This window comes from Lytechinus variegatus, chromosome 9 (genome assembly GCF_018143015.1).
Source record: "Lytechinus variegatus isolate NC3 chromosome 9, Lvar_3.0, whole genome shotgun sequence".
Taxonomy (NCBI): Eukaryota; Metazoa; Echinodermata; class Echinoidea; order Temnopleuroida; family Toxopneustidae; genus Lytechinus; species Lytechinus variegatus.
In genome coordinates, this window is record NC_054748.1 from 20,092,737 (window position 1) to 20,193,890 (window position 101,154).

The 101,154-nt window shown below is 36.5% G+C and overlaps 4 protein-coding genes across 6 annotated transcripts; 3 read left to right on the top strand and 1 right to left on the bottom strand.

Annotated features, from left to right (window-relative positions):
* Positions 1-2,597: 2,597 nt before the first annotated feature.
* LOC121421881 lies at positions 2,598-5,908 on the top strand. The gene is made up of 5 exons (XM_041616682.1): positions 2,598-2,748; positions 4,157-4,220; positions 4,739-4,900; positions 5,297-5,469; positions 5,723-5,908. The coding sequence occupies exons 1-5, from the start codon at positions 2,656-2,658 to the stop codon at positions 5,906-5,908; spliced, it is 678 nt and encodes a 225-aa protein (XP_041472616.1). The 5' UTR covers positions 2,598-2,655.
* Positions 5,909-6,449: 541 nt separating this feature from the next.
* On the top strand, positions 6,450-26,366 carry LOC121421706 (A disintegrin and metalloproteinase with thrombospondin motifs 4-like). Of its 2 annotated transcripts, XM_041616489.1 has the most exons (19): positions 6,450-6,589; positions 7,206-7,289; positions 8,437-8,561; positions 9,373-9,534; positions 10,517-10,651; positions 11,175-11,325; positions 12,275-12,379; positions 13,426-13,577; positions 14,109-14,172; positions 14,882-14,993; positions 16,319-16,470; positions 17,158-17,278; positions 17,818-17,895; positions 18,709-18,863; positions 19,849-19,990; positions 20,643-20,787; positions 21,775-21,968; positions 23,212-23,396; positions 24,695-26,366. In XM_041616489.1, the coding sequence occupies exons 1-19, from the start codon at positions 6,509-6,511 to the stop codon at positions 24,866-24,868; spliced, it is 2,517 nt and encodes an 838-aa protein (XP_041472423.1). In that variant the 5' UTR covers positions 6,450-6,508; the 3' UTR covers positions 24,869-26,366. The 2 variants fall into 2 exon arrangements, with proteins under 2 accessions (XP_041472423.1, XP_041472424.1); XM_041616490.1 differs by lacking the exon at positions 9,373-9,534.
* Positions 26,367-26,442: 76 nt separating this feature from the next.
* LOC121422154 (harmonin-like) lies at positions 26,443-54,332 on the bottom strand. Its single transcript, XM_041617052.1, has 14 exons — positions 54,073-54,332; positions 51,276-51,343; positions 49,204-49,347; positions 48,694-48,835; positions 48,168-48,276; positions 47,816-47,895; positions 45,716-45,907; positions 43,214-43,330; positions 39,991-40,116; positions 35,012-35,086; positions 33,189-33,345; positions 31,623-31,735; positions 28,709-28,770; positions 26,443-27,121 (listed from the first exon to the last, which is right to left on the bottom strand). The coding sequence occupies exons 1-14, from the start codon at positions 54,106-54,108 to the stop codon at positions 27,109-27,111; spliced, it is 1,434 nt and encodes a 477-aa protein (XP_041472986.1). The 5' UTR covers positions 54,109-54,332; the 3' UTR covers positions 26,443-27,108.
* A 3,532-nt stretch (positions 54,333-57,864) lies between these two features.
* On the top strand, positions 57,865-97,686 carry LOC121421289 (eukaryotic translation initiation factor 4 gamma 2-like). 2 transcript variants are annotated; one of them, XM_041615960.1, is made up of 21 exons: positions 57,865-57,947; positions 60,770-60,954; positions 66,807-66,932; positions 69,069-69,171; positions 70,595-70,705; positions 71,524-71,590; positions 72,006-72,098; positions 73,936-73,994; positions 74,703-74,813; positions 75,494-75,676; positions 76,730-76,853; positions 77,560-77,745; positions 78,722-79,145; positions 79,732-79,870; positions 80,853-81,146; positions 82,067-82,282; positions 83,229-83,534; positions 85,488-85,645; positions 87,077-87,285; positions 93,622-93,743; positions 94,406-97,686. In XM_041615960.1, exons 5-21 carry the CDS (start codon positions 70,634-70,636, stop codon positions 94,475-94,477), a joined length of 2,835 nt encoding a protein of 944 aa, XP_041471894.1. In that variant the 5' UTR covers positions 57,865-57,947; positions 60,770-60,954; positions 66,807-66,932; positions 69,069-69,171; positions 70,595-70,633; the 3' UTR covers positions 94,478-97,686. The 2 variants fall into 2 exon arrangements, with proteins under 2 accessions (XP_041471894.1, XP_041471893.1); XM_041615959.1 differs by lacking the exon at positions 57,865-57,947 and adding an exon at positions 58,280-58,298.
* Positions 97,687-101,154: the final 3,468 nt, after the last annotated feature.

Consider the following 101,154-nt stretch of genomic DNA (forward strand, 5'->3'; position numbering starts at 1 on the left):
AACTGGACAGTCTAAGCGCGTTTTTATTTAAATAAACAAGCTGTGTGTCTCAAACAATTAAATGCGAGCGCGAAGCACGAACTTAATTCTTTTTTATACTGACATAATAAAGAAGCATTTTGACAAATTTTGGCAAGAATTTCCAAACAGGATAGGTATCTCACAAATCAAACAATGCGAGCGCGCAGCGCGAGCTGAAAATTTTGATATAAAAATTTGTGTAAATCAAACAAAATAATGAAAGCTTGATGTGCGAGCTAAAATATTGTGTGCAAATTGATTTCAGAACTGGATATATGAAGTGTCATTTAATCCTCTTGAATGGGATTCATTACACAGGCAATGCGAGCGCGAAGCACGAGCGAAAATTTTTATATAAAGTCTATTTTTCAATACTGTAAATCAAACAAAATAATGAAAGCTTGATGTGCGAGCTAAAATATTGTGTGCAAATTGATTTCAGAACTGGATATATGAAGTGTCATTTAATCCTCTTAAATGGGATTCATTACACAGGCAATGCTAGCGCGATGCACGAGCGAAAATTTTTATATAAAGTCTATTTTTCAATTTTTTCCTTCATCTTTTTCTTGTTTCCTTTCGGGGTTGGACCGGCCGTTACGAGGCTGTAAATTGCACATCATGGGTATAATATATACCTCTTTCTTACTTTCTGTTTTTCGTAGTTACTATTAAGATAAAGAGTACACTTTTTTCTGCAGGTTGTCAAAAATAGGGGGGCCGGGGCCGGCTCGGCCCCCTCCTGGATCCGCGCCTGCCAAGGTATTACAGGAGTTACCTTATGATGTTTCACGTAGTAAAAAGAGAGAGAAAAAAAGAAGAAAAGGAGAAGAAAGAAAGAATATACGAAGAAAAGCATCTACACAGTGAGTCGGAAAAAAATGTCCCAGTATCAATTATGAACATACATTAAAACTTCTGTGCCGATCGCACAGAAACGTAAGCCTAACAGTAAGCCCAGTCACATCTTTCGGATTTTTATGTCAAATATTCATTTCAATGAGTAATAATACATTGTGGTAACATTAGGGACTCTGATAGCCCTAACAACGGTTTTGTGAGGTCAGCACTTGACATTGTCTCGTAATTGATGGACATTTTTTTCTGACTCACTCTGTATATACGATTCCAATTGAGGCAAGTTTCTTTCCCGTCTTGCAAGCGGCTATATAGCTCTTCTAAGTTTTCAGGTTTTAAAGAACTATAGCTTTGTTTGGAAAATATGCATGCTCTTTGAATATGTTAGGGAAAAACTGGAAATTGTCTCGTAACCGTTGGGACATTTTTTTCTTACTCACTCTGTATATACGAATCCAATTGTGCAAGTTTCTTTCTTATGAGAACGTAGTGACAAGATATTCCGTCCACCTGTTACAAATGAATTAAACTATACGTGAAAAACTGTTTGCATACAATACTTGTTGCTCTGCAGGCAAGCAACTAGCTATACACAGTTTTCAGGTTGAAAGAAATTTTGCTTTGTTTGGAAATTGCATAATCTTTGAATTAGATAGGGGAAAATAAGTATTAACGTCTGAGAAGTCGAATACACTGAAATACAGTTTGCACACAATTGCTGCTGCTAGGTCTGATCAGCCTCTGGAAAGCCGTTCAGGTAGTAAAGAACTAGCTTTGTTTGTAAAATATGCATACACTTTGAATATGTTAGAGAAAAGATATGTGGTAACTTACATCTGGGGAGTCGGATATACTGAAATACAGTTTGCATACAATAGCTATTGCTAGGTCTGATCAGCCTCTGGTAAGCATTCAGGCAGTAAAGAACTATCTTTTTTGGAAAATATGCATACACTTCAAGAAGTAATTGTCTAACATAAACAATAGTAAACCGACCAACACGTCTGGTTACGCAATCACCTGGGCCCCTTGACACAAAGGTTTGTAATCAACATAGAGATGTATACTAATTAGGCGTTATTAGTAGGCCTATATATCTCTATGGTAATCAATCACTAAATACCAATCAATCAAAATTATCGTTGCATACGCACTCTGTTAAAAATAATGAACGGGAACTAATCAAAGCGGTTCTTTCACATTTGCAATTCATCGCAAACCTGTGTATTATGGAGCCCAAATGATAATAGGAAGCTATCGCACTGCAACGTGGACGAATGCAAGAACACAGCAAATGTATCAAAACACCCGTCAAACCACAATGGACAGCTAGGAGGTCGTTGTGAATCCGAACGGGACTTTCTTCCTAAGTTCCGGAGCTGACGAAAAGCTGGAAGTATTTCGTTTGTCCAGACTCCAGGACAACCTGTTGTTTGATTCAACAATATATTCGACAAAGACCTCTTGGTTGTGCTTTGTCGTGAAGGGTACAATTGGATAACATATTTATTACATTCTTAAATCCGTCATTAGTCGTGGAGGAGAAAATTCCCTATTATTGGACTTCTTGGAGCCTACAGCCATGACCGGCTCTTATGGTGTTTGAAACGGAAAAGGTCTCAAGATGAATGCGAGTCATATGTCTTGCTCTGTGGTGTTCTTTTATAACGCATACAAGTCCCAGTCAGAAGTTATTATAAACGGAACTCAGACCGAATTGGTCTAAGACTATACGCCTCCGTCACTTGAATAAAAACCAATACATCATTAATTACCATGAAGCTGTGGATTAAGCGTCGTCATTTCGTCATAGCGATTCATCTGGTTTCCTGCCTGGTGACATGGCCTTCGGATGCATTACGGCACAAGGTAAGTAGATCATTGATACTTACTTTTGATCCATCTTGATTATTCCACTTGTTTTTCGAAACCATGCACTTGCAATCTCCAGCCATCTTGTTCGGGTTAATGAATGCAATCACATTTGCTTTCGGCGGCCGTTTTAACAATTTTTTTTTTGTACCAGCTACATAATAGCGGTTTGAATAAAAATGAATAAAACGGCGCACCGTTGGAGAAATGTGACTGCATGATAGGTCCATGACGTAATGCATACAAAGTCGTAGAAATGATCATTGTAACGAAAAGGAATCGATCACATTCAAGAGCCGAACCAGCCGGATAAGACACAATAGTTTTGAGGGACCGACTGTTGTTCACAAACAATAACAGGTACCTGAAACATGGCTGAATCCGCCAGTGATCGCGTGCAGTCATTGTATGCCTCGTTCAGACGCGTGGAATCCTGGGGGCCGTTTCATAAAGCTGTTCGTAAGTTAAGAGCGACTTTGAGAACGACTGGTGATCCTTTCTTACGCGCTTAACCATCGCCTATGAATATAATGCATCATTTACCACAAGAAAGGATCACCAGTCGTTCTTAAAGTCGCTCTTACGCTCTTAACTTACGAACAGCTTTATGAAACACCCCCTTGGTCAGAGTAAAATTCTAATCATGCATGGATTAGAATTCCAAAGATATTTATCTCATCACAACCAGACGTAAGCTGTATTGGTCGGAGGAAAACTCGAAGTAGTACCCGTCTGGACAGAGTTACTTACAGGGGCGGCGGAATGAAAGTGGAGGGGCACCTTTTGTTTGGCAGACAAGATATGCCCCTCCACTTCCTTTGTCCGGCCTGACGTGCCGCCGCCTCTGGTTACTCCGACCTTCCTGCAACCAAAACATTCCTACTAGTGTCCAGGAGTATCTTGTCGGAGACGTAATGGCAGAGAATTTGACCGATGACACTTTTTGTTTGCTTGTCATATTTTCTGCAAGGAAAAAAGGAAATCGAACACCCTAAATGAGAACCCTGGATAACCATAGGCAGCGGAAGCGGGGGGGGGGGGAGTCCTGCTCCCCCTAAATTTGAGGTCACGTGGGGGGTCTCCTCCTAAAATTCCTTTTCATAACCTTTTATTTTTTTATGTTTTTTTTGCTTGTCAATTTTGTTTCCTGCGCCCCTCCCTAAATTCAGGTGAACCCCTCCACCCTATTTGGGGCTTACGCCGCCAATGTGGATAACCCCATGTTGTATAAGAACCTGAGAAAGTACCCTTTACATGTTGTAGAACAAATAACGGTTCCAAATGACTTGAAAAGGTTACAAATATGGATCAATCAAAGGTTCTAAAAGTGTTAATAGTGTATTCTTGATTTGAAATGCATGATTAAGGTAAATAAAACAATGCTCTGTTATCCATTTATTGTTAGATACACCGTCACATGACCAGAGATGAATTGGTAGATTTCTTTGGAGTAAAGTCGTATAGTAAAGGTATGTATTCTAATTTTCAATTTTGTTTGAGAAAGAAAATTTTATTTGTTTGAAAAGACACAGTGATTCAATTTGCTGGGATGGGGTGGGTGTGTACATTGAAAAAGAACGCAAAACTTAGGCCCTACATTGATGTTATACCCATTTCACTGCATGAAGACAGAAAATTATACTGAAATGTCTCCCTTAGTCCATTTAAAAGATCATACTGATGCATAATCATTAACAGAAATTACACTTATTGTCTGATTGTAAAGAAGGTTAAGATTATATGCTGTCTATTCGAAACATAATTCATGTTGAAACAAAAAGCGTGAATTTTATTTTATTCTTGCCTTTAAGGCACAAAGTTAATTTCTAACAAGATATTTTTGTATGTGATTTAACATGTTTAACGTGATTTTGATATTCCTTGCACCAATACAGTATTGCCTCGTTTGATTTATAGATATTTATGAATGTTTTCATCTTGGAATGGAAATAAAATAAATGAAAGTCCATATTCCTCCATTATGCAGTTCCAGAGTACGAGATCATTCAGCCAATCATAATAGAGAATCATAGCGCAAGGGTATCACGTGACCAAACCTTCCACCAATCCCACGACAGTGATGGTGAACGTTCTTATCTTATTTACGCTTTCGGCAAAGAATATGCGCTCGACTTGGAGCCGGGTAATAGTAAGTAGATTTTTTTTTAACTTGTGCAATTTTCACGATCATTATCATTATGAAAAACATCATTGTCATCATCATCATTTCCATCACCATTATAATTGTTGAATTCATTGTTCTCATTGTCGTCAATATTATTATCAGAAAATGTTATTCATTACGTCACTCGCTTATTGTTATGTTATGCTAAGAAATAATGATTACACTTGTATACACTTTTGTTATTGGAATGTGGAAACAAATCAAATCAAGTCAAATATCGTTACAAATATTTCTCCCTGTACCATATGTACCTTGATCTCTTCCCCCGACCCCCCCTTCTCTCTCTCTCTCTCTCTATTTCTCTCTTGGTATTCCTGTTTACATCAATTCACTGGTCTTTTTATTTTTTCTATCTTCTAGACAATGTCTTTCCTGAACACCTCGTCCTTCATCACTGGCATGGCAACGGCACCAACCACACGTCACTCAGAGCGCAACGTTTACACCGTAACCATGGATACTATGCCGGTCACGTGAGGGGTGAAAAACTTGAATCTATGGTGTCCTTAAGCGAACAAAATGGAAAATTATTGGTAAGTATTTATCTGAATATTCAAAGACAATCAAAGTAGGCCCTATTTGAAAACAAACTGACTCAATGTGTTGATGATATACATGAACATTGATAAATAAAAGTATTGTCTGGTCAAATTATTATCGGATCTTATCCAAATATCGACGCCTCTTATTTTTACTTAACTTATTTTAATCCGATTCTAACTGGTATAGACCTATAATTTGCCTCAATGATTAACCAATGAATATAGCGTACTTCTTTTTATACAGAATGGCTTCGTAGCAAGCAAGGACTTGGCCTTCTTCATGAAGCCTCTTCCTGACAGATTGTATCACCTCGTTGGGGCATTACGCTATGACAAGCAGGAGCAGCAGGGGGCGCCCTCGCCTCCCCATTTTGTATTTAAACGCACAGAAATTAACACATGTGGGAGAGAAATCGATACAGGTACGTAGTCGAATAGGTATTACGCACTGGCGGATCCAGGTAGTACATCCGGGCCGGCCCGTTGTGAGAGGGACAAAAAACAAATTTTTAAGGGTAATATTCCATGCATTAGCAAGTGACGACCTTTTTTTTTTGCTTGTCATTTTTTTTCCTGGTCATTTTTTTTCCTGGAACTAAAAGACCTCCATTCTGTAGTGAAAAACCTCTTTTTCCTGCTTGTCAAATCTTTCCTGTACGATAGTGCCCCCTCTTTTGGAAAATGCTGGATCCGTTGGCGTTATGTAACGTTGGTAATCTATTTTTTGTTGGTCGTGAAAAACTTCGGGGCTTGCAAGAGCCCCAGGCCCCCATCTGTACGCTTCTGGTTAAAGGGAATACCCAAAGCATTGTACATACAATAATGTGCATGAAATTTATATAGCTGCGGATGAAAATATGCGTAGTCATCCTCTTGCATTTGTTGATTTAATGTTGGATGTTTTATGTATTTCGGCTAGCTACCTTTTGATTTTCCTTTTACAATTTCCTCTCCTCATGCACCAGCATCAGAAGAAAAAAGGCATTTAAACAAGCGGTCTTTACCAGTGAGTGATAGGAAATACATTGAGATGATGATTGTTAGCGATTCAACAATGTTTGATTACCATGGCAACGAGATGGAGAATTACCTGAAGACTGTCATGTCCATTGTAAGTCTTTTCATTTTTAGATTTTCATTGTCTCTGAATCTTGTTCATTTTTCTATCTTCACCTTTGTTCCTTCCCTCTTCTTCTTATTTCCCCCCTTTTCCTCCACCTCCTTCCTCTCCTCCCTTTCTTCTTCTTCGTTTCCTTCTTCTCCTCCATATTATTCTTATTCGTCTTCTTCATTACTTCATTTTCAATATTTCATTCTTCATTTTCCATCTTATTCTCCTTCATTCCATAAAATCCGAAAAGTTTTAATCAATATTATAGCTCTTTCTCTATATCTCTTTATTACTCTGTAATTTTTTTTTTCAATATTCTTACTTTTATATATAGATTTTTTTTGTAGGCTACAAAGGTTTACTTTAAAAAACCTTCCAAATCAAACGTGTTTTCACGACTGTTTAAGAAGCGGCTTTTGAATTATCTTATTTTTGAAACCTCATGGGCAATGTGCGCATGCCCACATCATGGACATATAGGAGTTTACCTTTCATTTTTTCTTATTAGAGCTACGCTCCTTTTAGATTCTACAATTTTATTTCTACTGCATTTACTAAACCACTTGTGATTTTTTTATAGTATGAATAGATATATAAATTTTCTGTTTATCATCAGGCAGCATCAACATTTCGCAGCCCTTCAATTTCAGTGAATATTTCTCTGCATGTTGTACGCTGTTTGGTGCTAGAGGCAAAAGAGGTATGCTACTAAATTTCTTCATCTTCACAAGTAGGGCCTACTACATTGGTATACAAGATAGATAATTTCATTTTGATTCAATTTCCTTCTATTTATTCATTCATATTAATTCACTCGTTTATCAAATTTTCATTTTTATCATAATTATTCTTTCACTATTTTCATTACTATAGTAATTGCTACTATGATTATTATCATTATTGTTATTATAATTATTATCATCATTATTATTATAATGATTATTTTTTTTATTATAATCAATCTTTTACTATCATTATGTTTTATTATTATCATTGTTGGAATCAATATCTTTAGTAATGTTATCATCATTATAATTATTTTATCATCATCATTATCATTATTGTCATTATTATTATTATTATTATTGTCATCCCTTTTGGGTTAAATGGGTTGTGTGAAATAATGTGAGGAAAAATCCTTGAGCTCACAATATATGTCTATTCCAGTCATTGGCAAAGTCGTTCCTACCTTTATGAACACCTTTGTGAAACCTTATCCAAATAACAACAAGTTCATATCTTCTCTAGATAAGAGATATCTAACATCAAGTTTAACACTGTAAAAAATGAAGTGCTAATTTAGCACTTTCAGTGCTTGTATATAGTGACTGCATCCCACTACCAGTGCTGATTTTCTAGTTCAAATTCGAAGTGCAGTCACTAACAAGCACTTTAAGTGCTAAATTAGCACTTTATTATTTTTTTTTACAGTGAAGTATCCATAAACCTATCACCTGTCATAAAATTGATTTTCTCTCACTTAAAAACAATTTGACTCTTAGGACCGTATTCTGTAGTCAGGTTTAACTTGAACTCAGGTTTAAAGTTGTGGTTTAAGTATGGGAAGCCAAAACCATCAAAACATTTTATTAAGTTGAACGTTTCTTATGTTTACTGTGCTCTTTCCTGATTCATCGATATAAAGACAATAATCTATTTATACTTCCTAGACAATTATGAATGATTTGAGAGCCAAATGAGCTGAAATATGATATCTCTACTGTTAGTGATTTATCTAACAATTGACTATCCATACTTAAACTACAACTTTAAACCCGAGTTAAAGTTAAGCCTGCTATCAGAATACGGGCCCTAGTGAAAACCCGAATGCTCTCTGTTCCATACAGGTAGATCCGGTGATCGTGCCCGATGCCCAGTCATCACTAGGTAACTTCTGTGACTGGCAGAGACGTGTGTATCCTGAAGACATACACGATCCTCAACATTTTGATATAGCCACTCTGATAACGAGGTGAGGCTTATTCCCTTTATTTGGAACAGAACATTAAAAGAAATTCAATGTATGAATTGTGTGTAAATTTTGTTATAATTGTTGCGTATTAGTACCTCAAAATTTCGAGTTCGCAGTACATATGGTATATGGAGCTTTGAAGACGATATAGCTCGGAGCAAAATGCAATTCAAGTAGGTGGCGACCAGCTGTAGTCGTGGTAGTCGATTTCACTTTTGATTTTCATTTTTTTTATGTTTTGGAGGCTCGCACATGTATCATTTCCTGATATAACCCTACAAATGATCAGAATTTTATAGCCAGATCACAATGATTTACTTGTTTACTTTGATTATCTTTTCGAATGTATAATATAAGCGGAGTACACAATGGCCTTGTATCCTCATATTATTTTTGGTAAATTGCCAATACGTCCTTTGCCAACTCGTCATCACACTCATCACATTGTCTACTTTTATTCTGTCTAATGCAACTCCATCCATCAGCATATCGTCTATAAACCATTTGGTCCAATCGTCACTTCATCTAATCACCATTTCATCCCATACTGGTCTAATATCGTCTTTAATTTCATTCATTTCGCCCAATTAACACTTAGCCTATTCCTATTAGACCAGAGGTATATGGACTAAGTGGCTATTGGACCAACTGGTTATTAGACGAAATGGTGAGTGGATAAAATGGCAATTAGACATTGTGGATAGTGGAAGAACTGATGGTAGACCAAATGAAAGTAAACGAGTTGGTAATTAGACAAATTGGCATTAGAAGAATTGAAAGTAAATAAATCTTCTATACAATTTATTTCTAGGCATGACTTGTCAAGAAAAGACCTCATCACAGGGTCCTCTATACGTGGTGTCCTCGGGCTAGCCAATATTGCGTCTGCTTGCGTCAAGTCAAGACGCTGCGCCATTGTAGAGGATAATGGACTGGCAACGGGTCTGACAGTGGCACATGAAATAGGGCATGTGTAAGTATGGAGCCATTTTGATCGAGTCTGCGCCAATGAATGTTTATTTCAAAGACGGATGAATCGGGCCATTGATGCTGTAAATCATCATTCATCAATCGTCATTCTGCACATCTGCACCATCATCACCACTATTATCATCATGATCATCATCATCATACACCCTGACCACCATTATCATCATCATCATTATCATCACATCATCACCACCACCATCATCATCATCATCATCGTCATCATCATCATCGTTATCATCATCATCGTCATCATCATCATCATCACTATCCTCATCATCATTACCATCATCATCATCATCATTATCCTCATCATCACCACCACCACCATCATCATCATCATTTAATTCGCCATCATCATCACTTTCATTATAATACTCTACATCTTAATTGTCATAATCATCATCAATCATCATCACCATCATCATCACCATCATCATCACCATCATTATCACCATCATCATCACCATCATCATCACCATCATCATCACCATCATCATCACCATCATCATCACCATCATTATCACCATCATTACCATCATTATCACCATCATCATCATCATCATCATCATCACCACCATCGCCACCACCACAACCATCATCATCATCATCACCATCATTACCATCATTATCACCATCATCATCATCATCACCATCATCGCCACCACCAACCAACATCATCACTATCACCACCACCACCACCACAACCATCATCATCATCATTATCATCACCACCATCATGATCATCATAATTTAATTCACCATCATCATCATCGTTATTATAATAATCATCATCATTTTAATTTTCATCATCATCATCACCATCATCATCACCCTCACTACCACCACCACCATCATCATCACCATCATTACCATCATCATCATCGTCATCATCATCACCATCATCATTTTCTATCGCGTCGATCTTAATCCGTATTCCGTACCTTACCTATGCGTGTCTCTTTCAGTCTGGGTATGGAACACGATGGTGCCGGAAATCGCTGCCTGACCTCGGGTCACATCATGGCTTCTGTGACGTCATCGGGACCCGGTGCTTACACTTGGTCGCGGTGCAGTGTGGGATATCTAAATTCATTTCTGAGGTAAGAGGGTCACAATACACTATACACAATCGATCGGTTGTGTTTTATTTCTTTTAAGAATGTATTGAAACGCTATTGTCAAATTAAAAGGGTTCTCAGTCAAAGACATATTATTTTGTTTTTTCATTAGGTAATAGTACGCTTGCATAGTTGTTGTAAACATGTTCGCCTCGTGATTTTTCTGTAAATTGAATTGCTTTCGTGTTTGATTTTTAATAAAATCCTTCTATGAAAGAAAAAAAGAAAAGAAAGAAAGAAAGAAAAAGAAAACAGTGCACCACAAACATACCTGCGAGAGCACCGCAAGGTTTTCAACAAAAAAATGAAGACATTTCATCCACGAAAAAAAAATGACAAGCAACAAAAAGTCAACCAGCCAATCAAATCGAAGGATTTCAGTAGCTTTAAACTGTTATTGCAAAGTTTGTTTAAAGACAGTTTTTATGAACAGGTCCCTAATTTTGACTTAATCGGTTATCTATGAAGTCGTCATAAGTCTCCTCTTAATCCCTTTTTTTTACAGATCGCCAATATCACATTGTCTTAACGACGAACCGGATATGAATAAGAACCTTTCCCTCTATCGGGGTTGGCGACCCGGTCAACTCTTTCACCGAAATGAACAATGTAGATTCCTCTATGCAGACAGCAGTGGGGCGTGTTCACACAGACAGGTATTAGTTAGCTTACAGCCGTTGAAAAGCGATAGTGTGAAAATGGTAGAAAATTGACCAGTTCGTAGTTATTTCATGGACGATTTTGGTCAAATGACTTTTCATTTCTTTCATTATGATAGGCAGATTTCAAAGCAAGATATTACGTAAGCTTGCATTACATAGCAGGATAAAGAAATTGAATTGACTAGAATAATTCGCTCTAAAAAGTTGCGTGTTAAAACTTAAAGACACCAGTTGATGTCCCTATAGAGGGCTAAACCCTGAGGTGTTAATGACACCCTGGTATTATTTTGCTGAACATATCACCACAGAGTGTAAAAGTACCCACATGTGTGTTTAACGAACACCATAAATTACATTGGTGTAAAATAACTTCAGTATTAACACCGGCAAACACCCCCATGTTTTTGCAGTGAATGTGTTAGAAATCCATTCAAATCAGTCCTTGTATAGAATGGGTATATGCTAGTATAAGTGAGATGAAAAATGTAAATAATATTAATAATAATGATAATGATAATAAGAAGAAGAATTATAATGATAATATTAATAATGATAATATTAATGAAAATGATGATAATATTACTAATAATGATAAAAATAATAATAATAATAATAGTAATAACAATAATAATAATTACGGTATATTTACCCAGGGTTGCCTCTTCTATTATTTTTTTCCGGTTTTAGCTCGGCTACCTAGGTGCTCAAGCATTCGAGGAATCCTACCGAGTACCCATTCACCTCACCTGGGTTTAGTGCAGCACAATGTGGGTAAATGTCTTGCTGAAGGAAAACATGCCATGGCTGGGAATCGAACCCACGTCCCTCAGACTGAAAGGCGAGAGTCATAACCACTAAACTGCGCCACCCCCATTTAGGCTTCCAAGCAGGCTTTGACGCAATGTTGTTTTCTTTTTTTTATTATTATTATTCATTTTTGCAGAGTGACTGTGAAAAGCTATGGTGTCTTAGAATGAATAGTGAAAAGCAAATATGTAGCACCAATCGAGCTCCTCCGGCTGACGGCACGGAATGCGATGAAGGAAAGGTATAATATCAGTGACGGACCGTGAGCCGTAGGATACAAAGCATTGGAGGGGCACAGCGTTGTTCACAAACAATACAGTGCCCCCCCCAAGCTTTGTGTCCTTCGGGTCACGGTCCGTCACTGTATAATATTGCTTGGAACTAGTACTATCATTAATCATCATCATCTTCTACGACACGCTTATTATTGTCTTTATTGTCAATTTTAGTATTACATTTGTCCTTCCTTCGTTTCAAAACCACTACTTTTGTATCATTTTGATCTTGTTTAAAGGTTTGCATGGTGGCATATACAATCGCTGATGTGGTTTACGGTACACCATGTGAAGTGTTACAGAAACAGTGGATAGAAGAAGAGAAGAAATGGATAGGCGAGAAAGTGGAGATTTGAGAGTAGAGTATTCTTTCTTGAAAATAGTCCTGAAAAGGACTGTAAACCAGAAGAGATTGATGAGTTAAGAACAGCTTGAGTAGTAGAGCTGATTAGGAGATGCTGGCTTGAGTCGGCGAGTAGAGATGATGAGTAGTAGAGACTCGACGTTTCGGACAGGTTGACTGTCCATCTTCAGGAGTGTCTTCACTCCCTCCTTTCTTCTCTTCTATCCACTGTTCTACAACACTCCAGATGGTGTACCGTAAACCACACCAGCGATCATTTTGATCTTATTGTTTTCACAAAATATATTTTTCGTAACATTTTTATTACTAATCATTTTCATAAATATTCATCGATTTTCTATCATAATTGCTATTATTAGGCCTGTCATTAATATTATTATCATCAACATTATCATAATAATCATGTTTATTGTCATTATCATCACTTTTGCCGTGTATCTCATTTCTAATATAACTATACTTATTTTCAGTTGTTGTGATCATGTCAGGCATGTCCCTTTTTTATGCAAAAATAGACTTTAGTAGTATCTTTATGTGTTTGAAAAATATCAAAGTAATAGTACCGAAGCAAACCTTAAAAAAAGTAACAATTTAACAACATCTTAATCAATTGGACATTTTCCGCGAAATTATTTTGAACATCTCCAGTGGTGCATTGGAGGGGAGTGTGTTTCTTACGGAGCCGAAGGTCCTGAACCAATACACGGACAGTGGTCCGAATGGGAGCCGATGTTCTCCGATTGCTCCCGAACCTGTGGCGGAGGGATCCGAAGAAAACGTCGACACTGCAATAGTCCCACGTGAGATGATTTATGTATATGACCCAACCTTTCTCTGTCATTTTCTTCGTTTTTGTCCATTCTCTTCTCTCATATATAAATGGTATTGAGAAGCAGGCCTTCATTTGAGAATAATTTTAGAATTCATTTTACCAAAAATTCTATATATTTTCAGCCCCCCCATAGAATAGTAAATTTTAGATGGCATTTTGCCCCGGCATTGTGCTGACTGTTAACCAGACTTCTTAAACTAAGATTATCTTAATTTTTAAGTTTTTATTTACATTTTTCTTCATAAGTTTGGAAGTAGCTCTGTTGTATATAAAACTTGAGATTCAGTTATATTCAGGGTTCAAAATGAATACATCGCAAAACCAGATTCACATGAATGAAATACGTCATTAAGTACAGGTCGCACATTTTACTTTACACGAGCAAGCGCTTGAAACCCCAGACTCCCCCTTAAAATAATGTTAATTTTTAGCTACAAAGTGATGAAATCAAAGCCTAGTTATTATCGATTTTTATTTGAAGTGTTGTTTTCTCCATCAGCCCATCTTTTGGTGGATCCCACTGCCAGGGTGAAGACATTCAGATAGAAGCATGCAATGTGTTTGTAAGTTTTCCACATTCTTTATTCAGTTTCCTCGTATATATTCATGTTTTGGTCCAGGGTTATAATTATGATTCGTTTTCATGTACGCCCTCTACGTTCTTTGTTTTTACTTTTTTTCTCTCTCAAAACAAGTTCATATCTTATGAAGATAGCTTATGCACTGCTTTTCTAAAACTTGCATTTTCGGTAACATTATTTTAATTCTGGTGACAAGAGTACTCTCATCCAATCACATGGCACTATTCTCGTAACAGAAGCTTGTAAATTGACAATGACATCAGCACTTTGTTCTCTATAATTTCATTTTTTGAAAACTTGAGCATGCAAGTCTAAAAAAAAGGAAAAATGCATCTCTGACAAATTCAAAGTTAGATTAATATTTTGTTTTCTCAAATCAATAATGTTATGGCAAGAGTTTCATTATTATTTGTAGTATGACATGTCAATTCTGATTACTTTTCGTGATTGTGAAAGCAAACAACCACGGATGTCTGGCCTGTACTATGGTAACCGTCAGATGATGCCAAATGCGTCGGATAACCGATAAGACGGAGTTCATATCAGACGCTCCCCGAATAATATAGTTTCGGATTCATCCGTAATTGCAAATTAAAGATTTTACAGTGCGAGATATTTCAAAGATTGAATGGTAAAATATAAAAATTGCAGTTGATATTTATGATCCATTATACTTTAACTTTGTTCTGAGGACTGTCCCGGATATTCCCAGTACCGGTTTTCAGAAGAACAGTGCGAATCAAGGAACCGAATTCCTTACAAGGATCAACTCACATCATGGGTGCCTTATACGGATAGAAGTCGTGAGTTAGCCATTTTGTTACTAATGCCTTAAGGCGACCGCACACCTTACGATTGGTCTGCGACCCGATTTCAGAATAAAAAAATTGTAGAATTCGATGCTAACATTGAGATTTGGAATATCTTAATGTGTAATGTGCTAAATCCTCGTGCGGATACATATGTTCAAATCTGTGACTATGCTATCATCCTTCTCAGAATAAAAGCAAATTTGATATCTAGTCGTAATGACGTCATAGCAGTCGTACGATTGGCTACGATTTGAAACCAATTTGGCCTTTACTCCGAAATAAAGGCTTGAAATCTTTCAAAATAGTTATATCAGTATTCTTTCAACAAGTTTTAACCATAAATAAAATGAAATGTTTCATTCACATTTTCAGAAAATGGGCAAAATGCGATTTGTTCCAAAATCGGATCGCGAACAGTCGTAAGGTGTGCGGTGGCCTTTATGCTACAGACCAACTTGCGAATCTGACTCCAGTCCGACCTCATCTACCAATGACATACCATCGATCGGTTTGGAGTCGGTTTCGGTTACAGTCACACCAACGAAACCGACTCCAGACCGATCAAAGCTATTACGTTATTACCAATGACATACCATCGGTCGGTTTGTAGTCGGTTTCGGTTACAGTCACACCAACGAAACCGACTCCAGACCGATCAAAGCTATTACGTTATTACCAAACCATCGGTCGGTTTGGAGTCGGTTTCGTTCGCGAGCATTGATTATATTCTCTCTAAAATGAGAGGGGGGGGGGGCATTTTTATCAAAATTCAATCAATGTTTCATTTAGTCTGTTTGCTAATGCCACCCTGGGATATTATCTATCTATTTTGTCTTTTCGATGAATGGGATCTCATGGGTTTGATCGCTGCATGGCCGAGTCATTTCAAACAGTCAAAGTTATTCGGCCTTCTTGTTAAGCGTTTGGATGGAGAATGATAATGATATGTCATGTGGGCCCGCTGGGTAAATAGTTGAAATGGCTAACCTTGGCAAATATCAATAATGATGTATTATTATCATTATTATCATTTTCATTATTATTATCATTATTATTATTACTATTATTGTTATCATTATTCCTCTAAACAGGATCAAGTCAGTATTTTTCCTTTAATAATTTTACTCTATCAAAAAGCACCAAGTAGTTTCTAGTGCAACTAAGAACTTTACACTACTAATATCCGAGAGTCTTTCTTATCAATCTGGTTGCACCCAAAATAGCTGCATTCTGAATGTTATTATTATTATTATTATCATCATCATCATCATCATCATCATCATCATTATTATTATTATTTATATCTTGGTATGCAGGAATATCTGGGGATGATTTCTGCAAGCATAGCTGTGTGTCTTATGATCTCAAGAAAGTAGTCAAGTTTGGTCGCTTCATAGATGGTACTCGATGCGATGGGGTTCATCCTATAGGAGAATACACGGCAATGTGTGTTGATGGAGAATGCGAGGTGGGCAGTTTATTTTATTTTGTTCTTTATTCAACGTAGGAAAACATGTGGTCGTTCCTTTCATCAAGTTATCATTATTATCATCACCATCAGCTTCCTCCTCCTCCTCATCATCATCGGTATCATCGTCATCATCATCGCTATCAACACCACCACCACCATCATCATTACCATCATCACAATCACTCATCATCATTATCATCATCATTATCATCATCATCATCATCATCATCATCATCATCATCATCATTATCATCATCATTATCATCATCATCATCATCATCATCATCATCATCATCAACATCATCATTATCATCATCATCATTATCATCATCATCATCATCATCATCACCACAACCATCATCATCATAACCATCATTATCATCACCATCATCCATGCACTCATTGCATGATAGTGTTGATGTTGACGATGAAGATGATGATATCGACTATTGCGATGGTGGTGGTGGTCATGATGAAAACGACAATGATCATGGAGGTCATCATAATGATATCGATGATGATGTTGGTGGTGATGATTCTGATGAAACCAACAATGACGATGCCCATGATCTTGACGACGACCATGAATCATGATGACAATGGTTTTGATGATGTTATGATAGATATAATGACGATGTCAACGATGACGACGATGATGAATATGATGCTTCTATCTCATTGCAGTATTTTGGATGTGACCTGGTGAAAGATTCGAATCGACGGTTTGATTCTTGTGGCGTTTGTGATGGAGATAACTCAACATGCGAATTACAAACTGGAACCAAACGCATTCTACCATCTAACGGTAATCATTCCGCAGTAATTATTCCTCAAACTATAGTGCTATACAGGCCCTTTGAATTTTCCATGGAACTATTCATGTGCTAAAAAGTCCGCGATAAATAGTAGGCGGGGTCGACTGCTCTTTGATAAGGGAATAAAAGAAAGAATAATGAATGAATACAGATATGATCTAGTCGTATAACTATTCACCAAAATAAGTATTAAACTTTTAACATCGGTCATCCCCCCCCCCCCCCCCCTCCCTCCCATCAGAGTACTGTAGAGATGCGCTGATGTACATATTTCGCTCAAGTTTATTTTTAACAAGTTTGATCACCTTGCTCAAGAAATGGACTTTTGACTTAAATTCACACCCTTTTAAGATGAGAGTGATAGCATTAAGTTTCAATAAAATCGATTTTAGGACAGCCCACAGGCGGACAACTCTCCGGGCGATTGAGTTGTCCTCGAGTGACCTGATAGTAGAGATTAGACATTCAATTTTAAAATTTCAATTGCTGTGTATTAAAATCAAATCTTTTATTCTCTCTTTTCCTCCAGATTATACAACTGTTTTAGAGGTCCCGGTTGGTTCGACTTTCATCAATATTACACTCTTGTGTGGAGGTTGTCATTTGGGTGAGGTATTCCGACATGTTTAAAAAAAAACTTTTTTCATGTGCATCTTTTTGTGCAGTCCGTATGACTCGCGGTTTCATTTCGTGACTCTAAACTCTTACCGCACACCGATTCGTAAGGTCACATGACACTTGCTCCGGTGACAGTGATTGCTCTGCTATCAACCCTGTACTAAACACTATACCCTACCCTAAACTCAACCCTGACGTGAAACCCTATTGCAACCTAAACCCTCATACCCTTTTCATAAACCAATCCTCCAATTAGCCGCCTAAGAGTAATTCGGATAATTCAATAAAAATTGCGTTCACAAACTCCGAAAATAAGCCGCATTATTTTTACGAGCGCCCGTCCTGAAAAAGGCGGATAATCGTCTTGACAACTGGACACGCCCCCTCCGATGCGGTTGTGTTGGAAAAGGGTGACCTTGTGACCGCACCATGGCAATTATCCGCATTATTTGGAAATGCGTTCACAAACTCAAAATCTCGTCCCGATGCTGCTATTATGCGGATAATAGCAGCATCAAAATAATGCGGATAACTCTGGTCCTCCTCCAATTTTACGACCAAATTATGCTGCTATTAGCCGCATAATTGGGTTTATGAAAGGGGTATTAGTTAGACGAAATTAAGCCTGGAGCAATTGCGGGAGCAAATGTCTTGTCACCGCATTTTCATCATCCCCCATCCCGATAGCAAACAACTTATTTCACAAAAAAATCTTAAAAGCCAATGTCTATCTTCATCTTTAAGAGAGAAATGGACGAATTAATGAAAAAAAATCCAATGAGTTTGTTTAATTTTTTTTAAGCCTTGATGTCACATGGCCAATACGTGTTCGGCGGTGAGGGAGAAAGGGGAAAGTCCCGCGCATACTCGATGGGCGATGACGTCATTTCATACGTTGGCCGAGAGGTGGAAAGCATCCAAATCAGAGGACATATACGCTCAAATTTGACTATACAAGTGAGTATGCTATATGATCATAAAAATTTACCTGTCATAATCATACGTGATCATGTTATCCATCTTTTCTATCTTTCATTCGATTCATCATCTCCTTCCGTTGTACTTTACTAATTAACTTTAATAACCCATTACACGTACATTTATGAACGTAAAGAAATGATTATCTACTCAAATAATTTACAATATCGTGCAAACTCGAGAGTGAGACCTTGACTGGCTGCAAATATTTGTGGATTCCTCTTAAAAGTTTGAGAAAGTTTGACAAAGAAAACAAACGTTGAATAGAATTACAGATTTCCTCACGAATGGCGTCAATATTTGGCATACCTGAATTGTAAACTTATACAACGCTCCCATTACACAAATGCGATAAAACAAAAACCGCCCCAAAACAAAGTGAACATATAATCTGTGCTTGATAGGTCATTGTTGTCTTTCGATACTGCAAAGTAAGCAGATATGTACTCTTAAAAAAAACCCTGATTTTACAGAAAAAAAGACAATTTAGCAGAAAGCAACAACAGAATCATTCTGTTAGTTCAAACAGGAATTTAAACCTGCAATTTAACAGAACAGGGGCCTGTTGCAGAAAGAGTTGCGTTTAAACGCAAGTCAAAATATCAAACGCAAGTCCCAAATGCGCGCTGTTGATTGGTTGAAAATCAAGTTACGCATGATTTTTAGAGTTGCGATCGATTGCAACTCTTTCTGCAACGGGCCCCTGGTGTGTTTAAAAAGGGGAAAAGGGTATTTTCTTTAAGGAAATCAGTAAGGTTCCAAACTTCCATACAACAAATACCAATTTTCTGTAAGATTACGCAATCTGGTAAGATTACAGGTGTTCTCGAGACTCTGCTGCAGGAACTTCTTTTATTTTAAGGATGAATTTTCTAACAGTGTAATATGCATAAGTACAATAATGAAAATACCCGGCGGATATTCCCTAGTAATGCGTCATTTTATTGTCCAAATGAAAATACAGGTTTCGCCATTTTCAGGCGATGTGGTAGAAGATGATGATAGAGGTTCGGAGGTGAGATGGGTTTTCTTCAAACCGATCAAAGAAAGACCAGTATATCGGTGGAATGTCGTCAGTACACCATGCAGCAAGACATGTGGCTTCGGTAAGATTTGTATTCGTAATGTCTTTCTGATTCTGGTGGTGGTGGTGGTGATGATGATGATGTTGATGATGGTGATGATGATGGTGATGATGATGATGATGATGGTGATGATACTGATGATGATGATGGTGATGATGATGTTGATGATAATGTTGATGGTTGTGATTGTGGTGGTGGTTGTGATGATGAGGATTATTATGTTGGTTCTGTTGGTAGTGATACTGTTTTAATGATGAAGATGATGATGACGACGACGATGATAATAATGGTGATGGTGGTGGTGATGATGATGATGATGATGATAATGGAATTGATGATGAGGATGATTATGATGATGATATGATGATGAGGAGGATGATGATGATGAAATGGTAGTGATAATGGTGGTGGTGGCGCTGTGATGATGATGATATTGGTAGTGATGATGATGATGATATTAGTAGTGATGATGGTGGTGTGGTGACTCGGTGATGATGATAATGATGATGATCGATGGTCATGGAGGCAAGCTTACTGGCTATCATGTGGTTTTAAATTCATGATGAAGATAGGGCGCTGGTATGGTGGTTGTACAATAATGACTAAATTATTGATTTTTAGGGATATCAAAAGTCACCCTTCTAATAAAAACCGTTATCCATACATGTCACAGGAATACACACACCTGAAGTAATCTGCAAGCAACTAGAATCAAATGGAATAATTGATATTAGATCTGTCGAACCTTACCATTGCCTGCATCTCAAGAAACCTGATCTAATACCAGAGCCGTGCAACGAGTTCGACTGCCCGTACAGGTGAAATATTTTGTTTACATATGATTGGTTCGCTTTTATTTATTTGACTCATTATTATTCATACTTCTTTAAAGTGCCCATTCATTCATATTGAAATCATTTGTAGTAACAAATTTATTTTTCCGTAGTCATTTTACATAAAGATGAAACGTTTTGTGTAGCTTGTCAAAAAAATAATGAAATGGTATTATTTGAGTCATACACCAATCTGTTAAAAAAGGGGAACTTTAGGCTAATTAGTATGCGCTCCGTCTTTAAAGGGGAATGAAACCTTTGGAACAAATAGGCTTGTGTAGAAACAGAAAAATCAAAGAATAAGAATAAAGAAAGTTTGAGAAAAATCTGACAAATAATGAGAAAGTTATGAGCATTTGAATATTGCAATCACTAATGCTATGGAGATCCTCCCATTGGCAATGCGACAAGGAAGTGTGATGTCACTGATGAACAACTTTCCCTTTGGTGGACTATAAAATACACTCAAAATGTCTCTTTTTGCTTTTTCTTATGATGATACAAACTTTCTATCCATGATGTATTCTAAAAAATATGTATTACGTGCCCTCATGTAGAATGAACACATGATCTATGGATAGATGTGATAAAATAAGCAATTCAAGTGAAATATATACTAAAGTAATTGGGAGAATTGTTCACAAGTGACATCACACATCTTTGTCGCATTGCCAATTTGCTATCTCCATAGCATTAGTGATCACAATATTCAAATGCTCATAACTTTCTCATTATTTGTCCGATTTTTCTCAAACTTCTGTTGATCTGTTTCTTTGATTTTTCTGTTTTCACACAAGCTATCTTGTTCCATTGGTTTCATTCTCCTTTAAAGGAATTCTTGATCTGTTCTTGAAGTCTCAAAACTATTGGTTGAAATTTTTAATTATTTTATTATTATCATTATTATTATTATCGTCATTATTATTATTACTATCATAATTATTCTTATCATCATCATCATTTGGGTTGTAGATTGGAGGTGGGAGAGTGGGGCGACTGTTCAGTGTCTTGCGGTGTCACAGAAGTGAGGGTCCGTCAGGCGTATTGTGTCCGGGAGAACACGCCTGGATTGACGGAGATCCTACCGTATGAGACGTGTGATAGCGAGGATAAGCCGATGCTTGAAGAACCGTGTAATGCACCAGTTTGTACTGACGGCGGAAAAGGTGAGGAGGTACTTAATGTCGAAAATATATTGAAAGATTTCTGGATTTTATTTTCATGAGAAATAGGACTGTTAATGAGATTGTTGTAAAAGCCGTTCTTCTATACGCCGTAGATTGATTTGTACTTATAAAGATTTCAATGTTATATCAACTTATTCTTCGGTCATTATTAAAGGTAAATTCAAGTTTTGGTAACGATCTCAAAATGACTTTTTACATAATCTAATATAATGACCACCCAAGTGTCTGTATGAATTAAAAATATGTGCCAAAGGATTCTGGAAGAAATTGTGTAATTGCTGAGAAATAAGCAAAATAAGCGCGGATTCGGTCACTTCCGTCTGGTCTTTATTCCGGCATGTTAATACACTGTCCCACGTGTCCCTATCTGTGTTAGCGATCTTCTGTGTGATCGTATTTCAGCTTAGATTTTATGATTTTCACAAAGTTCGGTTTATGTAACTGTACCAGATCTAGATCCACGATGATAAAGTCATACTTAACCTTGGTTTTACAGACATTCTCACGAAATTACTGTTTACTGCAACTACTATCATTTAGCTTTAATAACCATCAGTTACACACTATGTACAAAGAAAAATTAACATTAGAAATAATCAATTGTGACTTAAAGCTGGCGAGGCCACAGATGAACGATTTTTAAAGTTGGAAGGGCAAATCACAATTTGGTAATTTTTACGTTTTGCATGTACACAGTTAAACGCTATTTAATTGTTTTTATACAATGATGGTTACTATACGAACCTTACAGTAGTTCTCTAGGTGTGTAAAATCTTACAGAACAAAGATTCATTTTCAAGTATGGTTGTTCAAAAAGTTTACTGTTTAAAAGGCCTGTTCCCACACGGACACGAAAGGTATTCATAACGAATCCAGCAGACAAGCAAAACTTCGGGGTGGCTCCATTCGTTTTCATCCGTTCCAGACAATGGACAAAATGGGCGAACAACAAAGTCACAGTGGATGGATGCTCGATGGATATAGAGCGTATAAACACATGTGCAAAGTGTACACAACAGATACATAACGCCTTCCAAGGGTTGGCAAGATTCTTTTCCATTATGATCCTCTCTGCATCCGTAAGTGCAGTGGAACCAAGGCTTTATAGGTTATGTTTAGTAAAAAGCATTGTATAAAAATTGTTGTTGATGTGTATATTTATTAAAAAGTGTAAGGGTTGAAGTATTAATGGATTTTATTCACTGCTTTCACTTTAAAACAGCCTCATGCAATGGGACGATCGTTGCATCGCAGGGGTCGTTCGCTTCACCCAATCATCCCGGTTACTATCCGACAAGCGTTAACTGCATGACCCGGATTCAAGTTAATCCGGGTTACTGGATTGATCTGACTTTCGAAAGCTTTGACTTCGAATCGTCTCCTGAATGCATCTTCGATTATGTAGAGGTAAAATTATTTTTTTTAGATGAAGATGTCATTCTAATATAAGCTAACACGAGGCAGCGCCGCATGGGTTACTACTATCTATAATCTTTCAAGAAATTGAAAAAAGGCGAAAATAGAGGTAGAAAAAGAAGATACAATATGCAATTATGGAAAAAGGGTCGCATGGTCATCAGGCTAGGCCTATATATTGCCCCTCTCAAACAATAAAGTATCAAATACACCATTTCACCAAGCAAATTACCCGGACGATATGTATGATTATTTTGTGTTTTCACTCTTTTTAAACAAAATATTGGCAAATGCCGGTGATGTTCTAATAATTTCAATATAATTTCATATATAACTCCGGGTTTGTGATGACTTGAGCTTTTAAAATGTAAACATTTCCCATGTCGTATTCGTGCAAGTAACAATAGGTTTCTACTGCAATTTCATAGAACAATTTTTTTTTAGGAACGATAGGTGGATAAAAATTGTGACCACTTGGTCATGTTGGTCCACTCTAAAAAAAAAATCAGTTAAAAATGACCACTTGATAGGGTCAGCTTGCCATATTTGACTATTTTTCTAGTCGTATTTTACTAGAACAGAGTTATTTCTGACTAGAATAAAATTATGTCAGAAATGTGAATATCAGTGATTGCCATATCAGTTGCTCCCAGCTGATTACTGGTCTAGTCAATTTGACTGTTTTGTTTCAAGAGTGTCAAATTTTTAACAATCTGTCACAGTCTTGGTATATATATTTTTTTCAAATTTTCTTCCTTTCATTTTTCTTTAGGGTTTTGATCAACAGTTAGTAGAAATTCCAACCATCAGTAATAATCGCATGCAATTCCAAACTTTTGACCGACTGTTTCGTATGTTCCATTGAATACTAACGTTGGTTAGGAAATTGTCCCTTTTGCAGTGTATGTTCAGGGGCCCGTTGCAGAAAGAGTTGCAATCAATTACAACTCTAAAATCGATCTCAATTTTAATCAATCAACAGTGCGCATTTTGGACTTGCGATTGATTTCTTGTCTTGCGTTTAAACGCAACTCTTTCTGCAACGGGCCCCAGATTCCTGGGGACCGTTTCATCAAGATTTTTGTCCGGCAGGTTGTCAGATCTGACATCTTTCCTTGATTTTGATTGGCTGAGAGGCAGTGTTACTATGGTAACTGTCAGATAAAACAGAACTTGTCGGATAAAAAGTCCGACAAGTCCTTTCATGAAACGCTGGCCAGATGATGTGTTTATTAAAACTGTCAAAATGAAATAAACTTCATGAATTTTCCTTCCTATTTTTTCTGCAGGTATTTGAGGAGAAGGAAGATGGATCATCAACTTCAATTTCAAAACTTTGTGGAACAAGGAAATTTAGTTTCTCCATCGTGGTAAAATACTCCTCAGCCATCGTCTTGTTGCACAGTGACAGCATTGTAACTCGACGAGGTTTTGTTGTCAATTTTAGTGAGCTTGATCCTTAAAAACTAATTCTTGAACTTTATCAATAACGATTTCAAGACTTGAATAGCACACAAACATAATTAGCAACTGATTTATTAATATTCATTTTTGACAGCATTGTAACGCGACGAGGTTTTTGGGCCAATTTTAAGTGAGCTTGATCTTTAAAGATTAAAAAATCTTTAAAACTTTCATCAAGAATTATTTAAAAAAGGAGGGACAAAATAGGACACAAGACAAGACTGATCTATATTAATATCATTTATTTTTTAAAGCATTGTAATACCACAGAGCATAGTTGCCAATTTCAGTGAGCTTGATTCTTAAAGATTAAATAATTATTAAAGGTTTTATCAAGGGTAATTCAAAACGAGAGATGAAACAGAGTACCGAATTATGACATCATCAATTTTCCCATTTTGTATGTCAGCGTTTTTGATACCATAATTTGGTAGAGTATGATGAAATACATCCAATACCAAAATTTGGTGGATTCGGTTGATGGGGGCCATAGATATGACTTCATAAATACACAATTAGCTCCATTTAAATCAATGTATTATTGGCCTGGTTTTAAATGTTTGGAACCAAGCCAATAATACATTAACTTTAATGGGACTAATTATGTACCCATAAGGTCATCTCTAAGGCCCCAATAGACCAATACCCACCAAATTTTGGTAGTGTGTGTTTTCATCATGCCCTGCAGAGGTATGGTATAAAACATGCTGAAGTGCAAAATAAAAATTGTGACGTCATCACTTCGGTACTCTTTAGGGCACAAAATAAGACTTTCCACAACTGTTAATATTTTTTTTATTATTTGACAACACTGTGACGCTCTGAGACATTGTTACAAGTTGAGTTATATCTTTAAGATTAAATAAAAATTTGAAGGCTTGATTTAGGACAATCTAAAAGGCGCGAAGCGCAGTTATATGTATACATGAATACTTAAACACCCCTTTATTGTTGAAAAATGAAATGAAACCAATTAAGTTTCTAAGCATATTAATGATTATAAAATATTCACTATCATAACTATGACAAGTAATCTTAGCACCTCGAAGATTTTGGTCCAATATGATAATCACAAACAATTAGAAATAATCTATAATATAATGTTATGCGAAAATAAAGTATGAGTACACCTTTTCAAAGTTGTTGTACAACTTCGGTTCTTGAATGCACTTTCTTGAATAATACAGTACACAATACACACAATGCTGATGACAGAATAACAAGTATACGATTCACAAAAATGTCATGCTCTATAAAGATGTAAAGATAAACAATTAAGATGTTTTACAGCAAAATATTATATTCTTCGTTTGATTATAAGGCATAATAAGCATAATACTCTGTTAATAGTATGTACCCATCTAAACACCCCTGTGATATTTTGAGAGCTTTAAAAATGGGGAGCAATAACAAATATTTGCGTTTATCAATTTTCATCAAAACTGTTAAAGGTCAAGTCCACTTCAGACAAATGTTGATTCAAATCAATAAAAAAAACAAGACAAGCATAATGCTGAAGATTTCATCAAAATCGCATGTAAAATAAGAAAGTTATGACAATTTGAATTTTCGCTTATTTTTCACAACAAAGTTATATGCATAATCACATGCAAATGAGAGAATCAATGATTCTCTCATTTGCATGTGATTATGCGAATGGGACAGTCGATTTTGTTTGGGCGGACTTGTCCTTCAAGTTACATTATTTTGTATGATTATTTTTTCTCCCATGAAAAGACAGACTATTATAATTGTTGTCACCTTACGAAGATTTATCTCCATGGTTACATCGTAACTTTACCCTCTTTTCAACACTGCATACTGATAAAATGATGGATCATTACGGCGGCAACCCTTGTGATTTATACATTAATGTTTATGCACATATATATGCAGGGGCCGTGGAACCAAGGGGGGGGGGGGGCTTCAGCCCCCACACTTTTTCTTTCCAAAACTGTATACATAGACTTAAGAATTACCATGTGATTTTGATTTTTTTGCATGCTCAGTCCCCCACTTTCGGCTCAGCCCCCCTCCCTGTAAAACGTTCAGCGGCCCCTTAATTTTATGATAAAGTTCATTATGATTTTATTGACTCTGATGTATGGAACGCTTCACAATCCTTTTCAAAGATGTACAATCAAGAATTATGTATTTCCATCCTTATTTGAAAAGAAAATCGACGTCATAGATTATTTTTCATGCTCTACTGTCGACGTCAATGAATGCCCCAAGAGTCCTAAAAGAAAGTGCTGTAGGTAAAGAAAAAAATAACAATCATATGCGATTTCTTAAGATTGCAACAAGAATATCCTTTTTATCAATATAATTTTGGATTAATCCCCAGTATCAATCTTATAAGATTGATATCCAGTCTAAGGGTTTGCAATGGTAGGCATGCATGCGTCCGGGAAAATTAGATACTGTTCGAAAATATATCTTTTAAAATTAAGAAGAGCAAAAAACAGGAGGGGAGTATTTTGTGGGTAGAGTTCAAGAAATAATGGTTTGAATATTATAAAATGTTCTATAATCATTTATGTATGATCATTAAATAAGTAATAAAAAAATCATATTTGCTTTTTCCGACTTATTCTTTCTTTTTTTCTATTTTGTCCGGTTGTGTAATTCATTTTGTCTATTGCAAAAGCTATACGCTGTGAAAAAAAAGAAAATATGTGTTTTGAGAGGCTGCACAATAAGCCATTTGGATATAATATATTATATTTTCAATATAACTAACAGAATGGCACAAATGGGTGTTGAACTAAAACCAAGAGTTCAATACTGTTGGAAACGTCTGGTGTAGTTTAACAACAATGCTTTTGCAAATTTGTATTTTCTTCCTTTCTTCACTTTATATCACTTAATTTCTATGTATCCATATAATTATCATTTTGCAAAAATAAATTTACAAGAATGTACCAATGTATTGAAAAACCAAAGATTGATGGTTGTGTTAGCTCTAAGTAAAAACGTTGTTTAAAATCTCATACAACTCTGTTTACTATATGAACCTGACAGTAGTTGTTTAAACAGTTTTTCAATTTCATTTCAACACAATAAACATGCTGACTAAAGGCTTGAAAAGCAGGGGGATCCATGACAGATAAATAACAGTGATACAAATACAGCAAATGAATGACAGTAAGTTTAAACAAGTGTTCATTTTTGTTTAAATCTTAAACAACAAAGTTGAATTTTTTATATTACATTCTCAATAAATGAACTGTAAACAGCGTTGTATAATTTTTACGCATTCGTAATTACGAATTCGTAATTCCGAACCTTCGTTATTCCGAAGGTTCTGATATTCCGAAGGTTCGTATTTCCGAAGGTTCTTATTTCCGAAGGTTCGTTAGTCCGAAAACGAATTGAGGTTCGTAATTCCGAAGGTTCGTTAATCCGAAAACAAAATGAGTTTCGTAATTACGAAGGTTTGTTAGTCCGAAAACTAAATGATTAACGAACCTTATTTCATTTTCGGACTTACTAACCTTCGGAACAAGGAACCTTATTTCGTTTTCGGATTAACGAACCTTCGGAACATCGAACCTTATTTTGTTTTCGGATTATCGAACCTTCGGAATAACAAACCTTCGAAATAACGCCACAAAATTAATGTTCGGATTAACGAACCCTTTTACGTTTTCGGATTAACGAACATCGAGGTATAGGCAATTTACGTGTTTCGGAATAACGAACCTTCGGAATTACGAAGCATAACCAATTTTTAGATGGCGTTTTTGCTGTGTACGAGATGTTTTTAAAATAAGAAAAACGCATGTTACGTCTAGTGTACAGCTGGCTAGTACGATAAATAGAGCAGTCATACTTACACTTCATCTTCATAATTTTTAGGAGGTGCCACAGCGATTATCATCCTGAGTTTCTGAGATCCCTGTGACCAAAATGAAATGATAAATGTCGAGATATGTGATTAATACTTCAGTGTTTAACAGCGTTTCTACAATTTTGTATAGATACCTCATCAAAGGGGAACTTTTCGTTCAATATCTTTAAAAATTATTGCAGTCAAAATTACAATTACTGAACTTTATCGTAAATATAATACATTTATCTTTTAGCAGGTAAACAATATTAATTGCATTTTGAGACGTAATTCAGATTACAGGCTAAATGAACGAATTACAAGTACTTGAATTGAATTGAATTGATTTGAATTTATTACAGAACGTCACCGGCAATTGCCAACATTTTGTTCAAAACAAGAAAATGTATACATAAACAGATAAACAAAGACAAAATAGTATTTTTTGTCAAACAAAACAAAATCAAAACAAAATATAACAAAGCAACTTATATATAAAAAATATACACTATAAACATAGGCATTATTCGGGTACTCATTTTAACAATGAGAAAAAAAAAGCTGATGTCCAAGAGAGGACAAGGAAAACACAAGGAAAGTGGGAGAGGAAAGGGAAATAAAGAGGAAAGAAGTTCGAAAATAGAGAGGGCAGGAGAGAGGAAGAGTGAGAAGAATGGCATCACATGTAAACTTATTGTGTAAGAATATTGCGAGTGTATTAATTCAAAGTGTTTGCCGGTTGATATTTTTAGTACTCAGAATTCCCCCCTAATATTAATTATGTTTTGGACAAAAGAACAAAATAATTTAATCAATGCATCAGTTTCCAATTTCATGATGTAAATAAATTTTTCCTGGTACTCCATTTCAGAAAACCTAATATTAAGGGTACTTATCTTTTCAAAAAAATCTTTGCGCAAATCATTATATTTGTTACATTTCATTATTATGTGAAACTCATCCCCCACCAAATTCAAATTACAATCCTCACAAAATCTCAGGTTAGATGGTATCTTCTCCGGTCTTTTGTACCTCCCTGTTTCTATTGGTAGATTATGAGCGCTCAGTCGGAGCTTGGTTATATTTTTTCTCAAATTGACATTGTGTATTGAACATAAATAATTTTCTTGCCTTATATTGAGTTTGAATTGCCTAAAAGTTCTTAGTTTATTTCCTTCCCTACTGTCCCTGTCGTTAAATAGTACTTGTATTTTATTAATGTTTTATGATTATACAACCATTAATCGTCAAGTAGGTCTAAAAAGAAAAAAAAAACATAAAAGAAAAGTCTACTAAACTTATAGGCCCGTATTCTGAAGTCAAGTTTAACTTAAACCCAGGTTTAAAGTTGTAGTTGAAGTATGGGAAGCCAAAAGTATCAACATTTTTATTAAGTTGCATGTTTCTTATGTTTACTGTGCTCTTTCCTGATTCATAGATGGTGAAGACAATCATCTATTTATACTTTCTACACAATTATAAATGATTTGAGAGCCAAGTGAGCTGAAGTATGATAACGCTACAATGGCTACTGTTAGTGATTTATGTAACAATTGGCTGTCCATACTTAAACCACAACTTTAAACCGGAGTTTAAGTTAAACCTGCTATCAGAATACCGGCCATAACGATTAACATTTTGTTAATTTCACATGAATGTTTTGAGTCATATAGCATTGGTCTGCCTTTTTCCCTGCTAAGAGCGACTTTAAGAACGACTGGTGATCCTTTCTTGGGGTAAATAATATACACAAAAACGTTAATTGGCGAGGGTTTTGCGCGTAAGTAAGGATCACCAGTCGTTCTTAAACATGTTAAAGTCGCTCATAACTTACGAACAGCTTTATAAAACACCCAGTAGATTGATCACCATGTACAAGCAATTACAGCTATCAATGGTTACACTCTAAAAATGTGAAATTTTAAATCAGAATTTGAAAGGTTGAAGGAGTGACGATCTTTTTCTAAATGTTGCATTTACCACTTGAAAATAATGGTTCAACCAAACACTTCAAATGCTAGAATCAACTTTATGCAATGTTTGATAAAACACTTGGTTATCACTCCTCTTCCAACCTTTCAGATGGTGATTTAACCATGGAGATCCTACAACAAATTTAACGTTTCACTTTCAGAGTGTATTATCAATTAGCCATATCGAATAATTCTGCTATTTCGTGGGAATACTATTAGTAAATCATTAATCTGACTAAAAAAGAGACTTGATTTGAATTCATTTTTATACTTCACAAGATAGCAACATAATAACATAATACAAAAAATACATTTGATTACATACAAAATACAAAGATAATGACAGTAAATAAAGTGAAATATGAAGGATCCTGCATGAAAAGCTGCAGAGATCGGACACTAAAAGATAATAGTAAATAGTGGTAGTAAAATACGCGCTGTGATTTGCTGGATTTGTACCACGTGACCTCCCTTCAAAAAGTTATATTGTACATATGTACAATATAACTTTCGATTTTTGGATGGCAAAATTATCCATGATGGGGGGCTTAGATTAAGGGATCTATTTACTATAATAAATAGTGAACGTTCTATCATACAATATTACTGGACTATATGAACTCCAAATATAAAATTATCCCTCGTGCAAGCCTATTTCACCTCGGCCTTCGGCCTCGGTGAAATAAACCTGCACTCGGGATAATTTTATATTTGTCGTACATATAATCCAGTATATTGTACAATAGATTGTACACTATTTATATAAAATCAGACTACAAAGGAAAAGACAAAAATTAGCGTAAAATCGCGGGGTAAAGAAGGAGAGGGAAAATTTGACAAATGTGAAACAGAGGGGGGGGAGCAAAGAATGATGCCATCATTATCATGATAATTGTTATCATATTATCATGATTATGTCGGCAAATCCTTAAAAACTATAAAACTTACGTCGAGTTTTCCTTTCATGTGTTCTTTGAATGTTACCTGGGCCGCTTCCAAGGTGACGTCGATTAGTTTCTTGCCCTCCAGCATCAAGATCTGATCACCTTTGCTTATAGCTCCTGTAATAACAGTTGGGTAGATTGTTTTTTTTTTCGCCAAGAAGCTGAATGCGATTCATTTGAATAGGTCATCAGGGGTCCGTTGCAGAAAGACTTGCGTTTAAACGCCAGTCAAAAAATCAATCGCAAGTCCCAAATGCGCGCTGTTGATTGGTTGAAAAGCGCGTGAATTTTAGAGTTGCGATTGATTGCAACTATTTCTGCAACATGATCCAGGACATGTTGATAAGCCAGGGTTGGGGGTAGTTTGCAACGACTTAAATGTGGTGTCATACTTTTTCTTATTTGAATGATAGGGGTGTTATAGAGCTCTACACCGTCCCCGATCGTTCCCTTTAATACTCCTCTTTCTTTCTTTCTTTCTTTCTTTCTCTCTCTCTTTATACTCGTCTTTCCTCTTTCTTTCTTTCTTTTTCTCTTTCTCTCTTTCTTTCTCTCTCCCTCTCTCTCTCTCTTTATACTCGTCTTTCCTTCTTTCTTTCTTTCTTTCTTTCTCTCTCTCCCTCTCTTTATACTCGTCTTTCCTCTTTCTTTCCCTTTCTCTTTTTCATCATCCCCTCCCCACCGGGGTCACGGAAACGAGGGGATGAGGAGGGGCATCAGCCCCTCACTTTTATTAAATGTGTAAAAAAAACAACGTCAAAATGCCCCTCTGATTGTGATTTCTTACTTGGTCACCCCCCCCTCCCCCCTCCTTCAAAACCGTTCCAAACCTCTGCCAACTCTACTTGAAAAATTCAAAGAAGTGATGAATTATGAATCCATCAAATTATTTTTTTAAGAGCTACCCTTTTCTGGGGCCCGTTGCAGAAAGAGTTGCAATCAATCGCAACTTTAAAAATCATGCGCAACTTGATTTTCAACCAATCAACAGCGCGCATTTTGGACTTGCGATTGATTTTTTGACTTGCGTTTAAACGCAACTCTTTCTGCAACAGACCCCTGGGCAGATAACACATTCAACCCTCTGATTTCATCTTTATTCTTTAGCAGAGCCGTTTTCACACATGAATCTATGAGAAATGTCTTACGAGCGTGGCACCTTTAATACACTCACTTGTTACACACACTTAATCTCTTTCCCTTTCTCTCTCTTCCTCTTTTTTTTCTTTTCTTTATTCCCATCACTTCCATGCTAATTTCTGGTTCGACAGAATTCATTGTTTTTATGTTATTTGGCCGCATGTATTTTCAATTTTGGTTTATAATGATGGGGATAAATGTCGTATTTTATTACATGCACTCCCAATATGATAAACAATCTTTCTATGTGTTTTGATATTTATATAATGTATAATTTGTGTAAATTGAGTTTTTTTAATTTTTATATTGATTGTATTGTTATGTAAATAATTGCAAAGGGCAATGCAATTCGGCTTTTCAGCGACAACCGTTTAAAACAAATAAATAAATGATAGTTCTGAGAGAGCACGTTAACTCCTTTTATACTCACCACTCTTAGCGACCGCGCCCCCTTCCAGCACCTCTGCTACCACCACTTTGCCAAGAAGGGGTGTATTCAAGCCCCCCTCTAGGTACATCTCGAGTGGCCCATCCTTGACGATCTCCACCCTCCTTAGTGTTCGGTCATCAATCTGACGGGTCGTAAACTGATGAGAGAAAGAAGGAAAATATAGTAAGATGGACTTCTTCCTTTAAAAAACAAGTCCACCCCAACAAAAAGTTGATTTGAAAAAAAAGGAGAAGAATCCAATAAGTAACACACTGAAAATTTCATCAAAATCGGATGTAAAATAAGAAAGTTATGACATAATTAAAGTTTCGCTTAATTTCACCAAACAGTTATATACACCATCTGGTCGGTATGCAAATTGGCAGACTGCATGATGACGTCACCCACTCACTATTTCTTTTGTATTTCATTACATGAAATATGAAATATTTTAATTTTTCCTCCTTGTCAAGTGAAACAAAGTTTTATTTCTCCCTGAATATGTGGAATTACCATTATTTTAACAGTTTATGGTTACGTTAAGTTGATCCTTATTGTCAAATATGTAAAAATTGAAATATTGTATAATTCAAACAATAAAAAACAAAAGAAATAGTGAGTGATGGACATCATCGACTCTTTCATTTGCATATTGCCAAGTTGTGCATTTGACTGTTTTGTGGAAAATAAGTGAAACTTAAGATGTCATAACTTTCTTATTTGACTTCATATTTCGATGAACTTTGCAGCGTTATTTTTCTCTTTCGATTAAAATAAACAATTTTCTGGGGTGGACTTGACCTTTATTAATCAAAGTCATCATCATCATCAAACATGTCAAAGCTATCATCCCTGAAATCCAATTTCTGCTTACACTCCCCAATCTCCTATTTACATTCCTTAAAATTTGCGTTCTGTTCTCGAGATCAGCGTCATACAAGCCTCGCTTCTTAGTTGGTCTCTTTTTCATTTTTCAGCATACATACAACTATATACTTTAATTACTTTTCAAAATGTTTTGATGTATCTATATTTGCTTCATTGTATTTTGTTTGTATTGTTACTACCAATATGAAAGTGTAAGCTCATATTTTTTAATGATTGATTTGTATTGATTTATGTTATGTATTTGTATTTATGTTGCTCTGATTTGCACGTTGAAAAAAAAATATAAATAAAATATTTTTTTTTAAATTGTTCTATATTATGGATTATAATTATATAGCAGAGACGCCTATTGTGTACTTGCCTATTTATTGGCGCACTCTACATGTATCTATCTAAAACAAAATCTGCCATGGTCGAGTGGTCTAAACTGAGTAAACACTTGAAAGTTCAGGGTTCAATCCTCGGCCAACAAGGTGTTTTTCTACTGTGGAATTCTTTTCCCATACTTTCCTTATGACAGAAAATGCTATGCACTATTTATCACCATGCTTATACAAAATTTGTACCAGTCAACAACTACACAGTAAAAACACTGTTTAATTTTTTTTCTATACAACTCTGGTTACTATATGAAGCTTACCTGCTTACAGTAATTGTTTAAACAGTTTAAACAAGTGTTTAAAATCTTAAACAACAAAGTTTAATTTTCAATATCTAATCCTCAATAAATTAAACATGATTGTTTAAACTATTAAACAACTACTGTAAGATTCATATGGTAAACATTGTTGTATAAAATCTTAGACAGCGTTTTTACTGTGCAAGGAAAGCGCTTGGTTTTGATTTTTGTAGTACAGTGCAATCTAATTATTAATCTTTTCTTGTTTCTCTATCTTGATATGATTGGGATATGGTTGCCAATTTGAGGATATTACCATGGAGTAAGGGTCTTTGGTCCACCATTCTGGCTGTTTTTCAGTAGGCTCTGGTGTCGGCTTTGGCTTTTCATCCTGTGAAACAAACATATATAATTAGATAGAAATAAAGTGAAAAATTAATCACAAAATTTACCTTAACCTAATTTGAATAGTTATGAGCTATCCATCAAAACCAGGGCCCTGTCTTACCAAGAGTTAAGATTGATCCAATCAATCTCAAGTGTCTAGAAATCAATCCATACCATCATTTTTGTACACAAACTTTGCACAATGTCCTTCGTAAACAAGAAGAATCTCACTGAATCTTCAAGAGAGCGATGAATATACATCACATCTAGACCATATTTTGAACAGATTTGCATTTTAGATGCTGTGACGTTGCTAGCCATCCATAGTTGTGGTTAGAATGAACAAATTGACGATTATTCTTGAAGTGTTACAAACTTTATTAGCTCAGTTAGCTGATGACGTCATCATAATCATGGAAGTTAGAAATCAGGTAATGCTTCAATAATACCGATCTAAGTTTAACTAGAATTTAATTCGTCATGCGGACGAATTAGGTGGTCTGTCATGATTTGTCATTCAGTGTCGGCTGATGTATGAAATAAATCATTTAGATATCATTGATAATCTTGATCGTAGACATCCTAAGAATAAGTTTTGACCATTACTAAATGTGATTATTGATGTGGTGATGACAATCGTCAGACATACATCTTCAAACAGATACATACAAGATAGATGATTATACCTCACGGATCAACACGGCAATGCCGGCATGATCCGGGGAGGTCCGGGATAGTTTTGCCCCAGATGACTGTGAACACGGCATCAACACGGCAGCTTCACACAGATCTACACGGATCATGCCGGCAGAGCACGTCGTCAACACGGACCAATACGTCAGCAACACGGACCTACACGTCAGCTACACGGACCACCATGTCAGCAACACGGACCTACACGTCAGCAATACGGACGAACACGTCAAATGCGTTATCCATTGAGCTAGCATATTCCCCATAGAGATTACACGTAAGCAAATTTTAAAATTACAATTCCAATTTTGCAAGCGAAATACGGGCATGATCCCGGCATCTGATCAAAAAAAGGAGGGCACACTTGCGAAAGCTTAGAATCTCGGCTACAACATACTAAAAGCTCAGGGAAAACTGACAAGAAACAATGGAGATATAGCTCACGAAATAGAGGAATGTCGAATCTAGTTTTGAGAAAAGGTCATGTCCCATAGAGATTACACGCAATATACATGTGATATGAAAAAAGTAATTATAATCTGTTTTATCTTGCTAAATTTAAACTTTTATACCTTTAAATTATCATAAAGGATCATGTAAGAAGCGGCCAAAAGAAAAAAAAAGTGAAAAAATTCATCTTGTTCACCCCAGGACTCGAACCCGTGCCCTTTAGAAAGCAGTCAAAGCCACGATATTCCCCATAGAGAATACACGTAAGCAATTTTGAGAATTACAAGTCCAATTTTGCAAGCGAAATACAGGCATGATCCTGGCATCTGATCAAAAAATGGTGGGCACATTTGCGAAAGCTTAGAATCTCAGCTACAACATACTCAAAGCTCAGGGAAAACTGACAAGAAACAATGGAGATATGGCTCACGAAATAGAGGAATGTCGAATCTAGTTTTGAGAAAAGGTCATGTCCCATAGAGATTACACGCAAAATACATGTGATATGAAAAAAAGTAATTATAATCTGTTTTATCTTGCTAAATTTAAACTTTTATACCTTTAAATTATCATAAAGGATCATGTAAGAAGTGGCAAAAAGAAAAAAAAGTGAAAAAAAAAATTCATCTTGTTCACCCCAGGACTCGAACCCGCGCCCTTTAAGAAGCAGTCAAAGCCACGATATTCCCCATAGAGAATACACGTAAGCAATTTTGAGAATTACAAGTCCAATTTTGCAAGTGAAATACGGGCATGATCCCGGCATCTGATCAAAAAATAAAGGGCACACTAGCGAAAGCTTAGAATCTCAGCTACAACATACTAAAAGCTTAAAGAAAACTGACAAGAAAAAATGGAGATATGGCTCACGAAATAGAGGAATGTCGAATCTGGTTTTGAGAAAAAGTCATGTCCCATAGAGATTACACGCAAAATGAGGAAAAATGACATGCCTCTTTTCATCGCTGTTTTACGCAATGATGCGTTTCTCAAAACGAATATTCATGTTAACTAAGGAGAAAGAGTACATTCTAAACTACAACATATCGAAATCTGGGCGAAAAACGATCTATATTCGAGAAGTTACAACCAAATTTGCATAAATTTGATGACGTCATTTTTGAAAAAATGAAATTTTTAGTTTAGGCGCCATTTTGATGACGTCACGATATAATTTAGGGACAATGGTGACATGAAATCAAATCTACAACTCATACTCTATCGATATATGAAAAAAAAATTGGGGGTCAATGGACTATTTAAAGAGCTACAGTGAATTTTCAATAGGCATGTTTTTGCCCATATATGGCCTATAGTGAGAGCTCGCGCGCACACGTGCTGCAAATTTTAACGGGTGTTAATTTCGTTATTAATGGTCGTAGAAAGTTGATCAAGGTATCAAATTGTTCAAAATTTTATTATCAATGAAATGATGTAAAAAAAACGGTGTTTTTGCACTGTGTTAAGGTGTTACGCGAGGAAAACGCGCGCGCATACGTGCGCGCGCGCAAATTTTTGAAATGCTTAAAATGACCTGAAACGTACTCTCGTTCGGTCAAAAAGTGATTTTGAGCATTTTGAAATTTTGACGCGCGCGCATGCGCGCGCCCATGACCTGCAGGTGAACTTTGATGACATGACCTGATGACCCTTGACCTGAAATTAATGTGATGTAAATATTGTTAATTTTTAATAATTAATAATGGAGATATGATTGATAATGTGATTTTACAAAATGGCGCCTAGATGACGTCATCATGACCTGATGACCTTGAAAAGCTTATTTTGACGTGTCCATGACAGATCCTATACATGACATGAAATTCACTGAAATTGATCAAGTCTATTTTGAGATAACTTGGCGACAAGAAAAATCCGTAAAAATAAATAAATAAAAATAAGAAAATTCTGACGAAATTAAAAGGTGATCTGTCGTAAATGACAGACCACCTAATAATCATAAAAATAAAGTTTATGCAATCGTCTAGGCCTACAGCGTAGTTGATTTGTAAACCAAATTGTATTTTCGTTTACGAACATAGTAGCAGCCATGCGTGTAATAAACATTAAGTGAGAATGAAACCTTTGAGGCAAGATCGTTTGTGTGAAAACAGAAAAAAAAAACAGATCAACGAAAGTTTGAGAAAATCGGACAAATAATGAGAAAGTTATGAGTATTTGAATATTGCGATCACTAATTCTATGGAGATAGCGAATTGGCAATGCGACAAAGATGTGTGATGTCACTTGTGAACAAGTCTCCCCATTACTTTAGTATATATTTCACTAGAATTGCCTATTTTATCACATCTATCCATAAATCATGTGTTCTGTCTACATGAGGGCATGTTTGTAATACATATTTTTAAAGAATACATCATGGATAAAGAGTTTGTATCATCATAACAAAAAGCAAAAAGAGATATTTTGAGGGTATTTTATAGTCCACCAAAGGGAAAGTTGTTCATCAGTGACATCACACATCCTTGTCGCATTGCCAATGTGAGGATCTCCATATAGCATTAGTCATTGCAATATTAAAATGCTCATAACTTTCTCATTATTTGTCCGATTTTTCTCAAACTTTCTTTATTTTTATTCTTTGATTTTTCTGTTTCTACACAAGCCTATTTGTTCCAAAGGTTTCATTCCCCTTTAAGATCCGATATGATATAACAAGTACTTAGTACTATGGAGTAGTATATCATGTATATAATAAAGCAATGTTCGATGTCATCATCATCTTCAAGCTCTCCCGACCGTTCAGGATGGCGCTGTCTCGTAAAGAGATAAGTTTTGTTCATTATTTATTGAATATTCTCATTGATTCATGTCAACTTTGTTCCGCCGAACGGTTTAGAAGGGAGGGGGGGGGGGCTGACCATGCAAAAAACCCCCACACAATCATAATAATGGTCATGTTCACGTTTTTTGAAAAAAAAAGTGAGGATGCCCATTTTTTTTCTCTGCTTGGAAGTAGGAATATTACTGACACAAAAACCCAAAGTTTATTTATTGTTGTGTTTAAAGGGTTTGATTTTGCTGCATAAGATTATTAAAATTGAAGTGGCTTATCAAGGAAATTTCATCGCATCCAAAGGCTGTATTGCGAAATGTTTTACAACGTTAAAAACGCAAAATATATACAAATCAGCAACCATGCTTACAATGAAAAATACTATTAAGCACATTGACAGCGAAGCCATGTCGGGAGAAGTGTGAAGTGTGAGAAAAATAACCAATATGAAACAAATTACTACTGGTGAAAATATGTATATAACATAGGCAAGGAAGAATTGGAGAGTTGCTCGTAGCCTTGGTTCCCCAGGCGTTTCTCGAGGGGATAAACTTCGTATTGTAATCATCCAGGAATGTATTCATACTTCTTGGCATCACACACACACATGACACAAATATTATTATAATATACTGATTACAAGAAAGAAAGTGAATGAACGTCATGTATTAAGAGCATTATACTGATGAATCGATTTATTTTCAAATGGAAAAAAAATGACATGGGGTAAATCATGCTGGTTGTATATGACGGTAACCGACATAGCCATGCAAAAACGTTAGAAGTTAGTTATATAATAAATGACACGGTCAAACCATTCAACAACAGGACCAGAAACCCCGTTACACGTTTGCAAATTAATTTAGTCGACATCAAAATGCAAAACAGCATGCTCCTTGGTACACCATCCGTTCATCACTTACTACCTCGTCATAAACCGGTTTATAAAAAGACCAATGTGTTCCAACCTCTAAACCGGCTGCCCGGATCGCATCCCCGGTACCGCTACCGGATACCACCGCCGTTGTCATGGGAACGTCCGCATCCTTGATGTGAGGGGATGGTTGAACTGGTTCAATCTGGATTGCATCCTCCTGTGTTTGGTGGATTGATAGAAAGAAAATGAGTTTTGAAAAAATCTTCGGAGGAAATATCTCTGTAAAAGTACGATATTATCAAAAGTTTATTTCATGAAGATATATATTTTGTTACACCATGCCACAAACGACACCCATACAATCCCTCTACACCTTATTGGTCAAGAGACTCGGGTAATGCAAGAAAGTGACATGCAATCGATTACAAATATGACTTTCAAATTTGCGACGGATATTGATGAATCGATCTTAGTAATGGTAACTTATTTTGTTTTGTTTTTCTTCCGTACCAAGAAGCAGACTGCAGCAGTAAATCGAAACTTTGCAATTAATGATTAAAATCGATTTGGGTATCTATCAAATGACCTTGCGATCGGTTTCAAATTTCTTGCAATACCCCCCTGAAGTAAATGTAAACAGAAGCATGTAGCAGTGATGACATGGATGCTGAGTGCTCTTGAAATCTTACCTTCACATATTTCTTCCAAGAAGAAATTGTGCGTGACTTTAGGAAAATGATGGAGAAAGATGGAGAATAAAGAATTTGGTGAGAAAAATATTGAGGGAGAGAATGAAAGGGAGAATTATTGAAAGAATGAGATATGGTAAAAGTGAGATTGTGGAGAAATAAGAGATAAAAGAGAGGGAGGTTGCAATATGATAAGATTTAAGAGCGTGGTTATAAAATGGAAAAAATGAAATACAAGGCCATATACGCAGTGTAATTAAATTCATTTTACTTCTGCCCCAACGCACGGTGAGTTCCCACAATGAGACGCCTTATGTATTATAATTCTTATACAAACAGATAATTGTATTTCCCCTCCTTAGATTTATTACTATCCAACAAATAACTCCAACACCATAGACATCATAAAATCGATGGATATTATTTTTCATTTTCGTTTTTGTCGTGCGTTGTCATTTCCTGAAAGAAATATTTTGAAATAGGCCCTAGGACATCATGCGTTGATGATAATTTTAATAACGTATCTTCCATTTTGGTTTGATTCGATCTGTGTGTTTGTTCGTGTTGAGAAATTTAAGAAGGTAGATATCATAATAAGTGTTTGGTAAATAAATATGATAGCATTTGGTAATGATAGTTTTCCTACATCCCTAATCATGATAAGAAATTTAGGACTGAAATAAAATAAATGAATGCCTATCTACTTATTATTTTGCACTTGTTAAATCGGTGAGGGGCCGTCTTACAAAAAGTTGCGATTGATCCAATCAATCGCAACTATGGAAAGCCAGCAAAGTCAACATATAAAATGCATGTTTGTTCCAAAAAAATCTAGATATGAATGTATATCCATAACTTCATTGATTTCTTGACAATTTTGTGTGATCTCCTAGTGATTTTAGACCAAGTGAATATTAGACGAAGTGGGTATAGCCTAAATGGCAATTCGAAAGTAAATGGGCTGAATTACAAATATACACTCTAAAAAATGAAGTGCTAATTCAGCTCTTAAAGAGCGTGTATAGTGACTGCACTTCGGAGTGCTGATTTGTCTAGTTCAAATTTGAACGAGAAAAAGCAGCACTCTTAAGTGCAGTCACTATACACGCTCTTTAAGAGCTGAATTAGCACTTCATTTTTTAGAGTGTACCAAATGGTTAGTACACGAACTTGGAATAGACCATGTAATGGGAAAAGATCTAACCAAAAGTATATACAAAATAGCCAGTATAGTTCGGCTTAATTCTTGGCCATGGTCTAATCTGATCAATTATGGGAAACCGAAAATATCAAACCTGTGTTAAAATAATTGTATGCTTCTTATTTTCACTGTGTCATTCTATAATGGCAAATAAAACTATTGAAGTTATCATCCGGACACTTTTTGAGTTATTAGAGTGACATAAGCTGATAAAATGAACTTGTACTGTTTCAGAAGTCTGACACAGCTGGCACTCCATAGTTAAACCATAGAGCTATAAGATGTAGAGTTAAAGCTAAACCAGAGTTAAGAATATGGGCCAGTGGGTGCAGATACAACCATGTAGCCTAGTCTACTGTGCATACCCTTCACTCGAGTTAAGTGGTCTGGATACTCGGCCTACATTGACTTGCATATAGTCTTGTGAAGACCCACTTGTTGTCCAAAATTTGAATCCTTTTTTTTAATTCATATTTGTTATTATTGCTACTGTTGTTATCTTGATTTGTTCCATTTAATTATCCTGATTGTTAACAATAACATTTGAATACTGTGATTATGTTTGTAATTTGACAAAAAAGTAAATGGGCTGGATGACAATTATACCAAAATGGTTTGTGATTGTAAAACCAATAAAAACACATAATTGAAAATAATCAATTAGGGTCTGAGCCTGCAGAATACAAATTTCTTTACCTCCCATGGCTTGAGTACTTAGTTTTAAATGTGCTAGTCTTTTGTGAATACCTACTTGTTGATCAAAGTTTTAATCAGGGTCTGCGCCCGACATATCACCTTACCTCCCAAGATCTGATTATTTAGTTTTAAATGTGCTAGTCCTTTGTGAATACCTATTCGTTGATCAAAGTTTCAACAAGGGTCTGTGCCCGACATATCACCTTACCTCCCATGGCTTGAGTACATAGTTTTAAATGTGCTAGTCTTTTGTGAATACCTATTCGTTGATCAAAGTTTCAACAAGGGTCTGTGCCCGACATATCACCTTACCTCCCATGGCTTGAGTACTTAGTTTTGAATGTGCTAGTCTTTTGTGAATACCTACTTGTTGATCAAAGTTTCAACAAGGGTCTGTGCCCGACATATCACCTTACCTCCCATGACTTGAGTACTTTTTTTAAATGTGCTAGTCTTTCGTGAATACCTATTTGTTTATCAAAATTTCAACAAGGGTCTGTGCCCGACATATCACCTTATCTACCATGGCTTGAGTACTTTTTTAAAAATCTGCTAGTCTTTTGTGAAATACCTACTTGTTGATCAAAGATTCAATCTGGGTCTGTGCCCGACATATCACCTTACCTCCCATGAACTGAGTACTTAGTTTTAAATGTGCCAGTCTTTTGTGAATACCTATTTGTTGATCAGAGTTTCAACAAGGGTCTATGCCCGACATATCACCTTACCTCCCATGACTTGAGTACGATGTTGAGATGGTCGCTGCTCTTTAGGGCCATCAGAGCCTCGGCGTGGGACACGTCATCGAAACTTGTCGAATTCACAGACTTGATCTGATCACCTACCTGCACAAACAGAGTACAAACGTGTCTAAATGGACATGATTACCGTGACTGGGTTATACTCCCCAGGGAGCGGAGAAGGGGCATACATTATATGTTTCATCACCCACCTGAAGATCACAGCAGATAGCCCATGACTGATATGGGGTCCGTTGCAGAAAGAGTTGCAATCGATCGCAACTCTAAAAATCATGCTTAACTTGATTTTTCAACCAATCAGCAGCGCGCATTTGGGACTTGCGATTGATTTCTTGACTTACGTTTAAACGCAACTCTTTCTGCAACGGACCCATGGACTGGCTTTCGTAGACAAGGTTGGCGTGAATGAGATACGCTCCCCAAGGAGTTGAGAGTGAGCATATAGTGTATATGTAGTAAAAATTGCAATATAAAGGTTATATTAGGAATAAATGTAAACTCGCCTTGTGGACATAATTGACGTGATTGTTTTATACTCCTCAGGGAATGGAGAGTGTGTATATACTGTGTACAAGATTGTAAAAATCAATGTAAACTTGCTCTGATGCACATGGTTGATTGATGAACATGGGGAGTGGAGAGAGGAATATAGTTTAAAGACAAGATAGGTTATAAAAAATCATTAAAGTTCTTATAAACTGGACTTCATGGATATGATAAACGTTTTATATAGGCCTAAAGGAAAGAATGGAATAATGGAGGGGATTGCTGCATGATTTCATTAAAATCGCATGCGAAAAAAAATGTCCGAGAATGTTTATGAATACGAACATAGATTTTATTTTTCTTCTTTTGTTTTTCCTTCTTTCTCGGTCCTGCACCCCAGCCGCCCCCGTTTGTATGAGAGAAAGACACATAATTCGCCACTCTGCCTCACCCTACACACAATGATCATTTGCGGCATTATCTAAATATCATTTTATTAAAACTAATCATTTATAATTGTGTTTTGAGTGTCAATAGTATTCTGCCGCGCCATATTCATCATACTTGAGACAGTTGAAATTGGATTGTTCGTCTGTTCTTTTTTACTTACTGTTAAAGATCTGTTTAATTTCTCTTTCACATCTGTCACGCATTTATCAAAATTATTGACATATACCTACAGCAACCTCCTATTCCCTGGGAATAAGAATTGAATGATTTGAAGTCACAGACAGACATGTCTGCATTCTCAAAACATTTACTAAAAGCTGCAGTATAAAAGCACTATTGAATATTTTGAACGAACGTATAGACCTAATAATGAATGCAGTTGCGCTGTTTCTAAGAAATGGAAGTTTGAATTGTATTTTTTGTCATATGTACATGTATATTGCATGGATCCTATTTACTGTGTTTGAGCATACGAAAACTTGCCATCAAAGTTGTGTTAAATATCACGTCTGTGCCATTGCATAAAACTATCCGCTTTTTCTCTTTTTTTATTATTATCATTTATATATTTTTGTTTTTTCTAATGATGTTATGATTACTTGCATTATGTTTGATTTCTTATCTTTGTTTATACTTGGTATGTGTTGACCCAATAAAACATATAGGGCCTAGATACCAAAAAAAAAACGGTGTACATATAGTTAAATAATAGTTTATACAATCATTATATTCTCTTTTGAAATGTATAATAAAAGTGTAAAGTAATTCAACATCGATGCATAAAAACACACAAATACACATACATCACATCAGCTATTAACCAAACATATATGATGTCACGAAAGTGAAGATAAAGAAATTAACATAAAATTAACAAAGAGGAGGTTACAGCATATTAGAATGGGGACAGATAAGATTTGTATAAAAACAAAGAAAAGGGATTTTTTAAAAAAATCGGTCACTTTTTTTTCTTTTCACAGATATATGACAAAAACTTCAACACTCCTTTATGGGGCATATTTTCTTTCTTCAAGGAACAACTAGATAAATCAAAAAGGGGTCTTTCAGAGAAAATAAATTGTTAGTTATTGGGGAGGGCACAGGAGTGAGCAGTACAATTATACTGGATATTACTATATTTCTGTACGTCGTCGTCACCATCATCATCCTCATCATCACAACCACCACCACGGCTGTGGCCACATAGTAAACCGATCCCCCAACACTCATCTGGAATCCTAGTTTCTCTGCGAAGATTCATAGGTTAACCTATACCACAACGATTGGTCCTACCACTGCAGATGCCACACTACCAACATGACCAACAGCATCATCATTATCATCATCATCGTCATCATCATCATCATCATCATCATCATCATTATCATCATCATCATCATTATCATCATCATCACCATCATCTTCATCGTCATCATCATCATCATTATCATCATCATCGTCGTCATCACCACCACCATCATTACCGCCACCACCATCATTGTCATCATCATCGTCGTCGTTGTCGTCACTCACCTGGAATCCCAGTTTCTCTGCCAGGGTGCCTGGGTTAACCTTGTGTATGAAGATACCAGGTCGATTGGTCCTACCACTGCTAATGCCACACCCTAATTTTTGTCCCCCTTCTAGGTTGACGAACACGGTGCGCTCCTTAGCGATGATGTTGCGGGTTGAAGAGGGGGTAATCTCCGTCACTGGGGATCGCTCCTAAGAGTTTTATGGAGAAGAGGGGTAATAAGAGTTAGACGTGGTTTGTGGTTTGCCCCCTTTTGCATTAACGAAATACTATGCATCTCCCCGGCCGCTGATGAATTACAATGGAATAAGGAATTATTATTAGTCGTTATGCTCTCTTCACAATATATTTGAATAATTCTATCAAAACAACATAAAACATTTCTTTAAAAAAAAAATTAGAATTACATCAAGCATTCCGAGAGACACAATCTTGATTTTGATCAAAATTGGTATACTTGTTTAGTGTGATCCCACAGTACCAAATTTCAAATTTTAGGTCAATCGGGCCAGGGGTTCGCGAGATACGGACCGTCGAATTTCGAGATTTTCGGCAAAAATGGGCGTGGCCGGCTACCTTTGAACCCTCGTATCTCAAAAAGCATTGGGCCAATCTTCACAAAATTGGTATCATTGGAAATGGAATTGAATAAGAATTCTAATTCTGCCATCACTTTTAAGATTGGAACATATTGAGGTGTTTTGACACTTTGACCTAAGTTTTGACGTTGAAACTGACCTTGTGGATCACGTGACCTTGACATTATTTTTCGTGAAATGTAAGCTCCGTCATGTTCTTTATAATATATTAAAATTTTAGAGACGCATTATTTTTTGTTTTGGAGCAAATAAGATTGAAAGTATGCATACCACAAGAAAAATCCATAATGAACAGTGTAACATGTAGGCCCTATACAGTTAATATGTACATGTAATGTGTACCAAATGCATGCAATATGCACTGCATATAACTTCCATCTTGCATCTCCCGCATCCTTTCTTTGTTTTAGTATTAAATACAGTATATCCATTCATTCTCTGTGTTAGCATTACTTGGAAAATTACAGGGCTGAATGGTTAACATGATTTATGCCTGTCTATTATCAAACATTCCTTGTCAGAATTGCAGAAGTATGGGAAAGGTGGCCAACACTTGAATAGTTGACCTGCAACAATAGGAAATTAATTTAAAGGTCAAGTCCACCCCAACAAAAACTTGATATTAATAAAAAGAGAAAAATTTAACAAGCCTAACACTGAAAATTTCATCAAAATCGGATGTAAAATAAGAAAGTTATGGCATTTTAAAGTTTCGCTTCATTTCACAAAACAGTTATGTGCACATCTCGGTCGGTATGCAAATGATGACATCACTCACTGACTATTTCTTTTGTATTTTGTTAAATGAAATATTTTTATTTTCTCGTCATTATCATGTGAAATGAAGTTTCATTCCTATCTGAACACATGGAATTCCATTAATTTAACATTTTGTGCAAGGAGATCCTAATCGTCAAATTCGAAAAATTTGAAATATTGTATAATTCAAACAATAAAAAAAAAGAAATAATGAGTGAGTGACATCATTGACTCTCTCATTTGGATGTAACTGGCTCGTTCATATAGCTATTTTTTTTTAAATAAGCGAAACTTTGAAATGTCATAAAAAATTCTTATGGCAGAATTAGAATCCTTATTCAATTCCCTTTCCAATGATACCCATTTTGTGAAGATTGGCCCAGTGGTTTTTGACATACGAGGGTTCAAAGGTAGCCGGCCACGCCCATTTTTGCCGAAAATCTCGAAATTCGACGTTCCGTATCTCGCGAACCCCTGGCCCGATTGACCTAAAATTTGAAATTTGGTACTGTGGGATCACACTTAACAAGTATACCAATTTTGACCAAAATAGAAAATGGTCGGGTTAAAATTTTTATTTTTTTGGGTGATTTGACATGGAATTACCCCAACGGTCATTAAACATTTGAAGATGAATTTAGAAAAATGAAACAAAATTGAATTAATTGTTTTATTTAAAGACTCACATAAGTGCCTTGACATCATTTTTAAGAAACATAATCTTTCAAATAATGCACTTACGGGTGAACGCTGTCTGTTTTTTACAAACTGCCATGAAACAGGATCTGACCCCGTGTCTTTGATGGGAACCAATCCAATTCCTGAGGAATAAAGATTTTTGGCATTTTATGGTAATTTAGAAAAAGTTGGATCATCATCATCATCACCACCCACCACCACAATCATCACCATCATTATCGTCACCATCATCATCATCATCACCACCAACACCACCATCATAATCATCATCATCGTTTTCATCATCACCATCATTATCATCATCATCATCATTATTATCATCATCGTCATCATCATCATCATCATCATCATTACCCCCACCACCACATCATCATCATTATCATCACCATCTGACCTTTTATCTTGAGTGTTAGCATCTTCTTTAGTTTCATGGCTGCTAGGGCCTCTTGGTGGGTGACCTGAGAAACATTGTACCCATTCACTTGAATGATCTCATCACCGGGCTGTATCGGGAGAAGAAGTGGAATGGGTAAGAATATGGATGGTATAGAGAAAGGGGTAGTAATAGGAAGAGAGAGAGAGATGAGAAAGAGAGGGGGAATGGGAGGTAGAGCAGGTGTGTAAAAGAGGAGATAATAATAATTCAAATTTAAAATCTATGAGGCCCAAAACCTGACATCGAACGAATATACCAATGACAATTGAGCCAAACAAAATGTATTTATAAAAAAAAATCAGCTCTAGTATTCTGGTTTGTTTGTTTTTGGCAGCTATAGTAATGTGTTTTTTGTTTGCTTTTGGTAATAAGCCAATCCATCCATTCACTCACCAATTAATGCTCAAGATGAAAAAAGGTGAAAATGCATTAAAATCCTTTTACTGAACAATTAGAGCTAAATTCTAACATGCTCCCGGCTTACCCTCAGGCCTTTGAGCTCTGCTTGTGATCCCGGAGTCACCTCGGATATAAACAGACCTATCCCGTGTTCGAGACCTCCTCGGAACTTGAACCCCAGAGGTTCGGCGCCACGTCGGGTCAGGTGAACAAGACTAGCTTTCTTACTGTAAAAAACAACAAAAACAACAAAAAATAAATAAATAAACGACAGCATAAATACATCACTTGGCTAAATCTATTCAAACATGTTGCTTATACATGTACTCAACTTTTGTGTTTAATCTATACCCTGAAATTCCACATATAAATGGCCGAAATGAATAAAAAAAAAACTGAACAAAATACTCCTTTTTGCGTCGCCAATAAGGTTTACTTCGCTTCTCCCGGATTCACCTACATAAAAGTGATAAATATATTTTCACTTGATCAATGTGGTGAAAAAGAGTAAATTGATAGAGCAACAAAATACAACATCACCTTCATAACTGAAAAGGTGAACATGACCATGTTGTATGCATGGGGTCATTCTCACCTTGGCGGTACTGGACATAGATTATTGTATTCCACCTGTTGGTTGACCGACACAAAAGGTCGTATGTCATCGAAGAGGTTGACCCGATCAGGAGAGGCTAGAAGGTCTTTTAGGGTGTTGACTAGAGAAGCCACATCGCGATCTCTGATTAACAAAGGAATAAGTTAATATCATAAAACATAAGATAAAAATATCAAAATAGATAAAACGTGTAACATTAAATAGTAGACTTATTTAGAATGAAATAAGACAAGATAAGATTAGATAAAACAAGATACTAGTCAGAGTATAAGATAGGATATAACGAATAAGATAATATAAAGATAAGACAAGATAAGCAAGGTTAGATAAGATAATACATAAGATAGATAAGATTATGTAAGATAAAATCAGACTAGATAAGGCAATCAAATTCTCGACTGAGCAAATATATTGTTAAAGGCTCATAAGCAATCAAAACTTATTTCGTGGTTGTTCGAAATTTTGTACATTATTAGAAAACGTAGTTAATAAGCATGTCCTTTCTCTACAATGTTCCCGTTTAGAGGACGACGTTAAAGGGGAAGTTCACCCTGACAAAAAGTTTATTGTAAAAATAGCAGAAAAAATAATAATAAAATATTGCCGAAGGTTTGAGAAAAAAATCATCAAATAATTAAAAAGTTATTAGAATTTCAATTATTTGATTTGTGACGTCATATGCGAGCAGCATTCCTACATGGCGAATGGTAAAAAATCAATGAAATGTCATTTGCTCAGAAAATTGAAAATGGTTTTCACTGTAACTTTTGTATATCAATAGACAAATCATTTCATACCCGATCATGAAAAGAGAACAAAATTAAGTCATCAGGAACCATACAAAATTTGAAATTTATACATTTTATATTACATAACACATGGGACAGCTGCTCGTTTAAGACGTCACAAATCCAAAATTTTGAACTCTAATAACTTTCTTACTCTTTAACGGATTTTCCTCAAACCTTCACCAATATTTTTTACTATTTTTTCTGCTATTTTCACAACAAAGTTTTCTTCAGGGTGAACTTCCCCTTTAAACAGATTTTCGAAAAGCAATTATGAGAGAGAACCTCGCACTCCAAACTTTGCACATTGAACTCTTATTTCTGAAATACATCATCCCATAATTGTGTTTTTAGCACGACTGCTTTTCGGCTTCAAGCTATCATCGATGATATAAACTGCCTGAATCCTAATAGATTTATCTTTCACCAACCTTACTTTAAATTCCTTTTCTCAACAGTTGGTGATCATCTTAGCTGCTTTTGCGTGACATTTGTGACTATATCGTGATGTCTATTTGTTCGTTTTGTTTTATAGAACTATTAACCATAATAGACCTATATTATCCCCATATGGCGAGAAAACGATTACTCCTTCCCTCTTCCGTGTCTTTTTGCTACAGTTTCACCGACGAACGTTTCATAAAACTTCATAACAATTATTTACAGAAATAATGCTAGCTTCTAAAATCATTCAATGTGATTGGCAATCAAAGTAATAAGTCGATGAAAGTATACCTCTTTTCCAAATCAAATTCGAAATAATAACTTTCAAAGATTCAAAAAAGAGAAATTAATTTTTTGTTTTAAAACATTTTTTGTTTTATTTCTTTATTTTGATTTATTTTATCTTATTTTAATTCATTATATTTCAATGTTATTAGTTTATAAATTTAATCATTATTATTATTTTTTTTTTTGGGGGGTAGACAACTGTTTGTGAAGTCGTGAGATTAATGAAGGACCAGTAAGGAGAGAAAGGGGGTGAACTAGGACAGCGAGGGTGCAAGAACATGGCCTTAGGCAACGGGGGGGGGGGACGGGGTAGCTGCCCCCAGAAGTTTTGAAAATCTACATTTTTTAATTTAAAATTTCGTGAAATTCACTAAAACTGTGTACAAAATCCTTAAATTTCACTTTTAGAAATCCAAACCCCACAAATAACAAGCTTAATCGTTTCGTTCACTCGCTTTCGAGTTATTTCGAAAAACTGTATGCGTCCTGCCCTTCCCGGAAAAAAATTATGTGGCTTTTAAAGAGACTTACTGCTTGTATTTTTTGAGTTGTGAGTAGAGCTGGGCCTGGTCTTTCTCGTACTCAAGAGTAGCCCTCACCTGGATAAATAAAGAGCAGAAGAGAGAAAGATGGATTAAAACATAATTAGACCACTAGCATAAACAATATTCAAACAAAGAAAAAGTATCACGATTCAATTAATTACAAATTAGTAGTAGTAGTAGTATTAGTAGTAGTAGTAGTAGTAGTAGTAGTAGTAGTAGTAGTAGTAGTAGTAGTAGTAGTAGTAGTAGTAGTAGTAGTAGTAGTAGTAGTAGTAGTAGTAGTAGTAGTAGTAGTAGTAGTAGTAGTAGTAGTAGTAGTAGTAGTAGTATTAGTATTATTATTATTATTATTATTATTATTATTATTATTATTATTATTATTATTATTAGTAGTAGTAGTAGTAGTAGTAGTAGTAGTAGTAGTAGTAGTAGTAGTAGTAGTAGTAGTAGTAGTAGTAGTAGTAGTAGTAGTGGTGGTGGTAGTAGTAGTAGTAGTAGTAGTAGTAGTAGTAGTGGTAGAAGTAGTAGAGTAGTAGTGGTAGTAGTAGTAGTAGTAGTAGTAGTAGTAGTAGTAGTAGTAGTAGTAGAAGTAGTAGTAGTAGTAGTAGTAGTAGTAGTAGTAGTAGTAGTAGTAGTAGTAGTAGTAGTGGTAGTAGTAGTAGTAGTAGTAGTAGTAGTAGTAGTAGTAGTAGTAGTAGTGGTGGTGGTAGTAGTAGTAGTAGTAGTAGTAGTAGTAGTAGTAGTAGTAGTAGTAGTAGTAGTAGTAGTAGTAGTAGTAGTAGTGGTAGTAGTAGTAGTAGAAGAAGTAGTAGTAGTGGTGGTAGTAGTAGTAGTAGTAGTAGTAGTAGTAGTAGTAGTAGTAGTAGTAGTAGTAGTAGTAGTAGTAGTAGTAGTAGTAGTAGTAGTAGTAGTAGTATAGTAGTAGTAGTAGAAGTAGTAGTAGTAGTAGTAGTAGTAGTAGTAGTAGTAGTAGTAGTAGTAGTAGTAGTAGTAGTAGTAGTAGTAGTAGTAGTAGTAGTAGTAGTAGTAGTAGTAGTAGTAGTAGTAGTAGTAGTAGTAGTATTTTGAACAGATAAAGTAAAATCGGACAAACAAAACACTGAAAATAATCAAAATCGTCGAAGGAATGACATTTTAAAGTACTTTCAGGCCTACGTGCTCCGCCTATCATCAAATATACATTATCCTCGCTTAGAAGTACAATGGCAAACAAGGCGAAAGTATATTTGTATTTAGGATAAGGCTAATCGAAGTAATAACAAATTGGTGATGAGCTGTGTATATAGGCATGTCCAAGCCGCTTTACAGTCATTTTCACTTATATGATGGACAGCCGGGGGAAGGGTGCCCAGAAAATCATGCAAAAAACACTGGACCCCACTGGCGTCGAGGGGGAGGGGTATTACAGTAATGACCTATTATTTTTTTAAAGTTTGCTTGTCAAAATAACATCAGCCGGGAAATTCGTATTATAGAGATCTATTGAATTTTTTGAAGAAAAATAGGCCCCTGTCTTGGCCCCTTCCGATGAGAAGAAATGAATCCGCCATGCAGTTTTGGTACACAATTTTGTTTTCAGCAACAATGGTTGACCATTTAGAAAATTATAAATATGCCATGAATGGTATGTTATCACACCAGAGAAGTGTTAAACAACACCAGTATCGTTTTGGTCTAACACCAGATAGGTGCTTATACAACACCAATTAGTATTAAAACAGCATCGGTTTGATTCCAAACCGGTGTTGTTTCAGTACTTCTCTGGTGCGGACATAATTATACAGATAATGTTAAATCAACACCGGAGTTTTTGCAGTGTGGAAAGGCAATGGAAATAATACAATTATATTTTTACGTTATTTTTATCAAACAAACTTGCACGCTCCCTAAATCTTATGCAATTTAATATTTATTTGATATTTGAGTGATCTCTAATGTGAATAACACTATGTGCTTTAAAAAATCAATTAAAACACAGCAACCGTTGTCGCCATAATTGTGTCAAATTCCACAAAAAACATTGATCGAAAAATGACGAGTTTTACCAGTATAGGCCTACTCTGTTTCTCGTGTCTCAAATGGAAATGTCTATTATGAAATATAATAAAAGTATACGGAAAGGGGCCTATATCACTAAAATATCATGATGAAAGCATCAGTTGTGAATTTAACCACAACTTAGTTATTTCACTTTCTTTGTTTTATATTTTTTATATACTTTTTGCCAATTAGAGCATAAACGCCCATTAAAGTGCATACCATGAAAATAAAATTGTACGAAATAAGAAATGTAGTGTTTGAAAATATAACCAACCATCAGGGGCGAATCTTGAATTTTCAACAAGGGGGGCATTTTTATACAGGAAAAGAAATTAACAAGCCCCCCCCATAAAAAAATAATAAAAAATGTCTTAATTTTTTCCAAATCATGGTGATTTATGTCACGAAAAATTTGACAAGCAAAAGAAAAACAGTCCTCACTTGACTTGTGTAATGGGCATTTTGCACTAACAAATATATTTATGGTTCTCAAAGGAGGGCACGGGACGATGATAATATAAATCATTCATAGTTGAATATAAATGAGCGTTTTCAATTTGCAATCGAAATTTTGTTAGTGCATCATGAGACCAGAGTGCTAAAACAACGTACATGATTTGGTATCAAACTTCTATACAAATTTATTATCAAGCAAAAGCATAATTACTTAAGTTATTTTTTGGCCAATAAAGGAATGAATAATATGCTTACATTTTTAACAAACCGTATTTGAAGTTTCTTACCCTATTATTGAAATCCTGAGTCACTGCGTGGTCCATTGTAAAATTATCTATATTCCAAATTGTTCTCTTTTGTGAATACAACAGCTTTACGTTTCCAAATGAGTTGATCTGAATGAGAACAATGTCTCCCGTGTAAATACCGCTATTGATATCATACAATACAACTCAAACGGCCGGTGATATATTGCATTTAACTGACGTGGAATGATATTTGTAGATTTCTGGCACAGGTGTCCCCCTACCGGAGAGTTCAAAGTGCGAAGTCCTTTTTCTTGTTGGGCGTACGGAGAGAATTATGATTCTGTACATGCCGCTCCTCTGAGCAGGGATATGAGTATTTTAGTAACCATAGCTCTCTCGAAATAATGCGCGCGTTTTTCATTTTTTTAGGTCAATCTTTAGGGAACCCTGCCAGCTGTTTAATTTTGTCATGGAGACGAAATATTATTACTAATGTCATGGGGGAAATAAATGATAATAATAGGCACTAGCGTACCTAAAGAGTGTGGGCAGGGGGCAGACTACCCCTAACGAGTCACAACTCATGCAAGAGACATACCCCTGACCCCCTGACGAGTCACAACTGATCCAGGGGACGCCCCCCCCCCCCTTTGAGAAGCAAAATTAATAATTTGTAATGTAAAAATACAATGGAAACAGACGTGAGCCCCCTATTTTTAATTTGAAGACCTTTTATTTTTGCCTGTCAATATTTTTTTTCTGGTATGAAATCCTTTATTTGTGGTTGAAGACCTTTCTTTTTTTTTGGGGGGGGGGGCTTGTCAATTTTTTCGCAGACGAAATATCCTACGAAAAATTTGCTGGGTACGCCACTGGTATTAGGTAAAGAGTCAAGTTCTGATAGAAGGGTGAAAGGGAGGGACAACATATTTGTCCTTAATTCTTAAGAGGGGGAGGGCAAGTGGATTTCAAAAGAAAATGTTGGGGACAAGGGTGGATATTATATTTTTCTTAATTTAATAGTGGGAGTAAAATTCCCATAATGTCCCCCCTACTGCTTCAAGGGAGGGGATCATTTGCCTCAGTTAGCAGTAAAAACGTTGTTCATATATACCACCCTAAAAGTGCTAAATATGACGGAGTTTAATTTTTAAAGATCAAGTTCGCCCCGAAAAATGTTAATCTGAATAAAAAAAAAATCAAACAAGCATTACGCTGAAAATTTCATCAAAATCAGGTGTAAAATGAGAAAGTTATGGCACTTTAAAGTTTCACATATTTTTCACAAAAAAAAGCACAACCTTACTCAAAGATATGCAAATGAGAGACTGGGTCAATGATGCCCCCCCGGTTTATTTCCAATTCGTCCAATGCCAGTTCGTCTAATTGACAAAACGTTTATATCATTTGGTCTACCATCAGTTCTTTTATGTCACCACATGGTTTACACTGTAAAAACTGTGGTGCTAAAACTGACACCAATTGGTGTTAATAGAGGACCACACCCTGAGGTGTTAAAATTACACCCTAAAGATTGAACATAACACCAAAGAGTGTAAATGTAACAACCAAATGTGTTAATAACAAGTATAGGTGTAAAACTAACACCACCAATTTAACACCGGTGTAAAATAACTGGTGTGGTCCTCTATGTACACCGGTTAACACCACAGTTTTGGCTGTGTACTTTCATTTAGTTGGTCCAATAGCCATTTAGTCCATTTATTTTGGTCTAATTGGACTAGGTGTTAAATTGTGCAAAATAAATGAAAATTAAATGGATATCAGACCAACTGAGACGAAATGGTGATTAGACGAAGTGATGATTAGACCCGATGGTTGTTAGACTGAAAGTTGACCGACGGAATGGCATGAGACTAAATGAAAGTAGACCATGTGGTGAGTGGATGGGTTGTCAATAATAACGAATTGGCAATTTATCGTCCCTCACCCGAGTTCGATATCACTGCTCACTATTTCTTTTGTTTTTTATTGTTTAAATTACCTAATGTTTCAATTTTGGCAGATTATGGCAATAAGGACAAACTTGACTTAAAACGATGATAATTCCTCATGTATTCTTATTTCCTCAAGTATTATTATTTATTTAGTACGTTTAATCTTAAAATTATGTTACACAACTGCTGTAAAGTAGCAAACAACCTTTCAGAGAAAGAAATTCAAAGGTCTAGAAAATATAGTTAGCATGTTTAGAAAGTAATCTGACCCGAAATCTTTCTAAACTGAAGTAGGCAACGAGGGACGCTCGTGTTTTACTTGGGAGGGGTTCAACGAATTCTTCTGTGGAGGGGATGGGGCGATTGCGAATTGGCCATTCTCATCATTATGATGGCGCTGTTCTTCTCATGAAAATAATTGCGATCAAGCTTTTGAGTCTATATCATCCCAATTGAAAGGGATGTTCCAGGCGCGTCTAGGCTGGAGATATTTATACCTCAATATATAAATGTAGTAAAATTCACAGAGCAAAATGCTGAAATTTGTTCAAACTTAACAAATAACGAAGCTATTGAATGTTAAAGATTTTCATTGTTCCGGTGAAACAGTTATAGGCATGTGTTCATGAATATTCATTAGGTAGGCTGACGTTGTTTGAATTGAATAAGAAATTAGGTTTATCCATAAAATTTCTACCAAGAAATGAAACAATTCGATTGACAACTGATAAAGTGAATTAGTTATCTAGTGCCCCCAACGTACTAATGGAGACACATCATTTCAACATTTATGGAAAAATTAAACAGTTCTGATTTCATGTAATAACATAATAAAAAAGAAAGTGGGGATGTGTCATCTTCAGCCCATCTAATGAATATTCATTACGATGTGCATAACTGTTTTCCAAAAATATTGATAAACTTTAAAATTCAATAACTTCATTATTTGTTATCCGATTTTCATGAAATTGTCAGCGTTTTGGTCTTTAGATTTTACTCTGTTTTTTAATATATGAATGTTTTCAGCCAGGACCATCCCTTTAAACCAAATTAATTGATCTTTCTTGTATGAAATATTATACTTTATGATCGAGATTTCAATCGCTCATAAATTCTGATTTCTCTTTTGTCTTGATTAATTATCTAACTGGTGAGGGGCCTTGTTGCAGAATTTCAGATGATTAAAAAAAATCATGATTTTCCTCTTATCTTGTTCTCCCCATGTTTTCTCTCTCAATTACTTTTTTGTGTTTTTTTTTTTGGGGGGGGGGTTGAATGGGTTTGAGCAAATTGTAAGGGGCTCTAAGCCACACAAAGTACCACCTCCTATAGAACCGCGCTTGGTCGATCCGATAGAGATATATTCTTATTAGGCGTAAGTAAAGACTTCTTGGCTTAACCCCTTTCCCCACACTTCCCCCTCCCCTCTAAAAAAGAAAAAGATAGAAGGGGGGGGGGGTACTCGCAATCCCGCTCGCAATTATCGCTGGTACTCACACCACAAGCTATTCCTGCAAGTATCAGCGTATCTTGAAAACAAAATGTATTTCAATTATTCAAAATATTCATATTTCTTCCTAAAATCATGAGCTTCAAAGTCGTCCTAAACAGTGACGTACATCTATATACGTAATTTATCAGAAATGTCGTGATTTTCGTAGAATGACGGCGAAATGCAATTCACAGCAGAAGAATTATTTATTGCCAATTTAAAACAAGACAAATTAGGAAAAAAACATAAATATTTTTTTAAACAATTTGTAACAAAAATGAATTTGATAAAATTATTTATTGAATATTAATTATTTTAAACGTTTAAAATTTAAAATTAACTTTTGAAATATATAGAATGACAACTAACAAAACGCAAATACAAATTCTAAAAGGTCATTTAAAAGACGACCTCTATTTACACAATTTCCGGTGTTGGACGCGAACAAAGAAAGTTTTATGATTGTAAGTCCATGTAAATTGCTGATTTTATGTAATGTGTTTGCGTGGTGTGTGATTGTTATATATATTACGGGAAATAAATATTTTATATGTCTCTTCAACTTTGTATTAATTTAAAATAGTGTGTAGTAATGGGGCCAAATGCATTCGAAATGTTGGTTTACGTTGACAATTTGTAAACGTAGCGTAGCCGCCCTGAGCTGAGGCACGACAGCGCATCCAGTCTGTCTGCACTACGTGCAATGCAATGCATTGCATGCATGTATCGTATCTCTCTGTGACTGTCGTGAATGCATCCTTGATTGGGCATCGATGTTGAAACTTGCATGGCTGTGCTGTGGCTGTGAGTCGGTGGTGAGTGGAGTGGCAGGCCTTTGCTGTAGCTTTGTTTGTGTCTGGGACTGGACATGGTTGTGGGTTTCACACCGACTGACTAAAATTTCCCCACCCATTCCATTGTCATTGTCATTGATTGACTAAATTTGTTTGCAAAAATCATTAGGATGGGGGGGGGGGGGGGGGTCGAGTGACTGGTCACTTTATATTTTTGAAGCCTTCATTTTTGTCTTTAGAGTAAAAATATAAATTCAATAAGTTGTAGTCGTCTTCTATCTTGTTCTATATTATATTTCCTAATATTTTGTACTAAAAATTGATGAAACTTTGCTAGAAATTTTTTTCAAATGACTTTCGATTATTCTAAAATTGATCGTCCAGGACACACAACCTCTCTGGACACACAACCATATTGGGTATACTACATGTACTACTAGTACTAGCCAATTTGGCCTTATCATGAAATTTGTCACCTTTATTACTTATTAGACTCTTCTCATGTTTGTCGTGTGTCTGTGCACTCGTGTACTTTGTTTCTTTTTAGAAACAGTTGTAAAATGATTTGTCTATTGATATACTGAATGTACAGTTAAACAAACATTTTCAATTTTTTGAGAAAATGACATTTCTTTGATTTTTTACCATCTGATATCTAGGAAAGCTGTGCGCATATGACGTCACAAATCAAATGATTTTAATTTTAATAAATTTTTTATTTGATGGATTTTTCTCAAACTTTAGGAAAAATTGTTCACTTATTTTTTCTGCTATTTTTTGTTAATAACCTTTACCTGTACTTTACCAGTTCCTTTTTGGCCAATGCTGCCCTCCCCTGACAAGGGAAAACAACTCTGGGGAGCTTTTTTTTTCAAAATTTTTATCCAACAATTTGTCAGACCTCACAACTTTACTTGATTTTTATTGGTTGAGAAGCTCCGTTACTATGGTAGGTCGATAAAATGGGACTTGGTGGATGAATCTCCTGACAAGTCTGTTCATGAATTGCTCCCTCTTCTAATTTTTTTTCTTCAAAGTTTGGGATATTTTATGTACATGTATGCTCTATATGATGCTAAAGGAATCGGAGTCACATACATGTACAATGTATCCTCCAATTTCTGACATGTAGATGCTTCACAAGCAAGTACATACATGTAAATCTATCAAGGCTGTGACACTTATTCCTCACTATCTGTCCTCAGAGCTACTTCCTTTTCTCAGTGGATGTCAGAATGTCACTAATATATATATCATATATATATATATGATTTTTAGAGTTACGATTGATTGCAACTTTTCTGCAACGGGCCCCTGGGGCCCGTTGCAGAAAGATTTGCAATCAATCGTAACTCTAAAAATCATGCGTAACTTTATTTTCAACCAATCAACACCGCGCATTTGGGACTTGCAATTGATTTTTTGACTTGCGTTTAAACGCAACTCTTTCTGCATCGGGCCCTAGAGCTCCGTAACACAAAGATTAGCGATCAATTGCTAAATGACCTGACCAATCACTATCAATGTTACACGTGCATTAGGTATAAAATACTGACCAGGGACCAATCAGTGCGTTTTTTTCGTATTTGCAATCCATCGCAAACCTTTGTGTTACGGAGCCCAGATGTACAATGTAGGTTTGACAGAGCTGCCAACCAGTACGTTTTGGGTGTATGTAGTACATTTTTGCAAAGAAAATAAGACAGTACATGAGTACTGTATGTTTTTTCTTTTAAAAAATATGATTTTTTTTAATACCAAACCTTAATTATTGAGATAAATCATCTCTGAATGTCTCTATTTCATAAAACTTGCACAAATATGGTTATTGGATCAATGTAATTTCAGGTACCTTTTTTTTCAATCATTTTGTTAAAACCAGGGTGAGATATACACATGTTGCAATGTTTTTTTTTTCATCTGCAAGAGCAGTGCGCATGTTAGCTTGCATGCAGCTTGAGCACCACAATGAACGTGCGCGTCATCCATTTTATAGTTTTTTTTGGGGAAAATCAGAATGGGTGAAAACAATACAACTTTTCATTCCCAGAGGTTAGCAGGTCAGGGGGGTGTTTCACAAAGATTTAAGTATGACTTAAGTCGCACTTAAATGTCGACGCGTACATGATATGCAACGCGCAATCTTATTGATCAATACGCAGTAGTGCGCGTCCTCTTGGCATGATCTGACCAATACTGTCATGCCTTTCATACTACGCGCAACTAGACATTTAAGTGCGACTCTAAGTCATACTTAAATCTTTGTGAAACACCCCCCAGGTGGGTGTTTCATAAAGCTGTTCGTAAGATAAGAACAACTTTAAGAACGACTGGTGATCCTTTCTTTTGGTAAATAGTATACACCATAGGCGGTGGTTTAGCGCGTAAGAAAGGATCACCAGTCGTTCTTAAAGTCACTCTTAACTTACGAACAGCTTTATGAAACGGCCCCCTGGTGTGATTGAATTTTATTGATTCCATGTCCGATGCAGGTTTATTACACATGAGTTGCTAGAGACAAAGAGAGGAGGAAGAGAGAGGAGGTTTAGGAACTTGTCTTTTGAGAGGCTGTCCACAAAACACTGGGCAAGGTGGAAGGCCCGGCACCAAGAAGTGGTGCTTCTCGAGCTCTCCCTCTTGGCAGGACGCAAGAGACACCACAACAAAATTACCAAAGGTAAGGTGTTGAGTCTCGTGCTTATTGGGTGTTAATAATTTTTGTGTTGGTGTTAAGTTTGTGTTAACCAGGGGGTATGGTGCTTCTCAAGCTTTCCCTCTTGGCAGGATGCAAGAGACACCACAATAAAATTACCAAAGGTAAGGTTTTAAGTTTCTTGCTTATTGGGTGTTAATGATTTTTATGTTGGTGTTAAGTTTGTGTTAACTAGGGGTATGGTGCTTCTCAAGCCTTACATTACCTCTTTGCAGGGGTGCAAGAAATACCACAATAAATTACCAAAGGTTAGGTTTCACATGGTTATACATGTACATTGGGTGTTAATTACTTTTGGTGTTGGTGTTTGTGTTAATGGGGAGGGGGGGGGATAATTCTACCAAACCTTAAGTGATGCTCTCCGTCTTTGCATGATGCAAAAGACACCACAATGAAATTACCAAAGTTACAGTAAGGCTTTTTAATCTCTTGCTTGGTGGTTGTTAACATGTTGGTGTTAGAATGGGGTAATGCTACATGTATCAAACTGTAAGTGGTTCTTCTCCAGCTCTCTCTCTGGACAGGGCACAAGAGACACCACAACAAAATTTCCAAAGAGTATTGGTGTTTAATCTCTTGCTTTTTGAGTGTCATTAACTTGGTGTTAGTTTTGGGTAATGCTATCAAACTGTAAGCTGTGCTTGGCAAGATGCAAGAAACACCTATGAAAAAATTACTGAAAGCATGTTTTTAGAGGTAAAATGGGTGTTTAAAGGGTGGTGAAAGTCAGTGTTGGTGCTAACAAACTGAAAGTCTTTCTCAAGCTCTCATTAGAAAAATCAAACTCAAATCATTAGAACAATCAAACGGATAAAGTGTATGTCCCCAAGTATAGATAGTCAAATACATGTAGTTATTTCAATCTTGATTTTGAAACAGTTAACTTTGATTAGAGTCCACCAAACAAATAATGTTTATTTTCTAGTTCTTTCTCTTAAATTGGTAGGATGCGAGAGACACCAGAACAAAATCATTAAATGCAAGGGGTTCTTTTCCAAGAACTTAAAGATAAATTCCAGTAGTTGCAGTAAAAAATGATTTCATGAGAAAGTCAGTAAAACAAGGCTTAATTGTCAGTATATCATCGAGGATCTAGATCTGGTACAGTTGCATTAACTGAACTTTGTGAAATCTTGAAATCTACGCTGAAAAATGTTCACACCGAAGATCCCCAACACAGATAAGCGCACGTGGGACAATGTATAATTATTGCTTAGAGCGTCGGGCCCGACGCCCTACCCGAATCCTGTGCTTATTTGCTGATTTCTCAGCAATTACACAATTTCTTCCAGAATCCTTTGGCACATGCGTTTTATTTATACAAACAGACACTTTGGTGGTCATTTCATTGGATTCTGTACGAACTCATTTTGATATCGTTACCAAAACTAGCATTTACCTTTAAAATGATATCAGTTTTGATGTTGACATGTGATGTTGTTGCACTATAAGCACTGTAGTGCACTGATTTTTTGTTTTACTAGTAAACAAAACGCAAATTTCGTTAGGTTATACTTTTCATGTAAAAATTCCTTTGCAAAACGGAATTCAGGTTTTTACTGCGTACATTTTCAGTGACAAAACGCAATTTCCATTATAAGATCAAGTTGAAATGGAATTACAGATTTTCAGAAACGGAAAAGACCATTTTTGAAACGGAAATCACTGTCTCTAGCACTGATATAATTTATCAATTATAGATCAATTGATAATTATATTTTTGTATGGGATACACTGTGTAGCAAGGCTAGTGTGTACATGTAGCAAGAAAATAGGATGAAATGTGTACATCATGTGGTTTTTAAAACCCGGGGTTGAGTCCATGGTTTATGCAGATTTCCTTTATAAAGTATGCGCAATTGAGCGCGTATTAGGTGTGTGTATAAACAATGTCCAATGCTGATGCACGCTTTTGTCACAGTGCGCCAAATTGACGCCTGTTGCTGTGGTTATCCACATTATTTTATTCATGAGTCCACTCTTCAAACAGTGGGCTCATGAATAAAATAGCGTATCTTACCATGGTAACAGGCGTTAATTTGGCACACTGTGACAAAGGCGCGCATCAGCATTGGACATTTTCATACACGCGCCCGATACGCACTAAATTAATATACAAGAAATCTGCATACACCATGGATTCAACCGTGCGTTTTTAAAACCACCTTTGTGAATTCGGGCCAGTATGGACAGAGCCGACAGACAGGGCAATCAAAGTATGGAGGGATGACATCATAGCCTTGTCTGATCCCTACAACCTTGGCTTATCAGTGATACTTCCCTTGTCTCTCTCTACAAATAGGAAGTCATAATAAAGAGCAGGTTCACATCGCACAAAGGATTGTGATAGATTCTAAATTATGAGAGAGCGATTCTGATTGGTTCCTAGTCAGTCTACTGACCAAAATATGCATGCAACAATGATCTTGATTGGCCGTTGTAATGTAGTGATTGATTTCAAACCTTTGTGTTATGCAGCCCAGTGGCCTGTAGTAACACAAATCTTCGCAATGATCATACATTTCCATGTAGAATATTTTTTTACAATTGATTGCATTGTCTTAACTGTCAGGGATTCAGGGAATAATTTTGCTTCACAAATTTGAAAAGCATTGTTCAAGAGAAAAGCTCTCAACTATACAGTAATGTACAGTCCTATGTAAAAATATGCTATGTACAAAATGCATAGCAGTCTTTGAAAAATGTGGAGCAAGTTGCGATGCGATACCAGGAAAGTTATTCCGTTACTGTACAATTAATCATGAAAATCAAGCGCACGGTTATTTGCTTAACTTTGTGTTTAGGTACCCAGGTCTAATTTGTCTGTAAATTGTTAGAACAGCGTAAAGGAAATGTAATGTACAGTGTATGTACGCCCAGTGTGTCAATGTGCATGTACACAGAATTTTTTTCCCTTCCTCTTCTAAATAACAGCATCCTTTGTCACCCTGGTAGGGACATGGAACAAACTGATACTCCATATTCACAGTAGATATAAAACTGTGCAGATCATCAGCATTTATGAGTTTTACTGTGTGAAATGTACTTCAGGAAATAATTTTCCTGGTATCACATCGCACTTTCGCTCCACATTTTCGAAAGAATGCTATGCATAAAGTCTTTTGTATAGCATATTTTTACATTGGACTGTGCATTACTTGAGAGCTTTTCTCTTATGACCAAAAATGCTAAAAAAGAAAAGAAATCAAATTAGTAAAGCAAAATCATTCCCTGTACTTGTGTATTTTGTAATGCTGTATTATGATGAGGTGGCACATAATACTTATGGGATAATCTCATTTAAATTGTTATCATTTGAATTTTGATGCTGATTACATCAAGGTGACGGTGTCATGAAAATTCAAAACGCCAGTCCTCCCAAACTTTACAAAAGATATTTAAAGGGTATATTTTAATTGCTTTTAGGAGAATCCCTTTCTACATGTAGCCTCTGATATTCAACTTGTAATGAACTTCAATTTTGCATTTTGCTTTCAATCAACTTTTTAGACAGATTCAACAGAGATGTACAATATACGTGATCATTCAGTTTACTGGAATTTTAGTGCAGGTGTAAACCATTCAATTTTCAAGATACATACTGAATACGAAACAAATTGCGCAACAGCCTTATCACTGTACATGTATGTCTGATTTCAAAATCAAAACATAGATAAAGGACATTGCCAAATACTCTACAGTGTCCTGTGTTTGATTATCATCCATTGTTTTGGTAAGCTGTAGATTTAAACTGTCTGTTTCGCAGCACTGGCCAATCGGGGGGGGGGGGGTGCCCCATTTTCTGTGCAAAATAATGTAAAAATGCCATTGAAACAGAAATGTGCTCCCCCTTTTGAAAGTGAAGACTTTTTTTTTGGGGGGGGGCTTGTCAAATTTCTTCTGGGATGAAATATCCATCTTTTTGGGTTAAAAAATGTGCTGCCCCCCTTTTTGGAAAATCCTGGATCTGCCCCTGTTTCGCAGGGTTTTAAGTAGGCCTAATTGATGGCAATCAGCAGTCAGGCCATTGATGCTAAAGTCAGGCCCTGCTAAAGTTAAAATTTTTAAATAAAAATTGCTACTCGAGTATTAGTACTCAACTGTGTATCGTGTAGCCTACATACATGTACGTACAAGGTCGTGTTTATGCTTCCACTTTTCAGGCCAGAATCAGCGTTTCCAAACGTGATTAGTCCAAAACACGGTTGCGTCCATGCTTATTTTCATGTAAACGCTGTTTCAAAACGCCAATCGTAAACTCTCAAAAAGGTGCGTTTGTAAACGTTTGACCAGAATCAGGCTTTCTGGGGAAGTATATTAAAACAGAACCACGATCGTAAACGTGTTTAAATGACGTCATTTGGTAGGCCTACATGCTTCCAGTGAGATGAAGATCTGCGGGCAAATACAGTCGCATTGCTCCATGTTATCTCCACGTACAGTACATGTAATAACAACACTCGGAAAAAAAAACTTTCGAAAAAAAGGCACGCCCAATTTGACCACGCTTTCCTGCTCAATGAAACTTACGATGCGAAGCCAGCTGGAGATTGTGATTTCGCCTCTGAAAAGTTAAGCATAAACAGCACTCCCAGAACCACGTTTACGATCTGCGTTTTGAATCGACGTTTGAGAACGCTGAATATGTCCTCGCAATGGAAGCATAAACACACCCCAAGATGCATGTATATTTTGTGTAGTCTTGTTGAGTAGAGCTTTCTGTACATGTAGCTTATGCATGTATAGTGAGTCATTGTTATTATAACATGCCCTTGAACCTATGGCAAGGCTTACCCATCAACAAGGAAGAGGCTTGAACATGATTGGTTCAGAGTAATGTACGTGTACATGTATTTTCCTTGTTGATATTCAGAGCATGGGCATTTACACGTATGTCTAATAAAGACTCATCCCATGGCATTTACAATTTATAAAGGTCTGTTCATATGTAATAAATAACTATAAGCAAGATCTAAAAAGACTGTTCACATGATGTCATTTATAACATTTTTTTGACTTTTTTCACATGTAGCAAACAATCATAAACAAGATCATTCTTACATTCAGTACATGTACATGTATGTACAGTGTTCATATTAATAGGGCTGTTCACATTTTAGGTTATTGGGACTTGGTCACATAACATTCACCAACAAGCATGAGCAAGATTATTCTCAATATTCAGAATGTATATGTTGTAATAGGGCTGAGATTGTTGACTGTTATTGATGACTGTGTTCATATACTAAAGTACACTGTCAAGCCGACTCCCTTTTAAAAAAAGTACCACCTACAAGTAACTACAAATACATGTATCATAATTGTGGCTTCATTTGATCTTAGAACTGCATTAAAACATCATATGACCATATACATGTAGCATGAACAAGATTGTTGAGTGTTATTGTCGACTGTGTTCATTTGTTTGAAAGTACACAGTCAGGCCTACTTTCTTATTAAAAAACTACCACCTGCAAGTACATGTAACTACAAATAACAAAATTGTGGCTTAATTTCATCTTAGAATTGGAAGAACCTGTCTGTAAACAACACCTGTTTAAAAAGACTATTTCTCATCTTTTATACAGGATTGTCTACAGTACCAGTCAAAATTCTGTGACTACCTGTTTCACCAGAGAATAGATTCCGTCCACTGAATCTATCGTTCTCTGGAGAAACAAAATTGTTCTCTGGAGAAACAGGTAGTCAAAGAATTGTGACTGGAAGTGTACATGTTTCACCATCTGCTTGATAAAATGAATTTTATGAAATTTCATGATGAAAACTATAATTTTGTCTTATCGTCCTTTTGACAGCAACTACCCCCAAAATGAACCAGCAGTGAGAAAAGTCCCTAGATGGGTGCCGCCGAGCACCTCAAGACGTGATGAATCAGGCAGCAGTCATGATAAGCAAGACATTGTCTTTAGGCGTGTCCGTGGGTAAGTTCTTTCAATGTTGCTGTTATGGGGGGGGTGGACAAAGATTGGAGTTGGACACTCAGGGTAAGTACATGTAAGACCTTGTCTTCAGGCGTGTCCGTGGCTAAGTTCTCTAAATATTACTCTTATGGGGGTGGGGGGTTGACAAAGATTGGAATCAGGCAGTCATGATAAGCAAGACATTGTCTTTAGGCATGTCCGTGGGTAAGTTCTCTCAATATCGCTCTAATCTGGAGGGGGGTGCCGGTGGGTGAATACTTGTTGATTTTTTTTCTTTCCTTGTTTGTCTGTTTCCAGTATCAATAAACTTATCCAGCAAGCATAACACTGAAAATTCCATCATTGAAACCATAAGCGAAATATTGACATGTCATAACTTTCTTATTTTACATCTGATTTTGAAGAAATTTTCAGTGTTATGCTTGATATTTTTCTCTATTGATTGAAATCAACATTTTTGAAGGCCAATTCCACCTTATTTTTCTCAAACAGTTACATGCACAACTCAGTAATATGCTAATGGGAGTTTCAATGATGTCTATCACTCTTTATTTTTGTTTTCCATTGTTTGAATTATACAATATTCAATTTTTACAGAATATAAAACTTGTCTGAACCACACAATGTTAATTCCACATATTCAGGGAGGAATCAACTCGATTTTTCATGACAAGGTGGAGAAAATCAGAATATTTCAAATTTTTTATAATAATGGTAGAATACAAAAGTACAAATATTGCAAAATAGTGAGTGGGTGACATCATCAGTCCATTCATTTGCATACCGACCAGGATGTGCATATAAATGTTTTGTGCAATTAAGCAAAATTTTTAAATGTCACAACTTTCTTATTCTACATCCGATTTTGATGGAATTTTCAGTGTTATGCTTGTTGGATTTTTCTCTTTTTGTCTCACCTGCGAAGCAGAGTGAGACTATAGGCGCCGCTTTTCCGACGGCGGCGGCGGCGGCGGCGGCGTCAACATCAAATCTTAACCTGAGGTTAAGTTTTTGAAATGACATCATAACTTAGAAAGTATATGGACCTAGTTCATGAAACTTGGCCATAAGGTTAATCAAGTATTACTGAACATCCTATTAAAGTTTCATGTCACATGACCAAGGTCAAAGGTCATTTAGGGTCAATGAACTTAGACCATGTTGGAGGAATCAACATCGAAATCTTAACCTGAGGTTAAGTTTTTGAAATGTCATCATAACTTGGAAAATATATGGACCTAGTTCATGAAACTTGGACATAAGGTCAATCAAGTATCACTGAATATCCTGCATGAGTTTCACGTCACATGACCAAGGTCAAAGGTCATTTAGGGTCAATGAACTTTGGCCGAATTGGGGATATCTGTTGAATTCCCATCATAACTTTGAAAGTTTATGGATATGATTCATGAAACTTGGACATAATAGTAATCAAGCATCACTGAATATTTTGTGCAAGTTTCAGGTCTCATGATTAAGGTCAAAGGTCATTTAGGGTCAATGAACTTTGGCCGAATCGGGGGTATCTGTTGAATTACCATCATAACTTTGAAAGTTTATTAGTCTAGTTCATTAAACTTGGACATATGAGTAATCAAATATCACTGAACATCCTGTGCGCGTTTCAGGTCACATGACGAAGGTCAAAGGTCAATGAACTTTGGCCGAATTGGGTTTATCTGTTGAATTACCATCAAAACTATGAAAGTTAATGGATTTTATTCATGAAACTTGTACATAAGAGTAATCAAGTATCACTGAACATCCTGTGCGAGTTTCAGGTCACATGATCAAGGTCAAAGGTCATGTATGGTCAATGAACTTTGGCCATGTTGGGGTTTTTTGTTGAATAACCATCATATCTCTGTAAGTTTATTGGTCTCGTTCATAAAAAGTGGACATAAGAGTAACCATGTATCACTGAACATCTTGTGCGAGTTAGAGTAGTATTCAAAGTCAGCACTGCTGCTATATTGAACCGCGTGATGCAGGTGAGACGGCCAGAGGCATTCCACTTGTTATTCAAATGAACCTTTTGTTGGGGTGGACCTGTCCTTGAAAAATTTCTGGGGCTTTGCTTTTAATACTTGTATGATGATATTTTTTGTTGTTTTTCCTTTCTTTGTCTGTTTGCAGTATCCTCAATAAACTTACCCCAGAAAAGTTTGACAAACTGTGCCTGGAACTTCTCAATGTAGGAATCCATTCCAAAGTTATCCTTAAAGGCATCATATTACTGGTGAGTTTTCTTTTAAAATACATTTCTTTCCTAAATCCTTGTATGATCATTTCTATCAATTAATATTATAAATAATGAATGTTAATGAGTGCAATGGAAGAAAACTTCATGAGGTGAAAGATGAATAGAACATTCATTCCATCTTTCACCGAATGAAGTATTCTGTCCATTGCACGGATGAAAATGATAATTATTTGGTTAAATATGACATCTGAAATAAATTCCTTTTCATATGAAATTCATGAATTTCAATGCAAAATGTGCAAAGCGTGATTATCGGGTACATACAACATGCATCGGTGGCTCAGAGCGCGTGCAATGGACGAAATCGCATGGATCCAATATTGCACGATGAATGGGTCCATAAGTGCACAATTGATGACATTGTAAAATGGGCTGAATGATCGATATCAAACAACCAATCAAATGACAAGGATCTATCTAGGTGTCATGTAAATAACAATGTTGAAATAATATTCAGATATTGCCTACCTAGAATTTGAATATAACATTTCTTCTACCCGACGGAGTTATATTTTTCCCAAGGGATTATATTTTGCCCGAAGCGGGAAAATATTATCCCGAGGGAAAAATATAGCTTCGGAGGGGAGTTGAAATGTTATTTATTAAAACGATAAACCAGGCAATATCTGTTATATTATATAGTATATGTGGATTCGCCATCAGAAATTGCATTCATCATCTGGCTCAAACCCGAAATTCATGCTTCAGCTCTGATCCATCTACGACTACGTCATAATAGATTTTTTTATGATACATCAAGCGCGTTCTTCATGCAATCGACGCGTTAACATTAGCGCATACATTTTTACACTTGTTACGCAACTTGTATGCAGCGAGTGACGTCACCTCAGTGAATATAACGCCGCAATTCAAAATACAACGCAGTATATTCCTTAACGTGACGTCAAAACCTAGAATATAACAAAATGCGATCCTCGCAGCTATGGTCACGTGATGGCGTGTTGACCTATCACTGATTCGAATCTACATGACCTATGTAATATTTCCATATATTGCTACATGTAAATGCGGTATGAATTTTTTGAGCAGTGAATTAGCATGTTATAAGGCCCTATAATATGTTATAAGATTACACTGCGACGAATGCTGTTTTAAAAAAATAGGAACCTGGCGGGATTAGAGTTGTTGAAAACTTCAGGTGGTGTTATTAATACATCAGTCACATTTCCCTTATTGCGGCCGTACAGCAAGTCGGTTTAACATTTTTTGTACCAGCTACATATAGATGGTTTGAATAAAAGTAAATAAAAAAGGCTGTTTTCAACTCGTCATACAGCCGCGGTCGGGCAAATGTGACTGAGAGATATTATGACATGGTTAGTATCCCTGGTTTAGTATCTGCCTTAAACTGTAAATCATCTTCTTATTTACATTGTAGGTGTTTGAAAAAGCTTTAGAAGAGCCAAAGTATAGTTCTATGTACTCGCAGCTATGTAAGAGACTAGACGAAGACGCCCCCGACTTCGAACCTTCGGGTTCAAATGTGAAAGTAAGTGTTCGGCTTATTAAATTTGAGTTTAAAGTTAAAACTCACCCTATGATAAAGTTCATTATTTGATAAAAGCCTGCGTTATGGCCTAGCGGATTTGTCTCCGGACTTTGAAATAGAGAGGTGTTGGTTCAATCCCAGCCATGGCGTAGTTTCCTTCAGCAAAAAATTGATCCACATTGTGCTGCACTCAATCCAGGTGAAGTAAATGGGTAATTCCTGAAAAAAAGCTGTAAGCACTGAAATTGGAAGCCAAGCTACCTTGAGCACCTATTACAAGATGGATATGAGCACTATACAAATACCCCAATATTATTAAAACAAAAGAAATGTATTAAGGTTTGAAATAATCCATCAAAGAATAACAGATTTATGGACTTTAATTATTTATATTATGATTGGAGATTGGGTGGTCCTTTTCAGGACCAACACTTGCCTAAGAAAGATACATGGTGTACCGTGAAATCTACTCTACTATTTTTTATGATGTCACAAACTCAAAGCTTCCCCATATGTCATGTGATATGAATTCCATAAAGTGCCATATTATCAGAAAATTGAAGTGTTTTACTTGTGCTTTTATCATGTGATCGGCCGCATCACTTTGTACCCCATGCTATAAGTAAATCTATTTTTATTCATCATTAAACCTTGAGAAAAACTGGAATTTATGAAATTTAATATAATAATTCTCATTATTAACCTTTCACCCAAGCTTCAGGTGATCTTACAGTTTTATGAATAATTGCTCATTTTTATTTATCATTATTTTGTATTATTGTTTTTATTAATATGTTTTTTTCTTTTAATACTCTCAGACTTTCCGGCGCTTGCTCATCACCAAGTGTCAGGACGAATTTGAAAATCGATCCAGAGCTTTTGCCGGTAAGTAGAATAATTCCTTTCAGAGTATCAGTGCAGTGTATAGACAATTTTTAGTGTGTGCAACATGTGTTGCATTGTTTTAAACTGTCTTGTTTTTCTTGTTGTTATTGTAATTTTATGTTTTGTAATAATCATAGATTGAATTTAGATGTAAAAAAAATTCATGTACCGGGTATTAAAAAAAATACTATTAGATTTGTTTGCAATAATGTGCTTGCATTTGCCAGGACTATTTTGGATGATTATATCTGTTTTTTTTGTAATTATTACATAGTCACAGTCACAGGGATCAATCTCAGTGCTTTACAGGAAAAAGGTACAAATTGAAGGACTCTTATAGGATTCAACCATGATTGATAAATTATTAAACAATTCATTATAATTGTTTTTTGTCTTTCCTCCTTTTTTTATCCAGCATTTGACACTCAAAATGGCCCTCTTAGTGCAGACGAGCAGGACCAGAGAGTCCTTGCCAAGCTCAAGATGCTTGGTAACATACAATTCATTGGTAAGATCCTTATAAATTACATTTCTCTTTCATCAAATTGGCAACACACCCTCTATTCCTATACAGTTCATTGGTAAGATCTTTAAACATAACATTTCTCATTCACCAAATTGGCAATGCAAGTATCTCAATTCTATCAGTTTGTTTATGGGTAACGTACAGTTCATTGGTAAGAATCTTATACAACGAAACCTCATTTCTCTCTCTGTCATCAAATTGGCAACACACCCTCTATTCCTTTACAGTTCATTGGTAAGATCTTTAAAAACAATCTTTTTCATTCATCAAATTGGCAATGCAAGTATCTCAGTTTCCTCATCTAAAATTTCTAAAATTGAAAGTTGTAGATGCACAATAAAAATACTTCTATAAGATAACAAAACAATTACAAACAAAAACATAATCACAATATCTAGACTATTTAAAATTCAATTAATGATGTAGTTGTCCAACTGTTTGTATTAACATTTAAAAACGTAAAGAGATTTGCTTGTCTTAATATCAGGGGTATATTGTTCCATATTTGTGGTCCTTTAAAAAACAATGAATTAGTATGTATTCAAATTTTCAACACACCTATTTCTATACAGTTAATTGGTAAGATTCTTACAAATGACAACTCATTTCTCACTCATTAAATTGGCAACACAGGTGTCTCAACAACAACATTTTTTGGGAGCTGCTCTCACATGACTTAACAAATTATAAACATTAAAAATTCATGATTCTCTAATTTCTTTAGTGGATCCTCCACCAGTGTTTTTCTCTAATTTTCCTACTTTTATTAAAACCAACTTACTTACCTTTTAAAGGTATTGTTTAAAGGAGAATGAAACCATTGGAACAAGAGAGCTTGTGTGAAAACAGAAAAATCAAAGAAACGGATCAACAAAAGTTTGAGAAAAATTGGACAAATAAGTTATGAGCATTTGAATATTGCGATCACTAATGCTATGGAGATAGCAAATTGGCACTTCGACAAAGATGTGTGATGTCACTTGTGAACAACTCTCCCCATTACTTTAGTATATATTTCACTTGAATTGCCACTTTTATCACATCTATCCATAGATCATGTGTTCTTTCTACATGAGGGCATGTAATACATATTTTTTAAGAATACATCATGGATAGAGTTTGTATCATCATAAGAAAAGCAAAAAGAGACATATTGCGGGTATTTTATAGTCTACCAAAGGGAAAGTTGTTCATCAGTGACATCACAAATCCTTGTCGCATTGCCAATGTGAGGATCTTCATAGCATTAGTGATTGCAATATTCAAATGCTCATAACTTTTTCATTATTTGTCCGATTTTTTTCAAACTTTCTTTATTGTTATTCTTTGATTTTTCTGTTTCTACACAAGCCTATTTGTTCCAAAGGTTTCATTCCCCTTTAACTTTGTGAGCAGCTGATTAAAAAAAATTCTCAAACCAATATGAAACATGTGTACAAGTGCATGTATTAGAACTAATAAACCCTGAAAACAACCATTATTGAGAATGAAAAGCTAAAACTACAAGGCAAACCCTGATTTTGTAAATAGGCGTCTCATAGACTCCTAAATAGTACACATAAGTGTATGGGATAAAATTAAGATGCTATTTCCAGTCACTTTATATTTCAATTTTTGAAGCACTAAATAATTATTTTCGAACACAATTTTTTCTTGGCTTCATTTTTGTAACATATCACAGACACAGGTGACAAGTGTGACCTTCTAGCTCAGATTTTTTAAAAGTCAAACCAATGTTAACCAATCACTTTAAGTACCCAAATATGCAATGTCAGGCAGCACTCATATCAGCACACCTTTTTTTCTCTTCTTATTTCAGGAGAACTTGGTAAGCTGGGTATGCTACATGAATCCATCCTCCATCGATGTATCAAACAGGTATGTTTAAAGTAATAATAGTGATATCTTATTGAGCATGCACACCGTCCAAAGATGCTCATTGCGCTAGCGCAGCAGCAGTTCCTTTGGATACAAATATTTCATATACGTATATACTATAAACAACTACAAATATATATATATCACTACAAGTACCCTCCTGCATCACCATCTGTGAAATTCCCAGCTACATCCTGGTGGGGCCTGGTGACCTTGTGCTTGCTGCCCCGTTCACCGACAATTTAAGGGGCAAGCCCGGTCAGCTCAGTACTCACAGGAGCTCTAGCAAATAAGGGCACCAGCCCCCATAGGAAACCAGCCAGACCAGCGTGTGATGACAGAGAGTGAGCCGGTTTCAGAAGCTTATAACAGTTGTCAATATTCATTGTTTGTTTCATGAAATTCTCCCCTCTTATAAAGTGCAATCCAGAACAAAGGAATCAGATTCTTTATTTTTTTTCAGAATAGGTAAAAGATATACAAGTTTAATTTGACAAAGTTTAAGTTTTTGTCCTTTATTTTGAAAAATAAATGAAAAATTTATATGTAGATATGATGCTGCTGGCACTTGCAGGTTTTGCCCATTTTTTTAAGAAGCAGTTCTTGCTGAGATTTCAAGTAGTAATAAGCATAACATTAGCAAAAGAAACTGAAAAGAAAATTGGTTTTGATTTGTAAGAGAATAATACTCGCTTTGACCTTTGACAGCTCCTTGAGAAGAAGAGTAGGGAGAGCCTGCGAGAGAAGGCGGAAGACCTCGAGTGCCTCTGTAAGATAATCACCACTGTAGGCCGACGACTCGATCATGATAAGGCTAGGGTGAGTTACATCTGTCAAATTGGCACCTTTTTTCTCTTTTCACCTTAATTTTCCCTCCTTTTCTTTCCGTTATGTTGTCTTATTATCTGTTATTTTCCCTTTTGTATCCATTTTGTTTTTCTTATTCATTCGATGTCATTCTTATTGAAGGAGAACAAGAATATGAGAGGGAATTAAATTAAGAGAGGAGGAGGAGAAGAGAATAGATGAAGAATAGAATGATAAAGAAGATGAAGAGGACTAATAGAGGAGGGGATAAGGATGGGGAGAAGAAGAGGAGGGGTAAGAGGAGAAGTTGAAAAGGAAGAATTCGGAAGAGAGAAGTACATGTAAGAAAGGAAAGAATGAGGAAGAGGCGAGAAGATGAAAATGAATTTGGAAGGAGGAAATAAAAGAGGAAGGAAGGAAAGAAGGCAGGAAGGAAGAGAGGAAGGAGGATGGGTGGATTAGGAAGAGGAGGGAAGGAGGAAGAAGATGATGAATTAGAAAGGAATAAGAAAAGAAGGAGCAAAAGTAGATGAGAGAAGAGGAATTGAAAGGAGGAAGTTAAAAGGAATAAAGAAAATAAGAGGAAAATAAATAGAATGAAAGAATTACGAGGAGAAGAAGAATTGATGAGGAACAAAGTAAGAAGAGGAGGAAGAAGTAATACACCAGTTTCTTCCTAATCACTCCTGCAGGCCTGGATGGACCAGTACTTTGATCGCATGACTCGCTTCTCAGACAACATGGAGCTACCCTCCCGCATCCGATTCATGTTACAGGATTGTCTGGAGCTGAGGGAGAATGACTGGATACCACGCCGTCACCAGGCTGATCATGGACCAAGAACCATCCGTCAGATTCACCAAGAAGAAGCTAAGGTATGGCAGCATTACACTGCAAAATCTCCGGTGTTGATTTAACACCAGCCCGGAATCTATATATGTCCACACCAGAGAAGTATTGAAACAACACCAGTTCAGAATCAAACCGATGCTGTTTTAGTACTAATTGGTGTTGTATAAACACCTATCTGGTGTTAGACCAAAACGAAACTGGTGTTGTTTAACACTTCTCTGGTGTGGACATATATAGATTCCAGTCTTGTGTTCAATTAACACCAGAGTTTTTGCAGTGTAGGAGGCGTGATAGCTCAGTAGGTAGAGCGGGGGTTTCGGATTACGGTGACCCGGGTTTGAATCCCACTTGTGTGCTAGTGCCCTTTGGTAAGACATTAATCCTCATTACCAGGTCCCTCGGAGAGGACCTTAAGCTGTCAATACTCTGGTTGTTTGCTTACAAGCATTCTTGCTTTCCTAATAGTTAGGTAAAAAAATTACCATTTTAGAATTCGTCTCAGCTTGGTTAATGGGATCATTGCACTCTGTGAGCAGCGGATTTAAAATGTTCTCAAACTGAGATGAAATGTGTGTGATAGCGCCGTAATTGTCCTTAAAAATCCCTAAAACACACCTAACATAGGATGAAAACTATAGTTAACCTACAATCAGCGATGTTATTTTGATAACCGTCTATGCTATAAGCCTGATGTTTTGGCCCCTTCCAAGAAACCAAGAATGGGTCATAGTGATCCAGTTCACTTTTTGCCTCCCAGGCACAGGTAATGCCAAACAATAACAGTTATTCCATCAGTGTATTAATTTATATGTTTTCATCTTGTAAATTTAATGTAAAATATTTCTTCAGTCTTTTTTTTATTAAGTTTATAATAATAATGGTATATTTACTCGGGTAGCCACTTCAGTTCTGAAAACTGTTCTCACAGCGGGCCCTGCTATTATTATAACCTGGCTAAGCTAGGCTATATACCTATTCAGGTCCATACAGCCTTTTGATGAATTATTTCCTGGCGGTACCCCTTTACCATTTATTAAGGTTGATTGTTTTTTCTATTTTTTCTCTTCTATTGATAGAAGGAGCAGCAATCCCAGCAAGCCATGGGTCGATTCACCCCCGATTTCTTCAACCTCAACGGGGCGAGTGGAGCCTGGCCTGCTAGAGGTGGGATGGGGGATCTCTTCCTGCAAGATACAATGTGTAAGTTCACCAACTCTTGTTTTGAAGAAGAAAATCTTGTCAAATATTAGGAAACTTTTGATTAGTTAATTGTAACTCCATTCCAATGGGACGAGTGGAGCCTGGCCGGCTAGAGGTGGGATGGGGGATCTCTTTCTGCAAGATACAATGTGTGAGTTCACCAACTCATATTTAAAGTTAAACTTATCAGATAGATTTCTTCGTGAAGTTCATTATTATTTTCAATTCCATCTCAAATTTCCCCAAATCAGCCTGGGGATTAGGAATGGGAGCATTTCATGAAACAATCTGAATTTGGAACAAATTGTATATTTTCTAAAAAAATGCCATAAGTATCCTTTTATTTGAGGTTCAAAGTAACTGTAAGAAACTAAGAATAACAATTTTGGATGATTGCAAGCCTTTATTTTGGAGTAAAAGCCTTATTGGTTTCGACTTTCGAATCATAGCCAATGGTTAGCCAGCACCACGACAAGATATTCAATTTGGCTTTTTGTAATAAGGATGGCTTGCATAGTCACAGATTTCAACATAAATATTTTTACGATGATTTAAGCACTTTGCACACTAAGATCTCCCATGTCTCAATATTTTCATCAAATCTTGCTGCTCTTTATTCTAAAATCGGAGCGCAGACCAATCGTAAGGTTTGCGGTGTCCCTAAGATGAATTTTGAAAAACATTTTCCATCTTGCAATTTTCTCAGCCGGAAGAGTTGGTGCTGGTCCAGGAGTTATTAGTGACGAGCTTTCCCCTCCCCCGGTCTTTGAGAGCTACAGCCCAAGAACACAACATCGCCAGCTAGGACAGCAACAGCAGCAGCAAGGGCAACAACAGCAGCAGCGTGGCAGCAACAATCGCTCAGATAGTGGTGACAGGCAACGGGATCAAGGTAAGTCCAAAGAACAAAGAAGCTACTTATTATGCTTTTATCACCCCTGAAGAGCATGTAGCACTGCTCCATTCTGTATTGTTTGTTTTTACCGTGTATAATGTCATCTATGGTTGTATCATGATTTGGTCAAAAAAATAATAATAATAACTTGATTTGATTTTCTACTTCATTCCAATGCAATCTTCTTTTTTTTACACTGTAGAGGATTCTCCTATGCTGACATGTTTCAAGAATAAACAAAATTTGTTTAAATGTGTTCATTAGACAGCAGGGAATAATTTTGCTTTACGAAATTGAATGGCATTTGTGGTCATAAGAGAAAAGCTCTCAACTAAGTAATGTACAGTCCTGTGTTGAAATATACTATGTGAAAGACTTAATGCATAGCAGTCTTTCCATATATGTGGAGCAAATTTTGATGTGATACCAGGAAAATTATTCCCTGGACAGTGACATGGTCTAATGCACAGATTTTCTTTTGTTTTACTCTCCGCTGTGACATCATCTTAAATTACTTTATAAGAAATCGTGGATAAGCACAGTTCAAAGTTATTGATGAAAGGCTTCTGTATTCTGTGTTGACAAAATTGATAAATGCTATTCAACCGATAACTTGAATAATTTATCCCTTGTTTTTTTTAATGTAAACTTGAAGTTTAACCCTCATGTAGGAGATGCAAAATATCATATTTTCAGAACGTTTCAACATCATTATATTTTTCAACAGATTAATCTGTTAAAATGCTGAAACTTCTATCACATGCTAGATTTCATACATCACTTGACACATTTTTTGTTGGTTAAGAAATTCTCCTGATTAAAAAAGATTCAGTTGAGAGATTTATTAGTCTCCTGCACTACAATAAAATAGCTTCCTCTTTCTACAAAACTTGATGAACATTGTTGCTTATGTAATTTTGTGATTTCACTGTGAGACCATTTTCTTTTAAAGTGTCATATTTTTTTCAAACAGGGCATCAGCAAGGAGGCTATCAGAACCCGGCGCCCCGATTCCAACAAAACCGCAACCAGCAGAACCAGCAGCGCGGCAACCGCAACGACGACGTCCCTCCCCAGCAGCAGCAACACCAGCAACGCTACCAGCAGCGCGGTGGCCACAACCAGCAACGTGGCGGCGGCAACCAGCAGCAGCATCAAGGCCGTAACATGAATCAACAGGGACAGCAGCAGCAGCAACATTATCAACAGTATCCGCAACAGCAACAACGGGACTACCAAGGCGGCTACAACAAGCCACAGAACAAGCAATATTATAACAAGGAGAATCAGGAGTATCGTGGCCGCGGATCGGGAGAGCGGGATCGTGACCGTGATTGGGATGGCGACAGGGATCGCGGAGGACGGATGGGCAATAGAGGCGGGATGGACCAAGGGAGGTAGGTGATGTCGGGGGTTTACCAATTCCGGGTGGGAACTTGGGGAATGTTTTTTCGAGCTGATTATCGGCATCTTTCATTTGCGACTTGAAAGCATTCTGTGGGTGCTCTTCCAGAAACGTGTTGACACTCCCCCAAAGGGGAAAGAGTTTCATGATGGGAAGACATGCGATTGTGGTACGCTAAGGTCATTATGATAATAGTGATGATGATGATCATAATAGATGATGAAGATGATGGTGGTGGTGGTGATGATGATAATAATGATAATGAATGATGAAGATAATGATGATGATGATGATGATGATGATGGTGATAATGATAATAATGAATGATGAAGATGGTGATGATGATGATGATAATGAAGGTGATGATGAATATGATGCTGGTGAAGATGATGAAAATGATGATGTTGATGATGATAATAATGGTGATAATAATAATGAATGATGATGATTTTGATGATGATGATGATAATGGTGATGATGATGTTGATGATAATGGTGATGATGAGGATGATGATGATAGGTCTGCATAGTGACCTTGATAAATGAAATATTTTTCTTAAATCTTTGATTTGTTTTAGGTATGGACAGCAGCGTCAGGATCGTCAGCAGGATAAGTCCTATGGCGGCCAGCAGCGAGATGGAGGAGGAGGAGGGCGACAGAGGGATGACATGAGAGATAATAGACCCCCTAGGATCAATAAACTAGACTCAGGAGAAGTAAGTAGGATCATTGTGAGGGACTGCCTATAGTAATGCTTTGATGTCATTGAGGCTTAGAACATTGGTCCGTATTCTGTAGTCAGGATTTAACTTAGACCATGGTCTAACTCTTTGCTAAAATTATATGAAGCCAAAAGTGTCAACATTTTTATTAAGTTGTACGTTTGTTATGTTTGCTTTGTTCCTGATTCATCGATGGTGAAGACAATCATCTGTTTATACTTCCTAGACAATTATGAATGATTTGAGAGCCAAATGAGCGGAAGTATGATATCTCTACTGTTGGGGATTCATTTAACAATAGGTTATCCATGCTTAAATCACAACTTAAACCTGGGTTTAAGTTAAACCCGACTTCAGAATATGGGCCAATGCTTTTAATGCATTGGTTACCTGCAACTGGCACATTTCTGACAAAGCCCTTTATGCATATTCCTTCATCCTCTGAGGGAGGGCGCTATGGTATTGTGATGTCATGTGCATAAGATCTATTATGTTGAACCCTCCTTAAAGATTTGTCTTTCTCTAATTCATATGAAAATTAATATTTCTCAAAGTATTGGGTTGAGCAGTTCGGAAAGGGAACTAAAAAATGGAGGAAAGGGGGGTTGGATGCACAAAAAAAGTGTTGAATGTTTCATGGAGTTTTATTTCTTATAAAATTTGAATTCTTATTCTTTGTCAAAACATTATTACATGATTAAAAGCAAAGTTAAAATTGATAAAATGAAGGATGTCAGTACTTTGGTCGTCGGTGGTAATCAGTGACTATTTCTTCAAGAAATGTTTCCCAGTTCTCAAAACGTTTGTATTCATAAAGACAAGCTCTAGGAATACATTATGTGTTTTAGAAAAAGGTAAACTGGGTCTTCACCCTAGAGTATTCATCATGCAATTTTGCTGATTTTCATATCTTGTCCTATATCCAGTCTCATATCTTGTCTCTCAACTTGTTTCCCATCTTGTCTCCTGTCTTCAGATCAACCTAAGACCTTCAAGCAACATGGTGCTAAAGCCTCAGGGTCCGCGGTTCCTTCCTCCCAGTGCCATGTCCAACTCCCCCAACTCCAGCCCCCCTCGAGGCATTGCCCCCATCCACAGCCTGCTCCCCCAGAACCCCCCAGCTGGTATCCAGCCCCCACCCCTGCAGGCCGGCTACCCCGGTCTACCGGTCAAGCAGCCTGCCGGGGGAAGCTCCGGGGGAGGTGCTGCAGCGGAAAAGAAACAGGAGAAGAAGAAACAGCCCACTAAGGAAGAGCTCTTGAAGTCTATGGTAAGTACGGTGTTGACCAATCAGGGTTCTTGTTGCATGTGGAGTTTGTTCAAAAGACTGGCTTGTAACCAATCAAATTTATTCTTTTAAATTTGCCTGAAGTATATGTTATGTACAGTCCATTGTATTATAAAAGTTTCAATCAATTTCTAGATGGAATTGGCCAATCAAGGTCTATTTTTCATTTGCAGTTTGTTAAAAAAAACTTGACCAGGAATCAATCATATGTATTCTTCTCAATTTGCCTGGGGTCTGTGTGATATACAGACCCCTGTATTATAACATTTTAAATAAATTACTGCATGTATATGGCGTTGACCAATCATGATCAGTGTTACATGTGTAGTTTGTTGAAAAGACTTGACCAGTAACCAATCAAATTTATTACTCAAAATTTGCCTTAAGTCTATGTTATGTATAGAACCTTGTACTATTAAAGTTTCAATCAATTGCCAGATGGAATTGACCAATCAAGATCTGTTTTTCATGTGCAGTTTGTTCAAAGTTATGACCAATAACCAATAAGACTCATTCTTTCAAATTTCCAAATTCTTTCAAATTAATTGCAAACTTTTGTTACATGGGGCCTCGGCGTGAAATCATCACATAAATTTTCTTTGAGTTTGAGACGGGTAAAATTTGTATGAATACAATGGTTTGCCATTAATCTTTCACAAGAAATATATAAGTGTGTTATTTATTGAAAGTTTATTAAAAGTAAGATAAGTTTAGATTTTGTTTTCTTCCAGCATATCATGCTTCTTGTTTATTCTGGAATATTTATAATATTATTGTTATGAGGAATTATTGACCACCTACCTTGAAAGCAAAGACGATGAAGCACTCATCATACGCTCCTAGTCATACCCCTGTTATTTCCTTAAATAATTGGAATAATATCATTGTTTCTTACCCCATAGGAGGAACTTCTGACCACCTACCTTGAAAGCAAAGATGACGAAGCAGTCATCACAAGCTTCAAGGGTCTCCAAGCTCCCAAGCGTCATATCCCTGCTCTGCTGACGTACGTCATGACCCACTGCATTCAACAGTCCGATGCTGAACGAGAGAGTGCTGCCAATTTGATGAGTGTCCTCAAGAAAGAGGGATGTATCAACGGCAACAACTTTATGGATGTGAGTAGGACAAAGTTGCAGAGTTGGTAGATTATTTTTTCTCTAACTTACCAAGTTATCATGATTGATAAATTATTTTGGACTGTTTTTTCTGAAGCAATTTCTGTATTTTTGTAGCAATTTCTGTATTTTTAAGGAATGTATTTTTTTGTACCACTTTGCTATTAACATGAATGAATATGAATGTGAATTTCCAAGTAGATATTGTTCATGACCAAAGTTATTTCCCTGCACATATCTTGTGCAAAAATGTCTGACCATTTTTTTTTTAGTTCAAATGAGAGATGCTCTTTAAAGGGGAAGTTCACCCTGAAGAAAACTTTGTTGCAAAAATAGCAGAAAAAATAGTAAAAAATATTAGTGAAGGTTTGAGGAAAATCCGTTAAAGAGTAAGAAAGTTATTAGAGTTCAAAGTTTTGCATTTGTGACGTCATAAACGAGCAGCTGCCCCATGTGTTATGTAATATACAATGCATGAATTTCAAATTTTGCATGGTTCCTGATGACTTAATTTTCTTTTCTAGTCATGATCGGGTGTGAAATGATTTGTCTATTGATATACAAAAGGTACAGCGAAAACCATTATCAATTTTCTGAGAAAATGACATTTCATTGATTTTTTACCATTTGCTTTGTAGGAATGCTGCTCGTATATGACGTCACAAATCAAATAATTGAAATTCTAATAACTGTTTAATTATTTGGTGAATTTTTCTCAAACCTTCGGCAATATTTTTTATTATTTTTTCTGCTATTTTTACAATAAAGTTTTTGTCAGGGTGAACTTCCCCTTTAACAATCATAACCTGAGCAGTTCATTAAGTAAAGTAAGAATCTTGAGGAAATGGGTGTCAGACTTACAAAAAGGCTGATATCTTATGGAATTGCCCCAATTTGGATTTAAAAAAAGTTATTTATTGATGAATGGGGACCATTTCTTCATCAGGCCTTTACCTCCTTCCTGGAGCGTTCCAAGGAGCTTGAATCCGAGGTGCCGCTCATCAAGTCCCACACCGCTGGCCTGGCCGCCAGGGCCGTCATCGACGAGGTCGTCAGCCTGGCGGACATAGCCGACCCCCTGGAGAACGGAGCCTTCTACCCTCTGTTCCTGCTGATCCTGCAGCGCATCGCCAAGGCCAAGTCCAAGGACGGGTTGGTGGCGCTGTTCAACGAGAGCAAGGTGGTGATGCTGAAGATGTTGCCGGAGAGCGATAGGAACAAGGAGAGGATGATGGAGATCCTGGAAGGAAAGGTAAGGTGTATTATTTCAAGCATCGTGATATTGGCCAATATACGCGTCACATGACATCCAACATTTTTGGTGCACTGCACGGCAGTGCAAAAGGTGCGCAACGAAAATTGACGTTGCATGCTCAAGCACACCAGTGCGGTATAAGTCCCGGGAGAAGTCCAAAAAAACTGTACTGTAACTTTTTAAGAATTTGTTTCTGTGTTGCTATTTTATAAAACAAATAATGCACTTGCTCTGTCGTGCGTAATAGTAAATGGAGAGAAAGCTCAGTTTCTTCAGATGATGCACACTGGGCACTCGCCGCAAGCGGCTCGTGCACAGTGCGGCACCTATCTAAAGAAACCTCGCGTGCTCTGCATTTCCACTAACGCACTCGGCTGCATGCATTATTTGTATACAAGTATTTCTTACTGGTGGGTGTTACATAAAGCTGTCCTTATGTTAATAGCCACTTTAAAAACAACTGATGATCCTTTCTTGTGGGAAATGGTATGCACCAAAATGTTCGTTGGCGATGGGTTATCGCGTAAGAAAGGTTCACCAGTCGCTCTTAACTTACGAACAGCTTTATGAAACAGCCCCCTGATATCCTTGCCACTGATTGGCTTAGGGCAAAGGCTGTGTTCAAGCCACCTTTTTTCACCCCAAGGGAGGAATTCGTGAACAAGTATTTATTGCGTTCAAAAGACGGGCCTGTGAAATCTCCGCTATTAAGCGGAAATCCGCTATTTTCATTTTTAAGACCGATTTCAATTTGCGCTTTTTTCCTGTCTTCCACTTACTTTTTTCTTAGTCAAAATTCCGCTATTTTATTCAAAACGGCTGGAAAACAAGTCTAGGTAAAGGGATGCGAGCAGAATGTGTGTGTTGTGAATATACACGTTACGGGGCCTTGTATTTTGCCTTTCGCGAAGTTGCCGTTGTTGGCATACAAGCGCAAAGCAGCAGCGCAGATCGCGATATTTTGCGACTGGTAAATACGTCTGTAAGGATGATGACGTCATCCAAGATGGCAACTTACGTTGACCAACGAAAGGATCGAAGATGACGATGTTTCGATCATTATTTTAAAGGAATTAGCGGTAACTGCCTTCTAAGGTACGATATTTCTGAATTTTAAACATTTTTTCATAAATATGGATGTGATTTCTTTTTCATAATGTGACATTTTATGTACAAAAAACGATCGGAAAATCGGGTTTCCACTGTTAGATCCGGGTGTTAGATCTAACGTTACTGCTAAAATACGTTGTCTGTACGTACGGGCCTCCAAGCTCTTCAGTCTATGTATTGGTGAGTGAGCCAACGCAGTTCAGCGGAACAACCACAATACAGAGACTGAAGCTTTTGGTCTAGAATACACCGTGAATCGCGATGGGCAAATGCAGCGGTTTGGCGATTGTAAAAAGTAAGGTAAATTTTCAGATTTTTCCGCTATTTTTTTAAAACCCAACTCACAGGCCTGTTAAAAACAGCATTTTTCAAAAGGCAAATATGCAAAACATGCATTTGGAACATGATTCTTCAGATTCGCGGGATTTAATACAGATTCACTGTAGTGAAAAAAATGCTTGAACTCAACTCTTCACATAATGATATAGGATTTATATAGGGCACGCATCCACCGTATGAGGCGCTCCTATATTACCTTGGATAGGCTTGTTTTGGCTATTCCAGTGCTCACAGCTTTTTGGGTAATTACTTCCTGCCGGTGCCCATTTACCTCACCTGGGTTGAGTGCAGCACATGGATTAATTTCTTGAAGGAAATTACGCCATGGCTGGGATTCAAACCCACGTCCCTTAGATTGAAAGACAATAGTCTTCACCACTAGACTACAAGGCCCCCACATAGGTAGATATATATTTCTTAGAGTCCTTGAGTAGTTACTGAGGGAGCATTTCTCGAAGCAAATAGTCATTGATTTTCACTTTGTTTTGTTTCATTCCTCAGAGTCTCAGTTTTCTCTTCCCGTTACTGCGTATGCAAGCCGATGTGACAAAACAACTCCAGACTGATGGAAACCCAAGCTCACTCTACAAATGGATCAAAGAAAATGTCTCCGCTACTCTCCACAAAGACAAGGGCTTTATCAATGCCCTTACTGCCAGGTTAGTAATAATAATAATAATAACGCTATATTTACCCAGGGTAGCCACTTCAGTTCCGAAAACTGTTCTCCCAGCTGGCCCTGCTATTGTTATTACCCGGCTAAACTAGGCTACCGATTCAGGTGCACACAGCTTTTTGAGGAATTACTTCCTGCTGGTGCCCATTTACCTCACCTGGGTCGAGTGCAGCACGCTGTGGATGAATTCCTTGCTGAAGGAAACTACGCCATGGCTGGGATTTGAACCCACTACCCTCTGTTTCAGAAGTCAGAAGACTAATCCACTGGGCCACGACGCTCATAATTATTTTATAATTATTTAGGTGTCGTAGTGTAGTGGTTCATTAACTTGACCTGAATTCAAGGGTCAAGGGTTCAAATCCAACCTAGCGCTAATGTCCTCTGGCAAGGCACTTATCCACGTTTGTCACTCTTTACCCAGGTGTTTAATGGTTACACGGTAGGATGTGAATGTCGATGTGATTAGATTAGCACGTGTGCACGATAATCGGTTGCCTGGCCAGGATGCTCCCCAGGGAGTGGAGATGGTGTACTTTATGAATGGAACAGTGATGGATGACGCTTAGAAACCAACATATGAAGTGCTATGTAATGATTATTATTTTCATTTTATTTCAGTTGGATAGCCCAAACAGATAATTAAGATTACATAAGAAGGCCTGGCATAACATAACACTTTAGAAGGACAAATATTTACAGTAGGAAAAGATTTTGCACTATGGTGTGTAAAAGAACATTAATAGATTCTAACAAAAAATTTAATTGCACTTTCCGCTAGTAAAGATCATCGAAAAAAAAAGTATGAATAGGTAAATTAAGAAAATAAATTTATGTGTACCATGCAAAGGAAAGTTTTCCAAAATAATGTTTACCTATGATCAATGAATGACAGGTGACAGATTCTCTAATATTCAAGCTGAGATGCTACATCAAATAATGCTTTGAGTTACGCGATTATTTGACTTGTAGAAGGTTAACTTATACAGACTCTGGTATTCATTCAATTTTCATTTGGTCTAATGCTAATTCGACCAATTGCCAACTCGTCTACTATCATTTGGTCTACCATCAGTTTGTCTAATAACCGGTTGGTCCAATATCCATTTAGTCCGTATAGCATTTGGTCTAATTAGACTAAGATAAGTGTTAATTGCGGACAATGAATGAAAATAAAACTGATATTGGACCAACTGATTATGAGACGAAATGGTCATAAACGAAATAGTGATTAGACAAAGTGATGATTGGACCAAATGGTTATTGGACCAAATGGTTGATGAAGTTTTGATGGACGGATGGCATTAGACTAGATGAAGGTAGACCATATGGTGAGTGGACGAGTTGGCAATAGACGAATTGGCAATTTACTGTATACATTAGTAACTTATAGTGATTATTTGCTTTATGACAGCGTGATCAAATTCATTGTGGAAGAGACTAGCCTACCGGAGGGGGCGGATCCATCAGTTCTACCTGACAAACCCCTGCAGGAGCAGGAGACCGCCCTCCTGGAGAGGTTCGCTCCGGTGCTCCAGAAGTTTGTCCATGTCAGCATCGATCTCCAGCTCAGTGCGCTCTATGCCCTACAGACCCAGTGCTATACCCTCAGCTTCCCCAAGGGTGAGTAACAACGGTATTGATGATGATGACGGTGATGATGATGATAATGACGGTGATGATGATGATGATGACGGTGATGATGATGATGATGATGATGATGATGATGATGATGACGGTGATGATGATGATGGTGATCATGATAATGACGATGATGATGGTGATGATGATGATGATGATGATGACAATGATGATGATGACGATCTTGATGATGGTGATGATGATGGTGGTGGTAGTGATGATGGTGATGATGATGGTGGTGGTAGTGATGATGATGAAGATGATGATGATGGTGGTGATGAGGATGATTGTAATGATGATGGTGATGATGACAATGATGACGATGATGATGATGACAATGGTGATGATGATAATTTTGATGGTGGTGGTGATGGTGGTTTTGATGATGATGATGATGGTAGTGATGATGGTGATGATGATGATGGTGGTAATGATGATGGTGATGATGATGATTTTGATGATTTTGATGATGATGATTATAATTTTTATGGTGGTGGTGATGGTGGTTTTGATGATGATGATGATGATGGTGAAGATGACTGTGAGGATAATCTGGGGCAGATAAGGGTGATGGTTATGGTGGTGATGATGATGATGATGACAATGACGCCAGGGATTCGATTTTAAGGCGCGCGAGAGCGATCGCGCGCTACATGCGCGCCTTAATCCATTTTTGGTAGCGCGATTAATAGCGCGCCTCGCGATCGTTGACCTGCGCGGAAATGCCTAAAGTCGCCCTCGAAATCACCCAAAATCATGCTTATTGCAGAGTGAATAACAACTCAATATGCTTGAGCTCCGCTTACCATTTAAAAATCATCCAAAATCTAACACTCAAAGTCATGAATAATCCTTAAAAATAGCGAGTAGCGCAGTTTCAAATTCGGACGTTGCGTTATTTTTTCTGTACCACCTATTTCCATACGGAAAAAAAATCAATGCAACGGTCGGGAAACAGTTGCATGTATAGGGGTCCATTATGACTACCACCATGTGCAATTTCGAATGCACATGTTTCCCCTACAGATATCACGATTCTGTGATTAAATAATTCGAATTACACAGGAAATAAATCCCTGAGACTTGTAACCTAGCATTGGTGAGTTGTCATTCGGCTTTGCTTTTCAAAACGCCTTATTAACTTCCAAAATAAGTTACCTTATTTATTAATTATTATAACTAAAAAATCATTTATTTTCTTTTTCTAGGGGATGAGGTATTATATCAGACAATAAATCATCAAACAAAGCTCCATCTATTTTACAAGGCTGGCGGCAGGCTCATGCATTGGCGCTTTTACTAGCTAGCCAGTTAGAGCTCTGTCTCTGCCAGAGCTCTGGGGGACAATTCACTCAGTAAAGGCCTCAATGATGGTGATTTTCTGTTTCAGACAGAGTTTATATTTCATGAATATTATTCAAAACTGCCAATAAAGTTTGATGATTTCTTCATTGTCATGTATATTTAAGTTCTTAATGAATACATTCTCACCGAATTTAGACTCCCCAATAGAGAAATGAAATTTTCATGGAGATCTGCGTTTTCAAAGAACTTCAGGAAAAGTTAGGGGATGTGGGCCTTTATTGGCTGAGTATGGTATTGTACTGGAATAGATGGAGTAGAAATTAGATATTGAATTCATTTATATCCAAGTCCAACTCACAGTCACACACGCACTCACCCACACACACCCACATCCAAGATTCTAAGCATGAAAAATAACTTTAAAAATCATACAATATTGAACAAAAAGTAATAATTCATTAATAAGTGAACAGGTATATCCAAGTCCTACTCACAGTCACACACACGCACTCACCCACATACACCCACATCCAAGATTCTAAGCATTATTATTATTATTATTATTATTATTATTTATATACTGCGCTTTTCCCAGAATGGCCCAAAGCGCTTACAAGAAGAAAAGGAGATTATTACAACTATACAAATGAAAACGTACAATCCTAAAAATCTGGATTGGAAAAAAGGAAGGTTTTAAGTCCCTTTTTAAATGAAGGAACAGATGGTGATTGTCTAAGAGTAAAAGGTAAGCGATTCCAATATTTTGAAGCGGTTATGGTAAAAGTCCTATCTCCAGCTAGTTTCTTAGTGATTTTATATGTGAGACGGAATGGGTCACTGGAGGCTCGTACATTCCTGCGAGGGATGTATAGGGTCAAACAATCACGCAGATATGAAGGTGCCTGCTTATTGAGAGACTTAAAAACTAACAAAAGTAACTTAAAAACTATACGATGTCGTATGGGAAGCCAGTGTAACGATTCAAGGAGTGGTTTAGAGAAGTGAAATCTTGTTACTTGATAAATTATTCGAGCTGCCCAATTTTGAAGCCTTTGAATGCGATCTACTTGAGTAACAGGAATGTTAGAGAGAAGACCATTGCAGTAATCTAAACGGGACAGAACTAGAGAACGAATTGCATTGTTACAGGCAGATTGAGTAATATATCTTCTAATTCGAGAAATATTCCTTAAATGAAAAGTTACAGTAGTGCATATTTGAGAAACACGGTCAACCATTGACATTTCTCTATCAAAAATTACACCAAGATTTTTAACAGTAACAGAAGGGCTTATGGATATATCGCCGACTGTTAACTTCAGATCTGGCAGATTGCGTAGACTGTGTGGAGAGGCCGCTATGAAGAATTCTGTTTTTGAGTCATTCAACTTTAATTTATTAACTGTCATCCAGTTTCTAATATCTGAGATACAGTTCTGAAGTCGAAACAGAGCGACAACTAAATCTCCTGGGATTTTCGGATTAAATGAAATATACAATTGGGTGTCATCGGCATAAAGATGGTAGTTGATACAATGATGTGTAATAATATTACCAACTGGTAGGGTGTATATAGAATACCCGATAGGGCCTACTACCGAACCTTGCGGAAGACCAAAATCAAGGTTAGTGGGTTTGGATAGTTTACCAGTAACGTTAACTCTGGAGGACCATCCTGTGAGGTACGACTCAAACCATGACAGAGCTGTAGATCTCACACCTATTCTGCTGTAAAGACGAGATAAAAGAATTTTGTGGTCGATCGTGTCGAAAGCAGCAGATAAATCTAAAAGTGCGATCAAAACAACTCTGTTACAGTCAAGGGAAAACATGATATCATTTTTAACTTTAACCAATGCCGACTCTGTGCTATGATGCGACCTGTAAGCAGATTGAACAGAATCAAACATATTATTGCTTTCGATGTGTTGAACTAGTTGTGAACAAGCTGCTTTTTCAATGAGTTTAGCAAGGAAGGAGAGATTAGAAACTGGTCTGTAGTTTGAAAGTTCATTTTTATCCAAGTTCGGCTTTTTCAACAGAGGTCTAACAATTGATGAATGTGCTCCTAAAGGGAAACTACCTGTAGATAAAGAGTTATTAATTATGTCAGTGATTAATGGCAATAACTGAACAAGATTATCTCTTAGAAGCCATGTCGGAATTGGATCTAACATACAGGATGTGTTAGTGAAATTCATAATAAGCTTGGACACATCAGATTGAGTATATGATTGAAAGCTTTCAAAGAGAGGAATAGTTTCGTCAACTGAATCAACAAACCTAGTGTCAGGGACAACATTCAGAGCGTCAATTTCTTCTCTAATCTTCCTTATCTTTTCCACAAAAAATTGAGAAAATTGTGAGCTCAAAGTATATGCTGAGTCATGTATAGGTAGATGACCAGACTTCTTATTCAGAAGAGAATAAATAATACGATAAACTTCCTTACTATCACAAGAACTCAATTTCTCTTGGAAGTAATTCACTTTAGCTACACTAATAACCTTGTTAAGATTATCATTTTGCTCCAAAAATAGTTTTCGGTCCGAATCTAGCCTTGTTTTGCGCCATTTTCTTTCCGCTTGACGGCGGTGCTGGCGGGCAACAAGTGTAGACTCATTGAACCAGGGAGAGCGCGACTTTGGAGCACAGGTTCTTGTTTTGGGTGGTGCATGATCATCCAAAATTTTAGTGATTTCAACACTATACCAATTAAAAAGTGCATCACAATCATGATCATGTGGTCTTAACGATACTAATTCCTCCAATGCATTCATGAACCTTACTTTGTCTAACTTGCGATAATTGCGCAAGGTCTCTGTAATCAAACTAGGATTGGGCTTCTCCTTTCTTAAGGAGAAATGAATCATGTAATGGTCTGATGAACACATTTCTAGCGTATGACAATCAAATAAGAAAGCATCATCACGAGTAAAAATAAGATCTAAGGTGTGACCTTGGATATGGGTCGGGCCCTGGACATGCTGTACCAGCCCAGCAGCGCTCACAGTATTCATAATGTGTTTGACATCATTCTTTAATGCATTTTCCCAATGTACATTAAAATCGCCCATTATTATTAACTTTCCTGGAATCAGAGAAGTTTCTGTGATAAATTCATCAAATTCTGCAAGGAAATCTGACAGAGATAACATGTTCACAGTTGAAGGAGGGGGTCTGTACACAACAATAAAATGAACTGAGCCTGAGATATCTGTAATATGGGCAAATTCAAAAGTTGAAGAAACGAATACATCATTCTTCTTCTTCATTTTTAATGATGTTTTGAACAATACGCCGATACCACCTCCTCGAGTACTAGAGATTCTGGGATAACTTATGAATGTATAACCTGGTGGTGTACACTCCCCAATCACTACATTATCTGTTTCACTTAACCATGTTTCGGTAATAAACAACATATCAACATCATTTTCTTGTACATACTCTGTTATCTCGGTTGATTTGTTACGAATAGAATGTGCATTCCATAGACATACATTATTATTGGATTGTACTACAGAGCTACATACAATAGGGACTGCCTTAAGATTATCACAATTGATTTCTCTTGAAACCAGAGACTTTGGTTTCCTTTGCCTTGTTATAACAACCGGTATAGGTGAAGGAATACAACTAGGTGGATCAAGAGCTGTGATGTAGCTATCGGTCTGTGTTCTGACTCTATTCTTTTTCGATCTTTTCTTTCCTCGAAGATGAGCCTGGATGCCTAACTCCTTGATGTTCCTCCATACGTCGGGATGAACCTTTCCTCTGTTCTTTGAAGTTTTATTAACAATCCTTGACAAGTCATAATTATAAGTCATTGGATTCAAATGGGCCCATGCAGGATTGCTTCGAAGCAAAATCGACCTGTCGTACTTAATACGCTCTCTAGTTCCGTCAGAGTTCCGCTGAATAGGAACACTACGACATCTGGTGATGTATTCACTAGTTGGACCTGGATTAGGACTAACATCGCCAGACTGAAGTATCTTGAGCTGAAATGTCGCAGACGAATTGTAGTAATAAGAAACTCGAAGTTTTGAGTACTTACAGTGAATCTCCTTAGCTGGGTGTCCTGTATTGTATTCAATTTCACAAGGTAGACTTGCAGTTGACACTTGAAAAGCTAACACAGTGAGAGTGAATAGGCACAGTGTCAATGGCTCCATTGTGCTTCTAATGCAGGCATTCAATAGATAGAAACTGTCCGTTCAAGTTGAGCGACCTTGAATGGTGATAGCTGGACATATAACACACATGTACAACATGGCTTACAGATTTACAAGCTCAAATCAAAACCATGTACAAGAACATCCAGTAATATCTCATCAATACAAGCAAGATACAGTTGCAAATTTGGCTACAAGTATCCTTGCAAATAACAAACCTATCTGGTACAATTATTAATGAGAAACAATATATGCAAACGGTAGAAATTATACACAGCTCAGAGAGCACCAAAAAACCATGTCAGCCACGCAGGGCGACTTACAAAAAAAAAAGCATGAAAAATAACTTCAAAAATCATACAATATTGAACAAAAGTGATAATTCATTAATAAGTGAACAGTTATTCCTCAGAATACAAAAAAGTAGCATTTAAAAAGAGCCCCCGAAATGCAAAAAGTAGCCCCCAAAATTTGCCAAAAAAATCTAAAATGGAGCCCCTGAAAAAAAAAATTGTTAGTGACTTAACTTTAAGCCAAAGTCAAAACCTAACTCAATCAAACAGGTTTTGATAACACAATCTAATTACAAAACGTGGTTGTTGATTGTAATTTTATAGTACATACATTTCCTCCTTCTGTTTTGTTAATGGACAAAAAGCTCCCCGTGTATGTTGAAGAAGAGCTTTTTGCAGTGCTCCTCTACCGCTCTCCTTAAAAGATCTAGGAGAGCTATTTATTGCTCCCCTCATAATTATAAAACTGAGTCCCTGTGACGCTGAATCTCTGATGTTGACTGGTATATTCCAATATCTATCATGTTCCCTCTTTGTTACAGGAATGCTGTTGCGATTCTTTGTGAATCTCTATAACCTTGAAGTGATCGAAGAGGAGGCCTTTATCAAGTGGAAAGAAGATATTACCGATGAATTTCCAGGCAAGGGACAAGCCTTGTTTCAGGTTAGTACCAGGGCCCTGTTACACAAAGACTGATAATATCTAATTTCCGTAACAAGTTTACCACCAGCCAATCAAGTTGAATGATTTCAGTAGCTTAAACTGTTATTTCAAATTTTGAATTTGGGAGTCCCCATGGTGGGATTTCAATGAAAAGTCACTGAAATACTTGCATCTGTTTGGCTGAGAGCAAAGTTGTAAGTGAAAATCTCTCGATAGATGACAAGAAAAACACGGGTATCAAAATCACTCACAAAATGTTGCAAGCTACCAAAATACTTGCATCTGATTGGTTGAGAGCTTATTTGTTGGTGAAAATCACTGACAACGTGATTCACGAACCAGTCACAATGCATCTCCATTGCATAATTTAATGTACCCCAAAATTCGTCAAAAATGGAGCAACTACATGATGGCATCATGTATACGTGTCTTGATTATTTTGTAAAGATCAGAATCTTGAAATCTGAAGGGTAGGGGCCCCAACTTGACAACCTATCCCAGTTGAAATTTGGTCTGAAAAAAAAACCTAGTTCAAATACATGTAATGTAAATTGAATCAGTGTGAGGTCAGATGTGAAGGGTCGTAGGTCATCAAATGTTAACACTATCAAGGAATATCCTGCTTATAAATGCATTTGCTTTGTTTACATTCTTTCTCTCAGGTGAACCAGTGGCTAACATGGCTGGCCACCGCCGAAGAAGAGGAGGACTCAGACGAGGAAGTGGAAGACTGATCGTCATGGCAACTCGGCAAGCACAACACACAATTGCCACCGTTCGAACAACCAATCAGAGTCGCCCATCCACAATCTCAATGCGTCAGTAAACGCCAGTAATTCCAACCGGAAATATAGTGCAGATTCGGATGGAGGAAGCGTAGAATTAGCAACACTAATGTTTTTGTTTTTTTCACGTTGCCCGACGAGGGCGGTATCATACTGTTGTACTAATCTGGTATAGCATGGGTTATATTGTGGTATTTTCAGTAACATAAGTGTCTTTTTTTTTCAATTGCATTGTTTATGATTTCTATGTAGCACAAGCGTAGTATATGTTGTAGAGTAGGATCAAGTGCTTTGTCTGTGTCGGACCGTGCGGAATATTGTAATCATGTTTTTTCTGTTTATTTTTTAAACATGAAATGAATAAGTGAAAAAAAAATCAAGGGACTTTCGAGTCAAATTTGTTTTTATCGATACCGAAGAGATTAAATGGTGTTGCTTTAGATGTCGACTGATGCTTATTATGTGCTATTTCAGGAAATTATGAGAACATGAAAGTATTGTAATATGCGTGTGTAACTTGTAAGATATTGAAACTTGGAGTATTTAGTCATGTTTATGTAGGGATAGTAATAGAAAATTCAAATTCAATTATGTCTGAGAGGTGGGTCTAACCCTTTTAATACAATTTCTTTTTGTAATGATGCATGTCTCTATAAGTCGTTGTGATATTAAATGTTTAACAAGTTTCAAAGCGTTTTATACACCGTGATGGTACGTAATAGACACTAACATTTCATTCTTTCGTTATCTCTTGTTAGCCGTCAAGTTCTAGTTTTCACGACACAAACTCTGTTCTTTTTGTAATATAAAGCGAAAGAAGGTCTGGATGGTAGACTAATAAGCTCAATACTGATCATGTACATGTCCTTCGGAATCTAGTGTTCTCTCAAGGCCACGTTAATTGTAATGAAATGTGAACTAGGGTCTGTTTCTGCAGACTAGACTAAATCAGTTGACTAATTGGAGTAACAATAGTTTTTGGAGGAAAAAACATTGTTGGAGATTTGCATCGATTGTGAACTAGGGTCTGTGTCTATAGACTAGTCTAAATCAGTCAATATCAATTTTTATCGTCACTATATGTTGTCAAACTTCCTGATTGTGATTTAAATGGAATAATGAAAAAGAATGTGACAGATTTGCACGGATTGTTTAGATTAGGTCTCGATGTTACCAGATTTTTAAAGTATTCCCATTCTTGAAATGGAGCATTGCTTTCTTTTTAATCAAGTAATATATTCCAAATTCTTTCATTATTATTCTGTGATTGGTAGATTAAATTGTTGTTTGTTCATAAGATTGTCTAGTAAGGGATGCAATAAGTAATAATGTAAGGAAAATTAAATCAGTTGATGAAAGGAAAAGATGACAGTTAAAATATTTTCTTTTTATCAATAAAGTTAACTGTAAGACTACCTGCAAGTAGGTTGTCATTCCATAGTTTACATTTTAGCATTGAAAATGACTGTATTACGCCCCATGGAGCGGCGAGAGTGCATTTTTTGTATGCAGGTTAGCCTGAGCATTATTACTGGGTTGGTAATTTCGTGGAAGTGTTTAGAGATATTATTGATTTATGGTTTGTGATAGGAGTGACTTTAAATGACTGGGATACTCCTCCCCATGGAGTGGAGAAAGGGCATTTCATTTATACAGACAAGCTTTATTATTTTTGGGTGGGGTGGTAATATTGTCAGTGCTTAGAGACATTAGTTTATTCTTCATGAAAATAATGACTTTAAATTACTTGGATACTCCCCATGGTGTGGACAAAAGTGCATTTCATGTATGCAGGCAAGCTAGATTATCAGTTCTGGGGTAGAGTGGTGGTGTTGAAAATGCTTAGAGACATCATTAATTATTCTTCATGATAGTGATTTTGAATGACTTGGATACTCCCCATGGAGTGGAGAAAGCCATTTCTTGATTATTATTATTGGGGTGCATGGTAATATTGGTAGTGTTTAGAGACAGCATTAATTTATTCTTCATGAAAAATAACGCTGTAAATTACTGGGGTACCCCCCTTGGAGCGGGGAAAGGACATTTCTTGTATGCAGGCAAGCTTGTTCATTATTTCTAGGTTGGGGTGGTAATATCGGCAGTGCTTAGACACTTCATTAATTCTTCATGATAATATTGAATTTCAGTGGGGTACTCCCCAAGGAGTGGATAATGTGTGGGCAAGCTTGACTCCAGTGACTTTGATAATTTGCAAACCACTTTTATACTGACAGCATGATCGAGGCAACTTGTCAAAAGTCTGTGCGCTGCTTCCATTAGGAATCCTGCTATAGAGGGCGCTGTGCGTCTTTTCAGAGCAGCTTTCCTGCATTCTACATTATTTTATCCATGATGAAAGTGCTCTGGCCTCCGACAAGGTGCTTAAGCTCGATATTAAAATTAAATAGCTCTTGATGTTATTATCTTTTGTTTGGCCAGTCTCAATCCAGAGATCACGTATTTGCCACAAACAATATTCTGAATAGGTTGTAGGTGGTTACATGTCTGCACGGCTGTACAGATTTTGCTAATGCCAAAACCCAAATATTAAAATTCAGAATGAGTGATTTCAAGTGTGGTGTTAGCTTCAATGTTGGTGTAAAGTGTTAGCGTGAACAAGACTGCAAGACTGTGCATCTACAAAAGAAACAATTGCATTTTTGATAGATAAGCATTTCAAGTAGGGTATTGAGGCTGGTGTTGACACTGGTACTGGTTTCAACACTCTGGTGTCAACACTGGCACCAGGTATTCAACAGGCTTTCATTAACACTAACACCAGCATTCAACACTAAATATGGAACATGTATGTATTGTAGCAACCGTCAGATATTTTGAGCAGTTAGCAATCACAACTAGTTCTAAAAAGCACAAATTAATCACTTATATCTGTTCTTTTGTGACAATGCCTTTTCTGTCAGCAAAGAATAAATACACTTTTTTATATTATCATGTACCGTTAGTCATTTCCTCATATTCGTTCAACATATTGTTGATGTATTTCACGTTGTACATTGAACTACAGTAAGTAGATTTGACCATCATGTTTGTTTATTCTTAATTGTTTATTTCTGTTTCAGAGGCTTGTGCTTTTCTTCAACTGATAATGTATAAATGAATGAATTCAATAATGAGAATACAACTACCACCCTAAATATGTGTGTTCCTGTCTCTTTTTAATTGGGTGATTTCAAGTTCAGTGTTGACCTTTCGGTGTTGGTGTTAGGTCAATCTTTACATGAGTATAACACCAAACATAAAATGAAGATGGTCCCGTAAAGTCACTCACTAGTTGTTGAGGTGTCAATAATGTGATCTGGATCAGTTTTACAAACTCAGAATAGGTTTTGGAGCTAGGGGAAGCAATCCATATTGTGCTACCAACACCAACACCGGACATGAAATCACCCATTGTGCAGTTTCTATTGAGTTGCATACAGTGGCAGTCAGCAATCTTTGAGCGTAATTACACTCGAATCTACACTCGGGCCCAGAACAATAGAGTGACCAAGCCAGAACAATAGATTCACTGGACCATTTCCTTTGTTCTGGCTCTAGTGTAAATCAAGTGTAATCTATGCTCGAAGATTGCTGACTGGGTCGTGGGTGCTCATTAAGTTGTTCCTAAGTTGAGAGCGACTTTACAAATGACTGGTGATCCTTACATTATATTACACATATTGATTTCCATTAGTGTTAGTTTTAAGGAAAAGGTCACCAGTCATTGTCAAGTTGTGAGTTACGAAGAGCTTGATGAAACATACAGCCAATTTGACAATTTGCTGCAAGGATAACAGGTGGTTTAGTCCGGTGTTGGTGTCAAAATTTAGATTGCTTCCACTATAGCTCCAAAACTAAGAGTTTGTTTAAAGGACAAGTCCACCCCAACAAAAACTTGATTTGAATAAAAAGAGAAAAAATCAACAAGCATAACACTGAAAATTTCATCAAAATCGGATGTAAAATAAGAAAGTTATGGCATTTTAAAATTTTGCTTATTTTCAACAAAATACTTATATGAACGAGCCAGTTACATCCAAATGAGAGAGTTGATGACATCACCCACTCATTTCTTTTGTATTTTATTATTTAAAATATGAAATATTTTTATTTTCTCGTCATTGTCATGTGAAATGAAGTTTCATTCCTCCCTGAACACGTGGAATTCCATTATTTTTAACATTTTGTGCTTCAGGAAATGAGGTCCTAATCATCATCAAATTCATAAAAATTGAAATATTGTATAATTCAAACTATATAACTATTTTGTTGAAAATACGGTAAGCGAAATTTTGAAATGTCATAACTTTCTTATTTTACATCCGATCTTGATGAAATTTTCAGCATTGTGCTTGTTTAATTTTTCTCTATTGATTTAAATCAACATTTTTCGGAGGTGGACTTGACCTTTAACTGAGCCAGATCATAATGACACCTCAACAACTAGTGAGTGATTTTTCAGGAGCATCTTCATTCTATGATTGGTGTCATTGTAAAAATTGACCTAACAGTCACCATAAGGTCAACACTGAACTAGAAATTACCCACTGTGCTTACTGTAAAGCTATCCTGGGAATAAGAACCATTCAAATTGTATATGAACAAGGCTTTGAGTGCAGCATCAAAATCAGCTCGGGAATATTGGCTGCTTTAATTCACAAAGTCAAAACTAATCTTCATTTGCTCCTCTAATTGGCACCAATAAATAAAAGAATATGAAGTTTCATACTTTTAGGAATGAAATATGGATATAACATGAATAAAAAATAATGGTGAAAGATTTCATTTACTGAGAAGTTGTCAGTTTGCATTTTGAATAGTGATTTGGTTGTTTTCACCATGTTGCCATATTAGAAACTATATATGGGCTGAAAATATCTATATCTGAATAAATGTAGTGAAATTCAGAGCAAAATACTGAAGATAAATAGCTAGGGTCTACAGATGTTGATATCAATTTTCTCTAAAAATAAGCCTAGATCTGTACCCTTGACTCAGTGTTTTCACTCTTCCCGAATTTCGGGAAATTTCAGGAAATTTTTACTTTTTCCATGAAAGGTTCGGGAAATGAAAATATTCCAGGAAATTTCGGGAAATCAGAAAATTACAATTAAACAGCAATTAAACGTAGAAACTATCAATATTCATGAAATTCAGGTTACATTTTAATAATGTTTTACAGCCACTTTCATATACGTAGCTTAAAATTTTCCGCTCGCGCTCCCCCGCGCTCGCATTTGTAATCCTTTTTTTAAAGAGGGCGTGAACAAAAAAATGCTAAAATCCTTGATTTTGGCCACCTAGGCCGAATTTAGGCTCGCTGTATTATTGCCCGATTTTCGTTTAAAATCAAATTGAAAATTCCAGGAAATATCTATGAATTTCAGGAAATTTGGGATTCAGTTTCGGGAAATTTATTTTTGAGCTGTGGAAACACTGGCTGGATATATACTACTCTGATATCTTGCTGGCGGTTAAGAGATAAGCCTGGCTAAAGGAATTTTCTGATGCTCTTAATGTACATTATATTTAACATATGTGTACATGCATGCTGTAAAGACAAGAGAAGGAAGGTAGAATCCCTGTATTTTTTTTAAATCTTAAAGGGGAATGAAACCTTTGGAACAAATAGGCTTGTGTACAAAAAGAAAAATCAAAGAATAAGAATAAGGAAAGTTTGAGAAAAATCGGACAATAAATGAGAAAGTTATGAGCATTTAAATATTGCAATCACCAATGCGACAAGGATGTGTGATGTCACTGATGAACAACTTTCCTTTTGGTGGACTATAAAATACCCTCAAAATGTCTCTTTTGCTTTTTCTTATGATGATACAAACTCTTTATCCATGATGTATTTTTAAAAAATATGTATTACATGCCCTCATGTAGAAAGCATAGGCGGATCCAGCTTTTGGCGAAAGGGGGGGCGCACTGCCGAGCGGCGCACATATTTTTGCACTTCACCGGCGCCATAAAAGAAAATGTTGAAAAAGAAAAAGGGGTAATGCCTGACCCTGTCAAAACACGCACACGCACACACACACACACACACATGCATATATATATATATGACTCATACCATATAGATATACATGACTCATGAGATAGAGACACATATTTCACCGACAAATTAATGCGAGCGCGAAGCGCGAGCTGAAATTTTTACAGTATACTGACCTGAAAACAGGAAAAAGGTGCCTGTTTAGGACTGTTTGTAGTAACTCATGAGGAGGATACATATCTCACTACACAGATAATGCGAGTGCCGAGAGCGAGCTGAAATTTACTTATATTCTGACCAGAAAGCTTGATATTCTAAGCATTCTTGGTACCAATGATTAAGATGGGTATCTAAAAAAAATGCGAGCGCGAAGCGCGAGCTTAAAATTTTGATATTTCGATCTGAAAACATTACAGTTTAATGTACGTTTTAATAAAGAACAAGATTATATCCAACAAAAGATTATTGCAAATCGAAGCGGGAGTTCTTTTGAGGTTCAGAACTAAAAACGGGACATTCTATTCACCTATTAATCATGAAAAGTATGGGGTTTTGCTACAGAAATGATGCGAGCGCGAAGCGCGAGCTGAAAATTTTTATGTTCCAATCTGATAATTTG

Bases quoted from the DNA above. Each gene is read 5' to 3' on its own strand.
- LOC121421881 (XM_041616682.1), top strand. From the start codon at position 2,656: ATGAAGCTGTGGATTAAGCGTCGTCATTTCGTCATAGCGATTCATCTG. The intron at 4,221-4,738 runs GTATGTATTCTA...TCCATTATGCAG, and splicing joins AGTAAAGTCGTATAGTAAAG to TTCCAGAGTACGAGATCATT. The intron at 4,901-5,296 runs GTAAGTAGATTT...TCTATCTTCTAG, and splicing joins CGACTTGGAGCCGGGTAATA to ACAATGTCTTTCCTGAACAC.
- LOC121421706 (XM_041616489.1), top strand. From the start codon at position 6,509: ATGATGATTGTTAGCGATTCAACAATGTTTGATTACCATGGCAACGAG. The intron at 9,535-10,516 runs GTAAGTATGGAG...TGTCTCTTTCAG, and splicing joins GCACATGAAATAGGGCATGT to TCTGGGTATGGAACACGATG. The intron at 21,969-23,211 runs GTGAGGAGGTAC...ACTTTAAAACAG, and splicing joins TTGTACTGACGGCGGAAAAG to CCTCATGCAATGGGACGATC.
- LOC121422154 (XM_041617052.1), bottom strand. From the start codon at position 54,108: ATGGACCACGCAGTGACTCAGGATTTCAATAATAGG. The intron at 48,277-48,693 runs GTAAGCCGGGAG...CTCCCGATACAG, and splicing joins CAGAGCTCAAAGGCCTGAGG to CCCGGTGATGAGATCATTCA. The intron at 31,736-33,188 runs GTGAGTATAAAA...CTGTTATTACAG, and splicing joins GGGCGCGGTCGCTAAGAGTG to GAGCTATAAGCAAAGGTGAT.
- LOC121421289 (XM_041615960.1), top strand. From the start codon at position 70,634: ATGTACTCGCAGCTATGTAAGAGACTAGACGAAGACGCCCCCGACTTC. The intron at 76,854-77,559 runs GTAAGTTCACCA...CAATTTTCTCAG, and splicing joins CTTCCTGCAAGATACAATGT to CCGGAAGAGTTGGTGCTGGT. The intron at 83,535-85,487 runs GTAAGGTGTATT...TTCATTCCTCAG, and splicing joins TGGAGATCCTGGAAGGAAAG to AGTCTCAGTTTTCTCTTCCC.